Below are 144179 nucleotides of genomic sequence, written 5' to 3'. Positions count from 1 at the left end.
CCTAAATGGTCTGCTGGAATAACAGATTTGTAACGTCTGCTTGCAACTCACACTCTCATACACGTAGATCCCCTGAACGCAGCTCACTCTCCAGATTCTAATCACCTGTTCACACACCTGTATGTCATTATCACACACTTTAGTTTAGTTCTTTGCAACTCATCACTGTGAGGTATTGTTTGTTTTCTGTCACACGTCTTTCGGAGCGCTGGGTTTCCTGTGATTTACTCCTCTTGTGTATGATAGTTTTTGCTTGCCTCACGAATGACGCCTATACTAGCCTTTTCCCTGTCTGTACTGTTGCCCTTTTGGACCTTCTGCCTGCCCCGGGACCCAGCTACCTGCTTCCTCCTGTGGTCCTTTTCAATAAACACCTGCTGCGCCCTGCTCCTGAAACCAGATTTCCAGGTGGTATCTAAACATGTGTATTACTTATTGCAGGATACAACTGCAATGAACTGAAGTTGAGTTGTGGGTAGTAAATGGCTGTAGTATTGTGCCCACTGAAATGTATTTTCTTTGAGAAATTGACTGATTTTTATAAATTTGCCACATTACGTGTTCATTTTAAAGTATGACATTTCATAAGTGTGAAGCCGAAAGAGAAGAGAATGTTGTCAAGTTTAAAAAAAAAAAATGTTTTACCTTACGTTAGAGTTAAGCACAGAACGTTGTTTGAGGGTGGGTTATGTTTTTTTCCTACTGGTAAGAATAGAAGAGTTAGTCGTGCTCTTTGCCATGCTCGCTGGGCTATATCTGGCTGTAAGGGATGCAATGGGACATTTTGCAGTAGAGGTCTGTATAGTTGAATTGGTTTAGGTAATACTAGTGAATTGACATTGACTACATTTGCGACAGAAAAAAAAGTTACATTTAGAGAGGTTAGGAGGAAAAATCTAAGGCGAAACAGCTATTGCATATGTTGTTAGACATGGGTCTAGTAAAGATACCAGGATCATTTTACATGGTTATGGAAAAAGAGACCGGTCATATAATATGGGAGTGAATCGTTAGACCCGGTGGCTCAGTTGGTAGAGCATGGTGTTTGCAACGCCAGCATGGTTGTTTTAATGCCAGGGTTGTGGGTTCGTTTCCCACGGGGGGCAGTACAAAAAAATGCATGAAATGTATGCATTCACTACTGTAAGTCGCTCTGGATAAGAGCGTCTGCTAAATGACTAAAATGTAAATGCAGTGTCTGAGGGTAGCGCATGCTAAATTAAGTGCAGATGAACATAAACGTTGGGATACATTAAAACAAACTTAATGAGTTATGGGAGTACAGTGGATTTATCATAAAACTTTTGGTTGCTGAATATTGTTGGTGCTGACATCTTCAGGACAGGAATACCGGTTTACTTAACGGAGGAATAAACACACATGTTCATCATTGGTGTCTTAACCAGAACGGGGGAAAATGCACTTTTATTTATTTTCGCACATGCGCAGTCATACATCTCTCATATGGCATGACTGTACCAGTGTAAGAACACAACTCAACAACATATTAGTCCACATGCCAACACCCCCACTTGCTCTTATACTGTACAAGTCGTATTCAACCTAACTTTATCAACACATTTAGCTTACAGTTATTCATCTCACAAATGTCAGTTTATATTCCAAACATGTAACCCAAGAATTTTTCATTTTTGAACTTCGTTACAGGTTTAGTCAAAACATCTGCAGCCATGTCTGCCGTTGGACAATATTCAATACTTATTTTACCATCACTGAGTGCAGATCGAATGAAATGATATCTGATGTCGACATGTTTACATCTCTGACGACACACTGGGTTCTTTGACAGAGCAATTGCACCTTGGTTATCTTCAAAGATTGTTACTGGTGTATATTGGCACTCACTATCCATCACGCCCAATAACTGTACAAGGTACAAACTTTCTTGTGTAGTAGCAGCCAGTGCCATGTACTCTGCTTCACATGTAGATAACGCTACTGTTGGCTGCTTCTTAGACCTTCATGAAATGACAGGTCCACATTTAGTTAAACTAAAACAATACCCTGTTATGCTTCGTCTGTCACTTTGATCTGCTGCCCAATCAGCATCACTATATGCTATGAGGTTGAGTTTTTCCACCCCCTTTTTGTAACACAACTCCTGATTCATTGTTCCCTTCAAGTACCTCAACACATGTTTAGCTGTTATCCAGTGTTGCTCTTTTGGTTCTGATAGGTATTGTGACAGCTTGCTGACAATCCAACTGATATCCGGTCTTGTACATGTCATCACATATATCAAGCTGCCTATTACTTCACCATACCTTTTTGAATCAATAAGTTCACCATCACCATCAAAGTTTGGTTTTTGTTCACATGGTGTTGACCTTGTTTTACAGTCTGACATACCAAACCTTTCCAGTATCTTGGTTATATACCTTGTTTGGTTCATCGTTATTTTCCCTTCACTTTGTGTAAAATCAATGCCTAGGAAATGTCCAAGCCTCCCAAGATCTTTCATCTTAAATTTTTCACGTAACATTTATTTTACACTTGTGAGTGAGTCACTATCACTAGCAGCGATAATTAGATCATCGACCCAAATTATCAAAATGATCCTTTCTGTTGCAGTTTGTTTGTTATAAACACAGTGATCAGCTGGGTTCTGTGTAAAACCATTTTCACTAAGGTGATCATGCAACATTTTGTTCCAGTTCCTTCCTGACTGTTTCAGGCCGTACAGTGACTTGTTCAGTTTGCAGACTAGTTGCTCACCTGTATCTGACCTGACTTCAAAACCCTCTGGTTGCTCCATGTACACTTCACAGTCAATAGGAGCATGTAGATATGCTGTTTTGACATCCATCTGATGTAACTCTAAGTCATTCTGAGCTGCTAGCTGCATCAAACAGCGTACTGATGTCATATTTGCAGTTGGAGAAAAAGTCTCCTTATAGTCTATTCCTGCCACTTGACTATACCACTTTGCAACATATCTTGCCTTGTATGTCTCAGTCTCATCTGAATTGTTTTTGACCGCATAGACCCACCTGCCCCCCACTGCATTTTTACCCTCTGGCAGTGTGGTTAATGTGAATGTATCATTTTCCCTAAGGGAATCCATCTCCTCCTTCATAGCAGTAGCCCAAATCTCTGATTTTGGTGAAATCATTGCTTCTTTGAAGGTTTGTGGTGCATTGCACATTACTCTGTAGCAGTAGTCAACACTAGGTGGTATCTGGTCATCACATTTCACTTTACACTCATAGTCTTTTAAGTACTGGGGTTTCTTCCTCGCTCTGTCTGGATAGCGTGGACTCTGACCATCTGATGTCTCAATTTGCACATCTTGTGTCTCTTCTGAGTTTTGATCTGCCATCTTGGCTTTCGGCATGGGGTTTTCAAATCTCTCCCCATGAAGATCATCACTGATTTCCAAATCTGTCTGAGTTTGGTGTTTGACTACACCTTTTGTAACACACTTGACTAATCTGTTTTTAAGAACTTTCCCAGTGTCTGGGTAGTAGACTAGGTATGCTGGACTATTTTTATCATACCTGACAAAAATACCCTTTTCACATCTTGAGTCTAACTTTTTCTTGTTCTGTCTATATGCATAGCAAACAGATCCAAATTCTTTCATCTTTGAAAGATCAGGCTTTCTCCCAGTAAACATGTAGTGTGGAGTCTGTCCTACACGCTTATTGTAACACCTATTGCGAATTACTGCAGCAGTCATTACAGCATATGTCCACAAGTTCTTTGGTAGGTTGCTTTCAAGTAGCATGCATCTTGCCATTTCGAACAATGTTCTCCAATTTCTCTCAGCCGTCCCATTTTGATGGGGTGAGTAAGGGGCTGAAGTTTCATGTCTTATGGCGTTCTTACTGAGCAGTGACTGGAACTCTTTGGCTGTGAATTCTGTGCCTTTATCTGACCTGACACACTTTATTTTCCCATAAGGGGCCACATCAGCAATAAACTTCTCAGTAGCTTTTACAGTATCACTCTTTGCTTTTAGGAAATACACAAAAACTGCCCCTGAATAATCATCCGTAAATGCTAGAGTATATCTGAACCCATCTTTCGCCTCTGGCTCAATAGGGCCAGCCAAATCAGTGTGCACAAGCTCAAGAGCCGCTTTTGCTTTTTCATCAGGCTCTCTGTTTCTGCTCTGAACAAATTTTCCCTGAGTGCAGATTTCACAGTTGAGGGTAGATTTGTCAATCTTACCTGTGATTTTCATTCCCTCTGTCACATTTTCTAACTTTGACACATCCTCAAAATTACAGTGGCCAAGAATTTTGTGCCATGTGTGAATATCATAGCACCCATGACATCCATCATCATATTCATCACTTACAGTGTTAAGATAGTAAAGTCTATCGTACTCCTCGATGTCAAAAGTGGTACCGTTCTTGTGGATGAGCTTGTTACACCCCTGTCGAAATTTGACTGAAGCTCCGTTGGCTGTCGCTGCTTTAACAGAGAAAATGTCCTGTGGAAACGACGGCACGTACAGCGCCTTCGTCAGCGTTGTTTTTACCCGACGACCCGTGTTGTCTCTCAGGTAAACCTCCGCTGCACCTCTCCTCTCCGCGACACCATTCGTTCTTGTTCCGTCAGCCAGCTCCACGGAATGTTTTTCCGGTTTGAAAGTCTCGTCAAACTCCTTAAACTTCCCGATGTCCGTGACTATATGTGACGTTGCTCCCGTATCAACCATCAGCCCTTTCTGTTTCAGTCCACTAACCTGACAGTCACTTATTCTGAATGCAAATGTGTGGCTTTCAGCATCTGTTGCTTGTTTCACATTCTCTTCTTTTTCGTCTGCAATTTGCGTCAGTATGAGTGGAGCTCTTGCAAAAACTACACCACTTTCTCAGTTCTTTGCGCTCTCCAGTAACGGTACATTCCCGGACCTTGTGCCCTTTCTGGCCACAGTTGAAGCAGGTTCTCGGTCCCTATATCTCTCCCTCTTGGCCAGCTAACTTTAATGTTACTTGCCTTCATCACGTTGTCGTCAGTGGAAATGGCGCTAAACTTCTCGGTGCTTTCATAGCTCCTCAACTTGGTTTTGAACTCGCCAAAAGTTGTCGGCTCGTCACTCTGCGTTATGTGGATGGCAAACGGCTTAAATGATTCGGGCAAACCTTTCAGAATCATTGCAATCAACAGCCCGTCACTTAAAGTCTCTTCAGCATTTCTCAGTGCTGTGATAGCCGTCTCAGCACGAATGATATAGTCCGTAACACTTTCGTCAGCGGCTTTCTGAAGAGAAGTTAGTTCAGTGTAGAGGCTAATCACACGTGGCTTCCCTTTACCTGCATAATGTTCCCTCAATATCTTCAACGCTTTTCTCCCATCATCTGCTGCGTCTCTCATTATCAGGGAAAGGCTTTTATCATCCAAAACCTGTATCAATTCGGCGTAGGCTTCTTCATTTTTCTCTCTGTCTTCTTCATCTTCATCCACGCTCAATATGGCGGCCTTTAGCCCAAGCAAACGCAAGTGCCCCAAAAACTTTGTCTCCCATAACTCGTAGTTTTTTTCATCTCCGTCGAAATATAATCTATTCCATCGGCTTCCATGTTCCCTCCTGGGCCCATAACCTGTTGGTGCTGACATCTTCAGGACAGGAATACCGGTTTACTTAACGGAGGAATAAACACACATGTTCATCATTGGTGTCTTAACCAGAACGGGGGAAAATTCACTTTTATTTATTTTCGCACATGCGCAGTCATACATCTCTCATATGGCATGACTGTACCAGTGTAAGAACACAACTCAACAACATATTAGTCCACATGCCAACAAATATGATATTAGTTTTGTGAATGCTAACGAAATGTTTTGGGGTTTTTTTCCGGGAGAATGGGGGTTTCATTGTCTCTCTTTGAAATGTTTCCCGAGTCTGTTCTTGGGAGAACAGTGAGTGCGATTGAGGCCATAAACTACCAAATTAAATAAGGCCTGGCCGTTTTTGTTTGTTTTTACCTTAAGGTTTGCAAATACCCACACACAACATACTTGTTATGACTATTTGTTAGTGTTTTTAAAATGCTATGTTTGATTTATTGTTTGTGTTCTATTTCATTTGGGTTTAGTGAGTTTTCCATTTTGTCTTCTTGCCAAGGTATCTTAAAGGGGAACATACACATTGAATTTTCTGTGGTTTTTATTTTCTGAGTTAATTGAACACGTGAATTCTTTTGATAAGACATTTACTGGAAACCTGGGATACAAAATGTTTGAGTGTTTTTTTATTTTTATTAATTAGTCTAATATAGTAAGAAACACTTTGAAGGGTTTGCATGACCTCTGTCCTGACTTTCCATTGTGGTTTGATCACCCCCCCCCCCCCCCCGGAAAGCCATTTGGATAATGAATTTACCATCATTTGTAACATTGATAATTATGTGTATAGTTCTTAGTTATATTTGTGATTTGGACCAATGGGAAGAAGGAGAGGGCATTGCTTTTAACTAAGGGTAGGCTGCCTTAAGTCTATTTTACTATGACTGTATGGATACAATTATTTTTCTTTATGGAGTTAAGGATAATGATTCTTTTGTTATTTCAAATAATTTTTAATATTTTTTTGACCAGTAGTAGTGTTTTTTTTCTTTTTACACATTACTCACATTGGGAGTCGTGTCAAAATGGGGGAGGTAACAGTCCTGAGGTTTTGGATAGAAATTTACACACCTTGATATGTAGGAGTGTATTGAGTGACGTGTGTTTGTTCTGACACATCTCACCAGATTAGGTCTTCTGGATTGTTGATGTGGTCTAACTTCCTGATCCTGTGGCTCTATGATGAAGTTGACAGTGTAATGGTAGTATAGAAGTGTGAAGTATATGCCAATTTGAAAAATGTGTTATTCTCTTAAACCTTTTCATGCGTGAGTTCCAAATATCTCTAACGTCGCTCCAGCAGGAGTTTTTTATTTTTATGCACGCGATGTTAGAATGTTCTCTCCCTTCCAGAATGTGATTGTTACGCAACAGTACATTTAATCCGCGCTGCCGTCAAACCAAGGCACTGTTTTTATTTATAGGCTTTTTTCAACAATTTCCAATTATTTTTGAACAAGTTATTTTTTAAGAACAGTTTGAATTGAGGTGTGTTCCATCTCATTCATTCACATAAAAGTAGTCATTTTTACTTTTGCAGACTTTTTTTTTTTTTTTTTTTTACATTTCTGACCCGGACAAAATTCCCTAAGCACTTCGCAATTGTTTGTGTAGTTCAAATCTGCAGACATTTGCGCATGTCCCGTCAGAACAGGATCTGCACACACATGTTCACATTTTCCGTCTGTTGCAAAACGCCACCATAGATTCTTCAACTAACCTGGTATCTGCGACACTCTCTTTGTTCTTGATTCTGGAAAAGTTAACTTATAAAACATATAAACATTTGAGTGAGATATGCCTCTTGAATGTGTCTACATCTTTGTTTTGGTAGCACTGTCATCTACTTCTGCAAGTTGCTGCGTCTCATAGAAACAACTAGTTCCAGCAAAGCTGCTGGGAAATTCTAGATGTGCGGCAGCTATGATGGCGAGGAACCTTGTCTGCTACAAAACATGGATTTACTATTTTAGATTTTTTTTCTTCTGGTATTTGTAGAACCACCTGCAACTGGACACAGACATTTTCTAAGATCACTGTTTTCCATAATTGAGAAGGAAGAGAGTTTTGGCAACACCATGTTAGTTGAAGAATCTATGGCTGCGTTTTGCATAGCCAAACCTGTAACGTCCAGTCAAGGATACCAAAAATCTTTGTACACCAGATAATGTGACATAGCTAAATTGGAGTAGAATGCAGAACCTCTATCCCTAGCCTAGTTGTTGTAATTGTTTTGACTGTCAGGATTTTCATTTCTAGGCCAAACTACAATCCTTTGCGGTGATTTCTTTGATTAATTCTTCTCAGTTTTGTCTCATGATCTATTCAGCTCTCCTTCCCTGTGTCCCGCTCCCAGAAATCAACCAAGTGCTATTCACCAAGCATAGGCTCAGCTGAGAACCATCCTATTGCAGTTTGAACTTGCCCTGCCATCACTAATAGACATTGAGGCAAATGCATATGTGGTCTGCTGTCTTTTTTGAGTTTTGTCTTACACAGTTTGCATTGTAGTGTATTTTAGAGTTGAAGAGCACCAAATCAGCAACTATACATACAACTATACATACACATGCTTGTTAAAGCATCTCGAAGACGAGCACGTGATGCTGTGGAGCTGAGCAGACGTTGACAAACCGAGCTCTTCAAAGTTATTCTATTATTACCTAAATAACAACGTTAAAACAATATTCTAACTTCGGCTGATAAATTGTCAAGTACTTACCTTCCCAAAGAGCCATGGACCTCCGACCGAGAGGCAAGAAGGACGACCAAAACGTTGTTGATTCCCAAGATAACGATAACGCTACAGCTAGCAAGATTAGCATTAGCCCTCATAACTCAGACGACAGTTCCAGACTGTTGCTCTTGGTAGCCTCTTGCGAGCCTGCCGTCATGCTGGCTACTCTCTCTGGTTCCTCCATTTCCAAGACAGAGAGACGATACTGCAACTCGCAAGAGCCAAAGGGGACATCACCATCGATGGCAAGAGGGTCAGCCTTTTCCCGGATATGAGTGCGGATCTCGCCACAGACATCGCAAGCAGTTCAGACCTGCCGCCAAAGCACTGAAGGAGAAGAACATCACTGGCTACCTCATCTACCCTGAGCGAATGAAAGTTCAGTACAAAGGCTGAAGCCATCTCTTCAACACACCTGGAGAAGTGTTCACTTTTCTCAAAGAACTGAACCGTGTCTGAACCAGAACGGTCTCTCTGGGGGATAAGATGCTTTGTTTTCTCTTATCCGGACTGAACTGCTGATATCTTCTTGAAATTTGGATCCGTTTACCCCGCTATCCGGTCGCTATAATTGACTTATACATTTTCAACTAACCGTTCCCCCCCATGGTGAGTTCTATTACATTTACAGGGGAGTATATTTTGGTTTAGTCAATATCCACTGGGCGACGCAAATAAGTGGGCTTAGGACCACTGCTTTCCCCCCATTTATGTTTCTCCCGAAAAGGGACTCAAGCAGCCCTTACCGTGGGCAGTAAATATTCAGCCATAAATGTCTATTCACAATGTTAGTTTAACTTAGAGAGCTTGCAGGTTTTAGTTTACGCCAAGGTTTAGCTAGTAAGAGCAAGCTGGAAAGCGAGCAGCAACGTATCTTCAAAGTGGTTTCATGTTTGATTGTTGTTTTAGTCTGACAATCTGGGGGGGGTTCCATGTTTATTGTTGTTTCCTTCCGTGTTCAAACCAAAGTTGAAACATTTCCTGACTATTTACATATGAGAGATTTTCATTCGGTTACATATTTGAAACCCAACCTATGCTTAATCCACTAAAATATGTCACATTCAACGTAAAAGGTCTTAACAGCCTGATTTAAAAGGAAAAGTCTATGTACCTTTAAGAAATTAAAGGCTTACATTGTTTTTACAAGAAACAAATCTTACAGCCAGTGAACACAAATTGAAGAGGGAATGGGTAGGACAAGTTTTTGCGTCCTCTTAACTCCAAAGCAAGAGGAACTGCAATTTTGATAAGTAGACACATCCCCTTCTGCGTCAACAACACCATCTCTGATCCCTCGGGCAGGTTTGTTTTGGTGCAGGGGCATATGGTTTCAGAGTCTTGGACCCTATTGAATATTTATGCTCCTAATTTCGATGACCATATGTTTATACAGAATGTCTTCCTTCAGGTCGCTCAAGCACCACCAGGATGGCTACTGGTTGGAGGAGATTATAATTTTTGTTTAGATACAGTTCTTGATAGGTCCTCTGATAAACCCTCACTTCTTACCAAAGCCGGCAAGCTCACCATGTCATTCATGAAAGATCTCAATTTACTAGACATCTGGAGACAGCTGCACCCACAGGATAGGGACTACTCTTTTTATTCACACACACGCATAGATATCTTTTTACTATCGACCCAACTGTTTCATAGTGTTAGATATCGAGTATCTCCCCAGGTTGCTTAGTGACCATTCCTACCAAGGTAAATGGAGCATATAGATGGAGGCTAAATTCTACACTCCTGAAGTAACCTGAATTTTGTGCATTCATCAAAGAGCAGATCAATATTTTTACTTTGACAAACAAACCCTCTGCTCCTGACAGTTTCATTCTTTGGGACACATTGAAAGCCTATCTGAGGGGACAGATCATTTCCTATACTAAAGGGTTGAAGAGAGAACACGGTGCTGAACTGAATGTCCTTGAATCTGAAATCTCTGAGCTAGAGAGAACCGACTAAAGCTCTATACAGGCTTTTGGTAAATAAAAAAATATATATATATAATATTCTGAACACGTATCAAGTTGAGGGCCATCACTAAATCAAAACAGCGTTATTACGAGCTTGGAGAGAAAGCTCAAAGTATTGGCATGGCAACTCACAGCAGAGGATAGTAAGAGGACAATTAATGCTATAGAAACTCTTACTAATGAGATATTTCGACCCTACTGAAATGAATAATACTTAAGAAATACTTTGAAGACCTCTACACTTCCCAATCAAGCGATAATCTATCAGAGATCGACTCCTTTCTCTCCTCTCTCAACCTCCCATGCCTGTCAGAGGAAGACAGAGAGCGCCTGAGTGAACACTTCTCAGTTCCTGAATTGTTGGAGGCCATTAAATCCTTACCTTCTAATAAATCTCCTGGGGAGGATGGCTTCCCTCCAGAGTTCTATAAAGAATGTAGGGAGCTGTTGGTCCCCTACCTTTATGGAGGTACTTACAAGAAAGGGGAAAAACCTGCTAAAGTGCGCCTCCTATAAACCAATCTCTCTCCTTAACACAGATTGTAAACTGGTCACCAAGATGCTGTCTAAGAGACTGGAGTCATGTCTTCCCCTGTTGGAAAAGTTTGGTTTAGGTACCGTGTTTGTAAATTTGATAAAATCACTCTACAAATCTCCTAAAACTAGGATTGCTACCAATGGGATTACTTCCTCCTCTTTCCCTCTCTATAGGGGGAACAGACAAGGTTGCCCAATTAGCCCCCACCTCTTCGCCATCGAACCGTTGGCTGAGGCCATTAGAACGTGCCCTGACATGCATGGCTTTGAGGTGGGCCCCATACCCATAAGTTATCACTCTTTGCGGACGACCTTATCTTATTTCTAACAAACCCAGAACACTCCTCCTCTCACTTGCAGATCCTACTACAGTGTTATAGTTCTTTCTCTGGATATAAGGTCAATTTTGATAAAAGCTAAATCTTACCGTTGTCTGTCTTTGACCATCATACCATCAAGCACAAGTTTCCTTTTAGATGGTCGCCTATGGGCTTCACATATTTGGGCATAACGGTGGATGGTAACCTGAACAACCTCTATAAACTCAATCTGGCCAGTTTGTTGCAAAAGGTGGAGGGTGACCTGTGTAAATGGATGGACTTGCCTCTCACTCTACTGGGTAGAATTAATGTAATTAAAATGGATGTCCTGCCCAGATTTCTATATTTGTTTCAATCTCTCCCTATTCCTGTGCCTGCAGCATTCTTTTCCTCTCTCGACAAGCTGACCAGACGGTCTATCTGGCACGGCAAAACTCCTAGGGTTGGCCTGGATAAACGGGGCTTAAACCTCCCCAATTTTAGAATGTACTACCGGGCTGCAGTCTAGATTTCTGGCTCAGACGTTTGACAATGGTCCCTCTCCATCATGGTTGAATATTGAAAAGCTTGAGGTAAATGATGACACTGGGGCAGAATTGTTTTACAAATGGGACAGAATCTATAAAAACCATCACAGACAACCCTTTAATCATACATTCTGTCCTGGCATGGTGCAAACGGCATGAGCTGTTTCGACGAGAGGGATTTCTTTCCCCTAAAACCCCTCTATGGAACAATAGATTATTTCCTATGTTTTTCCAGAATAGTAACTTTAGACCATGGTCTGATAGGGGTATCACTCTTCTGGAACATTTATGAAGAGGGAGTTCTTATGTCTTTTGATCAGCTGAAACAGAAATAACACTTGCCTAACAGGGACTTCTTTAGCTACCTACAACTACGAAACTTTATTAGGGTGACTCAAGGGACAATGGAACCTACCTATGATGTCACCTATTGAACAACTCATGCAGACCAACCACTATTCAAGACCATTTCCCGTGTTTACGATGCTCTTATGTCAAGACTAACACTGCCTGAGCTAGATAAACCCTGACTTAGATGGGAAAAAGATCTGGGTATTGATCTTGAGGGCCTATGGAGTGACCTAGGCAGGGATGGTGTTACATCCACATTGAACTCCAGATACAGACTGATCCAGTTTAATTTCCTCCATCAGCTCTAGACTACACAAGTTCAACCCTGATATCTCCTCCCTATGTTTTAGATGTGGCTCAGATGAAAGAACATTACTCCATTCCACTTGGCAGTGTTCAAAACTACATGGTTTCTGGCAGGGGGTATGTGATACCATATCCTCAATTCACGGGGTTGCATTCCCTTTAGACCCGGAGGTCTGTCTACTGGGTAACTTTTTACTAACACCAATCTTAGGCAAAGCCATACTATAAAGCTAACAGAAATATTGCTAGCGATTGCCAAGAAATGTATTGCCTTGAAATGGAAATCGGATTCCCCCTGCCAGTTGCAATGTGGCTATCGGAAGTTAGTTGTATCCCACTGGAGAAAATCACTTACTGCTTGAGGAATAAGTTAAGTCATTTTACAGAAATTGGCAACCTTTTGACTATATGGAGAATCTCCCCCCACATCACATTGATTGAATCTCTATATAATCCTTATATAATGTTTCACACGTAATGTATAATATGTAGCTTACGGCAGGTGACCATATGAACCAATGTCTCTTTTTTATTTTACTCTTTATGACTTATTTATTGTATGTTTGTATATATAATTATTATTTGTATTTTTTTTGTTACGCTCGTCTGTTACTGTCACTTTGTCCATCTTTTCACTTTTGTTTTGAATGTTCTTAATTGGAAAATGCAAAAATAAAATATTCCAAAAGAAAAGCATCTCGAAGACTAAATTCAATATAGAATCAGTTTGACGAGGTGACGAACAGATTGTTTTACTATTGTAACATGCAGTGATAAGAATTCTATTGCCCCTGTCAGGAGCCCAGGCTGTGTGGTCCAGCGACGAGAAATCCGCTAAGGCACTTCACTCGCTCTAAATCAGTTGGCTACATTGGTGACCAGGGTGGGATCATTTTGTTAGAGGGGAACACTGACGCATGTATTGACTACAGTTCTACAATCTCCATCAGAAGCTCTGGATTTTGACATAGATGGTGAAGCTCTCAGTTCTGGTCTGCAACATTGTAAGATCGTGCCTCCCATGGCGCTTCTCTTTATATACACTGGTAGGTTACACTATATTTAGATACTTCAAATACTGCCCGAGACACCTTTTGCTATTTGGCTTCGTACTTAATAAATGGTGAAACACAATGTGATAGTGTTCTTTATTCGAATGTAAGTGGGGAGAACAAGTATGATAACCTGCATAATCGGCAGTGTTTCCTACTTACAAAGCATGTAGAGGTCTGTAATTTTTTATCATAGGTACACTTCAACTGTGAGACGGAATCTAAAACAAACAACCAGAAAATCACATTTGTATGATTTTTAAGTAAATAATTTGCATTTTATTGCATGACATAAGTATTTGATCACCTACCAACCAGTAAGAATTCCAGCTCTCACAGACCTGTTCGTTTTTCTTTAAGGAGTCCTCCTGTTCTCCACTCATTACCTGTATTAACTGCACCTGTTTGAACTCGTTACCTGTATAAAAGACACCTGTCCACGAGGTGAGAGACTTATCACGGTTCTACGTCTTTTTGCCGGATTTCTGCTTGCTTGAACGCCAATAAATCAGATACAGATGAAAACAGCGGGCATACCCTTTGAACAATGACGCCTACCAATGGCATCCTTTCTCTTCAGTGTAAACGGAAGTAAACAATGAGTGAACAATTTTCACGTTAGCTTCTTTATTTAGACCAGTGGTTCTTAACCTTGTTGGAGGTACTGACCCCCACCAGTTTCATATGTGCATTCACCGAACCCTTCTTAATTGGAAAAATGGCTCTTCACCTTGAATTCAGCGAGCGTTGTGTTCTTGTATTGTCCATCTCCATGCAGTTTAAGGAAGTGTTCTCTTAGTTTTGCCGGTGCTAGACTAGAATTGCTCAACTTGGCATTGCAAATCATGCAGTTAGGACGCTGACTCTCATCACGTTCCGTTATACATGTGAATCCATATTGTACATATTCGTCCGACCACTTTCTTTTTTTGCTCGACATAGTTAGTATGAAGGGATTAAAATATTAAGAAAAAAATCACACGACGTAGCATCACGACAGTCACAATTCGACTACTGAGCGCGCCAAATTCCCTGCAGCACAGATAGGCCAAGCAATGTTGCGTGATCACCTGCAGCCAATGATGGCCAAGCGGGGCGTGTCATCACGAATCATATGAGTCGGGTGTGTGTCTTGACCTCCGCCGAACCCCTGAGACTGACTCACCGAACCCCTGGGGTTCGATCGAACCCAGGTTAAGAACCACTGATTTAGACGTTTATTAACACCATGGAACTCAAAATATGACTAATTTAACTGCCCGGCATCACATACTTACCACAGGAACAGTTAGTCTTTAATTCGCGTTGGAGACAGGACTTGGTTGATAGATATTATTTAGGTAAAGTTAACAATGGCTAACTGTATGGTTTTTAACACTCAAATAGCCTCCATCATGGAGGTGTTAGCGAATGCAGCTGTTGCAGATATCTGTAAACTCGTAGACGACGACTATGCAGCGTTTCGTTTGGAAATAACTCAAAGCCAGAAAGAAAACAGGGCATTGCGGAGGAAACTACAGCTACTGGAACTGAAGGTGGCACGGGAGAGCGTCTGCGCCAGTAGTGTCAAGATCGTCGACCGATACAGAGGAATGGCAAGAGGTGCATTTCCGTTCCCCCCCGCGCATGTGTTCAGATGTGTTACCCATAATTTTGGATAGTATCCTATTCCCCTGATTACTTAGCGATCTTGCACAAAGACGCAGATTGATTTAACCAGATTGATTTACTGCATTTCCTGGTATTTAATCATCGAAAACAATGTGATGCATGGAACATCATCAATCGATCTACAAATAGTATAACAAGAAGTTATGCAAAGTGTTATCTTACATCCTTGCCAATTCTAGACAGTGTCAAAACTGTCAATAGTGTACATTATACAGTTGAGCATTGACAGTACCTAACCTAACCACGTCTTTCCCCCCAATCACTCTCTCAGGTGAAGGACATCTCACTGGAGGCCACAAGAGCTTTGTGAAGCCAGCGGGACACAATAAATGGAGAGATGACCAACCAATCATTGTTGATGAGGGGAGTGGAACCTCAACCCAGCACGTTATCTTGATAGAGGTCAGTGTAATAGTGTTACATTAAAATTACATGTAATACCCTTGTTTGAACCAGGTATTGAGTTTATTTGTTATAATTAATTGGTTATATATTTAAAAGATAATTGAATTGCTCCTAACCTGTAATGTTGTTAATGCATTATGCTTTTGAAGAAATATTTATTTAATGTATAAGTGAATAGTTGTTTTACTTTGAATTGTAAGTTTTGACCAATAAGGTTGCTCGTTAAGTTGGCCAATGGGAGTTGACCTGGTTAACGGGAGGCCTGGGAAAAAAAGAAAGAAAAAAGACGTTGATGAAAAGGATGGACGTTTTTACCTTAGGACGGTTGGTAAATTAATTATAAAAGAAGACGACAGAACTAGAACAAAACCCATACCTACTAGGATATGAAGGGAAATACATGTTTTATTTTATAAAAGAGTTGTTATAATTTTGTTAAAACTCAGTAAAGACTGAAGCTACCGTCTCGTCGTGGAGGTATTTGTCAGCATTGAGGTTAGCCTAGCATCGTGTGACACTGGGAGATAATTGCCTGGGAAGCTTAACGAGTTCGTGTTCCCATGGGATATCGGTTACGGCTAAGGAGTACTGTCTGCATGGGTAGCTGTGCTTGCCTTGGACTTTGTGAGGAAACCTGCATGGAATTGCCATACTTCGCTGAGGGAATATCTACCAAGCAGTGAGTAACCACCACGTGAGGTGCTTCAAGATATTTTTGGGTGTCATCATTTTTTGAGCTCCAACGCGCGCCAACGGTTTATTTAAGCGAACTTGAAATAATTTGGACTCATTGGGGTTTATTATTTTCTATTTCTTTTGTTGTGTCTGAAAATGTATTTGTGTTTGACAATTTTTATTTATTTTTATTTTTATTTCACCTTTATTTAACCAGGTAGGCAAGTTGAGAACAAGTTCTCATTTACAATTGCGACCTGGCCAAGATAAAGCAAAGCAGTTCGACAACATACAACAACACAGAGTTACACATGGAGTGAACAACATACAGTCAAAAATACAGTAGAAAAAAAATAAAAATAAGACTATATACAATGTGAGCAAATGATGTGAGATAAGGGAGGTAAAAGCAAAAAAATGCCATGGTGGCAAAGTAAATAAAGTATAGCAAGAAAAACACTGGAATGGTAGATTTGTAGTTTGAAGAAAGTTCAAAGTTCAAATATAAATAATATGTTCTAATACACATATGGAACGTTATGTATATTGAGTTGGTGGAGTCATTGATTGTCTCAATTTAATTTAATGCATGGGATGGTCTATCCTGATTCAATAACAAAAACCTATAATCATTTATTCTGAAGTTAATACCCTATTGTCATAACCCTAGATAGTTTACAATAGGAATTCTTATTGGAGATGTCCTTCTCACCTAACATCCCATGCTGCTGAGATACTCTGCATAAGTTAATATTGTGAGAGTCATATTCGAGCCTGGTGAGAGGGTTACATTTTTGGGGGCTCGTCCGGGATTTCTGTTATTGTTGATGGATATTTTCAGAAATGACTCTGGTGTAGATTTCTTTGTCCACTGTTTTCACTGCTGACATCTATGCTAAGATTCTACACTGACTCACCATTTGAATGTTTTAATTGAAATTTTGAATTTCTATCTAACATTGCTGTATAGGTATAGACTTACAACATGGATGCTGAAGAGATTGTTACCTGGTGTAGAGAGAAACAACTAGCTATTAATCGTGCATTTGTCCTTAGCAATGTGACAGAGGATATGTCTGATGAGGTTCTGCTGGAAACACTGACTTATGTTAAGGCTTTTGGTAAAATTAGACTGCATGGTCGTTGTTCTTATTCAGCTGATAAAAAGCAGTATGTTTTGGTGGAGATATCAAACAACCTTAACGAAATAGCTGTGCCAAGTGTGGTTGGGATACCTGGAGAGTTGGGTCCCTGGCCTGTACATGTAGTTTCACAAGTCACATCTCCTGTTGAGAGAGAGGGTGAAGATTTTCAGGCGAAGCTATTATCCTTTCTAAGACATGAAGGGAAGACTGTAGCTGATGTTAAAGGCCTGGTAAGTCCCTCTGGTGCTGACCTCAACACTGAACTGGTTATTGCCATAAGTTCACTGGTAGAGAAATGCAACAATGTGCCATCTGAGACTCAGAGTTACCGTAAGCTGCGTATGTTCTCAGGTGTGAAACCCACTCCTAGTGGAGAGGAAGAGTATGATGCATGGGCTGAACAAACCACCCATTTTCTAGAGGAATGGCAGTGCGCCGACAATGTGAAAAAACAGAGAATAATAGAAAGTCTTAAAGGGCCTGCTGCTGACATTGTGAGGTTCTTCAAGACAGGAAACCCCCATGCTACAGCGATCGAATACATGAAGGCTCTAGAAACGGCATTCGGTACCACCGAAAGTGCACCTGATCTCATGGTAAGGTTCAGAAACACATTCCAAAATGAAGGAGAGAAGCTTTCAGCTTACCTGTTAAGACTTGACAAATTGCTGCATGCTGTTTATCGAAAAGGAGGCATTGAGCTGTCAGAAATGAATCGCACACGCATTGGTCAAATAGTGAGAGGTGCCTCCTCACATGACATGGTTGCGCTTCGTATTCGCATGACCTATAAACTGCGTGAACCACCAACCTTTACTGAACTAATGCAAGAAGTAAGGGAGGAGGAGGACATGATTCAAGACAGGAACACAACAAAGAGTGTTGTGAAGTCATCAGCTGTTGCTCCTGTTGCCACAGTTTGCAAAGAAGCTAATTCTGAGATAGAAGTGCTGAGGAAAGAGCTGAATGGTTTAAAAACTGAAATGACACGTCTCATGTCTGCTAACGTCACAGCAGCTCAATCTGACATACAAAGGTCAGATGTGGCATTTAAAAGCAAAAAGAAGAGAATTAATCCATCACAAGAACAGACACAAGCCGACAGCAACCCCGGAGTGTTCTGCTATAGATGTGGAGAAGATGGCCATTTCAAGAGAAACTGTGAAGGTGAGGAGAACTTGAGGAAAGTCAACACACGCCTAATCAAACAAAAGCGGTCTATGGGAAACTACAGAGGGACCCAGTAAAGGAGCGGCCTGACGTCCCGGTGAAGATACGTTCCACCAAGTGCCACAAGTATGAAGACATGAAAGACATGCTACCTACAGGTTTAGTTGGTCCAAGTTCTGTCGTTCCTGTACAGATTGAAGGTATCTATGCTAAAGCTTTACTAGATAGTGGTTCTCAGATTACTCTACTGTACAGATCCTTTTATGACAAGTACTTGACGCATTTGCCATTGATTCCTATAGGAAACTTAGAGATATGGGGCCTTAGCTCTGATCAGTATCCATATGATGGCTATTTGTCACTCAAGCTTGAGTTCTCAGGATCGGTTGTGGGTGTAGCAGAGACCATGGAAGCACTTGTGTTGGTATGTCCAGATCCGGCCATGAAAGGTGACGTTTCTATTCTGGTCGGCACCAATACATCTGTAGTGAGGAGACTTATGACTGCTTGCAAAGAAAAGGAAGGTGAAGGTTTCCTTAGCACACTACAAGTTCATCCTGCTATCAAAGAGGCATATGAGAGGCTGATAGAAAGCTCAACTGATGATGAAGAGAAAAGAGGAACGGTCTGGTTCGCACAGACAAAACCTGTCACCCTGCCACCTGGTGGGCAGATGAGAGTTACTGGAATTCCAAAGTTTCCTGGGATACCTTCTACTCAAGCCATTCTGGTAGAGAGGCCTGAAGAACCCCGGTTCCCCGACGAACTTCTAGTGATGCCTGAAATCCAGACGGTTGCAGTTGTGTCATCTAGAAGAATCACTCTTACTGTCAGGAATGTCTCGACAAAGGAGATCACCCTGAAACGAGTTACGCCTATTGCTCATCTGTTTCCTGTATATGTTGCTCCGGGTGTCCCATTGAAAAGTAAGCAGGATTCATCTGAGAGACTGACGTCTTCTTCATTCAACTTTGGAGATTCTTCAGTGCCTGAAGGATGGAAGAAGAGGTTATGTGAAAAGATGATGGAACGGAAAGAAGTGTTCTCAACACATGAGTTTGATGTGGGTTGTTCAAAGAGTACTCACCACACCATCAGAGTTACTGAAGACAAACCGTTTAGGGAGAGATCTCGCCGCTTGGCCCCAGCTGACGTTGAAGATGTGAGGAAGCACCTTAATAACTTGAAAAGTTCTGGGATCATATCTGAGTCGAGAAGCCCCTATGCGTCTCCTATTGTGGTGGTGAGGAAAAAAAATGGCACCATACGTATGTGTGTTGATTATAGGACTCTCAACAAGCGCACTGTTCCAGATCAGTACACAGTCCCACGTGTGGAGGACGCTCTGACATGTTTGAGTGGAAGCAAATGGTTCAGTGTGTTAGATCTCAGAAGTGGATACTATCAGATTCCGATGGGCGATACAGATAAAGAGAAGACTGCATTTATCTGTCCAGTTGGATTTTACCAATTTGAGATGATGCCACCGGGTGTGTCCGGAGCACCTGCAACATTTCAACGTGTCATGGAAAAGACAGTTGGAGACATGAACCTACTCGAAGTTCTTGTGTACCTCGATGACTTAATCGTGTTTGGAAGGACGCTAGAGGAACACGAGCAGAGGTTACTGAAGGTGTTAGACCGCTTGAAAAGTGAAGGTCTAAAACTGTCCCTTGACAAGTGTCAGTTTTGCCGCACATCTGTCAACTATGTTGGACATATCATATCCCAGAATGGAGTGGCTACAGACCCCTCAAAGATTGAAGCTGTCACCATGTGGCCAAAGCCTGAAACTGTGACTGCTCTGCGTTCTTTCCTAGGATTCTGTGGATATTACAGAAGATTTGTGAAAGACTATTCTAAAGTCAGTTACCCCCTGAATCAGCTCTTATGTGGATATCTTCCCTCTGCCAAGAAAGGAAGAAAGTCTAAGGAGGAGAAAGCCTACCTTAACCCCTCAGAACCATTTGGATCAAGGTGGGATGCGAAGTGTGAATTAGCATTCGAGACACTGAAGGAAAGCCTCACAAAAGCTCCTGTGTTGGGTTTTGCTGATCCTCAGTTGCCATACGTTCTCCATGTAGATGCTAGCCGCGAAGGGTTAGGAGGAGTACTGTACCAAGATCAAGGTGAGGGTCCGCGTCCCGTGGCATTTGTGAGTCGAAGCCTAACCGCTTCTGAACGGAACTACCCAGCTCACAAGTTAGAGTTTCTTGCGTTGAAGTGGGCCGTGGTTGACAAACTACACGATTACCTGTACGGGGCCAAGTTTGAGGTTAGAACAGACAACAACCCATTAACATATGTCCTCACGTCCGCAAAATTGGATGCCACTGGTCATCGTTGGCTAGCTGCGTTGTCTACCTATGACTTTAGTCTCAAGTACAGGCCCGGCAGGCAGAACATAGATGCCGATGCTTTATCTCGCCGCTCTCATCAGCAATCTGCAGTGGAACAAGATTGGAGAGACATTCCTGCATCTGGTGTCCGAGCCATGTGCCAGATGTCTAATGTTGTTAGAGTAACTCCTGGATTATCTAGTAGAGTGATTGATCAGTTGGGAGCCTCTATGCATGCTGTGCCTCAAGCATACTGTAACCTGAGCATGTTGAAGTCTCAAATGCCCAGATTGAGCACTGTGGAACTTTATGCATTGCAACAAGAAGACCCTTGTTTGGGAGAGATGTGGGTTGCTCTTAATAAACATGATGTTACCAGGGTGACAAAGACCAAACATCCATTAATCTCTTTGCTCCTGAGAGAGTGGGAGAAGCTAAAGATGGAGTTATGTACAGGATCACGCATCCGCCAAACGAAACTCGTCGTGCTCAGTTACTACTTCCAGAGAAGTTCAGAACTATTGTTCTCAAGTCGCTGCATGATGACTCAGGTCATTTAGGATTTGACAAGACTTATGGACTTGTCAGAGAACGGTTCTACTGGCCACGCATGAAGATGGAAGTAGAGGACTACTGTAAGTCCTGTGCTCGCTGTGTACAGAGGAAAACACTTCCAAAGATTGTTGCTCCACTTGGTCATATGCAAAGTGAGGGACCTATGGACCTTGTGTGTATGGATTTCCTGTCCATTGAGCCTGACTCAAGTAACATAGAGAATGTCCTGGTCATTACGGATCATTACACGAGATACGCTCAAGCTTTTCCTACGAAGGATCAGAAAGCATCCACTGTCACCAAAGTATTGTGGGAAAGGTTCTTCATCCATTATGGTCTTCTGAAGAGGATGCATAGCGATCAAGGTAGAGATTTTGAAAGTCGACTCATCCGTGAGCTACTGAATGTGCTTGGAGTGGAGAAGTCAAGGACAACACCATATCACCCTCAAGGAGATCCACAACCCGAGAGATTCAACCGAACCTTGTTGAACATGCTTGGAACTCTTGATCCTACTCAAAAGAAAAAATGGAGTCAGTATATTGGTCATCTAGTGCACTCGTATAACTGTACTCGGAATGAAGCGACTGGCTACTCGCCCTATTTTCTGATGTTTGGACGTGAAGCTAGATTGCCCGTTGATATCTGTTTTGGAGTCTCGAGTGATAGCTCATCAGAGAGAACATACCTCAAGTATGTATCTGATATGAAGAAACAGTTACAAGCTGCTTACAAAGTTGCTGAGAGCACTGCTGGAAAGCAAAACCATGAAAACAAACAGCGATATGATAAGAAGATTCGCTACACGCAACTTATGCCTGGAGACAGAGTTCTTATACGGAATCTAGGACTGCATGGAAAACATAAGCTGGCAGATCGCTGGGTTTCTACGCCATATGTGGTGGAGAGTCAGATGTCAAACGTACCTGTGTTTTGTTTGAAGCCTGAAAGTGGAGATGGACCCAATAAGATTCTTCATCGGAATCACCTGCTACCACTGGGGCAGAAAGTGCGCCTAGAACCTGTGGTTAACATAGAACTAACTCCTAGTAGAAGGACCCTGCAAAGAAGGAGGACGAGAAAGGGAAATGAAAAGTTGCCTGGGAAATGTACTCCTCAGAATGATGAGAAAGTTGAAGAGGTTAAGAATCCAAAAGATGAGAAGGATTTTGACTCAGAAGATGAGGACATCGGAGTATGGTATGACGTGCCTAATACAAATTGTATGAGCCGAGAAGTGGAAGAGATGTCTGAACCGTTTAGCTTGGACCTAGACATAGTCTGGAATCAAATGACAGGGGAATCTGAAAGAACAGAACAAGTTGGAGAAGCAATAGAGTCCAGTCAAGAAGCTAAGGTCGCAACTGGAGTTGAAGCAGATGATAATGAGACATCTAATTCAATGGAGGAGATTCAAGAAGAGGAACAAGAAGTTCAAGGAGAAGTGGAAATTTCAGAGGAAATAGGACCAGGGATACGAAGATCTCAGAGAATAAAGAAAGCTCCTGTACTACTTACCTATGATAAACCTGGAGTTCCAAGTCTAGCCCCAGTTGTCAGATATTGTTCCACACTATACAAGTGGATTGGATAAGGGAAATACAAATGTATCTCCTTTTCAATTATCTAACAAGATTTGTCTCAGTTGTAGGTTGTAGACAGTTAAGAGTTGACACGGTTACTTATTACTTTTCAACTGTGTGTTTACAAGTCATGAGGACATGCCTAATTTTGGTGGGGGGAGAGTGTAATACCCTTGTTTGAACCAGGTATTGAGTTTATTTGTTATAATTAATTGGTTATATATTTAAAAGATAATTGAATTGCTCCTAACCTGTAATGTTGTTAATGCATTATGCTTTTGAAGAAATATTTATTTAATGTATAAGTGAATAGTTTGTTTTACTTTGAATTGTAAGTTTTGACCAATAAGGTTGCTCGTTAAGTTGTGGCCAATGGGAGTTGACCTGGTTAACGGGAGGCCTGGGAAAAAAAGAAAGAAAAAAGACGTTGATGAAAAGGATGGACGTTTTTACCTTAGGACGGTTGGTAAATTAATTATAAAAGAAGACGACAGAACTAGAACAAAACCCATACCTACTAGGATATGAAGGGAAATACATGTTTTATTTTATAAAAGAGTTGTTATAATTTTGTTAAAACTCAGTAAAGACTGAAGCTACCGTCTCGTCGTGGAGGTATTTGTCAGCATTGAGGTTAGCCTAGCATCGTGTGACACTGGGAGATAATTGCCTGGGAAGCTTAACGAGTTCGTGTTCCCATGGGATATCGGTTACGGCTAAGGAGTACTGTCTGCATGGGTAGCTGTGCTTACCTTGGACTTTGTGAGGAAACCTGCATGGAATTGCCATACTTCGCTGAGGGAATATCTACCAAGCAGTGAGTAACCACCACGTGAGGTGCTTCAAGATATTTTTGGGTGTCATCATTTTTTGAGCTCCAACGCGCGCCAACGGTTTATTTAAGCGAACTTGAAATAATTTGGACTCATTGGGGTTTATTATTTTCTATTTCTTTTGTTGTGTCTGAAAATGTATTTGTGTTTGACAATGTTCTAATACACATATGGAACGTTATGTATATTGAGTTGGTGGAGTCATTGATTGTCTCAATTTAATTTAATGCATGGGATGGTCTATCCTGATTCAATAACAGAAACCTATAATCATTTATTCTGAAGTTAATACCCTATTGTCATAACCCTAGATAGTTTACAATAGGAATTCTTATTGGAGATGTCCTTCTCACCTAACATCCCATGCTGCTGAGATACTCTGCATAAGTTAATATTGTGAGAGTCATATTCGAGCCTGGTGAGAGGGTTACATACATATCAAATGTGGCTCTTATTTCAGAAAGACTCCTCAGCTATTCATCTGCTTACATTATCTGCCATAAGGGAGATTGTGAGACTTCCCTACAACATTGTTAACCGATTCAACTCATGTTCCGGTAATAACGTCCCCTCTTGTGTCAGTCTGCAGATGCAGAGGCTGCAGGTCCTGGGGTCAAGCATGAGAGGTCTGAAGAAGAGGAAGACCCACTACACAGCAGAAACATCCAGACTGAAGCAGCGGCTGGAGTGGCGAACTTTGTAGCCATGGAAGAACTCTCAACTGCTTCCACGCTCCAGTCCAAGACCCGATGCAGCATTACAGAGGCCAGTGGAACGCCAGACGCCGTCCTCAAGTCAGAGACAGTCACAGAAACACAAAGGCTCTTACACACAGGATCTGACCACGGACCAGATCCAGAGAGACTGGAGCTGGGGCCACTGGGCTGTCCTTCTGCTCCTGGCTCAGAGTATTTACTTTATGGTAACTCAAGCCCGAGGACGGTTCATTCGGGACTCAGGTGATGTGTTAGAATCTGGTAATGATCCGTCTTGTTCTTACACTACAGAGATGGACCCTGACAACATGCCCTTGGGTTTAGAGACACAGACTGATCTGTCTAGAGGGGACTGGAACCAGTACAGTAGTAGTGTATACCCTGAAGGGTGCCTAGCTAAGAAAGTGGAGGTTATAGTTGTAGATGAGGTAACTGTGAAAGTGGAGGGCGACGCTCCTCCCACATGGAATGTAGACAAGACTCACTTAGGAGAAGATCACTCACAAGGCAGAGATTTCTTAAATTACAGGGAAAGCTTAGAGACAAATACAAATATTTTGCGACCCACTCCCCTTTAGACACACTCAGGGATTGTGAGCCAGTGTCCACGTCGATGGGGCCTTCCAATTCACACGGCCGTGTCCTTTTCAACCAGGTATTGAACTCAAACGACAGGACTAGAGCCCAGGCTCAGGGAGGGGGAGCCACATCAGGTAATAGTAAAGAGAAACGGTTCCTCTGCATGTTCTGTAACAAAGGCTTCAGCTGCCCCCAGAAGGTGGAGATCCACCAGAGGGTCCACACAGGGGTGAAACCCTTCAGCTGTACCCAGTGTCACATGCGCTTCGCCCAGGCTTGCAACCTGAAGAGGCACCAGAGGGTCCACACAGGGGTGAAACCTTTCAGCTGTAGCCAGTGTCACATGCACTTCTCCCACTCATCAAGCCTGAAGAGGCACCAGACAGTCCACACAGGGGAGAAATCCTACAGCTGCCCCCAGTGTGAGAAGAGGTTCTCCCACCAGCACCAGCTGAAGATGCACCTGAAGGTCCATATGGGAGAAAGGCATTTTGTCTATACGCAAGAGGTTCTCAGAGAGGAACTTCCTCAGGATATACCAGCAGAAAAAACATTCCACTCTATAACATAGACCAGATATTGTTAACATAAGGCGTGACAAGCAATTTGATAAAATGGAGGAAATCGGTGAACTTTCATTAGTTTCTAAATTGCGTTGGTTTTCCCTAAATGGCTATTTATTCTTTGTTTTGTTTGGAGCCGCTCCTGTCAATGTTGTGTATGGACACTCACCTGATTACACATAGAAGTAGGTCTAGGCTACCTGGCCTGTGCGCAAATGTATAAATGTGCCCATTTGGGGATGTCTGATACTATTTCTGATTGTCTTAATTCACCGCCACTAATGAGCTAGGGAGCTTCTCAAAGTAATTTTTTTATTCTCCTCAAACAGCAAGTAGCTTCAACAAAGTCTGTTTTTACATTATTAAGAATGACAGTAGTTCCACAATAACCAGGTTTCCATCCAACCCTTTTATGTAAGTAAATTACATGTCGGATAAAAATATTCACAACAGGCCTGATGGAAACAGCAAGTTTGTCGGTAAACTTTCCAGATGTCGACAAACACGTTACGTTAAACAAGGTGGGATCTTTGTCAGTAAAATTTATAATGCGAGAAATGGTGGTAGAAACGCTTTTATGCGCAAATATTGATATAATAATCATATCTTAGTAAACTTGGAGTCACACAAGGATATGTTGTGTGGTCCTCCCACTACGACTCGGGAAAGCATGTAGTTTATTAGACTACAGATTATGAAATTAAATTATGTTGAACTTCACAGGGTGGTGAAAGTTCAAGTGATGAGCTTGATGCTCCTTTCCAATAAATATTGAGGGTCTTACTCTGGTGACATAATGATTGATGCTTGGGTGCTGTTTAACAGATCAAAATAAGCTATTTTGTCCATAATAATCTTATCACGTAGACTATATACCCACACTGTATCTGCGTGTTGTTGGCTAGAGCGCACGTGCCATCAGTAAAATTGAGAATAGGATCGAAACCAATTTATCGGCACATGGGAATTTAACCACAAAAGTAATTTTTATGTGCACTACCTCATCACATATTGCCTGTTATCTGCAACAAGAAAGGCCTTTTACTGTACTTGTGCATGTGACATTTAAACAGGAAACACCCCTCTGGTAGGAAAATGTGCATATTGTTTTTATGCAGATTTTAGAATATTCACATGAAAACCTGTCGCCAATTGGATGGAAACCTAGCTAATGTATTTGAAAAATCTTTCCAGCTCTCTCCCTTCCGATAACCACCGAGCCTAGGCGTGAAAGGGAACAATGTCATGCTCTGATCCAGTGAAAACATCATAAAATACCTGATTAATTGTTATCCTTTGCTTAAATAGAGCTGGCTCTGTCCGGAACTCACTGGCACGAGAAACTGAGGGCCCAGAATGGTTGATACAATGCTGCAAGTTTGCAAGTGGGAGATTCAGACCGGACCCAGTTGATACAATGTTTCAAGTTCTTTGCAGACAGGCGGAGTAGAGAGAGAAATGCGATTGAAAGAACATGAACAAACTGCTATGCGTAGCCAATGTGATTGGATAGGATACTTATTTTTATCAGGATATTTTCTATCTGAAATGTTTTTAATTGTTGGCTTTATGTAGGCTATTTTTAACTAGTTGTCATTAGAAGTTACTTGCATTGGTCATCAAAAAGAAAGGAGGACCAAGGCACTCTTCATATAATTAATGAAAATGCCTTTATTTGTATGGAAACGTTATTATTTTTTTTAAATCTGACGCATTTCGGCTGCATGGCCTTCATCAGGGAGTACAAAGAAACGATAATACAATGTTCTCTTGAACAGTTTTTTCCAATCAGCCCTAATTTGAAGAGGGAGTGGTTACAAAATTGATTGGACAACACCTAGTAAGAAATACTATACACATTAAAAAGTGAAATACTATAGTATATGTTATCAAAAACTTAAACTCCAAGCTAGAAGCAACAGAATGCCTAGAAAGGTAGTTCTAACCTTACATATGACTGGATAAAGTGCCAAGAATAGGAAAGCGATCTATTCCGAGAACACAGCAAACATAGACAACAACAATCTAAACATAGCTGAGGGCAATAGAGCAAAATGTCCACTAGATGACAGCAAATGGACCTATCACGACCCTACAGGAAAGGTGAGAAATCCATATTTTTCATTTAAACCTGTGTACTTAGTGGCCTGTAGTTTGTAAATCCAAAAACCTTCCCTTTGGTTTAGCTGTTTTTCTAATTGAGGCCGGAACATGATCAATACCCATAGCTTGTAGGGATGCAGGGTTGCCATGGTGTAAGGACTTGTAGTGCCTTGTATTTGGTATATAGGCCTATCTCTGCATTCTGCACTAAGTTCTTTAGCTGCCAATGGCTCAAGGTGTATCATACAATGTGTCAATTTTGCAGAGGCAGGCGCTCTTGCATTAGATTCATTTGAACTTTTAGATCATTTAGATTAGAATTTAGATTAACGACATGAATGATTTTAATGTTATTATATTTTAAATTAAACTCTTCCACGAAAATGTGCATATGAAAGTCATAACTTGCACGCAGACCGGTAGAAATGGTAAGATAAATTGGCACTCCACATGAAAAAGGTTATAGAAAGCAACCATTTCACTCGATAGTTTGACGTTTGATCAAACCCTGCATTATTAGCAGAAAATATCCAAAGATGCATTTGGAATAACAGATTTCAGAGTTGAATACCCCTGGGTAGAATATTGCATCCAGACATTGTGTGATATACACTGAGCATACCGAACACCTTCCTAATATTGAGTTGCACCCCCCCCTTTTGCCCTCAGAACAGCCTCAATTTGTCGGGGCATGGACTCTACAAGGTTTCGAAAGCATTCCACATGGATGCTGACCCATGTTGACTCCAATGCTTCCCACAATTGTGTGGGAAGCATTGGTTGGCTGGCTGTCTTTTGGGTGGTGGATCACTCTTGATACACACAGAACTGTTGAGCGTGAAAAACCCAGCAGCGTTGCAGTTCTTGACACAAACCGGTGCGCCTGGCACCTACTACCATACCCCATTCAAAGACACTTAAATGGTCTGTTTTGCCCATTAACCATCTGAATGGCACACATATAGTACCAGTCAAAAGTTTGGACACACCTACTCATTCAAGGGTCTTTCTTTATTTTTACTATACTTTATTTTTACTATTTTTACTATACTAAGCAAAAAAGCATTAAACAAATCCAAATATATTTTAGATTCTTCAAAGTAGCCACTCTTTGCCTTGGTGACAGCTTTGCACACTCTTGGCATTCTTTCAACCAGCTTCACCTGGAATGCTTTTAACAGTCTTGAAGGAGTTCCCACATATGCTGAGCACTTGTTGGCTGCTTTTCCCTCACTCTGCGGTACAACTCATCCCAAACCATCTCATTTGGGTTGAGGTTGGGTGATTGTGGAGGCCAGGTCGTCTGATGCAGCACTCCATCACTCTCCTTTTTGGTCAAATAGCCCTTACATAGCCTGGAGGTGTGTTGGGTCATTGTTCTGTTGAAAAACAAATTATAGTCCCACTAAGTACAAACCAGATGGGACGGCATTTCCCTTCAGAATGCTGCTGTAGCCATGCTGGTTAAGTGTGCTTGAATTTTAAATAAATCGCAGACAGTGTCACCAGCAAAGCACCATCACACCTCCTACATGCTTCACGGTGGGATCCACACATGCGCAGATCATCAGTTCCCCTACTCTGCGATTCACAAAGACACGGCTGTTGGAAGCAAAAATCTCAAATTAGGACTCATCAGACCAAAGGACAGATTTCCACCGGTCTAATGTCCATTGCTCGTGTTTCTTGGCCTAAGCAAGTCTCTTCTTCTTATTGGTGTCCTTTTAGTAGTGGTTTCTTTGCAGCAATTCGACGATGGCTTGATTCACGCAGTCTCCTCTGAACAGTTGAGTTACTTGAACTCTGTGAAGCTTTATTTGGGCTGCAATTTCTAAGGCTGGTAACTCCAATGAACTTATCCTCTGCAGCAGAGGTAACTCTGGGTATTCCTTTCCTGTGGCGGTCCTCATGAGAGCCAGGTTCATCATAGCGCTTGATGGTTTTTGCGACTTCACTTGAAGAAACTTTAAAAAAAGTTATTGACATCTTCTGGATTGACTAAACTTCATGTCTTAAAATAATGATGGACAGTTTGTTTCTCTTTTGCTTATTTGAGCTGTTCTTGCCATAATATGGACTTGGTCATTTACCAAATAGGGCTATCTTCTGTATACCACGCCTATCTTGTCACAACACAACTGATTTGGCTGGCTCAAAGGCATTAGTTTGGGGAATTTCTTTCCTTCTTAACAAGACACATCTGTTAATTGAAATGCATTCCAGGTGACTACCTCATGAAGCTGGTTGAGAGAATGCAAAGCTGTCATCAAGGCAAAGGGTGGCTACTTTGAAGAATCTGTTTAACACTTTTTTGATTACTACATGATTCCATATGTGTTCACTATTATTCTACAATGTCGAAAAGTAAAAATTAATAAAAACCCTTGAATGAGTAGGTGTGTCAACTTTTCACTGGTACTGTACACAATCCATGTCTCAATTGTCTAAAGGCCTAGAAATACTTATTTAACTCGTCTCCTCTCCTTTATCTACACTGATTGAAGTGGATTTAAAAAGTGACATCAATAAGGGATCCTAGCTTTAACCTGGTCAGTCTGTCATGGAAAGAGCAGATGTTCTTAATATTTTGTATACTCAGTGTATAAGTTTAAAATTCAGGCAAGAGAGTAAAATGTTTCTCATCAGACCACAGAATATTTTGCCTTATGCTCTGAGTCTTTCATGTGCCTTTTTGCAAACTCCAGGAGTGCTGTCTGTCTGGCCACTCTCCCATAAAGCCCATATTGGTCAAGTGCTGTAGAGATTGTTGTCCTTCTGGCAGGTGCTCCCATCTCAGCCAAGGAACTCTGTAGTTCTGTCAAAGTGGTCATTGGGTTTTTGGTCACCTCCCTGACCAAGGTTCTTCTTTCTAGTTTGGTCAGACAGCCAGCTGTAGGCAGAGTCTCGGTTGTTCCATATTTTTTTTTCAATTTCCCAATGACGGAGACCACTATGCTCTTGGAAACTTTCAACACTCTAGAAATTGTTTTATAACCTTCCATAGATATCTCAGAGATCTACGGACAATTTGTTGGACTTCCTGGTATAGTTTCTGCTCTGACAGACACTTCTTTGAGATTGAATTGGCAGATCACATCCAACATTTAGGTGCATACACCATCACCTACTGTACTGGAGTGTGAGGCCAATCACGGCCTACCTGCATTAAATTCTCATTAGTCCTGTTCCTCCAAGAAAGTGAAATAGAGCCCTCGACACCACATTCCTCCCCCCACTACACCACCCAAACCCCAACCAGCGCCTCTAACCTTCTCACAAAATCTCTCCCTATCTACAGTTGAAGTCAGATGTTTACATACACTTAGGTTGGAGTCATTAAAACTCGTTTTTCAACCACTCCACAAATTTCTTGTTAACAAACTATAGTTTTGGCAAGTCTGTTAGGACATCTACTTTGTGCATGACACAAGTAATTTTTCCAACAATTGTTTACAGATAGATTATTTGACTTATAATTCACTGAATCACAATTCCAATGGGTCAGAAGTTTACATACACTAAGTTGACTGTGCCTTTAAACAGCGTGGAAAATTGTCATGGCTTTAGAAGCTTCTGATAGGCTAATTGACATAATTTGAGTCAGTTGGAGGTGTACCTGTGGATGTATTTCAAGGCCTACCTTCAAACTCAGTAACTCTTTGCTTGACATCATGGAAAAATCAAAAGAAATCAGCCAAGACCTCAAAAAAATTTGTAGACCTCCACAAGCCTGGTTCATTCTTGGGAGCAATTTCCAAACGCCTGAAGGTACCACGTTCATCTGTACAAACAATAGTTCGCAAGTACACTGCTCAAAAAAATAAAGGGAACACTTAAACAACACAATGTAACTCCAAGTCAATCACACTTCTGTGAAATCAAACTGTCCACTTAGGAAGCAACACTGATTGACAATACATTTCACATGCTGTTGTGCAAATGGAATAGACAACAGGTGGAAATTATAGGCAATTAGCAGGACACCCCCAATAAAGGAGTGATTCTGCAGGTGGAGACCACAGACCACTTCTCAGTTCCTATGCTTCCACTCTAGTGGTAGCATGAGACGGAGTCTACAACCCACACAAGTGGCTCAGGTAGTGCAGCTCATCCAGGATGGCACATCAATGCGAGCTGTGGCAAGAAGGTTTGCTGTGTCTGTCAGCGTAGTGTCCAGAGCATGGAGGCGCTACCAGGAGACAGGCCAGTACATCAGGAGATGTGGAGGAGGTCGTAGGAGGGCAACAACCCAGCAGCAGGACCGCTACCTCCGCCTTTGTGCAAGGAGGAGCAGGAGGAGCACTGCCAGAGCCCTGCAAAATGACCTCCAGCAGGCCACAAATGTGCATGTGTCTGCTCAAACGGTCAGAAACAGACTCCATGAGGGTGGTATGAGGGCCCGACGTCCACAGGTGGGGGTTGTGCTTACAGCCCAACACCGTGCAGGACGTTTGGCATTTGCCAGAGAACACCAAGATTGGCAAATTCGCCACTGGCGCCCTGTGCTCTTCACAGATGAAAGCAGGTTCACACTGAGCACATGTGACAGACGTGACAGAGTCTGGAGACGCCGTGGAGAACGTTCTGCTGCCTGCAACATCCTCCAGCATGACCGGTTTGGCGGTGAGTCAGTCATGGTGTAGGGTGGCATTTCTTTGGGGGGCCGCACAGCCCTCCATGTGCTCGCCAGAGGTAGCCTGACTGCCATTAGGTACCGAGATGAGATCCTCAGACCCCTTGTGAGACCATATGCTGGTGCCGTTGGCCCTGGGTTCTTCCTAATGCAAGACAATGCTAGACCTCATGTGGCTGGAGTGTGTCAGCAGTTCCTGCAAGAGGAAGGCATTGATGCTATGGACTGGCCCGCCCGTTCCCCAGACCTGAATCCAATTGAGCACATCTGGGACATCATGTCTCGCTCCATCCACCAACGCCACGTTGCACCACAGACTGTCCAGGAGTTGGTGGATGCTTTAGTCCAGGTCTGGGAGGAGATCCCTCAGGAGACCATCTGCCACCTCATCAGGAGCATGCCCAGGCGTTGTAGGGAGGTCATACAGGCACGTGGAGGCCACACACACTACTGAGCCTCATTTTGACTTGTTTTAAGGACAGTACATCAAAGTTGGATCAGCCTGTAGTGTCATTTTCCACTTTAATTTTGAGTGTGACTCCAAATCCAGACCTCCATGGGTTGATAAATTGGATTTCCATTGATTATTTTTGTGTGATTTTGTTGTCAGCACATTCAACTTTGTACAGAAAAGTGTTTAATAAGATTATTTCATTCATTCAGATCTAGGATGTGTTATTTTAGTGTTCCCTTTATTTTTTTGAGCAGTGTATAAACACCATGGGACCACGCAGCCGTCATATTGCTCAGGAAGGAGATGCGTTCTGTCTCCTAGAGATGCACATACTTTGGTGCGAAAAGTGCAATTCAATTCCAGAACAACAGCAAAGGACCTTGTGAAGATGCTGGAGGAAACAGGTACAAAAGTATCTATATCCACAGTAAAACGAGTCCTATAGACAACCTGAAAGGCCACTCAGCAAGGAAGAAGCCACTGCTCCAAAACCACCATAAAAAAGGCAGACTACGGTTTGCAACTGCACATGGGGACAAAGATCGTACTTTTTAGAGAAAAGTCCTCTGGTCTGATGAAACAAAAATATAACTGTTTGGCCATAATGACCATCGTTATGTTTGGAGGAAAAAGGGGGAGCCTTGCAAGCCGAAGAACACCATCCCAACAGTGAAGCACGGGGGTGGCAGCATCATGTTGTGGGGGTGCTTTTCTGCAGGAGGGACTGGTGCACTTCACGAAATATATGGCATCATGTGGAAGGAAAATTACGTGGCTATATTGAAGCAACATCTCAAGACATCAGTCAGGAAGTTAAAGCTTGGTCGCAAATGGGTCTTCCAAATGGACAATGACCCCAAGCATACTTCCAAAGTTGTGGCAAAATGGCTTAAGGACAACAAAGTCAAGGTATTGGAGGGGCCATCAAGGCCCTGACCTCAATCCTATAGAAAATTTGTGGGCAGAACTGAAAAAGCGTGTGCGAGCAAGGAGGCCTACAAAGCTGACTCAGTTACACCAGCTCTGTCAGGAGGAATGAGCCAAAATTCACCCAACTTATTGTGGGAAGCTTGTGGAAGGCTACCTGAAACATTTGACCCAAGTTAAACAATTTAAAGGCAATGCTACCAAATACTAATTAGTGTATGTAAACTTCTGACCCACTGGGAATGTGATGAAAGAAATAACATCTGAAATAAATCACTCTCTACTATTATTCTGACATTTCACATTCTTAAAATGAAGTGGTGATCTAACTGACCGAAGACAAGGAATTTTTACTAGGATTAAATGTCAGGAATTGTGAACTGAGTTTAAATGTATTTGACTAAGGTGTATGTAAACTTCTGATGTCAACTGTACATATGAGATGAGTAATGCAAGATATGTGAACATTATTAAAGTGGCATTATTAAAACATCTTAACCCCTTTTCCAATTTTCACCTAAAATGACATACCCAAATCTAACTTCCTGTAGCTCAGGATCTGAAGCAAGGATATGCATATTCTTGATACCGGATTCAAAGGAAACACTTTGAAGTTTGGAAATGTGAAAAGAATGTAGGAGAATAAGTCATTAGATCTGGTAAAAGATAATACAAAGAAAAAAACATGCGTTTTTTTGTATTTTTTGTTGTACCATCTTTGAAATGCAAGAGAAAGGCCATAATGTATTATTCCAGCCCAGGCACAATTTAGATTTTGGCCACTAGATGGCAGCAGTGAATGTGCAACGTTTTCACTGATCTGAAAAACCATTGCATTTCTGTTTAAAATGTTGTATCAAGACTGCCCAAAATGTGCCTAATTGGTTTATTAATAACTAAGTTCCTAACTGTGCACTCTCCTCAAACAATAGCATGGTATTCTTTCACTGTAATAGCTATTGTAAATTGGACAGTGCAGTTAGATTAACAAGAATCTAGACATTTCTGATATTGTCAGAAAGCTTATGTCCTGTAAAATGTTCTTGTTACTTACAACCTCATGCTAAATGCATTAGCCTACGTTAGCTCAACTGTCCAGCGGGGGACCCACCGATCCTGTAGGTTTTAAAGTGACGAGTGATCCATTTATTAAAGTGGCCAATGATTTCAAGTCTGTATATAGGCAGCAGCCTCTCTGTGTTTGATGGCTGCTTAACAATCCGATGGCCTTGATAGAAGCTGTTTTTCAGTCTCTTGGTCCCAGCTTTGAATCACCTGTACTGACCTTTCCTTCTGGATGGTTGCGGGGTGAACAGGCAGTGGCTCAGGTAGTTGTTGTCCTTTATCTTTTTGGCCTTCCTGTGATTTCGGGTGCAGTACGTGGCCTGGACGGCAGGTATTTTGCCCCCGGGGATGAGTTGCGCAGACTGCACCACCTTCTGGAGAGCCCTGCGGTTGCCTAATCTTCACAACCTGGGGGCGGCCCATCAGGAAGTCCAGGGCCCAATTGCACAGGGCGGGGTTGAGACCCAGGGCCTCGAGCCTAATGATGAGCTTGGATGGTACTATGGTGTTGAATGCTGAGCTGTAGTCAATGAACAGCATTCTTACTTAGGTATTCCGTTTGTCCAGATGGGATAGGGCAGTGCGCAGTGTTATGGTGATTGCATCGTCTGTAGACCTCAGCTCAGTGTCATAGCAAAGGGGTGTGAATACTTATGTAAATTAGATATCTGTATTTCATTTTCAATACATTTGCTAAAATGTCCAAACATGTTTTCACTTTGTCATTAAGGTGTATTGTGTGTAGAAAAACAATACATTCAATAAATTTTGAACTACTTAATTTTTTCCCCAAAACACTTAATGAGAAAATGTATGCAGATTTTTTGTTGAGACGTGTGGTTTTCATATGGTGTATTAAAAACTTAATGTTAAATAGAATGAAAATTACAATTGTTTAAGAATTTGATTGAGACCCCCTTTAATATACGTAACATCTGATCTCACCCTATTCTGCATACACATTTACTAAATATAACTACCGTAATTTCCGGACTATTAAGCGCACCTGAATATAAGCCGCACCCACTGAATTAAAAAATATATATTATTTTGAACATAAATAAGCCGCACATGTCTATAAGCCGCAGGTGCCTACCGGTACATTGAAACAAATTAACTTTACACAGGCTTTAACGAAACACGGCTTGTAACAAAAAATAAAAAATTAGCAGTAAGCTTTAGTTGTCTTTTTGCACTGAGTCAATTCCTCACGCTGCTGTTTCCAACGTCTTATCATCGACTCATTAAGACCAAGCTCCCGTGCAGCAGCTCTATTTCCTTTTCCAACAGCCAGATCAATTGCCTTCAACTTGAAAGCTGCATCATATGCATTTCTCCGTGTCTTTGCCATGATGAGGGTGACAAAATGACTACCGTAATCAGAATGATGGGAAGTTTGATAGCGCTCGATTTAATCTAGACAGTAAACCAAAAAGTTGTTTGACCTTAACCCGTTCGGCAATTTCATTGGTCTAATGAAAGCTTCATGCCGCCAAAAAACTGAGCACGTCACAGAATGTGTTTTTTGGAGAAAAAAAAATTGAGAGGGAAAAATCCATATATTAGCCGCCTCATTGTTTAAGCCGCGAGGTTCAAAGCCTGGGAAAAAAGTTGCGGCTTATAGTCCGGAATTTACGGTACACATACAGTACCAGTCAAAAGTTGAGACACCTACTCATTCAGGAGTTTCTTTATTTTTACTATTTTCTACATTGTAGAATAAAAGTGAACACATATGGAATCATGAGGTAACCAAAAAAGTGTTAAACAGATCTAAATATATTTTGTATTTTAGATTATTCAAAGTAGCCACCCTTTGCCTTGACAGCTTTGCACACTCTTGGCATTATCTCAACCAGCTTCATTAGGTAGTCACCTGGAATGCATTTCAATTAACAGGTGTGTCTTGTTAAAAGTTAATTTGTGCAATTTCTTTCCTTGTTAATGAGTTTAAGCCAATCAGTTGTGTTGTGACAAGGTAGGGGTGGTATACAGACGATAGCCCTATTTGGTAAAAGACCAAGTCCATATATGGCAAGAACAGCTCAAATAAGTAAAGATAAATGACAGTCCATCATTACTTTAAGACATGGTCAGTCAATCCGGAAAATTTAAATAACTTTGAAAGTTTCTTCAAGCGCTATTACGAAACTGGCTCTCATGAAGACCGCCACAGGAAAGGAAGGAGTTACAGAGGATAAGTTAATTAGAGTTAACTGCACCTCAGATTGCAGCCAAAATAAATGCTTCACAGAGTTCAAGTAACAGACACATCTCAACATCAACTGTTCAGAGGAGACTGTGTGAATCAGGCCGTCACGGTCGAATTGCTGCAAAGAAACCACTACTAAAGACACCAATAAGAAAAGACTTGCTTGGGCCAAGAAACACGACCAATGGACGTTAGACCTGTGAATCTGTCCTTTGTTCCGAGAAGTCCAAATTTCAGCTTTTTGGTTCCAACTTCTGTGTCTTTGAGACGCAGAGTAGGTAAACGGATGATCTGCGCATGTGTGGTTCCCACCGTGAAGCATGGAGGAGGTGTGATGGTGCTTTGCTGGTGACACTGTCTGTGATTTATTTACAATGCAAGGCACACTTAACCAGCATGGCTACCACAGCATTCTGCACCGATACGCCATCCCATCTGGTTTGCGCTTAGTGGGACTATAATTTGTTTTTCACAATCAGCCAACCTCAACCCAATTGAGATGATTTGGGATGAGTTGGACCGCAGAGTGAAGGAAAATCAGCCAACAAGTGCTCAGCATACACTACTGTTCAAAAGTTTGGGGTCACTTAGAAATGTCCTTGTTTTTGAAAATAAAGCACTTTTTTTGTCCATTAAAATAACATAATTGATCAGAAATACAGTGTAGACATTTAATGTTGTAAATGACTATTTTTGCTGGAAACGGCTGATTTTTAATGGAATATCTATATAGGTGTACAGAGGCCCATTATCAGCAACAATCACTCCTGTGTTCCAATGGCATGTTGTTTGCTAATCCAAGTTTATCATTTAAAAGGCTAATTGATCATTAGAAAACCCTTTTTGCAATTATGTTAGCACAGATAACTGTTGTTCTGATTAAAGAAGCAATAAAACTGGCCTTTAGACGAGTTGAGTATGCGGAGCATTAGCATTTGTGGGTTCGATTACAGGCTCAAAATGGCCAGAAACAAAAACTTTCTTCTGAAACCCGTGAGTCTATTCTTGTAGTGAGAAATGAAGGCTATTCCTTGCGAGAAATTGGCAAGAAACTGAAGATCTCGTACAGCGCTGTGTACTACTCCCTTCTCAGAACAGCGCAAACTGGCTCTAACCAGAATAGAAAGAGGAGTGGGGAGGCCCCGCTTCACAACTGAGCAAGTGGACAAGTATATTAGTGTCTAGTTTAAGAAACAGACGCCTCACAAGTCCTCAACTGGCAGCTTCATTAAATAGTACCCACAAAACAACAGTCTCAATGTCAACAGTAAAGAGGCGACTCCAGGATGTTGGCCTTCTAGGCAGAGTTTCTCTGTCCAGTGTCTGTTCTTTTGCCCATCTTAATCTTTTCTTTTTATTGGCCAGTCTGAGATATGGCTTTTTCTTTGCAACTCTGCCTAGAGGGCCAGCATCCTGTAGTCGCCTCTCTGCTAGTGGTGCTCCGTCCTGCTCCTATAGTTGTGATTCAGAGAGACTGATGGTGCCTCTGTTAAACCCCCTAACAGGTGCAGCCTTCAGTCTGTCTTCTATAGGATCTATCAACTGGAACATGGACCCTACAACACACACAAGAGAAGCGACTCTCGTGTTCATTCTGTGGAAAAGCTTTCAGTTTTCCCAAACATGTGGAGATCAACCAGAGGATGCACATGGGGGAGAAACAGTTTGGCTGCCACCTGTGCCAGGCTAGTTTCTCCCACTCGTTCAATCTGAAGAGACACCAGAGGGTTCACACGGGAGAAATCCTACAGCTGCCCCCGGTGTGAAAGGGTGTTCTTCCACCTGCACCAGCTGAAGATGCACCTGAAGGTCCACACGGGATAGAGGCCATTCACCTGCACGCACTGTGGGAAGAGGTACACGGAGAGTAGATTCAGGATACACCAGCAGAAAATGCACACAACAGTAGTATAGTGATGTAATGTAGTACTAGTTAGTTTGTCATTAATTCTGTTAGTTTAGGATGCAGTAGGGAACTGGATGATGTGAACTGAGAAAATAATGAGTATGATGAGACAGAGTAGATGATATGGTGATGGTTGGTGTGATGGTGCCTAAAAATGATTCACTAATGAAAAGTGACAACCTTGTCCTGTTGTTTGATGCTGGGGGGGTTATGTTTTGTGTCTATCCCAACTCCCCCTGAGACACCCTTGGGGCCTGGGGTCACGGCCAGGGATCAGCCATTATTGATGGCGACCCTGGAGCAATTAGGGTTAATTTTTTTATTTAACAAGGCAAGTCAGGTACCAGATTTATAGAAAATGTTTACTGTTACCATAGTGAGAAGTTATTCTACTTGTCACGTATCGTTTGGTGCAATAAAAGTACTATACTTAACGTTATGTGAGTATGACCATTTTGTTGAAATTAAATACAAAATTGACTGTGCTGAATGACTTGGTTATTTTTGTATCATTGCAGGGACTGAGTTTCCCTTATCTCAGTCGAACCAAAACATTATACTTAATTCTTTAATCAACACATTTACTTTTTTCCCCCCATAATAAACTCCAATGGCTCAATATTGTTAGGTACTTAAATCACAGTGTTCAAGATGGGGCTTGACAGTAGTTAACATTTCCTAATATCATGTTTCTGTGTGTACAGCAAAGAGTTTCTTTATATAAACTTTTACGCTTTTCTGTTAAATTTGTGTTTACAGTCTGCAGTCAATGAGGACCTACTGATATCCAGTGTTGATGGCGGGAGAGACTGGACCTCTGAAGCGGCTGGTCATAAACACTGGCCCCGGATCAGGAGCCGTCCCTTTTCGTTTCCGTGTCTGAACCGCGAGGGACAGAGACTCCACCACCACATAGAACACAACCTCTGTCCTGGTGGTCATCAGAGAGACAGAGGCTCCAGTCAGGGATCCAGTCTGCAGCCCAGACCCTTCTCTTCACAGTCTCAGTGCAGTGATGAAGCAAGGCCTGAGGCTGAGAGATAGACCCTCCTGTTCCTATGATACAAACACCACAGTATCGATGATGAACTGAGCAGGTCATCTTTGGCTCTAGCCTTCACAGAGAGTGGTGGGAGTTTCCCCCAGGTGGGAGTCTAACAGGAAGCATTTCTTCTCCTTCAGGATCTTGTCTAATGCCTGGTGACTGGGTTCATAGAAAGCCTGGACCTGGGTCTAGCCTTCCTCAGTTGCCTCAGGGTTACCCCACCAATAAAGACAGGGTCAGGTTGAGCGTTCACCAGAAGAAGCACCTAGCCTACAACACAGCACACAATCCCAACACCCAAACAATGGCTAGAGGTCAAGGAGGGAGCTCAAAGACTAACCACCTGAGGGTGGTGGCTCCTGCTTCTACCTCTGGTGTCATTGGATCACAGCGTGGGAGGCTAAGCAATAGGATGGACACTGACAAGCCGTATGCCTGCCCCACGTGTGGGAAGCGCTTTGCTAACGCAAACTACAGTATGTGAAGGAGCACCAGACCGTTCCCACCAAGAAGGGGCCCTACAAGTGTAAACTATGATACAAGACCTTCTCCTTCCTGACTAATGTTAACAGACATAGGAGTGTCCACAATGGAGAGAAATCGTAGTGGTGTGGCTTGAGTTTTACCCAGGGGATATCTGGGAACCATTCTTTAGCTGACATTATAGTTATCATGTGAAGTGTCTTGGGGTACGAGGGTAATTAACCACACACCCCTTATTAACTAATTATTTGAAACAGGCTTGTGTAAATACCTGTTTTTAGAGCAACAGTAAACCAAGGCTAGAACAAGGCCAGTTTAATATTTACCTTACTGAGGTGATGTAGCTCGAATAAAGTAATTTATTTTCTACACTATTCTTGCTAACAGTTTTTTCTAAACAAGTCTGCGCTGAGCTTGAAATACAATGATCATAGTACATTTGATTTGTAACGTAATAAGCAGTACCGTAATTCAAAGAACAGCGCGCATTACTTAATTTAACCACACCCTTTCAGCTACAATGCCAACCAATAAGATCCTTTCTCTCAGTGTAAACGGAAGTGAATAGTGGCCAAGAATAATTTCGACATTAGCGTTTGTCGTTCTTTAGCCGTGCATTAACACATTGTAATTAAAAATATGACTGACTTAACAGCATAACATACTTACACCAGGTAGTGTTTAATTCACGTTGGTGACGGGACTTGGTTGATAATTGTTCTCGGTAACGGCTAACGTTGGCTAGCGAACAATGGATAAATGTATGGTTTTTCACACTCAAATAGCCTCCATCATGGAGGTGCTGGCGAATGCAGCCGTGGCAGAGATCTGTAAACTCGTGGACGACGACTATGCAGTGTTTCGTTTGGAAATAACTCAAAGCCAGAAAGAAAACAGGGCATTGCGGAGGAAACTACAGCTACTGGAACTGAAGGTATCACGGGAGCGCGTCCTCGCCAGTCGTCCCAGAAGTGTCAAGACCGTCGACAGATACAGAGGAATGGCAAGAGGTAGGCCCTTCCCCCTATGCGCATGTGTGACTTGTGTTTACCACAGATGTTTATCACAGATATGGTTAACCGGAATTGGGTCTTGGTCAGTTTTTTAGATAGTATGCAATAATCTCCCTGATTACTAAGCCATCTTGCACAACAATATCACATTCTAACTAGTTTCTTTATTTACTGCATTTCGTTCAATAAATAGTATATCAAGAAGTTATGAGAAGTGTTACCTTACATCCTGGCCAATTCTAGACAGTATCAATAGTGTACAATAGCTTTGAGCATTGACAGTAGCTAACCTAACAACCTCTTTTCCCCCAATCACTCTCTCAGGTGAAGGACATCTCACTGGAGGCCACAGGAGCTTTGTGAAGCCAGTGGGACACAATACATGGAGAGATGATCAACCAATCACTGTTGATGAGGAGAGTGGAACTTCACCACAGCACGTTGTTGTGATAGAGGTTAGTGTAATAGTGTTGTATAAAAAATGTGTTACTTTGTAAATCAAATGTGGCCTATTTATTTCAGCAATTCTTTTGTCAGCTATTCACTTGCTTACATGTACAGTGCATTCAGAAAGTATTCAGACCCCTTCCCTTTTTTCCCATTGTTACATTACAGCCTTATTCTAAAATTAAATACATTTTTTCCCCTAATCAATTTACACAAAATACCCCATAATTAAAGCGAAAACAAGTTAAGATATTTTTGCAAATGTATTAAAAATAAAAAATATACTTTATTTACTTAAGTATTCAGACCCTTTGCTCTGAGACTCAAAATTAAGCTCAAGCGCATCCTGTTCACAATTATCATCCTTGAGATGTTTCTAAAACTTGATCGGAGTCCACCTGTGTTAAATTCAATTGATTTCACATTATTTGGAAAGGCACACACCTGTCTAAACAAGGTCCCACAGTTAACAGTGCATGTCAGAGCAAAAACTAAGCCGTGATGTCAAAGGAATTGTTCGTAGAGCTCTAAGACAGGATTGTGTTGAGGCACAAATCTGGGTAAGGGTAACAAAATATTTCTGCAGCATTGAAGATCCCCAATAACACAGTGGCCTCTATTTTTAAATGGAAGAAGTTTGGAACCACCAAGACTCTTTCTAGAATTGGCTGCCAGGCCAAACTGAGCAATCAGGGGAGAAGGGCCTTGGTCAGGGAGGTGACCAAGAACCCGATGGTCACTGTCAGAGCTTCAGAGTTCCTTTGTGGAGATGGGAGAAGCTTCCAGAGGGACAACAATATCTGCAGTAGTTCAATCAGGCCTTTTATGGTAGAGTGGACAGACAGAAGCCACTCCTTAGAAAAAGGCACATGACAGCCCGCTTGGTGTTTGCCAAAGGGCACCTAAAGGACTCTCAGACCATGAGAAACAAGATTCTCTGGTCTGATGAAACCAAGGTTGAACTCTTTGGCCTGAATGCCAAGCATCACATCTGGAGGAAACCTGGCACCAACCCTACGGTGAAGCATGGTGGTGGCAGCATCATGCTGTGGGGATGTTTTTCAGTGGCAGGGACTGGGAGACTAGTCATGATTGAGGAAAAGATGAACGGAGCAAAGTACATAGAGATCCTTGATGAAATCCTGTTCCAGAGCGCTCAGGACCTCAAACTGGGGCGAAGGTTCACCTTCCAACAGGACAACGACACTAAGCACACAGCCAAGACAACGCAGGAGTGGCTTCGGGACAAGTCTCTGAGTGGCCCAGCCAGAGCCCGGACTTGAACCCGACCAAACATCGGTGGAGAGGCTTGAAAATAGCTGTGCAGTGACGCTCCATTTCCAACCTGACAGAGGATCTGCAGACAAGAATGGGAGAAACTCCCCAAATACGGTGTGCCAGGCTTGTAGCGTCATACCCAAGAAGACTCGAGGCTGTAATCGCTGTCAAAAGTGCTTCAACAAAGTACTGAGTAAAGGGTCTGAATACTTATGCAAATGTTACATTTCAGTTTTTATTTAATACATTTACCAACATTTCTAAAAACCTGTTTTTGCTTTGTCATTATAGGGTATTGTGTGTAGATTGATGAGGGGGAAAAAACTATTTAATCCATTTCAGAATACGTCTAACAGAATGTGGAAAAGGCGAAGGGGGTCTGAATACTTTCCGAATGAACTGTGTTTTGTGTGGTCGCCAGGAAGAGTAGCTGCTGCTTCAGCAACAGGATCCTAGCATCATATTGATGAATTTTATGGCCCCAAAAACTTGCATAAACACAGTGAATATAATGTAGGCTAGTGATGTGCGGGTTGACTCATAACCGCATTGCTCTTGGTTATATCCGGCGGGCGGGTGGATTTAGTGTCATGAAATATTGTGTGGGCGGGTTGAATTTAGAGAAAACAATGCAGCAATTCATATCTATAGGCTTCTTTGTTTTATTATATACATAAGCCAAGCTTTAGGGCTTAATTGTACACGCGCCAAATAGGCTACACAATTATTTTTTGTTTCAACTACTGTGTTAAGATATCACGGGATCCGGCAGTCTAGCAGGAGAGTTTGAGCACAAGAGAACCATAGAAAAAAATATGGTCCAAAATGTAAGGTTTTATTTACAAGTGCACTTTACAAGGTGAATATTTACAAAAATGGCTCAGAATGTATCCAACAATTACGTCCTGGTAGCAGTCGACAAATGACAAAAAGGGCAAGAGTTCAAAATAAAGAATAATATCATGCAATAGCAACTAAATGGCTACGAAAGTCAAAACGCATAAAGCCTATAACAGGCCAAAAAAACTCACTCAACTGAGAATTTGTTTAGCAACACGTTAAGTTCTCCATCTTCACAGCAGTTCTACTGATAACGGTAAAGAACGGGCTTATATACCCACAATACCGCAGCACACCCAATTGGAGAGAAACCATACCAATGCAGAATAAGCGGATACATGGCTAGATCAAATCAAATCAAATCAAATGTATTTATATAGCCCTTCGTACATCAGCTGAAATCTCAAAGTGCTGTACAGAAACCCAGCCTAAAACCCCAAACAGCAAGCAATGCATGTGAAAGAAGCACGGTGGCTGGGAAAAACTCCCTAGGAAAAACTCCTGAGAAAGGCCAAAAACCTAGGAAGAAACCTAGAGAGGAACCAGGCTATGAGGGGTGGCCAGTCCTCTTCTGGCTGTGCCGGGTGGATATTATAACAGAACATGGTCAAGATGTTAAAATGTTCGTAAATGACCAGCATGGTCAAATAATAATAATCATAGTAATTGTCGAGGGTGCAACAAGCACATCCGGTGAACAGGTCAGGGTTCCGTAGCCGCAGGCAGAACAGTTGAAACTGGAGCAGCAGCATGGCCAGGTGGACTGGGGACAGCAAGGAGTCATCATGCCAGGTAGTCCTGAGGCATGGTCCTAGGGCTCAGGTCCTCCGAGAGAAAGAAAGAAAGAGAGAATTAGAGAGAGCATATTTACATTCACACAGGACACCGGATAAGACAAGAGAATACTCCAGATGTAACAGACTGACCCTAGCCCCCCGACACATAAACTACTGCAGCATAAATACTGGAGGCTGAGACAGGAGGGATCAGAAGACACTGTGGCCCCATCCGATGATACCCCCGGACAGGGCCAAACAGGCAGGATATAACCCCACCCACTTTGCCAAAGCACAGCCCCCACACCACTAGAGGGATATCTACAACCACCAACTTACCGTCCGAAGACAAGGCCGAGTATAGCCCACAAAGATCTCCGCCACGGCACAACCCAAGGGGGGGCGCCAACCCAGACAGGAAGACCACGTCAGTGGCTCAACCTACTCAAGTGACGCACCCCTCCCATGGACGGCATGGAAGAACACCAGTAAGTCAGTGACTCAGCCCCTGTAAAAGGGTTAGAGGCAGAGAATCCCAGTGGGAAGAGGGGAACCGACAAGGCAGAGACAGCAAGGGCGGTTCGTTGCTCCAGCCTTTCCGTTCACCTTCACACTCCTGGGCCAGACTATACTTAATCATAGGACCTACTGAAGAGATAAGTCTTCAGTAAAGACTTAAAGGTTGAGACTGAGTCTGCGTCTCTCACATGGGTAGGCAGACCATTCCATAAAAATGGAGCTCTATAGGAGAAAGCCCTACCTCCAGCCGTTTGCTTAGAAATTCTAGGGACAATTAGGAGGCCTGCGTCTTGTGACCGTAGCGTACGTGTAGGTATGTACGGCAGGACCAAATCGGAAAGATAGGTAGGAGCAAGCCCATGTAATGCTTTGTAGGTTAGCAGTAAAACCTTGAAATCAGCCCTTGCCTTAACAGGAAGCCAGTGTAGGGAGGCTAGCACTGGAGTAATATGATCAAATTTTTTGGTTCTAGTCAGGATTCTAGCAGCCGTATTTAGCACTAACTGAAGTTTGTTTAGTGCTTTATCCGGGTAGCCGGAAAGTAGAGCATTGCAGTAGTCGAGCCTAGAAGTAACAAAAGCATGGATTAATTTTTCTGCGTCATTTTTGGACAGAAAGTTTCTGATTTTTGCAATGTTACGTAGATGGAAAAAAGCTGTCCTTGAAGCAGTCTTGATATGTTCTTCAAAAGAGAGATCAGGGTCCAGAGTAACGCCGAGGTCCTTCACAGTTTTATTTGAGACGACTGTACAACCATCCAGATTAATTGTCAGATTCAACAGAAGATCTCTTTGTTTCTTGGGACCTAGGACAAGCATCTCTGTTTTGTCCGAGTTTAAAAGTAGAAAATTTGCAGCCATCCACTTCCTTATGTCTGAAACACAGGCTTCTAGCGAGGGCAATTTTGGGGCTTCACCATGTTTCATTGAAATGTACAGCTGTGTGTCGTCCGCATAGCAGTGAAATGTAACATTATGTTTTCGAATGACATCCCCAAGAGGTAAAATATATAGTGAAAACAATAGTGGTCCTAGAACGGAACCTTGAGGAACACCGAAATTTACAATTGATTTGTCAGAGGACGAACCATTCACAGAGACAAACTGATATCTTTCCGACAGATAAGATCTAAACCAGGCCAGAACTTGTCCATGTAGACCAATTTGGGTTTCCAATCTCTCCAAAAGAATGTGGTGATCGATGGTATCAAAAGCGGCACTAAGATCTAGGAGCATGAGGACAGATGCAGAGCCTCGGTCTGACGTCATTAAAAGGTCATTTACCACCTTCACAAGTGCAGTCTCAGTGCTATGATGGGGTCTAAAACCAGACTGAAGCGTTTCGTATACATTGTTTGTCTTCAGGAAGGCAGTGAGTTGCTGCGCAACAACTTTTTCTAAAATTTTTGAGAGGAATGGAAGATTCGATATAGGCCGATAGTTTTTTTATAATTTCTGGGTCAAGATTCGGCTTTTTCAAGAGAGGCTTTATTACTGCCACTTTTAGTGAGCTTGGTACACATCCGGTGGATAGAGAGCCGTTTATTATGTTCAACATAGGAGGGCCAAGCACAGGAAGCAGCTCTTTCAGTAGTTTAGTTGGAATAGGGTCCAGTATGCAGCTTGAGGGTTTGGAGGCCATGATTATTTTCATCATTATGTCAAGAGATATAGTACTAAAACACTTTAGTATCTCCCTTGATCCTAGGTCCTGGCAGAGTTGTGCAGACTCAGGACAATGGAGCCCTGGAGGAATACCCAGATTTAAAGAGGAGTCCGTAATTTGCTTTCTAATGATCATGATCTTTTCCTCAAAGAAGTTCATAAATTTATTACTGCTGAAGTGAAAGCCATCCTCCATTTGCGAATGCTGCTTTTTAGTTAGCTTTGCGACAGTGTCAAAAAGAAATTTCGGATTGTTCTTATTTTCCTCAATTAAGTTGGAAAAATAGGATGATCGTGCAGCAGTGAGGGCTCTTCGATACTGCACGGTACTGTCTTTCCAAGCTAGTCGGAAGACTTCCAGTTTAGTGTGGCGCCATTTCCGTTCCAATTTTCTGGAAGCTTGCTTCAGAGCTCGTGTATTTTCTGTATACCAGGGAGCTAGTTTCTTATGACAGATGTTTTTAATTTTTAGGGGTGCAACTGCATCTAGGGTATTGCGCAAGGTTAAATTGAGTTCCTCGGTTAGGTGGTTAACTGATTCTTGTCCTCTGACGTCCTTGGGTAGGCAGAGGGAGTCTGGAAGGGCATCAAGGAATCTTTGGGTTGTCTGAGAATTTATAGCACGACTTTTAATCTTCCTTGGTTGGGTTCTGAGCAGATTATTTGTTGCAATTGTAAACGCAATAAAATGGTGGTCCGATAATCCAGGATTATGAGGAAAAACATTAAGATCCACAACATTTATTCCATGGGACAAAACTAGGTCCAGAGTATGACTGTGGCAGTGAGTAGGTCCAGAGACATGTTGGACAAAACCCACTGAGTCGATGATGGCTCCGAAAGCCTTTTGGAGTGGGTCTGTGGACTTTTCCATGTGAATGTTAAAGTCACCAAAAATTAGAATATTATCTGCTATGACTACAAGATCCGATAGGAATTCAGGGAACTCAGTAAGGAACACTGCATATGGCCCAGGAGGCCTGTAAACAGTAGCTATAAAAAGTGATTGAGTAGGCTGCATAGATTTCATGACTAGAAGCTCAAAAGACGAAAACGTCATTGTTTTTTTTTTTGTAAATTGAAATTTGCTATCGTAAATGTTAGCAACACCTCCGCCTTTGCCGGATGCACAGGGGGTATGGTCACTAGTGTAACCAGGGGGTGAGGCCTCATTTAACACAGTAAATTCATCAGGCTTAAGCCATGTTTCAGTCAGGCCAATCACATGAAGATTATGATCAGTGATTAGTTCATTGACTATAACTGCCTTGGAAGATCATTGGAAGATCATTGTTATAGACACTAAAAGGAAATCTGATAGACAAACTTAAATCATAATTGCTACAGTTATTGGTTAAGCAATACAATGGATCATTTTCCGAATATAGCATGACTCCAAAACGGGACTAACCAATGCAATGACCGATTGCATGAGGTGTGAAGTGCATGCGCTAGCAAAACTGCTTGCCCGACACCAACGGATGGCAGGGAGCTCGGCCCCCGTGATGTACTGGGCCGTATTCACTACCCTCTGTAGCGCCTTGCGGTCGGATGCCAAGCAGTTACCATACCAAGCAGTGATGCAGCCAGTCAAGATGCTCTCAATGGTGCAGCTGTAGAACCTTTTGAGGATCTGAGGGCCCATGCCAAACCAACAGGTAGCCTATTACAATGAATTAAACTTGTAAAATAAAGCACATTCTTTCTTATAAACAAAGGAACTAGTGCTTTAGTTTGATACTTCTAATAGCACAAACGAGTGGTGCACTCATAAGTGTAATGCAGTTTATACACTGAACAAAGATTTTACTGAGTTACAGTTCATATAAGGAAATCAGTCAATTGAACTAAATTCATTAGATCCTAATTTCACATGACTGGGAATACAGACATGCATCCGTTGGTCACAGATACTTTTTTTAAAGGCAGGGGCGTGGATCAGAAAACCAGTCAGTATCCAGTGTGACCACCATTTGCCTCATGCATCGTGACACATCTCCTTCGCATAGAGATGATCAGGCTGTTGATTGTGGAATGTTGTCCCACTCTTCAATGGCTGTGCAAAGTTGCTGGATATTGGCAGGAACTTATACGCTGTTGTACACGTCGATCCAGAGCATCCCAAACATACTCAATGGGTGATATGTCTGGTGAGTATGCAGGGCATGGAAGAACTGGGACATTGTCACGGTATCTCTGTGCATTCAAATTGCCATTGATAAAATGCAATTGTGTTCATTGTCTGTAGCTTACGCCTGCCCATACCATGACCCCACCGCCACCGTGGGGCACTCATCATAATGTTGACATTAGCAAACCGCTTGCCCAAACAACGCCATATACGCCGTCTGCCCGGTACAGTTGAAACCAGGATTCATCCGTGAAGAGCACACTTCTCCAGCCAGTGGCCTTCAAAGATGAGCATTTGCCCACTGAAGTCGTTTACGACGCCGAACTGCAGTCAGGTTAAGACCCTGGTGAGGAAGATGAGCACGCAGATGAGCTTCCTTGAGATGGTTTCTGACAGTTTGTGCAGAAGTTCTTCAGTTGTGCAAACCCACAGTTTCATCAGCTGTCCGGGAGGCTGGTCTCAGACAATCCCGCAGGTGAATAAGCTGGATGTGTAGGTCCTGGGCTGGCGTCGTTACACATGGTCTGCGTTTGGACATACTAACAAATTCTCTAAAACGATGGAGACAGCTTATTGTAGAGAAATTAACATTCAATTCTTGAGCAACAGCTCTGGTGGACATTCCTGCAGTCAGCATGCCAATTGCACTCTCCTTTGAAACGTGAGACATCTGTGTTAGTGGTGTGACGAAATTGCACATATTGGAGTGGCCAAAGTGCACCTTTAATGATCATGCTGCTTAATCAGCTTCTTGATAATCTATCCACCTGCCAGGTGTAGCATATCTTGGCAAAGGAGAAATGCTCACTAACAGGGATGTAAACAAATTTGTGCACAAAATTTGAGAGAAATAAGCTTTTAGTGCATATGGACATTTTCTAGGATCTGGAGAACGGTGGTTTGACGCGACGAGAGAGCAAATCATCACATACTGTTCAAAAGGCCTAAATATTCAAAAATAAATGAATAGCCAAAATGTTGAAGAAAAACAATTATTCAGTAAATTTTCAAGAGAGAAAAAAAATGAATACATGGCATTTTCTTTATTTGCAGGTCTACCTGTTGGGGTAAAACGCCAGTAGGGGTAATCGCTCCCCTGCCTGTACTTTTCACAGAAACCACTTCATGTTACAATTTCTTCTCCCAACACTTTCCCTGGATGCCACTACTCTTTCTCAACAAAAACATCTGTCTCATCACAATTTAAGCCACTCAACAAAAATGATTTTGAGGTAGGGTGAGTTTTTACCCAAAGTTACCCTACAATTGATCCGTGTTCATTCAGCCCCACTCTCCGCTATGGACTCATTGTGAAGCAGTAACTTACCACTGCTAAAAACTCGGTTTCAAAATGGTACAGTTCGCGCATATTTAGGAGTTGAGAAATAAATAAAGTAGGAATGGAAATCTGGGAACCCCCTCTTTTTAACAAAGCCATTAAAACCATTTCCCCCGCGAGTGCATTATGAATGGTTGTGCATTGACTGCTTGTCAGAGTGCATGTTTCCCTCTGGATGGCACTCGGAAGTCGCAACTTGAATGTGCCTTGAGAGTAGGGTTGGGACGATATAATTAAATTGAATATTGTGATATTTGGAGTAGCATATCGTAGAAGAGGTCTCCCCAAATATCGCCCAATCCTACTTTAATATAATATTTATCTCGAATAGTACGCACAACAAGCCAACTAGTAAATAGATAAGCTATTCTAGTATGGGAATGCCTGGTTTTGTTCGTCATTACTCGTTTTGTTTGCAGAGGAAATTCAATGTGAACTGTTCTAGCATCTTCAATGTGCGCCTTTTTAATGTGGCATATTTTTTTGCCGTGGCGCGCCGCTAAATGACTGCCGTGTGAAAACGACAGTAGAATACACTGTACTGTCCAAACTTGTGAAACAGACATCTATGAAGGTTTCAAATTTCGTCTGGTCCTGATCAACCAAAGGTGGTCTTGTTTGGGGGCGGAGCTCATTAGAATAATAGCCAGTGTGTAGAATACCCAAATATGCAAAATACAGATATTGCATATTTCTCCACCTTAGGGTACCTTTTCAGGATATAATGAAGAGAATGATTTTCATATCCATAATTATGCATTTCTGCGTAGTACAGATCAGGGACCCATGATGTAATTCTGTTAACTTCAGATACTGTAATTCAATAACCAAAAGGCATTTCTTCAATCTCAGCGTGTCATGTCATAGCTGACACCCCATTATTTCTGCAGACATCTTTGAATCTTAAGTCAGAGCAGATATTTAAGTTTTTGGAAAAAATGGTTGCATAAAAAAAACAGAGGGAGATTTTACCATAATTCTGTTAACAAAATGTGCATTTGTACAGTTCTTCTGTAAGTGTTGTGAAATTTACTGTATAAATTATTCAAAGTAGTCCTTGTGCATAGAGTTGTATGGTTTGTTAAACTTTGAAATCAATTATTTTTGTTTGGCATACATTTTAAAGTGAAAAATCTGAGTAAAAGCGTAATTCCATTACGATGATGATCGGGACCTGTTAGTGGTAGTTTTGTGATAAATGCACTGTGCTAAAAAATAATAGTGTATATATAAAAAATATTTAGGGAATTTTTCTAAACGTTAACGATCCCTGTAGTGAACAGGTAGTTTAACAGTTTCCGATAAATGTTGGACTTGTGTTTGTCGTGCCCCAAGGGTCAATACTGGGGCCCCTCTTGTTCAGCCTGTACATTAATGATCTGCCTTCCGTCTGCACTGGGTCTGAAGTTCAAATGTATGCAGATGATACAGTGATATATATGCATGCAAAGAGCAAACAACAAGCTGCACAAGAACTCACTACTGTAATGGTCCAGGTTACAAAGTGGCTCAGTGACTCGTGTTTGCATCTCAATGTGAAAAAAACTGTTTGCATGTTCTTCACAAAGAGGGCAACAGAGGCTACTGAGGCAGATGTCTATGTGTCAGGGGAGAAGCTCCAGGTGGTATCTGATTTGAAGTACCTTGGAATCATACTTGATTCCAACCTCTCTTTTAAAAAGCATGTGAAAAAGGTAATTCAAATAACCAAATTTAACCTAGCTAATTTCCGATTTATATGAAATTGTTTGACCACAGAGGTAGGAAGACTGTACTTCAAATCAATGATACTCCCCCACTTAACATACTGCTTGACTAGTTGGACCCAAGCTTGCTATACAACATTAAAACCTATTCAGTCTGTCTACAAACAGGCTCTCAAAGTGCTCGATAGGAAGCCCAATAGCCATCATCACTGTTACATCCTCAGAAAGCATGAGCTCCTGAGTTGGGAAAATCTGGTGCAATACACCGACGCATGTCTTGTATTCAAGATCCTAAATGGCCTAGCTCCCCCTCCACTCAGTATTTTTGTTAAACAGAAAATCCAAACATATGGCAGCAGATCCACAAGGTCTGCCATGAGAGGTGACTGTATAGTTCCCTTAAGGAAAAGCACCTTTAGTAAATCCGCTTTCTCTGTGAGAGCGTCCCATGTCTGGAATACACTGCCATCAGACACACATAACTGCACCACATATTACACTTTCACAAAATGCATGAAGACATGGCTAAAGGTCAATCAGATTTGTGAACATAATCCCTAGCTGTGTATTGCCGCTTTCCATGTTGTCTGTTGTCTGTAGCTTGTGAGGTGTGGAAACACTTTGTTGTTTTTATGGATTTTGTCTTGTTGCTTTTTGTTCTATGTTGCTTTTTGTTCTATGTTGCTCTGTCTGTATGCTACATCTTGCTTGTCCTATGTTGCTCTGTCTGTATGCTATGTCTTGCTTGTCCTATGTTACTCTGCGTGTGCTCACTGTTCTATGATTGTCTATATTGTAATTGTTTTTAATAACCTGCCCAGGGACTGCGGTTGAAAATTAGCCGGCTGGCTAAAACCGGCACTTTTACTGAAACGTTGATTAATGTGCACTGTCCCTGTAAAAATAAAATAAACTCAAACTCAATTTTAATTTAAATGTTCACACCCCTAACAGTTAATAACCTCCTTTTCTTGTGTCAGTCGGCACATGCAGAGGCCTCGGGTCCTGGAGGATTCTCTCTGGTCAAACAGGAGAGGACTGAAGGAGAGGACCCACGAGACAGCACAGACATCCAGACTGGAGCAGCGGCTGGAGTGGAACTCCCTTCAGCAGCACCCCAGCCCAGGACCCGACGAAGCATCACTGTGGTCAGTGTAACGCCGTCCTCAAGTCATAGACCGACACAGAGACTTTAACTGTAACAAAGGCTCTTACACACTAAGGCTGTCACCGACAAAAAAAAAAAGTCTTAGTCGAAAGAAAAGACAACTCTAGGTCGATCAATCATATCAATATATGCACTGAGCTTGTCTGATGCTTTAAGCAAACTGTTTGATGAAATAATTAAGACACACAAATGACTAGAGGGAGTCCGACCGCAATTGATTTGATTGTGCCGCCTGGCTCAGACTTGCTGCACTTTGTTTAAAAAAAAAGACAGTGACTGTGTGACTAGCCCTCGTTGTCTCTCCCTCTCCTCCCTGCTGCAGTGACCATCAGTGTGTATAGCACTGTCTGTGCTGAAGTCGCAACATAGCCTAATTACAGCCATTTCTGACTGAAAAGTTGTCACCAAAATCTAATTTGTTTAGGAAAAAAAATTCCCTATTCCCTCAACCCTTGCTGTCTTTGTGACACATGCACGTGACCTATAGCATATCATAATCACATCAATAAATAGGTTCTAACAAACTGAATGCCGTAACTCATGTGACAGCAAAATGGATGCAGAGGACGTAACAAACTCAAAACGGGGAATGTTTACTGGCTGCGCAGGAGGTAAAAGGGAAGTCAGATGAATACATTTGACTAGTTGTGGAAAATACTGTAGCTCAAGAAAAATAAGGTATGGAGTATGCGCTGCCTGCCAAACAGATTACATATTACAATATAATTTTTCTGACCGTTTTGGAACTATGTAAACACTAAATAGATAAGGTTACCAGAGAATCTGTTGTAATGTTGTTTTTTTAAGCCTTTATTTCTCATCTCCTAACTCTGCTGCTGCCTCCGCCGCATTGTTCTCAACACCAATATGCTGGTTAACTTTGCTATTATGCACATAGCAACATGGTCTAGGAAAAGGAGCCAATTCAGAGCACTGATGTGTTTCAGGACCACAGACACTGACCGCTATCCAATGCGGGAGAAAGCGCATTTGTTATAATAAAGATTTTGTGTTGCACCACAAATAAAGGGCAGAGATTTCATAGATTAGAGGGAAAGCTTAGAGACAAATCCAGAAGTTGCGAACCACACTTAAACTCGCTCAGGCATTGCGACCCAGTGTCTATGCCTTCCAATTCAAATGTCCTTTTCGATCAGGTATTGAACTCAAACAGAGCTAAAGCCCAGCCTCAGGGAGGGGGAGCCACATCAGGCAATAGAAAAGGGTCCTATGCATGTTCTGTAACAAAGGCTTCAGCAGCTCCCAGAAGGTGGCGATCCACAAGCGGTTCCACAAAGGGGAGAAACCCTACAGCTGTACCCAGTGTCATATGCTCTTCACCCATGCTGGTGACCTGAACAGGCACCAGATGGTTCACACAGGCGAGAAATTGTTTGTCTGCCACTAGTGTGAGAAGAGGTTCTCCCACATGCACTAGCTGAAGATGCACCAGAAGGTCCTCACGGGAGAGAGGATGTTCGCCTGCACACACTGCGGGAAGAGGTTCTCAAAGAGGAGTTATTCCACACTACAACATAGTTTAGACCAGGGATGCCCAACGCTGTTTCTGGAGGTTCAGTCCAACCCTAATTTAGCCTGATTCAGCTAGTTAAGGTCTTGTTGAGCAGATAAATAGTAGAATCAGGTGTGTTAAATTAGGGTTGGACTGAAAATCCACAAGACGGTAGATCTCCAGGAAGAGGGTTGGGCAGCCCTGGTTTCGATCAAACCATACATTATAGACAAAGATTAATGTTTTATTGTTAACAGAAAAGATCCACAGATGTATTTCAGATGTATTACAGTGTTAAATATTCCTGGGTAGAATATTGCATCCAGACGTGTGATATATAAGGAATATACAGTACCTTCGGAAAGTATTCAGACTTTTTCCACAAAAAAGAAAATAATCCTCAGCACACAAATTGGGCCGGGGAAGATGGCTGCAGTTTTACGGGCTCCTAACCAATTGTGCTATTTTGTTTGTGTTATTTGTAACATATTTCTGCCACCATCTCTTATGACCGAAAGGAGCTTCTGGATATCAGAACAGTATTTACTCACCTCGTACTGGACAAAGATGTTTTCTTTAACGAGTCGGACGCGAAGGATTTACTTCAGACATCGGACAAGGCCCAAATCCCTGTCATTTGCATGAAGAAGAGACGGAGATATAGGGGACGTAGGTCTGGGTGCCTTGTAAGAATCCGACGGCGAGTAGTTAATCCGCCTCTACCATCAGTCCTATTATCATTGAATAATAAACTAGATGAGCTCTGATCAAGACTATCCTACCAACGGGACATTAATAACTGTAATATCATATGTTTCACAGAGTCGTGGCTGAACGACAACATGGATAACGTACAGCTGGGTTTTCCGTGCATCGGCAAGCTGGAACAGCTGCCTCCGGAAAGACAAGGGGTGTCGGTCTGTGTATTTGTCAATAACAGCTGGTGCACGAAATCTAATATTAAGGAAGTCTTGGAAGCACTATTTAGTTGTATATGGCCATAAGCAAACAAGAAAATGCTCATTCAGAGGTGGCGCTCCTTGTGGCCCTGGGACTTTAATGCAGGGAACCTTAAATCCATTTCACCTCATTTCTACCAGCATGTTACATGTGCAACCCAAGGGAAAAAACCTTGACCACCTATACTCCTCACACAGAGACACGTACAAAGCTCTCCCTCGCCCTCCATTTGGCAAATTTGACCATAACTCTATCCTCCTTCATCAATAAGTGCATCGATGACGTCGTCCCCACAGTGACCGTACGTACATACCCCAACCAGAAGCCATGGATTACAGGCAACATCCACACTGAGCTAAAGGGTAGAGCTGCCACTTTCAAGGATTGGGACTCTAACCCGGACGCTTATAAGAAATCCTGCTTTGCCCTCCGACAAACCATCAAACAGGCAAAGCGTCAATACAGGACTAAGATTGAATCCCACTATACCGGCTCCGACGCTCATCGGAGCAAGCAAACTATTACAAACTACAAAAGGGAAGCACAGCCACGAGCTGCCCAGTGACGAGCTCACCAGATGAGCGAAATTATGGGCGGCAGGTAGCCTAGTGGTTAGCGCGTTGGACTAGAAACCGAAAGGTTGCAAGATTGAATCCCCGAGCTGACAAGGTAAAAATGTCGTTCTGCCCCTGAACAAGGCAGTTAACCCACTGTTCCTAGGCCATCATTGAAAATAAGAATTTGTTCTTAACTGACTCGCCTAGTTAAATAAAGGTAAAATACATTTAAAAAAACTTCTATGCACGCTTCGAGGCAAGCGTAAGAGCACCAGCTGTTCCGGACGACTGTGTGATCACGCTCCCCGTAGCCGATTTGAGTAAGACCTTTTAAAAACAGGTCAACATTCACAAGGCCGCATGGCCAGATGGATTACCAGGACATGTACTCCGAGCATGCGCTGACCAACTGACATTTTCAACCTGTCCCTGACCAAGTCTGTAATACCAACATGTTTCAAGCATATCACCATAGTCCCTGTGCCCAAGAACACCATGGTAACCTGCCTAAATGAGTACTGACCTGTAGCACTCATGTCTGTAGCCATGAAGTGCTTTGGAAGGCTGATCATGGCTCACATCAATGCCATTATCCCAGAAACCCTAGACCCACTCCAATTTGCATACCGCCCCAACAAATCCACAGATGCCGCAATTTCTATTGCACTCCACACTGCCATTTCCCACCTGGACAAAATTAACACCTACGTGAGAATGCTATTCATTGACTACAGCTTAGCATTCAACACCATAGTGCCCTCAAAGCTCATCACTAAGCTAAGGACCCTGGGACTAAACACCTCCCTCTGCAACTAGATCCTGGACTTCCTGACGGCCTCCCCCAGGTGATAAGTGTAGGTAACACAACTGCCACGCTGATCCGCAACATGGGCCCCCTCAGAGGTGCGTGCTCAGTCCCCTCCTATACTCCGTGTTCACCCATGACTGCATGGCCAAGCATGACTCCAACACCATCATTAAGTTTGCCAACGACACAACAGTGGTAGGCCTGATCACCGACAACGATGAGACCGCCTATAGGGAGGAGGTCAAAGACCTGACAGTGTGGTGCCAGGATAACATCTCCCTCAACGTGATCAAGACAAAGGAGATGATTGTGGACTACAGGAAAAGGAGGGACGAGCACGTGCTCATTGATGGGGCAGCAGTGGAGCATGTTGAGAGTTTCAAGTTCCTTGGTGTCCACATCTTTAGTATACATATCTGATCTCACCCTATTTGGCTTAAACCAGACAGCGCTTTATAACCATTATAGACTTACTAAATATACCTACACACTAACAAACACCTACTGCACATGTCAAAATAGTTTAGTCAGATTTGTCTGATGACTTGACTTATCATAGCTGACTTATTTTTACCCACAACATATTTATGTCCACCATGATGGGTTTCACAACAACAAAATAATTACAGGTCTCATGTAGTGGAGATGGGTAAACACTCCATGTTTGTGCATGTCTGTGTGATCTGTATCACCTGTCTCTTCCAGGAGGAGGAAGAAGATCCAGAGGTGCAGCTGGTAAAGGAGGAGGGTCTGGGGAACCCTGAGGGAACGATGGTCATGGAGGACAACCAGACTACACCTCCTCCTGAACCCACAGAGGAACCAGTTGAGCAGCACAGGACCACACACAGTCTCACTGAGGTGAGCCCGCTGTAAACTACTGTCTGTATGGTATTAGGTCAGGGTCCATATCCACAAAGCCTCTCTGAGTAGGAGTGCTGATCTAGGATCAGTTTTGTCTTTTAGATCATAATGAATAAGACTACATAGACAGGTGAGGACCTGATACTCGATCAGCACTTCAACTCAAAGGATATGGGCCCAGGTCTTGATTAATTTGTTATAAGTGTGGAACCATGCCTTTTGAATGATCAAAGTGTCAAGTAATCAAATCAATTAACATGTTTTCATAGCAATCCCTCATTGCCCAATCAGATGCTCCATAACAGGGTGCAAATATCCGATTTCAGTAACACTTTACATGACACCTAGCATCATAACACATTTTGACACGGTCATATCCATGTAATAATATGTCATAACAGCTGACATAACTTGTCATATGGTCATAACTGTCATGACACATATTTACACGTGACATTATTGTATGGCACCTACATAAGTGTTAAAAACCCACATTTATTCAACTGTGTTTTTTCCCTGCCAAGAAGTTTATTTTAGTTTTGAAAGTTTCTTACATCCTTTGTTGTTGTTGTAATGAATTCTTTAGTTGTATTTTTGATTATCATATTTTAAATAACTTGTAGAAAATACACTGTCATGAAGCTATGTTATGAGATATGACACAGTTATGACAGTGTTATGATGCTAGGTGTCAAGTAAAGTGTTACCCACATTTCTTAATCCAACATCCTCTCACTATCTCTTACAGTCAGTAGACATGGAGGATGGGAAGCCTGATCTGCTGTTAATCAAAGAGGAGACAATAGAAGACGGACCAGAGATGGGGGAGCAAGGTAAGGGAGACATACATATAACCTACATACAGTAATAAATCTTCCTGACAATTTTTCTTCCTTTTCTTCATTCATAAAATTAAATCAATAGAACTTGTGTTTATATAGAAAAACACATCTTAATGTATGAACTTGACCAGATAATTGACCAAAAAATATCCATATGTAGCGTTCTCTTTCATGTTTGTAAAGTTTATTTTCTACCCTCTTCCTGCAGGTGATTGGATGGAGGCTAAAAGAGGAGACTGGGTGGCCATCTCTGATTCCCAGGCCCAGACAGGTGCAGCCAAGGGCCCAGGGGACAACATCACAGAGCAGGCCAGGACCAGAGGCGAGGTCAGTGGATGGGACAGCGTCCTCAACTCTGGGCTGGGGAACAACACTGTTAACCAGAAACAGACAGTCGAACACAAAACAACCAAATTTAGTCTCCATGCCAACAGACTGGCTGAGACCAGGGCGAGGTGTAGATTTGGTCTGTGGGGACGGGGAGGTGTCCGTATGTGGAGGGAGAGAACAGACACAGACTCGGCCAGTGATGCTCCATCCTGCTCCTATAGTTGTGATTCAGAGAGACTGATGGCACCTCAGGTTAACTCCCTAACAGGTGCTGCCTTCAGCCTGCCTTCTATAGGATCTATCAACTGGAACATGGACCCTGCGACAACACAGACCCTCCCTGGCCTTCATGCTCCTCACACTCTCCTTATGTTAAACCAGACCTCAGACAATGCCAGTGCCTCAACACTAAATGTCTACACAAGCCCATTGACCAATGACAGTAGTAGAGATGGAATCAATAAAGGTGGCAGCGCCAAGGAGAAGCGCTTCCCGTGTTCGTTCTGTGGGAAAGCCTTCAGTTTCCCCAAACACGTGGAGATCCACCAGAGGATACACACGGGGGAGAAACCGTTCGGCTGTAGCCAGTGTCACATGCGCTTTGCCCAGGCTGGCCACCTGAAGAGGCACCAGAGAGTCCACACAGGGGAGAAACCGTACAGCTGCCCCCAGTGTGAGAAAAGGTTCTCCCACCAGCATCAGCTGAAGCTGCACCAGAGGGTCCACACAGGGGAGAAACCCTACAGCTGCCACCAGTGTGAGAAAAGGTTCTCCCACCAGCACCATCTGAAAATGCACCTGAAGGTCCACACGGGAGAGAGGCCGTTCGCCTGTACCCACTGCGGGAAGAGGTTCTCAGAGAGGAGCTACCTCAGGATACACCAGCAGAAAATGCACACAGCAGAAAATTTATAGAGTATAGTGATATGTAGTACTAATTCGTTTGTTTGCAATTAATTATGTTGTTTTGGATGTATAGGGAACTGGATGAGTTGAACTGAGGAAAGAATGAGTATGATGAGGCAGAGTAGATGATAAGGTGATGGTTGGTGTGATGGTGTCTGTAAAAATGCTTCTCTGATGAAGTGACAAACTTTGTCCCTTTAGCTTGATACTGGTGTTTTATAATAAGGAAATGATGGTGCCTTAATTCATGTTTACTTTAAATAAAGTAGTGAGGATGTGTAATGTTTAACCTTTTCCAAAGTACTTTAAAATGTATTTTATCAAAGCAAGGGTACTAGATTTACAGAGAAGTTATTCTGCAATGAACAAAAATAAACGCATCATGTAACAATTTCAAAAATGTTACTGAGTTAGTTTATAAAAGGGAATCAGTTAAAAAAAATGAATTAATTAGTCCCTAATCTATGGATTTCACATGACTTGGAATAAGTGTTGTGTTCAAGACCACCTAAAGCGAGACCAATTCAAGACCGGAAGGGGGGGCGAGACCGAGACCAGAAAGATTTGAGTCCAATTCAAGACGATTGGTATTTTGTCCAATCGCCACCATTGTAAGAGTTAATCATGTCCAGTATTTCTTTAAGAATGGTGGGGGAAAAAATGCATGCTAAGGGAAAATAGAGCCACTCTACAAATGATTACTAACCCAAACACAGTGGGGAACAATGAGGGCCTTCTACATATTCAGAGATGGGCTAAGGATTTATAAAATAATTATGCCATTTCAATTATGTTCTGATTTAATCTATTGCATTTTTGTTGGAAAGGGTTAACACTCAAGAGAAAAAAGATCCAATCAGGATTTCTCTTTGGTGGTCTCTGGGTAGATAAATCTAGCTTGCCAAGTAAGCCATTGGCTAGGCCACCAGAAGCGATCTGCCACTCAACTGTATAAGGGCCAAATTTTGGCGTGACAACCAATCACATTTTGACTTGTAAAAACAGTTCAACCCATTCATTACAAAAAACATATGGAAACGTCTTCCTTCTCAAAGGCCAACAGGTCACTGCGCAATAGCGAGCAGTAGTTCTCTCACGGCCTAGCTAGCCATCTTTCATTGTAGGCTAGTTTGCAGTGGCTGCAGCAGTTATTGAAGATGATGATGTTGCTAATTTGTTAGCTTCTCCCTTTTCAAGATTAACTTCCAACAAGAAGTTAAGTTTCAAATGATCATCTGGTGAGTTGAACTGTTTTATTGGACCTCACTTTCTTTTCTTAGCCATCTATTTGAAAATAACTTGTGTTGCATTTAAACTTTAGGTTACCGGTTACTTAGTGCTAAATTATTTTTTTTAAATTGCGGAAGCAATTAAGTCTAGCAGCCCAACTGATTGGCAAACATACTGCAAATTAAGAAATCATGTGACTAAACTAAATAAAAGAGAAATTATATAACGAATTATGGTAAAAAGCTTTGGGGCATTTTAAATGACATTTTTGGGGAAAAAAAGCCATCTTGGCTCCTTCATTCATTGAATCAGATGGCTCATTCATCAAAGCCCACTGATATTGCAAACTACTTTAATAACTTTTCATTGGCAAGATAAGCAAACTTAGGTATGACATGCCAGCAACAAAACACTGACACTACACATCCAAGTATATCGGACCAAATTATCAAAGACGAATTGTACTTTTGAATTCTGTAAAGTCAGTGTGGAAGATGTGAAAAATGTATTGTCTATCAACAATGACAAGTCATCGGGGTCTGACAATCTGGATGGAAAATTACTGAGGATAATAGCAGACAATATTGCCACTCCTATTTGCCACATCTTCAGTTATAAGCCTACTAGAGAGTGTGTCCTCGGTCCTGGAGGGAAGCTAAAGTAATTTGGCTACCCAAGAATAGTAAAGCCCCCTTTACTGGCTCAAATAGCCGACCAATCAGTCTGTTACCAACCCTTAGTAAACTTCTGGAAAAAAATTGTTTGACCAGATACAATGCTATTTTACAGTAAACAAATTGACAACAGAATTTCAGCATGCTTATAGGGAAGGACACTCAACAAGCACAGCACTTACACAAATGACTGATGATTGGCTGAGAGACATTGATGATAAAATTATTGTGGGGGCTGTCTTGTTAGACTTCAGTGCAGCTTTTGACATTATCGATCATAGTCTCTGCTGAAAACAAACGTATGCGTTATGGCTTTACACCCCCTGCTATAATGTGGATAAAGAGTTACTTGTCTAACAGAACACAGAGGGTGTTCTTTAATGGAAGCCTCTCAAATATAATTCAGTTAGAATCAGGAATTCCCCCAGGGTAGCTGTTTAGGCCCCTTGATTTTTTTCAATTTTTATTAATGACATGCCACTGACTGAGTATAGCCAGAGTGTCTATGTATGCGGATGACTCAACACTATACACGTCAGCTACTACTGCGATTGAAACGCTCAAAGAGTTGCAGTTACTTTCAGAGTGGGTGGCAAGGAATAAGTTAGCCTTAAATATTTCTCAAACTCAAAGCATTGTATTCGGAACAAAACACTCACTAAACCCTAAACCTCAACTAAATCTTGAAATAAATAATGTGGAAATTGACCAAGTTAAGATGACTAAACTGCTTGGAGTAACCCTAGATTGTAAACTGTCATGGTTAAAACATTGCAGTAGTAGCTAAGATGGCGAGAAGTCTGTACACAAAAGTGATGCTCTGCCTTCTTAACAACACTATCAACAAGGCAGGCCCTAGTTTTGTCGCACCTTGACTACTGTTCAGTCGTGTGGTCAGATGCCACAAAAAAGGACTTAGGAAAATTGCAATTGGCTCAGAACAGGGTAGCACAGCTGGCCCTTGGATGTACAGAGAGATAATATTAATAATATGCATGTCAATCTCTCCTGGCTGAAAGTGGAGAAGAGATTGACTTCATCACTACTTTTATTTATGAGGTATTGACATGTTGAATGCACCGAGCTGTCTGTCTAAACTACTGGCACACAGCTCGGACACCCATGCATACCCCACAACACATGCCACAAGAGGTCTCCTCACAGTCCCCAAGTCCAGAACAGACACACAGTACTACATGGAACTCTATTCGACATCAAATAACTGACGCAAGCAGTAAAATTAGATTTAAAAAACAGATAAACACCTTATGGAACAGCGGGGACTGTGAAGCAACAAACAATGGCACAGACGCATGCATACACACACACGATAACATGCACGCTGTACATACACATGGGTTTAGTACTGTAGATATGTGGTAGTGGTGGAGTAGGGGCCTGAGGGCACACATTGTGCTGTGAAATCTGTGAATGTATTGTTTTAAAAAATTGTATAAACTGCCTTAATTTTGCTGGACCCCAGGAAGAGTATCTGCTGCTTTGGCATAATAAATACAAATACAAGGTACCCTGTGTTTTCCTAATGTTTTTTTTATTAGTATTCCTTTATCTTTTTCAGATTTGCACACTCAAAATCACTTCTTTTTTTAAATAGAAAAACAACAAAAATGTGATGTTCTAAGTCCACAACAATGCTTAACCTCTCTGGGCCAGTGGGACGTTAGTGTCCCACTCTATTCAACAGCCAGTGGAATCGCGTGGTGCGAAATACAAATACCTCAAAAATGCAATAACTTCAATTTCTCAAACATATGACTATTTTACACCATTTTAAAGACAATACTTTTGTTAATCTAACCACATTGTCCAATTTCAATAAGGCTTTACAGCGAAAGCAAAACAGATTGTCAGGAGAGTACCCTGCCAAAAATAATCACAGCCATTTTCAAAGCAAGCATATATGTCACAAAAACCAAAACCACAGCTAAATGCAGCACTAACCTTTGATCTTCATCAGATGACATTATGTTATACAATACATGCATGTTTTGTTCAATCAAGTTCATATTTATATCAAAAAACTGCTTTTTACATTAGCATGTGATGTTCAGAACTAGCATACCCACTGAAAACTTCCGGCGAATTTACTAAATTACTCATGATAAACGTTGACAAAATACATAATTATTTTAAGAATTATCGATACAGAACTCCTTTATGCAAACGCTATGTCAGATTTTAAAATAGCTTTTCGGCGAAAGCACATTTTTGCAATATTCTGAGTACATAGCTCGGCCATTACAGGCTAGCTAATTTGACACCCACCAAGTTTGGGGCAACCTAAACTCAGAATTACTATTAGAAAAATTGGATTACCTTTGCTGTTCTTCGTCAGAATACACTCCCAGGACTTCTACTTCAACAACAAATGTTGTTTTGGTTCCAAATAATCCATAGTTATATCCAAATACCTCCGTTTTGTTCTTGCGTTCAGGTCACTATCCGAAGGGTAACGCACGAGCGCATTTCGTGACAAAAAAATTCAAAATATTCCATTACCGTACTTAGAAGCATATCAAACGCTGTTTAAAATACATTTTTATGCTATTTTTCTCGTAAAATAGCGATAATATTCCAACCGGACAACGTTGTATTCATTCAAAGACAAAGAAAAAAATTGATTAGTCTCGTGAACGCGCATCTCAGTCTCACTGTCCCCAGGCAGGCCACTTCCAAACTCTGCTGCTGTACTTTGCCCAGAGACAGGAAACGCGTCATTCCGCTTTCTGAACGCTTTAGAGAGCCAATGGAAGCCTTAAAGTGTCACGTAACAGCACAGATGCTGTAATATTGATAGAGATGCAACAGAAGGACAACAAATTGTGTAGACAGGGCACTTCCTGCATGGAATCTTCTCAGGTTTTGGCCTGCCATATGAGTTCTGTTACACTCACAGACACCATTCAAACAGTTTTAGAAACTTTAGCGTGTTTTCTATCCAAATCTACTAATTATATGCATATTCTCGTTTCTGGGCAAGAGTAGTAACCAGTTTAAATCGGGTACGTTTTTTATCCGGCCGTGAAAATACTGCCCCCTAGCCCCAACAGGTTAAACCACATCCCGAGACCATTTTGGAGGTCTGGGGAAAATCAGAAAACAATTTGGGGAGGTGTGGAGTATTCTTTTTTTGTTTTTGCTCAATCTGATAGGGTGGGCCTGGCCATGCCTGCACCCCTGATGAAAACAGGGCATGATAACTGAATTGTGCATCACAAATAGCCTACTAACAAAGACTTTGGCCCAAACTTTTTCAATACCTGGTTTGCATACCCATTTACTTGTAGATATCATAAGTTGAAACGTCTTTCCTACCTACCCTACTGGCTACCGATGTCATTCTTCTGAGAGCTGCTCCATGCCAAAACCAGAGCTGTGCGCGCTTACTGCCTGTAGATGATATTCTGCTGAAACTAGGCTATCTAGCTTCTGGGCCTGAGTAGCAGGCAGTTTAATTTGGGCACACTTTTCATCCAAAATTCTGAATGCTGCCCCCTACCCTAGTGAAGTTAAGAACTTAATGGTTGTGCTTTTATGTTTGCACTTTCTATTGAAACGATAATGTTACAGAGTCTAGTTGATAGGTAATCGACTAGCTGGGCTGTTCCCCGTATGTAAGGACTTGTACAATGCTTTAATCTAACATATCATACAGAAAACAAAACGGTTTTATGCACCTACTGAATGGAAGCTCATAATGAGTTTTTTACTCCGCTGGTCTCTGGAAGAAATTACGAGGCTTCACTGTCAGACAGAGTCAAGACTGAGTACAAATGTATTCGACACAAGACAACACTACAACACTACTAAGAATACAGATATGCATCTGTTGGTCACTAAATGTAGGGGCGTGGATCAGAAAACCAGTCACTATCTGGTGTGCCATCTGCCCAGTACAGTTGAAACCGGGATTCATCCGTGAAGAGCATACTTCTCCAGCATGCCAGTGGCCATTGAAGGTGAGCATTTGCCCACTGAAGTCAGGTCGAGACCCTGGTGAGGTCGACGAGCACGCAGATGAGCTTCCCTCAGACGGTTTCTGACAGTTTGTGCAGAAATTCTTTGGTTGTGCAAAACCACAGTTTAATCAGCTGTCCGGGTGGCTGGTCTCAGATGATCCCGTAGCTGAAGAAGCCAGATGTGTAGGTTCTGGGCTTGCGCAGTTACACATGGTCAGCAGATTTAAAAATAATAACCTCCAGTGGCTCCATATTGATACTTGAATCACAGTGTTAGAGATGGGCTTGACTGTGGTTTACATTTTATTATAAACTGGGTGGTTTGAGCCCTGAATGCTTAACACCTGTATACCATGGGGATGACAAAACATTTATTTTTACTGTTCTCATTACATTTGTAACCAGTTCATAATAGCAATAAGGCACAAGGGGGCGTGGTATATAAATGTTTCATGTTTGTGTGTACAGCAAGAGTTTCTTATATAAACCTTGTATATGCTCTTCTGTACAATTTTGTGTTTACAGTCTGCGCTCCATGAGGACCTGTTGATGTCCGGTGTTGCTGACGGGAGAGACTGGACCTCTGAAGCAGCTGGTCACAAACCCTGGCCCCAGATTAGAACCCTGGATCAGGAGCCGTCGCTCTTCTTTCCCGAGTCGGAACTTGGACTGAACCACGAGGGACAGAGACTCCACCACCACACAGAACACAACCAGTGGACAGGTGGACTGAACAACCTCAGTCCTGGTGGTCATCCGAGAGACAGAGGCTCCAGTCAGGGATCCAGTCTGCAGGCCAGACCCTTCTCTTCACAGTCTCAGTGCCGGGATGAAGCAGGGCCTGGGGCTGATAGAGATAGACCCTCCTGTTCCTATGATACAAACACCACAGTATCCATGATGAACAGAGCAGGTCACCCTGGGCTTCAGCCTTCACAGAGAGTGGTGGGAGACCCCCCTGGCGGTAGTCTATTAGGAAGTCTGTCTTCTCCTTCAGGATCTTCTCTAATGCCTGGTGAATGGGTTCATGGGAAGCCTGGGTCCAGCCTTCCTCAGCTACCTCATGGTTACCCCACAAATACAGACAGGGCCAGGATGGGTGTTCACCACAAGAGGTACCTAGCCTATAACACAGCACACAATCCTAACAACACCCAACCAATGGCTAGAGGTCAAGGAGGGAGCTCAAAGACTAACCACCTAAGGGTAGTGGCTTCTGTTTCTACCTCCTCTGGTATCATTGGGTCACAACACGGGAGGCCGAGCATTAGAATGGACACCGACAAGCCGTATGCCTGCCCCACGTGTGGGAAGCGCTTCGCTGAGGCGAGCTATGTGAAGAAGCACCAGACCGTTCATACCAAGGAGAAGCCCTTCAAGTGCAAACTATGTTACAAGAGCTTCTCTTTCCTGAGTAACCTTATCAGACATAGGAGTGTCCACAATGGGGAGAAATCGTAGCATGTGGCTTGAGATGTCTGGGAACCATTCTTTAGCTGACATAATATAGTTATCGTGTGAAGTGTCTTTGGGTAAGAGGGTAGTTAACCACATATCCCTCATTAACCCTTTGTTAACTTGTCATTTGAAACAGGCTTGTGTAAATCTGTTTTTAGAGCGACAGTAAACCTAGGCTAGAACAAGGACCGTTGTTTTACCTTACTGAGGTGATGTAGATGGAATAAATAAATTATTTTCTCTTCTACTCTATTCTTGCTAAGACACTGTTCTTTCTAAACGAGTCTGCGCTCAGCTCGAAAGATGGCAATCACAGGAGATTTTATGTGTAATGTACACTGAACAAAAATATAAACGCAACATGTAAAGTGTTGGTCCCATGTTTATGAGCTGAAAAAGATCCCAGAAATGTTCCAGATGCACAAAAAGCTTATTTCTCTAAAATGTTGTGGACAAATTTGTTTACATCCCTGTTAGTGAGCATTTCTACTTTCCCAAGATAATCCATCCACCTGTCCAGTGTGGCATATCAAGAAGCTGATTATAATTATTTTCTCTTCTGTTCTCTTCTTATGAACACACTGTTCTTTCCTTACAAGTTAGTCACGAAACGTGGCCTTCAAATTATGCAAACACTGTGCACATATACATTCAATAATGGCAAACCGTCCCTTTACAAGTCAGAATGTTCAATAAACTTAATTTGAATTTACTCTGCCGACTGTCCGTGGTGTTCGTCCTTCTCTTGGTAAACATGTTAGACAAAATATCAACAGGATAGTGTTATTACCCCGACTTCAAAACTCAGATCTCTGTGTGTGGCAATCCAAGATTTTTTTGCCCGTGATCAAGACGATAGTACATGGAAAAGCAAAGTATTCATGAACCTGAAGTCTGCAGGTGTTTAAATGGTTTTGTGCACGTGCCAGGTGATGAATTTAAAACGGCAGTAATAGTGCTCTAAAAAGTCGGTTAAACAATACTTTCCTGTCGATAATTTGTCTCAAATTTCGAGCAACTGAAGGACAAACCACACAGATCACCGGTGTAGAGTAAGTTCACATGTAATTTGATTCAATATTCTTGCTTGTAAGGAACATTTGCACAACATGTTACATTAGTTTCAGGCTGTATATACAAATAATGTTGTATTGCAGTCTGATTAATCAGACAATTAACAAGTCTGCTCTCAACTTGAAAGATAAGCAGTACTGTGTTTCAAAGAACAGCTACACACCCTTTGAGCTATGACTTCAACCAATAAGATCCTTTCTTTTTATTGTAAACGGAAGTAAACATGACCAAGAACAATTTTCACATTAGTGTTTTTATTGTTGTTATTTAGATTAGCGTCCCGGCAGCAACGTTAAGACTTTTGTTGTTGATTTTTGCCTATGAAATATACATCTACAGTAAAATGCAATGTGCATGATACGAAATCAATAAAAAAAAATTAAATCATGTTTTGCTTCCAAAACACCTGGTGATCTTACAGAGAGTCACATCAATTTACAGAAATACTCATCATAAATGTTGATAAATACAAGTGTTATGCATGGAACTTTAGATAAACTTAATGCAACCGCTGTTTCAGATTTCAAAAAAGCTTTACCGAAAAAGCACACCATGCAATAATCTGAGTACGGCGCTCAGACACAAACAAGCCATACATATATCCGCCATGTTGGAGTCAACAGAAGTCAGAAATAGCATTATAAATATTCACTTACCTTTGATGATCTTAATTAGAATGCACTCCCAGGCATCCCAGGTCCACAATAAATGTTTATTTTGTTCAATAAAGTCCATCCTTTATGTCCAAATACCTCCTTTTTGTTCACGCCTTCAGTTCACAAATCCAAATTCATGACGCGCAGGCCAGACGAAAACTCAAAAAATTCCATTACAGTTCGTAGAAACATGTCAAACGATGTATAGAATCAATCTTTAGGATGTTTTTATCATAAATCTTCAATAATGTTTCAACCCGGAGAATTCCTTTGTCTTCAGAAATGCAATGGAACTCAGCAACCTCTCACGGGTGCGCTCATGACTGAAGCTCATGCCCTTCTAGCAGACACCTGATACAATCAACTCTTATTCTCCTCCACTTCACAGTAGAAGCCTCAAACAAGGTTCTGAAGACTGTTGACATCTAGTGGAAGCCTTAGAAAGTGCAATATGACTCCACAGACACTGTATATTTGATAGGCCAAGACTTGAAAAACTACAAACCTCAGATTTCCCACTTCCTGGTTGGATATTTTCTCAGGTTTTTGCCTGCCATATGAGTTATGTTATACTCACAGACATCATTCAAACAGTTTTAGAAACGTCAGAGTGTTTTCTATCCACATCTACTAATAATATGCACATCTTAGCTTCTGGGCCTGAGTTGCAGGCAGTTTACTCTGGGCACCTTATCCATCCAAGCTGCTCAATACTGCCACCCAGCCATAAGAAGTTAAAGGGGGAGATCAAGCTGATCCAAACTATTATAGGCCTATTTCTGTTTTGCCCTGTTTATCAGAAGTGTTGGAAAAACTTAGCAACTGACTGGCTTTCTTGATGTCTATAGTATTCTCTCGGGTGTGCAATCTGGTTTCCGCTCAGGTTATGGATGTGTCACTGCAGCCTTAAAGGTTCTCAATGATGTCACCATTGCCCTTGATTCTAAGCAATATTGTGCTGCTATTTTTATTGACTTGGCCAAAGCTTTTGATACGGTAGACCATTCCATTCTTGTGGGCCGGCTAAGGAATATTGGTGTCTCTGAGGGGTCTTTGGCCTGGTTTGCTAACTACCTCTCTCAAAGAGTGCAGTGTATAAAGTCAGAACATCTGCTGCCTCAGCCACTGCCTGTCACCAAGGGAGTACCCCAAGGCTTGATCCTAGGCCCCACGCTCTTCTCAATTTACATCAACAACATAGTTCAGGCAGTAGGAAACACTCATCCATTTATATACAGATGATAGTCTTATGCTCAGCTGGCCCCTCCCCGGATTTTGTGTTAAATGCTCTACAACAAAGCTTTCTTAGTGTCCAACAAGCTTTCTCTACCCTTAACCTTGTTCTGAACACCTCCAAATCAAAGTTATTACTACCTCTGAGGGTTGAGAGCTTGAGTTAGTCACCTCATACAAGTACTTGGGAGTATAGCTAGATGGTGCACTGTCCTTCTCTCAGCACATATCAAAGCTGCAGGCTAAAGTTACATCTCGACTTAGTTTCCTCTATCGTAATCGCTCCTCTTTCACCCCAGCTGCCAAACTAACCCTGATTCAGATGACCATCCTACCCATGCTAGATTACGGAGACATAATTTAGAGATCGGCATATAAGGGTGCTCTCGAGCGGCTAGATGTTCTTTACCATTCGGCCGTCAGATTTGCCACCAATGCTCCTTATAGGACGTATCGCTACACTCTATACTCCTCTGTAAACTGGTCATCTCTGTATACCTGTCACAAGACCCACTGGTTGATGATTATTTATAAAACCCTCTTAGGCCTCACTCCCCCCTATCTGAGATATCTACTGCAGCCCTCATTTTCCACATACAACACCCGTTCTGCCAGTCACATTCTGTTAAAGGTCCCCAAAGCACATACATCCCTGGGTCGCTCCTCCTTTCAGTTCGCTGCAGCTAGCGACTGAAAACGAGCTGCAACAAACACTCGAACTGGACAGTTTTATCTCAATCTTTTCATTCAAAGACTCAATCCTGGACACTCTTACTAACAGTTGTGGCTGCTTTGTGTGATGTATTGTTGTCTCTACCTTCTTGCCCTTTGCGCTGTTGTCTGTGCCCAATAATGTTTGTACCATGTTTTGTGCAGCTACCATGTTGTGTTGCTACCATGCTGTGTAGTCATGTGTTGCTGCCTTGCTATGTTGTCGTCTTAGGTCTCTTTTTATGTAGTGTTGTCTCTCTTGTTGTGATGTGTGTTTTGGCCTATATTTATATTGTATTTATTTTGTATTTTTAATCCCAGGCCCCAGTCTCTGCAGGAGGCCTTTTGGTAGGCCGTCATTGTAAATAAGAATTTGTTCTTAACTGACTTGCCTAGTTAAATAAAAAATATAAAATAGATAAAAGGCAGCCGTTTAAGCCTAGCTCAGTGCTTTCTGTGGTGGTGGTGGGGCAGCCTGCAAAAGCAGAGAGCGTAGGTGTTTTTTATCTTCTCTGGTTGCGCCGTGATTGGCTCAGGGTTATGTCACTCATGGGGACACAAATCTATGTTAGCACCCCTGGGGTGATTTAGAGTAGAAGTGCCTGTCCAAGAAGGCTCAAGGTCATTTTTTACATTTTACATTTACGTCATTTAGCAGACGCTCTTATACAGATTACAAATCATTGGCCACAGATAAAATCACATCAAATCACTATCTCCTGTAGCTTTGATTGGACTGATCATGTCAACATCATCATACTTTCAAAATCTTAGCAGTCATCATCATGACATCACTTTGACAATCTACTGGCAAATCCTTTTCAATCATTGTCATATGAAAATAAATTACAGATAAAAAGAGCACCGGCTGATGAAACTGTGGGTTTGCACAACTGAAGAATTTCTTCTACACAAACTGTCAGAAACCATCTCAGGGAAGCTCATCTGCGTGCTTGTCATCCTCACCAGGGTCTTGACCTGACTGCAGTTCGGCATAGTAACTGACTTCAGCGTGCAAATGCTCACCTTCAATGGCCACTGGCATGCTGGAGATGTGTGGTCTTCATGGAGGAATCCCGGTTTCAACCAGGCAGATGGCGTGTATGGCTTTGTGTGGGTGATCGGTTTGCTGATGTCAACGTTGTGAACAGAGTGCCACATGGTGGCGGTGGGGTTATGGTATAGGCAGGCGTAAGCTACAGACAACGAATACAATTGCATTTTATCGATGGCAATTTGAATGCACAGAGATACCGTGACGAGATCCTGAGGCCCATTGCCGTGCCATTCATCGCAAGGATCTGGACACAATGTCTGGAAGCTGAAAATGTCCAAGTTCTTCCATGGCCTGCATACTCACTCTACATGTCACCCATTGAGCATGTTTGGGATGCTCTGGATCAACGTGTACGACAGAGTGTTCCAGTTCCCGCCAAGATCCAGCAACTTTGCACAGCCATTGATGAGGAGTGGGACAACATTCCACAGGCCACAATCAACAGCCTGATCAACTCTAGGCGAAGGAGATGTTGTGCTGCATGGGGCAAATGGTGGTCACACCAGATACTGACTGCTTTTCTGATACATGCCCTTACCTTTTTTTAAGGTATCTGTGACCAACAGATGCATATCTGTATTCCCAGTCATGTGAAATCCATAGATTAGGGCCTAATCAATTTATTTCAATTGACTGATTCCCTTATATGAACTGTAACTCAGTAAAATCTTTGAAATTGTTGAATGATGCGTTTTATATTTTTGTTCAGTATTGATGGGTTCTGACTTCTAAACTTGAAATATTGTTAATCATCAGGTATCCTATTCAAAGGAAAAGGGCCACAGTCTGGTTGTTACAGTAGAAGTTAATGGTTATCTGTAGGAGGAATGTATATGGTGGAGTCAATTAAGGTTGGATATGAGCCAGGGCTTGGAATGTTACTGGGTAAGAGAAAGGCAATCACATGGTTGTGGTCACTGATAAGGGTGGAGAGCTGTGGATTAGTGAGGAATGGGGGCCAAGGTCAGGTCACATTAAGGGAGAAGGAACAGTTTATTACCCACATCACTTTACATATTTATTATTAGGCAGGAAGTTATGTCTAGAGGGAAGGAGGAGACGTCACCTAAATTGGGGTATATATTTGTGCTGGTGGGAACATTTCTTTGCTGGTTCAGCTTTCAAACCCATTGGGTGAATAAACTTGGTTTGAGCTTTAATAATCGTCTGAGTTTTATGGCACCACGTCTGATCTCACTACCATATGCTACCTTGACTTTTCCATCATAACATCATGCTCCTCCCTATTTTACTGTAGTTACCTAGCTGTTAAAGCTGCAATATGTAACTTTTTGGGCGACCTGACCAAATTCACATAGAAATGTGTGACATAGATCTGTCACTCTCATTGAAAGCAAGTCTAAGAAGTGGTAGATCTGTTCCTTGTGTGCTATTTCTATGCTTCCCGTTCTTAAGTTTTTGGGCCTTTTACTTTCGATTTTGTACACCAGCTTCAAACAGCTGAAAATACAATATTTGTGGTTCTTGAAAAGAGATGTTACAGCGGTTTAGATGGTACAATGATTATGTACACTAGACTTGCTTGTTTGTTTTGTTACATAAACTGAAATTAGGCAAACTATTAGAATTTTAGCAACAAGGAAATGGCTGAGCGATTTCTGTACAGTGCATCTTTAACTTCGATGCCTGTGATTGTTGAGACCTAATTTTGCAGCCAAATTGCCTCACAGATGGTGATGTCAGAAAAAATGTGCCTAGGTAGCTAGCTAAGCGAAAACCCTATTAATTCTAGAAGTATCGACTCTATTGCAAACCTCTTAAGCTGACAGTCCCCGAAATTGGGCACTAGAATTACTTAAAAATGAATATGTATGTTTACATTACTTATTTTATTGATTTCCCACGGTTTAATAAGTCAGAAGACAGCCATCCAGACCTTCCTAGGACTATGTAAAGGTCCTCTGTCGAATAAACTTGTATTTGCCTCCCTCTGGTGGTCGGCTGCATCATTACATAAATTTATATCACTTTACTGCAACGTTAAATCAAAATGGCGGTCCCTGATTCACTGCACAGACATGGCAAAGCAATCACTGAATTTGTCTAGAGCAGGCAGATCTAAAACATAACTTTCATAGCTCTACAATAAAGAATGCGACCTACACACTTTTTTAAACCTAAAATAAGAAAATAAGTAATTGTGTGGAAGTCAAAAATGTGTTTTATGTCGGAGATAGAAACATTGCATATCCACAGAATGACAAAATTGATCCCTTTACATAGGCCCCTGTCTATAGGAGGAACGCATGCAGTTTAAAGGCCCAAATATTGATTTAGAAGTTCAAATGTAACAGATTTTGACTATCACTCATGATATGTTTGGTAAAGTAATAAAGGTGAAATATTTTGGGTAGATGTTCCTTAAACAGATTATAACTATATATGGACATATTATGAAGTATGAAAAGGCTTATTCATTCACAATTTATTTTTTCAAATCATATTTGTATACATTTTATACTTATTGTGTACTAGATCACGTGAGTTAGTGTTTTTTTTCTCAGACATAAATAAACAATTCCAGGGGAAAGCCAAAGGTCAAAGCTTTCTAGGAGGGGGAAACCCTACATTAATAAAATATTGCCCTCTTGCTAGATTGATGACTAAAGCCATAGCGAAACAGTGCAAAACGGCTGTTAGCTCAACTTTTAATTAAGTAGGCTACACCTCAGAGTTGCATCTGTAGGCTATAGCTAGCTACCTATAGCTAGCTACCTAATGGGATCTAGCGAACGTGAGGTCAACATGTATTGCTTCTGACACATGCCACCGTCCTCCTTGCTTTACATCTGACAGATTTACACTATCGTTCAAAAGGTTGGGGTCACTTAGAAATGTCCTTATTTTTTTAAGAAAAGCACATTTTTTGTCTAGGATTAGCTAACACAACGTGCCATCACAGGAGTGATGGTTGCTGATAATGGGCCTCTGTACGCCTATGTAGTTATTCCATTTTTTTTTTTAAATCAGCCATTTCCAGCTACAATAGTAATTTACAAAATTAACAATGTTTACACTGTATTTCAATGGACAAAATGTGCTTTTCTTTCAAAAACAAGGACATTTCTAAGTGACCCCAAACTTTTGAACGGTAGTGTAGCTACCGTAGGTAGCTAGATAATTGCGCTTTAGTTCATTATCTATCTAGCTACATGTAAAACCGACAGCTGTAAAACGCAACTAGTTAGCTAGCTACTGTCTGTATTTTAGCTAGCTTGACACTCACTCAGTAACTTTAGTTTACCATGCTTTTCAGGACAACATGACATTCTTCTTGCCACTCCCGTCTCTCGTCATCTTCTAGGTTCAAAACCGTATGGTTACAGCAGCATCAATTTTTCTCTAATTTCTAATGTTGAATTAAAAAAAACAATCTATGAAGACCCCAAACCAGGAACTACTGCTGCTCGTAATCATATAATTCGACACAAGCATTGACAGATTCTAGCCGTTTACACGTGAATCTGTCCACAAGAGGTAATCTCACAAATACTGACAGGGTCAGGATTGATATTCACCATGAGAACATATAAGGAGAACCTGGTCTATAAAATAACATAATCCCAACAACACCCAAACAATGGCTTGAGGAGGGAGCTCAAAGACTAGGATGGTGGTTCCTACTTCTACCTCTTCTAGTGTCATTGGGTCACAACGTGGGAGGCTGAGCGTTATGACGTACACCTCAATGTATATATATACTGCTCAAAAAAATAAAGGGAACACTAAAATAACACATCCTAGATCTGAATGAATGAAATAATCTTATTAAATACTTTTTTCTTTACATAGTTGAATGTGCTGACAACAAAATCACACAAAAATAATCAATGGAAATCCAATTTATCAACCCATGGAGGTCTGGATTTGGAGTCACACTCAAAATTAAAGTGGAAAAACACACTACAGGCTGATCCAACTTTGATGTAATGTCCTTAAAACAAGTCAAAATGAGGCTCAGTAGTGTGTGTTGCCTCCACGTGCCTGTATGACCTCCCTACAACGCCTGGGCATGCTCCTGATGAGGTGGTGAATGGTCTCCTGAGGGATCTCCTCCCAGACCTGGACTAAAGCATCCGCCAACTCATGGACAGTCTGTGGTGCAACGTGGCGTTGGTGGATGGAGCGAGACATGATGTCCCAGATGTGCCTAATTGGATTCAGGTCTGGGGAACGGGCGGGCCAGTCCATAGCATCAATGCCTTCCTCTTGCAGGAACTGCTGACACACTCCAGCCACATGAGGTCTAGCATTGTCTTGCATTAGGAGGAACCCAGGGCCAACCGCACCAGCATATGGTCTCACAAGGGGTCTGAGGATCTCATCTCGGTACCTAATGGCAGTCAGGCTACCTCTGGCGAGCACATGGAGGGCTGTGCGGCCCCCCAAAGAAATGCCACCCCACACCATGACTGACCCACCGCCAAACAGGTCATGCTGGAGGATGTTGCAGGCAGTAGAACGTTCTCCACGGCGTCTCCAGACTCTGTCACGTCTGTCACGTGCTCAGTGTGAACCTGCTTTCATCTGTGAAGAGCACAGGGCGCCAGTGGCGAATTTGCCAATCTTGGTGTTCTCTGGCAAATGCCAAATGTCCTGCACGGTGTTGGGCTGTGAGCACAACCCCCACCTGTGGACGTCGGGCCCTCATACCACCCTCATGGAGTCTGTTTCTGACCGTTTGAGCAGACACATGCACATTTGTGGCCTGCTGGAGGTCATTTTGCAGGGCTCTGTCAGTGCTTCTCCTGCTCCTCCTTGCACAAAGGTGGAGGTAGCGGTCCTGCTGCTGGGTTGTTGCCTTCCTACGGCCTCCTCCACGTCTCCTGATGTACTGGCCTGTCTCCTGGTAGCGCCTCCATGCTCTGGACACTACGCTGACAGACACAGCAACCTTCTTGCCACAGCTCGCATTGATGTGCCATCCTGAATGAGCTGCACTACCCACTTGTGTGGGTTGTAGACTCCGTCTCATGCTACCACTAGAGTGAAAGCACCGCCAGCATTCAAAAGTGACCAAAACATCAGCCAGGAAGCATAAGAAACTGAGAAGTGGTCTGTGGTCACCACCTGCCGAACCACTCCTTTATTGGGGGTGTCTTGCTAATTGCCTATAATTTCCACCTGTTGTCTATTCCATTTGCACAACAGCATGTGAAATTTATTGTCAATCAGTGTTGCTTCCTAAGTGGACAGTTTGATTTCACAGAAGTGTGATTGACTTGGAGTTACATTGTGTTGTTTAAGTGTTCCCTTTATTTTTTTGAGCAGTGTATATAAATTAGGTCAACCACTTGCGTGGTGCAAAGGACTGTTCTTATTTGCAACTAATAAGAACTTTTCTTTTTGTGAGAACCCGATTCATGTGAACGTATACAAGTTTAATATTCTTCATATAGTCACTGTGATAGTAAATGTCCATTTCTGTTTTTTCTATTAATGCCAGGGGAATCCGTAATATTTTGAAAGGGAAATCTTTATTTTTGTATTGTAAGAGTGTCGACTTTTATTTAATTCAAGAAACTCATGCCTGTTCCACAGATACTGCATTTTGGAAGTGTCAATGGGGGAATGATATTTGGTTTTCATTTGGTACTAATCGGTCAGCAGGTGCCGCTATTTTAAAATGCAACTTTAAGGGTCATATATTGAGTCATGAAGCAGATAATACAGGGAGATTGATTATACTATTGGTAGATGTCAACCACGTTCAATTCATTGTTGTAAATACTTATGCTTCCAATAACAAGTCAAGTAACTGTATTTTATTTAGAGACATTGAGAGGAAAATAAGTAAAATTATGTCTAAATTTCCATTGGCCAAAGTAATATAGGGTGGAGATTTTAATACAGTATTACATGATAATCTAAATAGACGGCCTCCTAAGGATAGCCATTCTGTTTGTGAGATAAGGAATATATGTCTAAGGTTAGGTGTTCTAGATATTTAGAGACATAAGAACCCAGATAAGATTATGTTTACATGGAGTACCAAAGATTTATCTATACAATCCCATATTGATTTCTGGCTGATATCTGAAGATATGGCTGACAAGGTTGATACAGTCTCAATTGAACCAGCGATTTTAACAGACCACAAAGGGATCTCAATAAAGATAAATATTCATGGTTTGTCAACAAAAAAAGTTGGTAAAGGTTACTGGAAAATGAACAAGACTACTAGAGAATTAAGTATTTAAGAAGGAAGTAGCAGGAATTATTGATAAATACTGGAATTGTGCCTGTGTTATGAATACGTTTGGAAGTTACTGGGAGCTAATGAAATTTGATATAAGGCTTTTGGCTATTTCAATGGGGAAAGAAATTGCTCGTGCCAAGAGAGAGAAAGAATATGACATCATAAAGGGAATAATGGATTATACTAAAAAACTGAACTAACTAATCAGGAATTACTGGCGCTATCATCATTGCAAATGCAGTTAGACTGTATCTATGAGGAAAAGGCCCGGGGAGCGTTTGTAAGATCAAGACGAAAATGGATGGAAGAGGGAGAGAGAAATACAAAATATTTCTTTAATTTAGAAAAAAGGGCAGGAGTAAAGACTTCCATATGTAAATTAATGATTAATAATACTCCCAATGAAAATCCAAAAGAAATCTCTCAGCATGTTGCCCAGTTTTATCAGAATCTGTATACATCAGCCCAGTCAACTTCCAATATAGATATTTTCTTAGACAATGTTGCAAACATTGCTAAGATAGATAGATAATGATTTCAGGGATTTTTGTGATGATGAGTTATCTGAAATTGAGATAAAAGACTGTATTAAAAGCCTTAAGGACAATAGGTCCCCTGGAAATGATGGTTTAATAAGCGAGTTTTATAAAGCATTCAATGATAAATTGATTCCTTTCATTCTTGCTATGTTTCAAGAATCAATAGAAAAAGGGGAGTTACCGGCTTCCTTAAAGCAAGGTTTAATTACTTTGACTCCCAAACCTAATAAGGATACTCTTTATATAGACAACTGGAGACCCATTAGCCTGTTGAATAATGATGGGAAATTATTTGCCCTTGTATTTGCTAAGAGGTTGAAACAAGGCTTGCATCATATAATTGATGAAGAACAATCTGGTGTTATGCATGGTCGACACATTAGTAATAACATCAGGTTGACCTTAGATATGATTGACTATAATGACCTCATTCTTGATGATAGTTTTCTTATGTTTGTTGATTTTTATAAAGCTTTTGACACTGTAGAACATGAGTTTATTTTCAAAGGAATACGTTTTTTGGGGTTTGGTGACTTTTTTTTGAAAGCAGTCCAAACTTTATATAGTGGCTGTACTAGCTCTGTAAAATTAGCTCACGGGACATACCAAAGATTTGATATTGGCCGTGGCATTAGGCAGGGCTGCCCAGTTAGTCCATTTTTATTTTTATTGGTTACTCAAATTATGGCTCTTCATATCAAGAAAGGGAATTTTCAAGGTGTATCAGCACTTGGCAATGAATTTAAACTATGTCAACTGGCTGATGATACCACCATATTTTTGAGAGACAGGAATGAGGTTTCTAAAGCAGTTTCCTGTATTGAAGACTTTTCCTTAGTTTCGGGTTTGAAAATAAATATCAATAAGTCAGTCTTATTTCCACTCAAGTATATGGTATCCCAGTTAAAGATCAGGATACTTATCTTGGAATTGTTATATGTAAGGATGAAAAACAAAGGAGTGAATTCAACTTTAACCCCATTATTGAGAAAACAAAGAAGAAACTGAACCTCTGGTTGATGAGAGATATTTCATTATACGGTCGGGTTTTACTGTCCAAAGCTGAAGGGTTATCCACATCGGTTTATATCTCGTTATCACTTGACTTACCCCCTAAAATTGTAAAGGACTTAGATAAGATTCTTTATAATTTTATTTGGAGGAACAAGCCTCACTATCTACGAAAAGATATTCTCACTAATACCCAAGAACAAGGTCTTGAGGTTTTAGATTTCAATACTCTAAATAATACTTTTAAAATAAATTGAATTCTGAAGTATGTTAACAACCAGAACAGTATTTGGAATGTCTTCCCTAAGTATTTATTTGACTCTGTTGGTGGTTTAGAATTTTTGCTTTGATGTAATTTTGATGTTGATAAAATCCCAGTAAAGTTGGCCAAATTCCATAAGCAGGCAATTTTAGCTTGGATGTTAGCGTATAAACACATTTTTTCCCCTCACAGATACTTTATATGGAACAACAACGATATACAATTTAAAAATAAGTCTCTTTTTTTCGCAACTGGTTTGAGAATAAAGTTATTTTGGTTGGTCAGTTACTGAATGAGGATGGATATCTACTCTCATATGTGGAATTTCTTGATAAGTTTAAAATTCCAATAACCCCAAAAGAATATGCAATTGTTTTTGATGCGATTCCAAGGGGGGTTGTATCTCTTTTAAATTCATCTGTGGTTGATGTAGGTAACATAGATTTACATGAAAATATATTCGTTGGCAATATTAACATCAAAGATAAATGTAGTAATAAACAGATTAGGGATATTGTTTGTGATACTACAATTCCCTCAGCAAGATTCTTTTGGTCAAATATCTATGGTGATATACAGTGGGGGAAAGCAGGAAAATTGCTAACAAATATTGTATCAGTAACAAAGTAAAGGAAGTTTCATTTAAAATGTTACATAGAATTTATCATGTGAAACATGTTTTGGAAAGATTCAAGCTAAATATTGACTATAACTGTGATTTCTGTGGAATGGAGGAGACCATTTTGCATTTGTTTTTTGCCTGTATTTATAGTATAATCTTTGGGATTGACATACAGAATTTTGTTACAAAAAAAATAAGACAGGTTGTACTATTTAATGGTTTTGATATAATTATTTATTTCAGAAATTCTCACATAGATAAAGATGTAGTATATTTAATTCAACTGCTAATAATACTAGGTACATTTCATATTCACAAATGCAAATGGTCTAATTCAAAACCAAACTTTTTTCACTTTATAAATGAATTTTAACAATATGGTACTACTTTAACTAAAATGAAAAACAAAAAGGCAATTAAAACTTGTTGTATTATTAATGAATATGATTTGTTTGTTTAGGATTCCTGGCAATGTAAATAGTTTGTATGTATGCTTGTTTGCATGTGACTATTCCTCTTTTGTTTGTTAATAAAAATAAAAAAAACATTTAAAAAAGCGTTATGACGTAAACCTGCCCCACGTGTGGGAAGCGCTGTGTTCCCAGCAATTTTTATATTGTATTCTTTTGAACTTAATAAAATTAATTTGGGTTTTTAGAGTACTATCTTAGGTAGAGAACACTGAACAGAACAAGGCTATGTCAATAACTTAATTTTGACGAAAAATGCAAATAGAACCTTAGTCCGTACACTGGACGCTCTGGCCGAGGAGTAGAATTGAACCAAGCGTTCTGACCTCACAACCGCAGTCAAGCACCCAAGCTAACTGGCTAAATAAAGTTAGCTAGCTACTTCCAGACATAAATGAGAGAACACCTCACTCTGACCATTTTCTCACCCAAGCTAGTTAGGCTGTTTTCATGTTATCTAGAGCGTTGGCGACTGTAACTGTGCTGGTGGCAACAATTGAATTACTTTTTTTGCCGATGTTTAATGACATTGGTCATATTCAACAGGTGTTGCGCGTTAGTAAATTCATCAGTTATTCTGCGCTCTGGCACACTCAGACAATAGTTCTCTGAAATCGGAGTAGATAGCTAGAGTGAATTTACGAACGCACCCGTAATAGCACTACCGTAATTCGAACAACAGCGCGCATGCCTTTTTAATTTAACCACACCCCTTGAGCTTTGACGCCAACAAATAAGGTCATTTATGTTCAGTGTAAACTGAATTAGACACCTGAATGTGGGTCAAAGTGAGAGCGCAATACTGGGTGGCACGGTCTGCGAATCGAGGAATCGAGGAAGCCTCGCCTTATCTCAGCTCACTGGTCACCATAGAAACACCCACCCGTAGCACGCACTCCAGCAGGTATATTTCACCGGTCATCCCCAAAGCCAACACTTCCTTTGGCCGCCTTTCCTTCCAGTTCTCTGCTGCCAATGACTGTAATGAATTGCAAAAATCACTGAAGCTGGAGTCTTATCTCCCTCTCTAACTTTAAGCATCAGCTGCTAGAGCAGCTTACCGATCACTGTACCTGTACACAGCCAATCTGTAAATAGCAAACCCAACTACCTCATCCCCATATTATTACTTACCATCTTGCACATCATCATATGCACATGAATCACTCCAGTGTTAATGCTAAATTGTATTATTTTGCCTCTATGGCGTATTTATTGCCTACCTCCCTACTCTTCTATATTTGCACACGTTGTACATAGATTAAAAAAAAATATATATATTCTGTTGTGTTATTGACTGCACATTTGTTTATCCCATGTATAACTCTGTGTTGTTGTTTTTGTCACACTGCTTTGCTTTATCTTCGCCAGGTCGCAGTTGTAAATGAGAACTTGTTCTCAACCTGGTTACCTGGTTAAATAAAAAAATTCAAAATCCGGTGTTTGTGATGCTCGTTGCTTGGTGCGACGCAGACAGGGTGGCATGAGTGAAGAAACAGAAGTCATTTTCTGTTCTTTTGAGTTTTGATGTTGAGTCTTTGCCCAACAAAGTGATGTTAGGATATAAGTTATCCTGTATGAGCTTTTGTGCCGAATACATTACGTTAATACAGGTGTCAAGCTTATGGGCATGTGGCAGCAGCAGTGTGTAGGTGTGAGAAGTGTGCAGAAGGGCATGAGACAAAGGAATGTATAGCATTAGGGAAAGTAGTGGTATGTGTTAATTGTAGGGGTGCCCATGGGGCTGGGGATCATTAATGTCCAGTGTGAGAGAGGCAGGTTGAGGTTTCCAGGGTCAGAGTTGTTTTATGCTGAGGCAGTGAAGAAAGTAGAGGAAGATGAGTCAAGGGGGGTGATCCTGAGAGGAGTGGTGTGACTAGTAGATCTGTACCAGTACAGAGGGATAAACCAACAAGTGATATGTTTCAGTAATATTGGATTTTTGTGGTGGCAGCTGCAGAGAGGTATTTGGGTGTGCGAGATTTGACATCAGAAGAGTTACAGGGTGTGTTAAGTGGTGGTGTCCCATCCTTTCAGGCTGTTGGCCTGGAGTAGGACTAAATAGATTTAAAATAGTGGAGTATGTTTTTTTATTATTATTTAATTTTTGTGTGAGTGTAGTGTTAGATGGTAGGGTATTTGTTGTATTATTCTTATTAAACAATTGTTTAAAGCAAAGTATAAGGGAGTTATACTCCAGTCTAGTAGGTGGCGGTAAGGCAACATTTATTGGATGCCAACTGCCGTTAAACTTCATCAAAGAAGAAGTAGTAGTAAACAGAAGTAAACAGTGACCAATAACCATTTCCACGTTAGCGGTTTTATTGTTATTTAGAAGTTTATTAACACAATGGAACTCAAAATATGACTAATTTAACTGCACAGCATTACATACTTACCTCAGGTAGTTTTTAATTCGCGTTGGAGACAGGACTTGGTTGATAGATGTTATTTAGCTAGGTAGCCGCTAACAACAATGGCTAACTGTATGGGTTTTCACACTCAAATAGCCTCCATCATAGAGGTGCTGGCGAATGCAGCCGTGGCCGAGATCTGTAAACTCGTAGACGACGACTATGCAGTGTTTCGTTTGGAAATGTCTCAAAGCCAGAAAGAAAACAGGGGATTGCGGCGGAAACTACAGATATTGGAACTGAAGGTGGCACGGGAGCGCGTCCTTACCAGTCGTCCCAGTAGTGTCAAGATCCTCGACCGATACAGAGGGATGGCAAGAGGTACATTTTGCATAAATTGTCCAGTTCCCCTCTGCGCATGTGTTCAGGTGTTACCCAGAATTGTGACTTGGTTAGTTTTTGGATAGTATGCAATAGACGGGTTGATTGTTTTGAGTTTTTCCGGGTCAGGTAAAACTCTGGGTCCTATTCCTAGGCTATGACAAAATATTGTTATAGATAGCTTCCCCTTTCATCTGTGTTATGACTATAGGGCTTGGACTTTTTTGGGTCATGTGAATTGGAAACACTCCTGTCCTAAGGTGGATCAAACCCTTTCAAACTACCACAAACCGTGTTATTATTCATTCTAAATCAGATATCAAAAGAGCCAGGGAAGACAACTTTAATGGACACCATGCTCTGTAGTTTAGTGAACTACTATAGCAGGGCTGAGCGTTATGCAAAGAATGGTTACAATGTCTTTAAATATTCATTTCACTCTATACACAATGTCAGGCAGACAGGTTTGAAAGTCTTAATTTAATGTCATAAAACCTATTTGTTCATCTAATTACAGTGCTCTTCTGCAATTATTCATTCTGTAATCTTTATGTAAGGCAGGGTTACATTTAACACTCACAGTAGACTTTGTAACAGTTTTTTATGTGTAAGTCATAAAACCACTAACCTTGTGTTGTTGTCCTGGGCTCCATCTGTCCCACCAGAGGTTGGTTTCCTGGTGCTCACTGTAGGAACTGATTGCCTGTGAAATCCATATATTCAATCATTAAATCAACTACTTTCTAAAGTTTAATTGAAAATAATATCCCCCTTTTCATTAAGTATATTTTATTGAATATCACTCATTCTATTGCACTCTTCTAACCAAACCTGCATTACCAGTTCATGGAACAGAACAGAAAACCGGAAAATAACACAATTATATTTCATAGGTTTAAAAAGGAACAGGAAGGAACTATATAATCCGGTATTTTTCTTTGGTTCGAACCGGTTCACAAATGTATTTTGCTGGTCGGAACAGTGGAACGGAACCAAAAAAAGAATGGTTCTGTTCAGAACGAAACGATTGGAAAATTACTTTGGTAATCAAGACTGACGCCCTGATGGCTGCCTATCTCTGTATTTGCGAAAGTTATGGTGGTGCTAGAATCCATCAATTCTCTCTTTCTGCATTAGCTATGCATCTGTTATGGTTGGACAAATGTGTTCACATTGTCTGTGTAGACTGCGCTGTGGTGGAATTTGTAGTTTTTTTTACTTTTAAGGCAGGGAAATTTGCTCCAGAAACATTTGAATAATCACCAGCAGTGGAAATAAAATATTATGCAAACGAACAGTACTGGACTAATAAACTGGCTGACTAACCTTTTCAGGAACTTCAGTATCCCTTGGTCTTGGGTAGCAGCAGCAGATCGTTTCATCTTTATCCTGTGCCAAACACATTTATTCTGTGAGTCTAAATCAGGGGATGCAACTATCACTGGGGACACACGTCCCCTCCACATTCTGAAATTGCATTTTTGTCCCCCCCAGTTTTATCATTGGAATGTGATACAAAACGAGGCAACGGTGTGCTTTAGGACCATGCGGACGCCTCCGAGTGGTCGGGTAGGCTGTTTCTGGAACAAAACCTATTCCCCCTTAGGAGACTGAAAAGATTTGGCATGGATCCTCAAAAAGTTCTACGGCTGCACCATCGAGAGCACCCTGACTGGTTGCATCACTGCCTGCTATGGCAACTGCTCGGCCTCCGACCGCAAGGCACTACAGAGGGTAGTGCTAACGGCCCAGTACATCACTGGGGCCAAGCTTCCTGCCTTCCAGGACCACTACGCCAGGCGGTGTCAGAGGAAGGCCCTAAAAATGGTCACCCTAGTCATCGACTGTTCTCTCTGCTACCGCACAGCAAGCGGTACCGGAGCGCCAAGTCTAGGTCCAAAAGTTTTCTTAACAGCTTCTACCCCTAAGCCATAAGACTCCTGAACAGCTAATCAAATGGCTACCCAGAATTTCCATTGTCCCCCCCTTCCCCCCTCCTCTCTGTTATGCTGCTGCTACTCTGTTTATTATCTATGCATAGTCACTTTAACTCTACCTACATGTACATATTACCTCGACTACATATTTCTGCGCATGAGTAAAGCTAGCCAACGTTGCAATGACGTCGCCTACATGCGTGATCAGGGATTTCTATTGGATAAGCCGTTTCTGCCTATCTTCATACTGTACCGTCTTTGACGAGGTGCTGGTGCAACCAAACTAGTTGTTGAGAGGAGTGGTTGATGAGGCTTTGGAGGCTGTAGCTAGGAGACCACTGTGACTGACAAGTGAATCCACCTGTCACAGCAAGCATGGGGCTACCGCGTCACTAGACAAAACGGAGGAAAACAGGCTGAAATTGGGGGAGGTACTATGAAAACTTGTCCAAAAAGAAACGTCTGCTTTCTTTTCCATTGCAAAACATTTTTCTATGACATTAACTAATGAATATGTCTGGTAAACGCATTTGTTGCTGCTGCTGCTTTGAAATTGAAAAGTACTGGGACAAATACTGTTTCGCCACACGTTTTCTGGCAGCGCTGGGGCTGGCCCTAACCTTTTGGGTGCCATACGCAAAAGTTTGAGGGCAGAGAATGTTTTAGAGTTAATTTCCTGCAATTCTACATGTGTTGCCATGGGGTACAGAAAATGTTTTCAAAATGCATACTGCCTCCAAGTGGTGTGTGCGGCGCTGATGAAGCCTGCCTTCCGTTGTCACATTTTCGTGAATGAGGTGCTATACTACACCATAATAACAAACTGAAAACATGTTTTTTAAAATCTTAGCAAATTTATTGAAAATGAAATACAGAAATATCTCATTTACATAAGTATTCACACCCCTGAGTCAATACTTTGTAGACTTACCTTTGGCAGCGATGACAGCTGTGAGTCTTTCTGGGTAAGTCTCTAAAAGCATTCCACACCTGGATTGTGCAACATTTGCTAATTATTAAAAATGGTTCAAGCTCTGTCAAATAGGTTGTTGTTGAAATAAGTTGTTGTAGTTTTCAGTTCTTCTTGCCATAGATTTAAGAAAATTAAACACAGCCACTCAGGAACATTCACTGTCTTCTTGGTAAGCAACTCCAGTGCAGATTTGTCCTTGTGTTTAAGGTTATTGTCCTGCTGAAAGGTAAATTAATCTCCCTGTGTCTGTTGGAAAGCAGACTGAAACAGATTTTCCTGTAGGATTTTGCCTGTGCTTAGCTCCATTAAGTTGATTTTTATAAAAATTCCCCTGTCCTTAACTATTACAATAATTCCCATAACATGATTCAGACACCACTATGCTTGAAAATATGGAGTGGTACAAAAAGTTAATTGCTTTGTCACATTTTTTTACAGTATTACTTTAGTGCCTTGTTACAAACATGATGCATATTTTGGAATATTTTTGATTCTGTACAAGCTTCCTTCTTTTCACTCTTGTCATTTATGTTAGTATTGTGGAGTAACTACAATGTTGTTGATCCATCCTCAGTTTTTCCTATCACAGCCATTAAACCATAAGCGGTTTTCTTCCTCTCTGGCAACTGAGTTAGTAAGGGCACCTGTATCTTTGTAGTGACTGGGTGTATTGATACACCATTCAAAGTGTAATTAATAACTTCACCATGTTCAAAGGGATATTCAATGCCTGTTTAGTTTTTTTATCCATCTACCAATAAGTGCCCTTCTTTGCAAGGTATTCGAAAACCTCCCTGGTCTTTGTGGTTGAATCTGTGTTTTCAATTCACTTCTTCGACTGAGACCTTACAGATAATTCTATGTGTGGGGTACAGAGATGAGTTATTCATTAAAAAAAAGAATGTTAAACACTATTATTGCACACAAAGTGAGTCCATACAACTTATTATGTAACCTGTTAAGAAAATGTTTATCCTGAACTTATTTATGCTTGAATACTTATTACTTTACTTTCTTCATTTAATTTGTTAAAAAAAAAAACCCAAAACATAATTCCACTTTGACATTATGGGGTATTGTTTGTAGGCCAGTGACCCCCCCCAAAAATCCAAGTTTAGTTAATTTTAAATTCAGGCTGTAACACAACAAAACGTGGAAAAAGTCAAGGGGTGTCAATACTTTCTCAAGGCACTCCATATATAGTTTTTTTGGGGGGGGGCACTAGTGGATGGGGCCCCTAAGTGACCGCTTATGTCACTTGTGCCTGGGGCCGGACCTGATGTAGTACTTCCCCTGATTACTTAGCTATCTTGCAAAAAAAAATATTTACCAGGCAGGTCAATTAAGAATGAATTATTCTAACACAGAGACACAATATTATATTCTAACTCAATTCATATTATCATATTCTAACCAGATTCTTGATTTACTGAATTTCCTATTGTCATACTCAATTAAAATAATGTAATGCATGGAACATAATCAATCAATCAATCAATCAATAAATAGTATGTCAAGAATTTATGAGAAGGGACATCCTTGCCACTTGTAGACAGTGTCAAGTGCACAATATAGCATTGAGCATTGACAGTACCTAACTTAACCACCCGTTTCCCCCAATCACTCTCTCAGGTGAAGGACATCTCACTGGAGGCCACAGGAGCTTTGTGAAGCCAGCGGGACACAATACATGGAGAGATGACCAACCAATCACTGTTGATGAGGGGAGTGGAACCTCAACCCAGCACGTTATCGTGATAGAGGTTAGTGTCATAATGTAACATTAACAGTGACAGTACATCAAATGTGGCCCGTTTTTAGTCAGCTATTCATCTATTTGCCATAGGGGACTTTGAGACTTCACTGCCACATTGTTATCCAATTCAACTCATGTACCGATAATAACCTCCTCTCTTCTTGTCAGTCTGCAGAGGCTACAGGTCCTGGGGTCAAGCAGGAGAGGACTGAAGGAGAGAAGGACCCACTACACAGCAGAGACATCCAGACTGAAACAGCGGCTGGGGTGATGCCCCCTGTAGCCACGGAGGACCTTGCCACCACCGCCGTGCCCCAGGCCAGGACCAGACGCAGCATCTTGGAGGTCAGTGGAACGCCGAACGCCGTCCTCAAGTCAAAGACAGACACCGAGACTTTAACTGTAACACACAGGCTCTTACACACAGGATCTGACCACAGATCAGACCCAGAGAGACTTGGGAGACTGGGCTGTCCTCCTGCTTCCGGCTCAGAGTACCTACAGGTATTTCACCAGAGCCAGAGGATGGGTCATTCCCATGGAGATGGTGATGGTGACGCATTAGACACTGGCGTTGATGATCTGTCTTGTTCTTACGCTACAGAGATGGACCCTGGTAACATGCCCTTGGGTTTAGAGACACAGACTGATCTGTCTAGAGGGGACTGGAACCAGTACAGTAGTAGTGTATACTCTGAAGGGTGTCTAGATAAGAAAAGTGAGGGTTTAGTCGTAGATGAGGTGACTGTAAAATTGGAGGGCAATGTACCTCCCACATGCAATGGTCACTTAGGAGACGGACACTCGCAGGGCAGAGATTTCTTAGACTACAGGGGAAGCTTAGAGACAAATCAAAATGTCGCCACCCACTCCCTTTTACACACGTTCAGGGATCTCGACCCAGTGTCCACGTCGATGGGGCCTTCCGATTCACACAGCCACATCCTTTTCGATCAGGTATTGAACTCAAACGACAGGTCTAGAGCTCAGGGAGGGGGAGCCACATCAGGCAATAGTAAAGAGAAGCGGTTCCTGTGCATGTTCTGTAACAAAGGCTTCAGCTGCCCGCAGAAGGTGGAGATCCACAAGAGGGTCCACACTGGGGAGAAACCCTTCAGCTGTACCCAGTGTCACGTGCGCTTCGCCCAGGCTGGTGACCTGAAGAGGCACCAGAGGGTCCACTCAGGGGAGAAACCCTACAGCTGCCCCCAGTGTGAGAAGCGGTTCTCCCGCCAGGACCAGCTGAAGAGGCACCATATGGTCCACACGCGAGAGAGGCCGTTTGCCTGTACTCACTGCGGGAAGAGGTTCTCAGAGAGGAGCTACCTCAGGATACACCAGCAGAAAAACCATTCCACTCAATAGCTTCTGACATTTACATCAAACACTGCATTAAAGACAAATGTACATTTTCACGGTTGTCAGCAGAAAAGGTCCACAGATACATTTCGATTAACAGATTTCATTGTTGAATATTCCTGGGTAGAATATTGCATCCAGACATTGTGTGATATATAAGCTTAAAGTCTGATACATATTGTGTTTGTACTGTGTAGGCTATATGATGTTCACAAATGTCTATTTCATTACTTCTATTAAACTACAAAATGTTTTTCCAATACATTTTTCATGAGAAAATGTATGCAAGTTATACATTTTTTGTTGAGATGTGTACATGTGGTTTTCATATATAGTGTATTTAAAACTTGTTTATGTTTAATAAACACAAAATGGGACTTTTAATTCCAAGACTTTCATTGATTCTCTTCAGTAAATATCTAATCTCACCCTATTCTGCATACACCTGACAGTGCTTTATAACCAATATACACTTAAATATACTTACACAATAACACTTACTGTACAATTCTATATAGTTAGTCAAGTTTGTCTGATGATTACTTTTTACTTATCATAGCTGACTCATATTTACCCACCCATCATATTTATGTCCACCATGATGGGTTTAACAACAATGAAGTCATTCTGTAACTACAGTATAGGACTCATGTAGTGGGGATGGATAAACACTCCATGTTGAAAGTGTGTTTATTATCTGTGTGTGTACGTACCTGAGGGAGTGTATGTCTGTGTAATCTGCATCACCTGTCTCTTCCAGGAGGATGAGGGTCCAGAGGTGCTGCTGGTGAAGGAGGATGGTTGTGAGGAGGGTCTGGGGAACCCTGAGGAGTCCATGGTGATGGAGGACAACCAGACTACACCTCCTGAACCCACAGAGGAATCAGCTGAGCAGCACAGGACCACACACAGTCTCACTGAGGTGAGCCCACTGTGAACTACTGTCTGAATGGTTTTGCCTTTTAGATCCTAATGAATTAGACTATGTAGATAGATAAGGACCTGATCCTTGATCAGCACTTCTACTTTGAGACTCTTTCTAGGTACGGGCCCAGGTCTAGATGAATGTTGTCTTAAGTGTGGGACCATATGTTTGAATTATCAAACCATGAAAGAGTGTCAAGTAATCAAATCAACTAACAAGTTTCCATAGTACTCATAGCAATCCCTCTTTGCCCAATCAGAAGATGCTCCATAGCAGGGTGCTCATATCAGATTTCTTGATCCAACATCCTCTCACTCTGTATCTCTTACAGTCAGTAGACATGGAGGATGGGAAGCCTGATCTGCTGCTGGTCAAAGAGGAGACAATAGAAGATGAACCAGAGAGCATTGATCTGCTGAGTGGACTAAAGATGGGGGAGCAAGGTAAGGGAGAAATAATTATAGCATAGAGCAACTTATGTTTGCATACAAAAACACACATCTTAACTTGACCAGGTAATTGATAAAGAAAAACTCCATATGAAGAGTTCTCTGCCATGTTTGTAAAGTCTATTTTGTAACCTCTTCCTGCAGGTGGTTGGCTGGAGGCTAACAGAGGAGACTGGGTGGCCATCTTGGATTTCCAGACCCAGACGGGTGCAGCCAAGGGCCCAGGGGACGACATTACCGAGCAGGCCAGAACCAGAGGTGACATAGTGGAGGTCAGTGGATGGGACAGCATCCTCAACTCTGGGCTGGGGAACAACACTGTTAACCAGAAAAAGACAGTCGAACACAAAACGACAACCAAACTTAGTCTCCATGACAACAGACTGGCTGAGAGCAGGGTGAGGTGTAGATATGGTCTACGGGTACAGGGAGGTGTCTGTATTTTTTATTTATTTATTTTAATTTTATTTTACCGTTATTTTACCAGGTAAGTTGACTGAGAACACATTCTCATTTACAGCAACGACCTGGGGAATAGTTACAGGGGAGAGGAGGGGGATGAATGAGCCAATTGTAAGCTGGGGATGATTAGACAGCCGTGATGGTATGAGTGCGGGGGGAGAGCGGGGGGAGAGAACAGGTAGCTGTGCTGACTGACTTGGTTATTTTTGTATTATTGCAGAGACTGAGTTTCCCTCATCTCAGTCGAACCAAAACATATTTCATTCTTGAATCAACACATATGGACCTTGTTTCATAGTAAACTCCAATGGCTCCATATTGTTAGGTACTTGACTGTGGTTAACATTTTATAATATCATGTCATGCTTCTGTGTGTACAGCAAAGAGTTTGTTATATAAACCTTTATGCTTTTCTGTTTACAGTCTGCAGTCCATGAGAACCAGCTGATGTCTGGTGTTGCTGACGGAAGAGACTGGACATCTGAGGCGGCTGGTCACAAACCCTGGCCCCGGATCATAACCCTGGATCTGGAGCCATCACTCTTCCTTCCCGAGTCAGAACTAGGACCCAACCGTGAGGGACAGAGACTCCACCACAACCACTACACAGAACACAACCAGTGGACAGGAGGACTGAACCACCTCAGTCCTGGTGGTCATCAGAGAGACAGAGGCTCCAGTCAGGGATCCAGTCTGCAGTCTGGGGCTGATAGAGATCGACCCTCCTGTTCCTATGATACAAACACCACAGTATCCATGATGAACAGAGCAGGTCACCCTGGGCTTCAGCCTTCACAGAGAGTGATGGTAGCCCCCCCTGGTGGTAGTCTATCAGCAAGTCTGTCTTCTCCTTCAGGGCCTCGTCCAATGCCTGGTGACTTGGTTCATAGAAGGCCTGGGTATAGCCTTCCTCACTTACCTCAGGTTTACCCCACCAATACAGACAGGGTCAGGATGGGTGTTCACCATAAGAGGTACCTAGCCTATAACACAGCACACAATCCCAACAACACCCAAACAATGGCTAGAGGTCAAGGAGGGAGCACAAAGACTAACCACCTGAGGGTGGTGGCTCCTGCTTCTACCTCCTCTGGTGTCATTGGGTCACAATGTGGGAGGCCGAGCGTTAGGACGGACGCCGACAAGCCGTATGCCTGCCCCACGTGTGGGAAGTGCTTTGCTGAGGCAAGGTATGTGAAGCAGCACCAGACTGTTCACACCAAGGACAGCTTCAATTGCAAATTATGTCACAAGAGCTTCTCCTTCCTGAGTAGCCTTATCAGACATAGGAGTGTCCACAATGGGGAGAAATCGTAGCAGTGTGTCTTGAGATGTACGCAGGGGATATCTGGGAATCATTCTTTATCTGACACATTATAGTTATAATGTTTAGTGTCTTGGGATAAGAGGGTAATTAACCACATACCCCTTATTAACCCCTTTAACTTTGAATTATTTAACAGGCTTGTGTTAATAACTGTTTTTTAGAGAGATAGTAAACCTAGGCTAGAACAAGTATAGTTCAATATTCTCTGGTCTGATGAAACCAAGATTGAACTCTTTGGCCTGAATGCTAAGCAGCACGTCTGGAGGAAACCTGGCACCATCCCTACGGTGAAGCATGATGGTAGCAGCATCACGCTGTGGGGATGTCTTTCAGCGCCAGGGACTGTGAGACTAGTGAGGATCGAGGCAAAGATAATGGAGCAAAGTACAGAGATCCTTGATGAAAACCTGCTCCAGAGCGCTCAGGACCTCAAGCTGGGGTGAAGATTCACCTTCCAACAGGACAACGACCCTAAGCACACAGCCAAGACAATGCAGGAGTGGCTTCAGGACAAGTCTCTGAATGTCCTTGAGTGACCCAGCCAGAGCCCGGACTTGAAACCGATCGACCATTTCTGGAGAGACCTGAAAATAACTGCAGCTACGCTCCCCATCCAACCTGACAGGGCTTGAGAGGATCTGCAGAGAGGAATGGGAGAAACTCCCCAAATACAAGTGTGCCAAGCTTGTAGCATTATACCCAAGAAGAGTCAAGGCTGTAATCGCTGCCAAAGGGGCTTTAACAAAGTACTGAGTAAAGGGTCTGAATACTTGTGTAAATGTGATATTTCAGTTTTATATTTGTAATAAATTAGCAATAATTTCTAAAAACCTGCTTTTGCTTTGTTATTATCGGGTATTGTGTGTAGATTGATGAAGGGATTTAAAAAAAAATAAAAAATCAATTTTAGAATAAGGCTGTAATGTAACAAAATGTGGAAAAAGTCAAGGGGTCTGAATACTTTCGGAAGGCACTGTAACTCAAAGCTAGAATGAAAACAGGGCATTGCGGCGGAAACTACAGGTACTGGAACTGAAGGGGGCATGATAGCGTGTCCTCGCCAGTTGTCCCAGTACTGTCAAGATCGTCCACCGATAAACTATCAAAATAAAGAGTGTCAGACCCTGAAGAAGGCACAGTGATGCCGAAACGTTGGTGATTTACCCAATAAATTACTGAGAGTTTATATATGGAGTGTGCGACTCTCTTTATTTTGATAGTTTATTCGCCGTTAGTTAGCACTTCCACACAAAATAATTTTTCTGGGTGTGCGCCAGCTCATGTTTTTTATTCTAAGACCCTCGACCGATACAGAGGAATGGCAAGAGGTACATTTAGCAGAAGACAGGAATGGCAAGAGGTGCATTTTGCCCCGTTCCCATCTGTGCACGTTAACTTAGATGTGTTAACCACATATAGGTCTTGGACAGTTTTTGGATAGAATGCAATAATTCACCTGATTACTTCGTTATCTTGCACAAAGACACAATATCATATTCTAACCAGATTCTTGATTTACTGCATTTTCTATTATTTACTCAATGAAAACAATGTGATACATGGAACATAATACATCAATCAATAAATAGTATACCAAGAAGTTATGAGAAGTGTTACCTCACATCCTTGCCAAATATAGACAGTGTCAATAGTGTACAATATACTGTTGAGCATTGACAGTAGTTAACCTAACCACCGCTTTTCCCCCAATCTCTCTCTCAGGTGAAGGACATCTCACTGGAGGCCACAGGAGCTTTGTGAAGCCAGTGGGACACAATACATGGAGAGATGATCAACCAATCACTGTTGATGAGGGGAGTGGAACCTCAACCCAGCACTTATCGTGATAGAGGTTAGTGTAATATTGTTGCTTGATATATTAGTTACTTTGTAAATCAGATGTGGCCTGTTTATTTCAGAAAGGCTTCCCTCAGCTATTCGTTTATTTACATGTACATCCTTGTCTATCTGTTATAGGGGAGTTTGTGAGACTTCACCAAATCAAACAATATTTTATTGGTCACGTACGTGTTTAGCAGATGTTATTGCAAGTGTAGCGGAATGCTTGTGTTTCTAGCTCTAACAGTGCAGTAATATCTAACAAGTAATATCTAACAATTTCACAACATATACACAATACACACAAGTCTAAGTAAATGAATGGAAGTAAGAAAATATACAAAAGTTTGGGGTCACTTAGAAATGTCCTTGTTTTTGAAAGAAAAGCACATGTTTTATCCATTGAAGTAACATCAAATTGATCAGAAATACAGTGTAGACATTGTTAATGTTGTAAATGACTATTGTAGCTGGAAACGGCAGATTTTTAATGGAATATCTATGTAGGCGTACAGAGGCCCATTATCAGCAACCATCACTCCTGTGTTCCAATGGCATGTTGTGTTAGCTAATCCAAGTTTATAATTTTAAAAGGCTAATTGATCATTACAAAACTCTTTTGCAATTATGTTAGAACAGCTGAAAAGTGTTGTTCTGATTAAAGACGCAATAAAACTGGCCTTTAGACTAGTTGAGTATCCGGAGCATTAGCATTTGTGGGTTTGATTAAATTGGGAAGAAACTGAAGATCTCATACAGCGCTGTGTACTACTCCCTTCACAGAACAGAGCAAACTGGCACTAACCAGAATAGAAAGAGGAGTGGGGAGGCCTGATAGAATAATTTGATATCTTGATGATAATAATCAATAATCAATCCACCTTGACTAATGCCCAAGGTTTGTAAGACAATGGGTTAAATAATTAGGCAAGGACTCAGCTTTCTGCAAAAGGTTTCTGTAGCTTTATTCATGAGAATGTTCTGAGGTCAGGATAACAAAACAGTCATTATATAGTTCTTGCTTTCTTACGCACATGCATTTACACACAAACTGTTGGTGACCTGCATTCCCCTTTAACTTCCCACACTGTTTATCACTATCCAGCTCAGCCTGTTCCTTTCCCTCAAGGTTAGGAACCCCTTGAAGTTTTACTCCCTTTACCATCTGGCTCCTGCCCTCTTGGGCCCACTAAATACTCACACACATTTCTTTCCCTCTACAGCCTCTACTAGATTTTCTGGGACTAATCGGACTAATCGATCACTACATTGATCATTACATTGATTATTCATTAACCATGCTGTATGACTAATAATTCATCATGGTTTATTGATTCATTTACCTTTATTAGATAATTCTCTTATCAAGGCCCCAATGCACAACTGAGCAAGAGGACAAGTACATTAAAGTGTCTAGTTTGAGAAACAGATGCCTCACAAGTCCTCAACTGGCGGAGGGTACTATGGTGTTGAATGCTAAGCAATAGTCAATGAACAGCATTCTTACATAGGTATTCCTCTTGTCCAGATGGGATAGGGCAGTGTGCAGTGCGATGGCGATTGCATCGTTTGTGGATCTATTGGGGAGGTAAGCAAATTTTAGTGGGTCTAGGGTGACGGTTAAGGTAGAGTAGTCTCTCAAAGTAGTCTCGGTTAAGGTAGAGTAGTCTCTCAAAGCACTTCATGATGACAGAAGTGAGTGCTACAGGGCAATAGTCATTTAGTTCAGTTACCTTTGCTTTCTTGGGTACAGGAACAATGGTGGCCATCTTGAAGCATGTGGGGACAGCAGACTGGGATAGGGAGAGATTGAATGTGTCCGTTAACACCAGCCAGCTGGTCTGTGCATGCTCTGGGGAAGCGGCTAGGGATCCCGTCTGGGCCGGCAGTCTTGCGAGAGTTAACACGCTAAAATGTCTTACTCACGTCGGCCACGGAGGAGGAGAGCCCATAGTCCTTGGAAGTGGGCCGCGTTGGTGCCACTGTGTTATCCTCAAAGCGGGCGAAGAAGGTGTTTAGCTTGTCCAGAAGCAAGACGTCGGTGTCCGCGACGTGGCTGGTTTTCCTTTTGTAGTCCGTGAAATAGTTATCCAATTTAACTAATGTACTGATAATAACCTTTTATTTCCTGTGATAAGTCTAATACTGTTCATATGTGCTACAGATCAACAGAGTGGGGAGGGTTTCCTGATCTCTCTTATCAAAGGTACATATTTTATTTAATAACAATAAAAATGTCTACACTGATGATTTATGATATTGGAGAACAAATCATAGACCTTTTCTCCATACAGAATCTTTCTAAATCCATGATATCCTTCGTCTGCGCTTATGGACTGCTATCTTCAATTCAAACCACAGATTTTTAATGTGTTTCAAGTTCGGAGACTGTGATGGCACTTGCAAAATGTTGATTTTGTGGTCAATTTACCATATACACTGAGTAAACCAAACATTAGGAACACCTTCCTAATATTGAGTTCTACCGCCTCCTTTTGCCCTCAGAACAGCCTCAATTCGTCGGGGCATGGACATTACAAAGTGTTGAAAGCATTCCATAGGGATGCTGGCCCATGTTGACTCCAATGCTTCCCACAGTTGTGTCAAGCTGGCTGGATGTCCTTTGGGTGGTGGACCATTCAAGATACACACTCAAATCCGTTGAGCGTGAAAAACCCAGCAGCTTTGCAGTTATTGACACAAACCGGTGCGCCTGTCACCTACCACCATACCCCGTTCAAAGGCACTTAAATCTTTTGTCCTATTACCCTCTGAATGGCACACATACACAATCAATATCTCAATTGTCTCAAGGCTTAAAAATCCTTCTTTAACCTGTCTCCTCCCCTTCGTCTACACTGATTGAAGTGGAGATTGAAGCGCAGACCAGCTGGCTGGTGTGTTTACAGACATATTCAATTGCTCCCTATCCCAGTCTGTTGTCCCCACATGCTTCAAGATGTCTACCATTGTTCCTGTACCCAAGAAGGCAAAGATAACTGAGCTAAATGACTACCGCCCCGTAGTACTCACTTCTGTCATCATGAAGTGCTTTGAGAGACTAGTGAAGGATCATATCACCTCTACCTTACCGGCCACCCTAGACCCACCTCAGTTTGCATACCGCCCCAACAGGTCCACAGACGACGCAATCGCCATCACACTGCATACTGCCCTATCCCATCTGGACAAAAGGAATACCTATGTAAGAATGCTGTTCATTGACTACAGCTCAGCATTTAACACCATAGTACCCGCCAAGCTCATCATCAAGCTGGAGGCCCTGTGCAATTGGGTCCTGGACTTTGACGAGCCGCCCCCAGGTGGTGAAGGTAGAAAACAACATCTCCACTTTGCAGACCCTCAACACTGGGGCCCCACAAGGGTGCGTGCTCAGCACCCTCCTGTGCTCCCTGTTCACCCATGACTGCGTGGCCATGCACGCCTCCAACTCAATCATCAAGTTTGCAGACGTCACAACAGTAGTGGGCTTGATTACCAACAACGACAAGACAGGGAGGAGGTGAAGGCACTCGGAGTGTGGTATCAGGAAAACAACCTCTCACTCAACGTCAACAAAACAAAGGAGATGATCATGGACTTCAGGAAACAGCAGAGGGAGCACCCCCCTATCCACATCGAAGGGACAGCAGTGGAGAAGGTGGAAAGTTTTAAGTTCCTCAGCGTACACATCACAGACCAACTGAAATGGCCCACCCACACAGACAGTGTGGTGAAGAAGGCGCAACACCGCCTCTTCAACCTCAGGAGGCTGAAGAAATTTGGCTTGTCACCCAAAACCCTGACAATCTTTTACAGATGCACAATCGAGAGCATCCTGTCAGGCTGTATCACAGCCTGGTATGGCAACTGCACCGCCCTCAACCGCAAGGCTCTCCAGAGGGTGGTGCGGTCTGCACAACGCATCACCGGAGGCAAACTACCTGCCCTCCATGACACCTACAACACCTGATGTCACAGGAAGGCCAAAAAGATCATCAAGGACATCAACCACCCGAGCCACTGCCTGTTCACACCGCTACCATCCAGAAGGTGAGGTCAGTACAGGTGCCTCAAAGCTGGGACCAAGAGACTGAAAAACAGCTTCTATCTCAAGGCCATCAGACTGCAATCACTAACTCAGAGAGGTTGCTGCCTACATTGAGACCCAATCACTGGCCACTTTAATAAATGGATCACTAGTCACTTTATACAATGCCACTCTAAATAATGCCACTTTAATAATGTTTGCACATCTCATATATATACTGTATTTTATACCATCTATTGCACCTTGCCTATGCTGCTCGGCCATTGCTCATCTCATTCACCCCTTTAGATTTGTGTGTATTAGGTAGTTGTTGGGGAATTGTTAGATTACTTGTTAGATATTACTGCATTGTCGGAACCAGAAGCACAAGCATTTCGCTACACTCACATAAACATCTGCTGACCATGTATGTGACAAATAAAATTTGATTTGATTTAACAAGTGACATCAATAAGGGATCATAGCTTTCACCTGGTCAGTCTGTCATGGAAAGATCCAGTTCCTTAATGTTTTGTACACTCAGTGAATACTTTTGCCTTCAGAAAGTATTTACAATCCTTGACTTCCACATTTTGTTGTATAACAGCCTGAATTTAAAATTGATTAAATTGAGATTTTGTTTCACTGATCTACATACAATACCCCATAATGTCAGTGGAATTTTGTTTTAAGAATTTTTTACAAATTACAAAAGAAAAGATGAAATGTCTTGAGTCAATAAGTATTCAACCCCTTTGTTATGCCAAGCCTAAATAAGTTAAGCAGTAGAAATTTGCTTGGCAGATCACATAAGATGCATGGACTCCCTGTGTGCAATAATAGTGTTTAACATGATTTTTTGAATGACTACCTCATCTCTGTACCCCACACATACAATTATCTATAAGGTCCCTCAGTGAAGTTGTGAGAATTTCAAGAACAGATTCAACCAAAAAGACCAGTGAGGTTTCCCAATGCCTCGCAAAGAAGGGCACCTATTGGTAGATGGGTAAAAATAAACTAAAGTAAACATTGAATCTCCTTTTGAGCATGGTGAAGTTATTAATTACACTTTGGATGTTGTATCAATACGCCCAGTCACTACAAAGATACAACTCAGTTGCCAGAGCGGAAGGGAACCACTCAGGAATTTCATCATGAGGCCAATTGTGATTTTAAAACAGAGTTTAATGGGTGTGATAGGAGAAAACAACATTGGATCAACAACATTGAAATTACTCCACAATAGTCACGTAAATGACAGAGTGAAAAGAAAGAAGCCTTTACAAAATAGAAATATTCCAAAACATGCATCCTGTTTGCAACAAGACACTAAAGTAATACTACAAAACAAAATTGGCAAAGAAACTACGTTTTTCTCCGGAATACAAAGTAAACACAACACATGACTGAGTACAACTCTTCACATTTTCAAGCATGGTGGTGGCTCCATCATGTTATGGGTATACTTGTAATCTGCAATGACTGCGGAGTTTTTCAGGATAAAAATAAACAGAATGGAGCGAAGCACAGGAATAATCCTAGAAGGAAAACCTGGTGCAGTCTGCTTTCCAACAGACAATGGGAGAAAAATTCACCTTCAGCAGGACAATAACCTAAAACACATGGCCATATCTGCACTGGAGTTAATTACCAAGATGACATTGAATGTTCTTAAATGGCCTACTTACAGTTTAGACTTAAATCTGCTTGAAAATGGCTGTCTCGCAATGATCAACCAACTTGACAGAGCTTGAAGAATTAAAAAAATAATAATGAGCCAATATTGCACAACCCAGGTGTGCAAAGCCCTTACAGACTTATCCAAAAAGACTCACAACTGTAAACACTGCCAATGGTGTTGGCAGTGTACTTACTCAGGGCGGTGAATACTTACCAAATTAAGATAGTTGTATTTTTCACTAATTCCAAAAAATATATATACTAATTTTTCTTCCACTTTGACATGAGTATTTTGGGTAGATTTTTGACCAAAAAAATAATAATTGGATGAGTGATTGGGGTTGTCTTGCTGGAAGATCCACTTTCAGCCAAGTTTCAGCCTCCTGGCAGACCATAGCACCGGCTGGAGTTTACTAAATGGTATTGGCACTTGGATTGGAACTGGTGTTATGGTCAGATGACATGAAAATAGAGCTCTTTCGCCACACACTCCAGTGGTGGGTTTGGCGTCGAGAAATGTAGGTACAGTTGAAGTCAGAAGTTTACATACACCTTAGCCAAATACATTTAAACTCAGTTTTTCACAATTCCTGACATTTAATCCTCGTAAAAATTCCCTGTTTTAGGTCAGTTAGGATCACCACATTATTTTAAGAATGTGAAATGTCAGAATAATAGTATAATAATGATTTATTTTAGCTTTTAATTCTTTCATCACTTTCCCAGTGGGTCAGAAGTTTACATACACTCAATTAGTATTTGGTAGCATTGCCTTTAAATTGTTTAACTTGGGTCAAACGTTTCGGATAGCCTTCCACAAGCTTCCCACAATAAGTTGGGTGAATTTTGGCCCATTCCTCCTGACAGAGCTGGTGTAACTGAGTCAGGTTTGTAGGCCTCCTTGCTCGCACACGCTTTTTCAGTTCTGCCCACAAATTTTCTATAGGGTTGAGGTCAGGGCTTTGTGATGGCCACTTCAATACCTTGACTTTGTTGTCCTTAAGCCATTTTGCCACAACTTTGGAAGTATGCTTGGGGTCATTGTCCATTTGGAAGACCCATTTGAGACCAAGCTTTAACTTCCTGACTGATGTCTTGAGATGTTGCTTCAATATATCCACATAATTTTCCTTTCTCATGATGCCATCTATTTTGTGAAGTGCACCAGTCAGCAAAGCAACCTCAGAACATGATGCTGCCACCCCCGTGCTTCATGGTTGGGATTGTGTTATTCAGCTTGGAAGCCTCCCCCTTTTTCCTCCAAACAACATAACAATGGTCATTATGGCCAAATAGTTCTATTTTTGTTTCATCAGACCAGAGGACATTTCTCCAAAAAGTATGATCTTTGTCCCTATGTGCAGTTGCAAACCGTAGCCTGGTGGTTTTACGGCGGTTTTGGAGCAGTGGCTTCTTCCTTGCTGAGCGGCCTCTCAGGTTATGTCGATATAGGACTCGTTTTACTGTGGATATAGATACTTTTGTATCTGTTTCCTCCAGCATCTTCACAAGGTCCTTTGCTGTTGTTCTGGGATTGATTTGCACTTTCGCACCAAAGTACGTTCATCTCTAGGAGACAGAGTGCGTCTCCTTCCTGAGTGGTATGATGGCTGCGTGGTCCCATGTTGTTTATACCTGCGTACTATTGTTTGTACAGATGAACGTGGTACCTGCAGGCATTTGGAAATTGCTCCCAAGGATGAACCAGACTTGTGGAGGTCTACAATTGTTTTCTGATGTCTTGGCTGGTTTATTTTGATTTTCCCATGATGTCAAGCAAAGAGGCACTGAGTTTGAAGGTAGGCCTTGAAATACATCCCCTATTACCCCTCCAATTGACTCAAATTATGTCAATTAGCCTATCAGAAGCTTCTAAAGCCATTACATAATTTTCTGGAATTTTCCAAGCTGTTTAAAGGCACAGTCAACTTGGTGCATGTAAACTTCTGACCCACTGGAATTGTGATACAGTGAATTATAAGTGAAAAAAATCTGTCTGTAAACAAATGTTGGAAAAATTACTTGTGTCATGCACAAAGTAGATGTCCTAACTGACTTGCCAAAGCTATAGTTTGTTAACAAAATATTTGTGGAGTGGTTGAAAAATGAGTTTTAATGACTCCAACCTAAGTGTATGTAAACTTCCGACTTCAACTGTATATGCAGAAAAGTACCTCATACCTATTGTAAAATGTGGTGTTGGATTTTTGACATTATGGGAGTATTTTGCATCCACTGTTCTTGGGGCCCTTGCTAAGGTCAATGGCATCATGAACTTTACCAAGTAGCAGGTCATTTTAGACAAAAATCTAGTCGCCTCTGCCAGGAAGCAGAGTTCTGGGTCCCGAACTTGGCGGGAAGTAGATCTTCCAGCAAGACAATAACCCCAAGCACACATTAAAATCCACAAATATATGGTTAATTGACCACAAAATCAACATTTTGCAATGGCCATCTCAGTCTCCGGACTTGAACATTGAAAGCGTATGGTTTGAATTGAAGAGGGCAGTCCCATAACCGTAGACAAAGGATATTCTGGCCAGACCCAGTTGATACAATGTTTCAAGTTCGTTGCTGTCACGACTCCTGCCGAGGGTGACTCCTCTCCCTGTTCGGGTGGCGCTCGGCGGTCGTCGTCACCGGCCTACTAGCTGCCACCGATCCCTTTTTCCTTTTCTGTTGGTTATGCCTTTATTTGTTGCACCTGTTTCAATTAGGTCATTAGCTGAGCTATTTAAGTCCGTCTCCCCACCTGTTCTGTGTGCGGGCTTGTTTCATTCATTTACACTGTGTGTTGTGTAGTGGATCGTGTTTTTTGGGACTTTGTATTTTGATACGCCCTGTTGTGTTGGGCGAATACTCTTTTGGTGGTGCGTAATAAAAGGCACTGTACTAAACGCTTCTGTTTCCTGCGCCTGACTCCACACCCACGACGTCCCAGCGTTACAGTTGCAGACAGGCCATTCGTAGTCAATGTGATTCATAGGGTATTTATTTTCATCAGGATATTTTCTACCTGCAGGCTGCAAAGATGTTTTTGGTTAGCTATATGTTGGCTATTTTTACATAGTTGGCAATGGCAATAGAAGTTACTTTTAGATTTGTATAATCTTCATTTAGATTTAGATAGAATCTTGATTAATCACATGACAATGATTTTGAGATAGAAGACGTTATTATGAATGAAACTGTTCCACAAAAATGTGCATATGAAAACTATAACTGGCACGCAGATCAGTAGAAATGGTAAGTGAAGTTCCCCCTGTACCAGGCCTCACAAGATTCATCTGAAGTTCCCCCTGTACCAGGCCTCACAAGATTCATCTGAAGTTCCCACTGTACCAGACCTCACAAGACTCATCTGAAGTTCCCCCTGTACCAGGCCTCACAAGATTCATCTGAAGTTCCCCCTGTACCAGGCCTCACAAGATTCATCTGAAGTTCCCCCTGTACCAGACCTCACAAGACTCATCTGAAGTTCCCCCTGTACCAGGCATCACATGACTCATCTGAAGTTCCCCCTGTACCAGACCTCACAAGACTCATCTGAAGTTCCCCCTGTACCAGGCCTCACAAGACTCATCTGAAGTTCCCTCTGTACCGGGCCTCACAAGACTCATCTGAAGCTCCCCCTGTACCAGGCCTCACAATACTCATATCATAACTGCTACACACAGTCTACATCGTTGTCACCATATTAGCTAAAGTAACGTCATAGTCAACATAGCTAATAGAACTAACATGTTAGTAAACCCGCTACAATCATGCAGTAAAGTTAGTGTACAGTCAGTAAGCAGTTTAGCATTTACAATGGCGGCCCCCGGTGGCAATACATTTCTAAAACAAAAAGCTTACCTTTGATTTGTAAGAGTTCCAGTGTTGTGTTGGAAAGTCATAGCCAGCTAGCTAACACAGCATCCCTCTGTTTGAGCAGGGTGTTTGAGTAGGCTAAACTAGCTAGCTGCATTTGCTAGCTAAGTAAGTGAAACTGAAAAAAAATGACACTCTTGCTTCTCCTTAATTTTTGAAGAAACTAATTGGTTCAAAACTGATCAGCTATTGTCTTTCTCTCTTTGAGTCAACTACTCACCACATGTTATGCACTGCAGTGCTAGCTAGCAGTAGCTTATGCTTTCAGTACTAGATTAGTTATCTGATCCTTTGATTGGGTGGACAACATGTCAGTTCATGCTGCAAGAACTCTGATAGACTGGAGGACATCCTCCGGAAGTTGTCATAATTAACTGTGTAAGTCTATGGAAAGGGGTGAGAACCATGAGCCTCCTCGGTTTTGTATTGAAGTCAATGTACCCAGAGAAGGACGGAAGCTAGCTGTCCTATGGCTACACCATAGTGCTACCCTACAGAATGCTGTTGAGGCTACTGTAGACCTTCATTGCAAAACAGTGTGTCAAAACTTGCTCAGGACCTCAGACTGGGGCGAAGATTCACCTTCCAACAGGACAACAACCCTAAGCACACAGCTAAGACAATGCAGGAGTGGCTTCGGCACAAGTTTCTGAATGTCCTTGATTGGCCCAGCCAGAGCCCGGACTTGAACCCGATCGAACATCTCTGGAGAGAACCAAAAATAGCTGTGTAGCTACGCTCCCCATCCAACCTGACAGAGCTTGGGAGGATCTGCAGAGAAAAATGGGAGAAACTCCCCAAATACAGGTGTGCCAAGCTTGTAGCGTCATAGTCATAGTCAAGAAGACTCGAGGCTGTAATTGCTGCCACAGGTGCTTCAACAAAGTACTGAGTAAAGGGTCTGAATACTGTTGGGTTCTGAGAATATGAAAATATACTTATTCATGTCACTGATGGAGTGCTAAGGTTTAGAGGGTCTACACCAGAAGTTAAGGGTTATAGGAGGAAGGTATATAGTGTGTGCAACTAAGCTTGGAATGTGTTGAGTGCAGGGAAGTGGTTACATGTGGCAGGCATTGATAAGGGGAGAGAGCCATGGATTGGTGATGGAGGGGGGTTGAGGTCAGGTCATCTTAAGGGAGAAATATAAGTTTATGACCCATGTCACTAGTGTCCTGCCTAGCAGTAAAGAATGATGTTTGTACAGATGGGTAGGAGGAGACTCAGCCTTGGAGAAAGGGTTAAATATCGGTGCTTGTGTGAAATGTCTTTTGTCTGAATTACAGCTGTATCGACGCTTTGGGAAGAATTAAACTTGGTTAAGCTTCTCTAGTGTCCGTGAGTTATTTACTCTGAAAATTAGAACCTAACAATACTTATGTAAATGTGATATCAGTTTTTTATTTCTAATACATTTGCAAAAATGTCTAAACCTGTTTTTGCTTAGTCATTATGGGGTATTGTGAGTAGATTAAGGGGGAAAAAACTATTTAATACATTTTAGAATAAGGCTCTAATGTAACAAAATGTGGAAAAAGTCAAGGGGTCTGAATACTTTCCGAATGCACTGTATGCAAAATACAGAAATACAGCCGGTATGATGCATTTTGCATTATGACTGCTTTGAAATAAATCTTAATCACCATTAAATCTTAGCCAGCTCCAGTTTTGCACGTCCGTTAAAAACCCCTCCATGTAGGCTACATGTGTCCATATGCCCATCATGAACTGAGAGATGAGATATGCTGGTGACCCTTGTATTTAGAAATAATTTTCCTGTAACAATTGCTTGTTTTCCGTTTCATATGATTAAAAACCAAGCCCTCCGTAGGCTACCCTTATGCCTATAGGCTATAACAAAGGCTGCCTCAACAGCAATTCGTTGTCTTTTTTATCCTATTGATTTTATTATATTATGCTTCTGACCATGCTATTTAGAAATGTTGTTTTAAAAAACAGATTGTTTTTTATTAAAATTAAAACTTAAAAACAAGCAAACTTATTAGAATGATTCACCGTCGCTTTATGATGAGAACGTCCAGCTGCCATGCAATAGAATTTAGGAGCCGTCTGCTATTTCTGAAAAGTGTGAATGCGATCTGTAAGATGGTGTCATTATGTTTATAAAACATATTTGGGAGCAGTAGAACGGTGAGTGGACATTCCCTCTTTCTCTTTATATTGGATCTTTTCCGGCAGGTAGCCTAGCGGTTAAGAGCGTTGGACCAGGTTGTTGGTTCAAATCCCCGAGATGACTAGGTGAAAAATCTGCCGATGTGCTCTTGAGCAAGGCCCTTAACCCTAATTTCTCCTTTAAGTCGCTCTGGATAAGAGCGTCTGCTAAATGTTCCTCAAGCAAGGGTGGAGGCCGATGACATCACGGATTTGCCGTTGTCTAAAAAAAAAAACTATTTTGCTCAAAACATGTTTTTTTTTAAAACATTTTCATGTGTGTACTTTTCACAGTAAAAGTTCAAAAATCAGTTTAGAATGCAATTAGTTTAATCAGCTGTGTTTGCTAGGGATGGGGGTAAAAGTGTGACACCACTCCGGCCCCCAAGGACTTGCTCATCTGTTCTATCTTATACCGACTGGGACTATGTATTCTGATCATGGAATTCCGACAACGTCATGCATCCACACAAACATTAAAATGTGTCTACGGTGTCCACATTGTGTCCAGATTCCCTTTTCCTGTGCTAAATTCAAATGCCAGTATGCATTCTGCAAACAGTGAAACGGGCTTAATATAACACAACAACTTGATGGTAGTAGCCAACAACTGTAGTTAACTAGCCAGCTAACCTTTAACTAGCCAGCAAGCTAGTTAGCAAAGCTAAAGGGATTGCAAACAGGTTAGCATAATTCCAGCCAAACATATATAAATATATTTTTTTATAAGCTAGATATGTCTGTCCCTGATAACAAAAAATCAATATATGAAAGACCTTAAACAACTTGAAGCAACTACATATTTAGTCGTGGAGCAGGTTCTGATTGGCTAGTGAGGGCCAGTGAGGGCCTTGATGTGTAATGTAATAAGCACTACCATATTTCAAAGAACAGCGCGGGGAACCAAGGAAGTGACGTAGCCGAGAGTACATGTCCAGAGTGAGCTATCGACAAGGGGATGCTGGTTGGAAGAGCGCGCTTGTTTGAAATGGAAAAGCGTTGCGGTAGCTTTTGATAAAGAAGAACATCAAGACGAAGCAGCTGCTTTACAAGTGGGATGCACTGTTGAGCGCTACATCCCGAGGGGTTGGTGCTGATTGTACGGAGATTGTGACAGCCGGTTAAATGGCGTCCCTTAACAATGCATGAACAATATGTATGTCAGGAGAAGTGCAGTATCATCAGAAGGAGATGTATACTTGGAATGGAGGGAAAAAGAGAGGCAGGGGAGGTCTCAGAGGGAGAGGGAGGAAGTCGGTGAGCTTGAGTCGGTTAAAAATGGCGGGAAAAAGGGAGATGGTTTGTTAAAGAAGAATGATAGAAAGTGTAAGCAGAGTGAGCTGAAGACAGGAGGAGAAATGGAAGTGAATGAGGTCGAAGTATCGGATGTGGTAGGTGTGGTGAAGTTCTCGGAGCCCGAGGCTTGCACTTAGGGTCAGGATAAAGAGGAGTCTGTGACAGTAGGAGTGAAGTTTTTGGGAAAAGTGGACCGTTGCCTGTTGGCTGATCCATTTGTGGTTTCAGGGTGGGTGAAAACAGAGTTGGGAGCTGTGGAATCGATGAGGGTAACCAGAAGTGGTCTTGTGGTCATTGTTTGTGTTTCTGCTGGTCAGAGGGAGAAGGCGCTCGCCGTTAAACGAATGGGGGCAAGAAATGTGAATTGTTTTGCTCTCAAGAAAAGGGCGCCATTGAAAGGAGTGATTACTGGGGTAGCAGTAAATGTAAAAGTTGACCAACTGAAGGGGAAGATTCCCAGTGGTTGTGATGCTCGTCGCACAGACAGGGTGGCGTGAGTGATGAAACAGAAGAGTCATTGTCTGTTCTTATGAATTTTGATGTTGAGTCTTTGCCAGACATGTACCGAAAACATTAAGATGTTACAGGTGTCAAGCTTATGGGCATGTGGCAGCAGTGTGTAGGAGGGAGGTTCCTAGGTGTGAGAAGTGTGCTGAAGGGCATGAGACAAAGGAATGTATAGCATTAGGGAAAGTAGTGGTATGTGTTAATTGTAGGGATGCCCTTGGGGCTGGGGATCATTAATGTCCAGTGCGAGAGACTCAGGTTGAGGTTTCCATGGTCAGAGTAGTGCAGAAGTTGTCTTATGCTGAGACAGTGAAGAAAGTAGAGGAAGATGGGTCAAGGGGGAGGGATCCTGAGAGGACTGGTGTGAGTAGTATAACTGTGCCAGTACAGAGGGGTAGGCCAATAAGGGATATATGTTTCAGTAAGATTGGATTTTTTAGCATTTATAGCAATGGTTATCAACTGTACTGCAGGGATGGAACGTAAGTCGCAGAAAATTGAGGCTGTGGTGGCAGCTGCAGAGAGGTATTTGGGTGTGCAAGACTTGACATCAGAAGAGTTACAGGGTGTGTTAAGTGGTGATGTCCCATCATTTCAGGTTGTTGGCATGATGTAGGACTAAATAGAGGAGTAGGGTGGTGTTATTTTTATAATTTTTTGGGGTGAGTGTAGTGTTAGACGATAGAGTATTTATACATTTTTTTCAAACAAAGTATAAGGGAGTTGTACTCCACTCTAGTAGGTGGCGGTAATGCAACATATTTGGATGCCAACCGCCGTTAAACCTCATCGAAGAAGAACAACGCGAAAACGCTTTTCATTTAGCCACACCCTTTGCGCTACGACGCCAACCAATAACATTTCTCTTCACTGTAAACGGAAGTGAACAGTGACCAAGAACAATTTCCACGTTTGCGTTTTTATTGTTGTTATTTAGACGTTTATTAACGCCATGGAGCACAAAATATTATTTTAACTACACAGCATCACATACTTACGCCATGTAGTCTTTAATTCGCGTTGGAAACAAGACTTGGTTTATAGATGTTATAGGTAACGATAGCTAGCTGCTAACAATGGCTAACTGTATGGTTTTTCACACTCAGATAGCCTCCATCATGGAGGTGCTAGCGAATGCAGCAGTGGCAGAGATCTGTAAACTCGTAGACGACGACTATGCAGTGTTTCGATTGGAAATTTCTGAAAGCCAGAAACAGAACAGGGCATTGCGGAGGAAATTACAGCTACAGGAACTGAAGGTGGCACGAGAGCGCGTCCTCGCCAGTCGTCCCAGTGTCAAGATCCTCGACCAATACAGAGGAATGGCAAGAGGTACATTTTGCAGAAGGCCGAGGCTGCGCGGCCTGTCGCCGTTCATATATACAGTATTTCAGTGCCCGTTCTCCTGTGTGTCCAGATGTGTTACCCATAATTCGGTCTTGGTCAGGTTTAGGATAGTATGCAGTATTTCCGCTGATTACTTAACTATCTTGCGCAAAGACACAATTTTATATTCTAACCAGGTCTTGATTTACTGTGTTTCCTATTTACTCAATGAAAACAATGTGATGCATGGAATATAACACATCAATCAATAAATAGTATATCAAGAAGTTATGAGAAATGTTACCTTATATTCTTGCCAATTCTAGACAGTGTCAAAACTGTCAATAGTGTTGAGCATTGACAGTCGCTAATCAAACCACCTCATCTCCTCAATCACTCTCTCAGGTGGCGGACATCTCACTGGAGGCCAAAGAAATTTTGTGAAGCCAGCAGGACAGAATACATGGAGAGATGACCAACCAATCACTGTTGATGAGGGGAGTGGAACCTCAACCCAGCATGTTATCATGATAGAGGTTAGTGTAATAGTGTTGCATAAAATAGTGTTACTTTGTAAATCAAATGTGGCCTGTTTATTTCAGAAAGGCCCCCCTCAGCTGTTCACTTCAGCTATCTGTGTTAGGGGAGCTTGAAAGACTTCCCTTCAACATTGTTATTTATCCAATACGCCATGGTCCCTTGTTTTGTGGGTTACGAATTTGCTTAAAATTTACATTGATATATATATAAAATGTATGTGTATCTGAGGTAATTTACTTACCCTATGCCGGTTTTCAAAGTATTTGACGACCAAGAAGAAGCACAAAGCCGAAAAATGAAATGTTTAGCATTTTTTTAAAGTACTGGCTGGCAATGTTCAGTAAAAAAGCTCCAGCGTAATCTAATATAAAGCACATCAAGCGGACTGTAATTTAAGGGTTTTTATCGTCCTGTAAGTCCTCAACTTGAGCAGGCACGCTAACAAGGCTGCTGAGTTGTAGTTCAAATGAGACTTTAATAACGTTCGCCGATGTGTCTTACTTCTTACAGCCTGAATTGAAAATGTATTAAATTTAGATTTTGTGTCACTGATCTCTACACAATACCCCATAATGTCAAAGTGACATTTTGTTTGTAGAACATTTTAGTAATTAATACAAAATTAAAAGCTGAAATGTATTGAGTCAAGTTTTTGTTATGGCAAGCCTAAATAAGTTCAGGAGTACAAATGTGCTTAACAAATCGCATCGTAAGTTGCGTGGACATATTCCGTGTTCAATAATAGAGGTTAACATGATTTTTGAATAACTAGCCCATTTCTGTACCTCACACATACAATTATCTTTAAGGTCCCTCAATTGAGCAGTGAATATCAAGCACATATTCAACCACAAAGACCAGGGAGTTTTTTCCATGTCTCGCAAAGATGGGCACCTTTGAGCATGGTGAAGTAATTCATTAGGAGGCTTTAGATGGTGTATCAATACACCCAGTCACTGCAAAGATACAGACAACCTTCCTAACTCCGTTGCCTGAGAGGAAGGAAACTGGTCAGGGATTTCACCATCAGGCCAATTGTGATTTTTAAAACAGTTAAGAGTTTAATGGGTGTTTAAAGGAGAAATCTGGGGATGAATCAACAACATTGTAGTTAATCCACAATACTAACGTAAATGACAGTTTTAAAAGAAGGAAGCCTGCACAGAATACAAATATAACAAAACATGCATCCTGTTTGCAGTAAGGCACTAACGCACAGTGCCTTCGGAAAGTATTCAGACCTCTTGACTTTTTCCACATATTGTTAGGTTACAGCTTTATTCAAAAATTTATTAAATAGACCCTCCCCCCATCAATCTACACAATACCCCATAATGACAAAGCAAAAACTGGATTTTAGCCATTTTTGTTAATTTATGTATATTTTTTAAACTGATCACATTTACTTAAGTATTGAGACCCTTTACTCAGTACTTTGAAGCACCTTTTGCAGCGATTACAGCCTTGAGTCTTCTTGGGTATGACGCTACAAGCTTGGCACACCTGTTTTTGGGGAGTTTCTCCCATTCCTTTCTGCAGATCCTCTCAAGCTCTGTCAGGTTGGATGGGGAGTGTTGCTGCACAGCTATTTTCAGGTCTCTCCAGAGATATTTGATCGAGTTCAAATCTGGGCTCTGGCTGGGCCACTCAAGGTCATTCAGAGACTTGTTGTGAATCCACTCCTGTGTTGTCTTGGATGTGTGCTTAGGGTCATTGTCCTGTTGGAAGTCTGAGCTTCTGAGCACCCAGTCTGAGCTTCTGAGCACTCTGGAGCAGTTTTCACCAAGGATCTCTCTGTACTTTGCTCCGTTCATCCTTCCCTCGATCATGACTAGTCTCCCAGTCCCTGCCGCTGAAAAACCTCCCCACAGCATGACGCTGCCATCACCATGCTTTACTGTAGGGATGGTGCCAGGTTTCCTCTAGAAGTGAAGCTTGGCATTCAGGCCAAAGAGTTCATTCTTGGTTTCATCTGACCAGAGAATCTTGTTAATCATTGTCCGAGAGTCTTTACGTCTCTTTTGGCAAACTCCAAGTGGGCTGTCATGTGCCTTTTACCGAGGAGTGGCTTCCGTCTGGCCACTCTACCATGAAGGCCTGATTGGTGGTGTGGCAGAGATGGTTGTCCATCTGGAAGCTTCTCCCATCTCCACAGAGGAGCTCTGTCAGACTAACCATCGGGTTCTTGGTCACCTCCTTGACCAAAGCCCTTCTCCTCTGATTGCTCTGTTTGGCCAGGCCGCCAACTCTAGGAAGAGTCTTGGTGGTTCCAAAGTTCTTCCATTTAAGAGTGATGGAGGCCACTGTGTTCTTGGGGACCTTCAATGCTGTAGAAATGTTTTGGTACCCTTCCCCAGATCTGTGCCTCGACACAACCCTGTCTCTGAACACCACGGACAATTCCTTTGACTACATGGCTTGGTTTTTGCTCTGACATCCATGTCAACAGATGGACCTTATATAGACAGGTGTGTAACTTTCCAAATCATGTCCAATTTAATTTACTACAGGTGCACTCCAATCAAGTTGTAGAAACATCTCAAGGATGATCAATGGAAACAGGATGCACCTGAGCTCAATTTCGAGTCTCATAGCAAAGGGCCTGAATAATTATGTAAATAAGGTATTTCTAAAAACCTGTTTTCATTTTGTCATTATGGGGTATTGTGTGTAGATTGAGGATACTTTTTTTTATATATATATATACATTTTACAATAAGGCTAATGTAACAAAATGTGTAAATTGTGAAGGTGTCTATATACTTTCCGAAGGCACTGTATATCTGCAAAGAAATTAACTTTATGTCCTGAATGCAAAGCGTTATGTTTGGGGCAAACACTACACATCACTGAGTGTCGTTCTTCATATTTTCAAGCATGGTGGTGGCTGCATCATGATATGGTTATGCTTGTCATCGGCAAGGACTAGGGAGTTTTTTTAAGATAAAAAGTAGCGGTATAGAGCTAAGCACAGGCAAAATCCTAGTGGAAAACCTGTTTCAGTCTGCTTTCCAACAGACAATGGGAGACAAATTCAGCTTTCAGCAGGACAATAACTTAAAACACAAGGCCAAATATACATTGGAGTTGCTTAGCAAGATTACATTGAATGTTCCTGAGTGGCCTAGTTACAGTTTTGACTTAAATCATCTTGAAAATCTATGGCAAGACTTGAAAATGGCTGTCTAGCAATGATCAACAACCAACTTGACAGCTTGAAGAATTTAAAAAAGAATAATGTGCAAATATTTTACAATCGAGCTGTGCAAGGCTCTTAGACTTACCTAGAAAGACTCACAGCTGTAACCACTGCCAAAGGTGATTCTAACATGTATTGACTCATGGGTGTGAATACCTATGCATATGAGATATTTCTGTATTTAATTTTCAGTAAATTTGCTAACATTTCTAAAAATATGTTTTCACTTTGTCATCATGGTGTATTGTGTATAGATGGGTGAGAAAAACAATCAATTTAATACATTTGAATTCAGGCTGTAACACAACAACATGTGGAATAAGTCAAGGGGTATAAATACTTTATGAAGACACTGCATATCTTATTTGACCACGTTCTCATGAATTTGATGATATAAGCGTGAAGCCCATTAAAAAACACATACTTCTTGTGTCAGGATGCAGATGCTGCAGGTCCTGGGGTCAAGCTGGAGAGGTCTGAAGGAGAGGACCTGCGGCACAGCAGAGACATCCAGACTGGAGCAGGGGCTGGAGTAGAGCCCCCTGTAGCCACGGAGGACCCCACCACCGCCCCAGCACAGCCCAGGACCCGATGCAGCATCACGGAGGTCAGTGGAACGCCGAACGCCGCCCTCAAGTCAGAGACAGACACCGAGACTTTAATGGGGCTGGGGCAACTGGGCTGTCCTCCTGCTCCCTGCTCAGAGTATTTACTTTATGGTAGCCCAAGGACGGTTCTGTCCCATCAGGACACGGGTGATGCGTTACAGGCTGGCAATGATCCGTCCTGTTCATATGCTACAGCGACAGAGATGATATCTGGTGACATGCCTGTGGCTTTAGATACACAGACTAATCCAATGAGAGGGGAAATGGACCGGTACAGTGGTAGTGTATACTCTGAAGGGTCCCTAGAAAAGAAAGGGGAGGTTATAGTCATAGATGAGGTGACTGTAAAAGTGGAGGGTGACGCACCTCTGACATGGAATGCAGATGAGACTCATTTAAGAGAAGGACACTCGCAAGGCAACACCAGTGACTTCTTAGACTATAGTGAAAGCATAGAAAAAAATCTAAATGTCGTGACCCACTCCCCTTTACTCACTTTCAGGGATTGCGACCCAGTGTCCACGTCGATGGCACCTTCCGATTCACACGGTCGCATCCTTTTCGATCAGGTATTGAACTCAAACAAAAGGGCTAGAGCCAAGGCTCCGGGTGGGGGTGCGACATCAGGCAATAGTAAAGAGAAACGCTTCCTCTGCATGTTCTGTAACAAAGGCTTCAGCTGCCCTCAGAAGGTGGAGATTCACCAGAGGGTCCACACGGGGGAGAAACCCTTCAGCTGTACCCAGTGTCACATGCGCTTCGCCCAGGCTTGCACCCTGAAGAGGCACCAAAGGGTCCACACGGGGGAAAAACCCTACAGCTGTACCCAGTGTCACATGCGCTTCGCCCAGGCTGGTAACCTGAAGATGCACCTGAAGGTCCACACGGGAGAAAGGTCTTCTGACATTTAGATCAAATCCTGCATTAAAGACAAAGATTAATTGTCATTGTTGTCAGCATAAAAGATCCACAGATGTATTTGGAATACCGAGAGCAACAGATTTCAGTGTTGAATATTCCTGGGTAGAATATTGCATCCAGACATTGTGGGATATATAAGCCTAAAAATCTGTTACCATATTGTGTTTGTACTGTGTAAGCTATATGATGGTCACAAATGCCTATTTCATTACTTCCATTCAAAAGAAAATGAATGCAATTCGTCAAGTTCATGCAGATTTTTTGTTGAGACATGTGTATGTGTGGTTTTCATATGGTGTATTTAACACTTGTTTGTTTAATAAACACAAAATGGGACTTTTCATTCTAACACTTTCATTGAGACTCTCTATAGTATACATCACATCTGATCTCACCCTAATTCTGCATACACACGACAGCGCTTTATAACCAATGTACTCTTACTAAATACACCTAAAGCTTGCCTCATAATATGAAGTAAAACGTTAATGTTTCAAACAGCATAATGCCTCCAGCTCACATTGCAAGTGGTGTGTGATGCGCTGAATGGCGAATGGGAAGCGCACTTCAATTACCAGTTGAGAATTAAAAACAGTAGCTCTTTTTAATAGCGACTTCAAAACTGTTTTAACACGCTCATGTGCGGTGCACTTTTGACGACTGTGTTGTCCCGCTAATTGCATTATGGAACTAAAATTTGCACACTGCCTTGTGCACATTGCTGTGCTTATAATGTGAAGAAATAATAGTTTATCAACATTTTAAGGTAAACGTTCTCATCTGATGTATCAGCCTCATTGCGATTGAATGTTTTTCTTATGTAGCCAAGGCCTACTGGTTGTATGAATTTGGGATCTTTCGTCCCACAACTGTCCCATAATCTGTTTGGAATAGGCTGTTTCTTTCTCGCACAGAATGACAAGCTGACCAATAGAATAGGTACGCTTTTCTACTGTGGGGTGTAATAGATTGACATAGGCTAGTGATTCTGCTGTTCGTTACTCGTTTTGTTGGCTGAAAGAAAAGTACATGTGGACAGTTATTCTAACATCTTCATAGTGCGCATCGGAATTCGGTAAGAGGGACGCACGTTCTGTTGAAATGAATTACCATAGTCTAAATGTGATTTCTGTCATTCTGAGCACCGTGGGTGGACGGCCTAATCAGGTTACGCACCCAATGCATATGGGTCTGGTACATTTCTCAAATGTCACATAAATGGACATGCTTCCAGGTGTGTACGTAACCTGAGGGTATCACCTGTCTCTTCCAGGAGGAGGGTCCAGAGATGGTGCTGGTGAAGGAGGAGGGGTGTGAGGAGAGTCTGGGGAACCCTGGGGGCACTATGGTCATGGAGGACAACCAGACTACACCTCCTCCTGAACCTACAGAGGAACCAGCTGAGCAGCACAGGAACACACACATTCTCACTGAGGTGAGCCCAATGTAAACTAGAGTCTGAATAGCATTAGGTCAGAACCCAAATCCGCAAAGCTTCTCAGAGTATGAGTACTGATCTAGGATCAGTTTTGCCTTTTGGATCATAATGAATAAGATTATATGTACAGATCTTAGATCAGCACTTTTTGTCTTGTGTGGAACCATGTATTTTGAATTATCAAACCATTAAAGACTGTCAAGTAATCAAATCAACTAACATGTTTGCATAGTAATCATAGCAATCCCTCATTTCCCAATCAGAAGATGCTCATATCAGATGTCTTGATCCAACATCCTCTCACTCTGTATCTCTTACAGTCAGTAGACATGGAGGATGGGAAGCCTGATCTGCTGCTGGTCAAAGAGGAGACAATAGAAGATGAACCAGAGAGCATTGATCTGCTGAGTGGACTAAAGATGGGGGAGCAAGGTAAGGGAGAAATACATATAGCCTACATACAGTAATAGATCTTCAATGGGAATAGTGATGTACCTGGCTATTAGGTCGTTCCACCAATTAGGTGGCTTTTGAGTAGTGTAACTTGGTGTAAAAATAAAGAGCACATAATCAATTAAATAAAAAACACTTTTTCCCATCTCAAGAGGTTAACCCTTGTGTAGCCTTAACATTCTGTATAATGCCCTTGTACTAAGGGTAAAAAATGACCCGCCTTCACTAAACCCCTAAAATAAAGCATCTTAATTGAATTTTATACCCCACATCTATTTTGCATGAAGAAACAACCTGTCATTCATCACAAACTTTGTGAATATCTGGGTTGTCCCAGTTGACAATGCAGAAAGACTGCATTTAATCAGTAGACACCACTCGTTTTTATTACAACACACCTGTCATACTTGTTTTCTTCACTAAAGTAGAGGTTTATTATTATTATTATTATTATTGCTAAAGGTACTGCATAGGTGTAAACATTCATTTTTCAGCAAGAGATAGCACTTGTATAGCCTAAGAGAGTAGCAGAAATGTACAGAAAGTAGTTTTGAATGCATTTTATTGAAGGGAAACAATACGTCTTCAACCTTTTTGGCAACATAGTGATATATTCTTATATACTGTACAATGAGGAATTCAACTACAAAACACTAGTCTTCTCCCATTTTTTTAACCATTGCCCCCACCCACAAGGTGTATAAACAACAACAATAAATAAGAATAAGATAATAGATACAAAAACGTGAAGAACATAAATCAATCAGCTCTAATTATCACATGTAGGACAGTATGCAAGTGTGTGTGCATGGACTTTGCAGATGTATTTCTCACATGTGCAGCACATAGTATTTGTTTTACAGTCCTTCTTTGGGGGGGCAGAATTGGCATCTCCTCCTCTTGCCTGCCCCAGCTGCAGCCTCAGGTGGATCAGGACAAGATTCAGCCCCCTGAACAGCTTTCACAAGCGCTTCAGAGGCTGGTGTGTGGGGACGCGCTCCCTTCTTTGAATGTGTGGGGTTACAAGTGCCTTTTCCAGCTGCTCTCTCCTCTTGTTCCGCTTATTAGGCATCCAGATAGTGTTGATCTTGTTCCATATCACGAAGACATTTTATGAGGACAAATCAATGATATTATGGAAGATGACCAGGAGCCAGCGGGCAGTCATCCTCCTGCAGCTGTAAGTTCCAATCACCTTGTCCAGGTTGTCCACGCCTCCTTTGTGGTGGTTGTAGTCCAGGATGATGGCTGGCTTCCTGTCCTCACGATCACTGATCTCAGCCGTTTTGTGCAGTGTGCTCAGGAGGACCACATTCTTGTTCCTCTTTGGGAGGTAAGAAACTAGAGTGGTGGTGGGGGTGAAGGCAAACTTTGATGAGAAGGTCTCTCTCCCCCTTGTTGTGAGGATTGCAGGGGGGAGCTCACGCTTGTTCTTTGTAGCTGTGCCAACCATGGTGATCTTCCTCTTCAGGAGCTGCTGGCTGAGTTCAATCAGTAGCACACATAATCTCAATTTCTCATTGTGTGTGTCTTTGTGGTTTTTCTGGTGTGTAAATGATTTTATAACTTGCCGGGTCAAAAATGACTCTAAGACAATCTTTGTACCCTAGTGGTGTACAGCTTTCATGGAAATATGAACAAAGGTGATGTTTCACTTTTTCTAATGTTGGGGTAACTCTAGGACAAGTAATCAAATTTCAAGTTGAAAAAATATCATTTAGGGGGTTTTCTCTGCTGTTAACCTGTCTGGGAACCTGGGACGCTTGCGTCCCACCCTAGTCAACAGCCAGTGGAATCGCGTCGCGCGAAATACAAATACCTCATAAATGCTATAACTTAAATTTCTCAAACATATGACTATTTTACACCATTTTATAGATACACCTCTCCTGAATGGAACCACGTTGTCCGATTTCAAAAAGGCTTTACAGCAAAAGCAAAACATTAGATTATGTTAGGAGAGTACCCAGCCAAAAATAATCACACTGCCATTTTCAAAGCAACTAGCATGTATCATAAATACCCAAAACACAGCTAAATGCAGCACTAACCTTTGACAATCTTCATCAGATGACACTCCTAGGACATCATGTTACACAATACATGCATTGTTCGATAAAGTTCATATTTATATATAAAAACAGCATTTTACATCGGCGCATGACGTTCAGAAAATATTTTCCCTCAAATGCTTCCTGTGAATCAGCGCTACAATTTACAAAATTACTATTCGAAAACATTGTTAAAATGTAATTGTCATTCAAAGAATTATAGATTAACATCTCGTGAATGCAACCGCATTGCCAGATTTAAAAATAACTTTACTGGGAAATCACACTTTGCAATAAACGAGGTCCTATGCTCAGAAAAATAGGCTAGGCGATACAGGTTAGCGCCATCTTGGAACCATCTAAAATCAAATATACTATTGTAAATATTCCCTTACCTTTGATTATCTTCATCAGAAGGCACTTCCAGGAATCCCAGGTCCACAACAAATGTAGTTTTGTTCGAAAAAGTTAATAATTTATGTCCCAATAGCTCCTTCTTGTTAGCGCGTTCCGAAGGCTACTCATAATGTACGAGGCGCAAGGGACTTGTCGTCACGAATGTGCAAAAAATATATATTTAAGTTCGTTCAAACATGTCAAACGTTGTATAACATAAATCTTTAGGGCCTTTTTCAATCAGAGCTTCAATAATATTCAAGGCGGACGATTGCATTGTCTCACTAAACGTTTCAGAATGAAAGGGTACCCATGGGCGCCCGCGTCATAGTAGTAATGGCCCTCCCTCTATGACCAACTTTCCAAGCCTCTCTTTCGGTCAGTTTTTACCGGAGAAGACTCAAACCACTTTGTAAAGACTGTTGACATCTAGTGGAAGCCTTAGGAAGTGCTAAATTAATCCTAACTCACGGTGTGTTTCATAGGCAAAGTGTTGAAAGTGATTCCACAAATCAGATTTCCACTTCCTGCATGGAATCTTCTCAGGTTTTGGCCTGCCATATGAGTTCTGTTATACTCAGACACCATTCAAACAGTTTTAGAAACTTTAGTGTTTTCTATCCAAATCTACTAATTATATGCATATTCTAGTTACTGGGCAGGAGTAGTAACCAGATTAAATCGGGTGCATTTTTTATCCGGCCGTGCAAATACTGCCCCCTAGCCCCAACAGGTTTTAAACATAGTGGCGGGTCATTTTTTACCCTTAAGAAAAGGGTTAAATAAAAAAAAATGCTATTAAGTGGCAAATAAAGTAACAGGGTTGATAAATTCATCTTAAATCAGCCATGAATCCCCTTGCGACAGGGAATGGTTGCCTAAAATCTGACTGTTACCATGGTTACTCCATGGATATCGGACTTAAAGAAATAGTCTCTACAAGGCAGAATGTTTAATACAATTATATTTACACTTACTTTACCGGTTGTTCATGCTGTTGGTCCTTTTGGCAGTAGGAGGTGGAGATAAGGTATCCAAAGGGAAGTGTTGTTTACTCAACTTTTTGTGGCGCCGGTAGGTTCTGTCGCTTGTATTTTCAATCGGTTAACACATTGCACATGATGCACAATATGTAGACAATAGCCGAATGTAACCGAATGTAGTCAACCGAAGCACATTTTATCGCAATCAGCTGGTAGTGCTTGCCGTTCTGTAATGCTCGGCCACATTGTGCAAGTGTTTGTCACGTGCAAATTGCATCAGTATTGAAAATAAAAAACAGAAATACAAACGATATACATTCCAACCTGCAAAAGGACCAACCACACGGACAACAGGTAAAGTATAATTTTATTCAGCATTATGGCTTGTAGAGGTCTTGAGAGGAAACTTTCCTGATCCATGTAAAAAAATCAACCTAGGGGAATGGACGCTTGTTGTGTACAACAGGAAGGGGCAATTAAATGCAAGCTTCAAGAAAAAAACAGTCTCTAAATGTTTTTTGTCTATCTATAGGTAACAGGGTTTCTGTGTTATACTCGACCCGCTCAGAGTATAAAGAGGATAACCAGCTCACCTGGTTTTACACAATGATTTCACGATTAGATGTTCAATGTCTTTTGAAAATAATAAAAAATAAAAAAAATAAATTAGGGGCTTTTTTACCTTAAAATTAAGGTAAAAATCACATGAAACAAATAATAATCTTCAGTAATTACTTTGTCAAAGCAAAACAATAACTAGGGCTTAATGAGGGTGAAAACTTATAGAAATGTTGATTAAGTGGGTTAAAATGCACAAAGGGAAATGTCAAAATGCTGAATTTTTACACAGGCTAGAAATGTCTTTATTCATATAAGCAAATCAGATTTCTTTGTGCTCTATATTAAAGGGCACTTCATTTTAAAATGCAATATTGGTGAATAATTTCTATCTAAAAGATCAATGGGATGCAAAAAAATATTATTAGAATTATTGTGTGATGACCCTTATTCTTTCATTTTTTAAAAATTCATTCCGTAAGATGAAATCAATAAAATGTACACTACCGGTCAAAAGTTTTTTAACACTTACTCATTCCAGGGTTTTTCTTTACTTTGACTATTTTCTACATTGTAGAATAATAGTGAAGACATCAAAACTATGAAATAACACATATGGAATCATGAAGTAAACAAAAAAGTGGTTAACAAATCAAAATATATTTTATATTTCAAATAGCCACCCTTCAAGTGCAGTCGCAAAAACCATTGAGCTATGATGAAACGGGCTACCATGAGGACCGCCACAGGAAAGGAAGACCCAGAGATTCCTCTGCAGCAGAGGATAAGTTCATTAGAGTTATCAGCCTCAGAAATAGCAGCCCAAATAAATGCTTCACAGAGTTCAAGTAACAGACACATCTCAACATCAACTGTTCAGAGGACACTGCGTGAATCAAGCCTTCATTGTCGAATTGCTGCAGAGAAACCACTACTATAGGACACCAATAAGAAGGAGAGACTTGCTTGGGCCAAGGAACACGAGCAATGGGCATTAGACGGGTGGAAATCTTTCCTTTGGTCTGATAAGTCAAAATGTTTGATTTTTAGTTCCAACCGCCGTGTCTTTCTGTGAGACGCAGAGTAGGTGAACGGATGATCTCAGCATGTGTGGTTCCCAGCATGGAGGAGGAGGTGTGATGGTGCTTTGCTGGTGACACTCTGTGATTTATTTTGAATTCAAGGCACACTTAACCAGCATGGGTACCAAAGCATTCTGCAGCAATACGCCATCCCATCTGGTTTGGGCTCAGTGGGACTATCATTTGTTTTTCAACAGGACAATGACCCAACACACCTCCAGGCTGTATAAGGGTTATTTGACCAAGAAGGAGAGTGATGGAGTGCTGCATCAGATGACCTGGTCTCCACAATCACCCACCTCAACCCAATTGAGATGGTTTGGGATGAGTTGTACCGCAGAGTGAAGGAAAAGCAGCCAACAAGTGCTCAGCAAAGTGCAAAAGCATTCCAGGTGAAGCTGGTTGAGGGAATGCCAAGAGTGTGCAAAGCTGTCATTAAGGTGGCTATTTGAAGAATCTCAAATATAAAATATATTTTGATTTGTTTAACACTTTTTTTGTTTACTACATGATTCCATATGTGTTATTTCATAGTTTTGATGTCTTCACTATTATTCTACAATGTAGAAAATAGTTAAAAAAAACACACATTACAATGTGTGAACTTGACCAGGTAATTTACTCTTTTTTTTCTCCATATGTAGTTTTCTCTGCCATGTTTAAAAGTCTATTTTGTAACCCCTTCCTGCAGGTGATTGGCTGGAGGATAACAGAGGAGACTGGGCGGCCATCTTGGATTCCCAGACCCAGACGGGTGCAGCCAAAGGCCCGGGGGATGACGTCACTGAGCAGGCCAGGACCAGAGATGACATAGTGGAGGTCAGTGGATGGGACAGCATCCTCAACTCTGGGCTGGGGAACAACACTGTTAACCAGAAACAGAGAGTCGAACACAAAACAACTGAACCTAGTCTCCATGACAACAGACTGGTTGAGACAAGGGTGAGGCGTAGACTTGGTCTGCGGGTACAGGGAGGTGTCCGTTTGCGGCGGGAGAGAACAGACACAGACTCGGCTACCGATGCTCCGTCCTGCTCCTATAGTCGTGATTCAGAGAGACTGATGGGGCCTCAGGTTAACCCCCTAACAGGTGCTGCCTTCAGCCTGCCTTCCATAGGATCTATCAACTGGAACATGGACCCTGCGACAACACAGACACTCCCTGGCCTTCATGCTCCTCACACTCTCCTTATGTTAAACCAGACCTCAGACAATGCCAGTGCCTCAACGCTAAATGGCTACACAAGCCCATTGACAAATGAGAGTAGTAGAGATGGAATCAGTAAAGGTGGCAGCGCCAAGGAGAAGCGCTTCCCGTGTTCATTCTGTGGGAAAGCCTTCAGTTTCCCTAAACAGGTGGAGATCCACCAGAGGATGCACACGGGGGAGAAACCATTCGGCTGCCACCTATGCCGGGCCAATTTCTCCCACTCGTCCAGCTTGAAGAGGCACCAGAGGGTCCACACAGGGGAGAAACCCTACAACTGTCCCCAGTGTGAGAAGAGGTTCTCCCACCAGCACCAGCTGAAGATGCACCTGAAGATCCACACGGGAGAGAGGCCGTTCGCCTGTACGCATTGCGGGAAGAGGTTCTCAGAGAGAAGCTACCTGAGGATACACCAGCAGAAAATGCACACGGCCCATGTATAGAGTATAGTGACATGTAACGTAGTACTAGTTAGTTTGTTTGTCGTCAATTTTAGTTGGTTTTGGATGTATAGGGAACTTCAACTGGATGAAGTGAACTGAGGAAAGAATTAGTATGAGGCAGAGTAGATATGGTGATGTTTGGTGTGATAAAATGCTTCACTGATTAAGAGTGACAAGTATGTCCCTTTTTAAGTTGATGCTGGTGTTTATAGTGACATGAGGATAGTGCCTTAATTCATGTTTACTTGATATAAAGTAGTAAAGATGTGTGTTATGTTGAATCTTATCCAAAGTATTCTAAAATTAATTTCATCAAAGCGAGGGTACCAGATTTACAGAAAATGTAAAGTGTTAACATAGTGAGAACAGTTATTCTTCTTGTCACGTATCGTTTTGTGCAATACAAGTAATGTACTTCAAAGTTGTGAGTGTTGTTGAAATGAAATACAACATTGACTCTGTGCTGTCTGACTTGGTTATTTTTGTGTCATTGCAGGGACTGAGTTTCCCTACTCTCAGTCGAAACAAAACATTATACTTAATTCTTGAATCAACACATATAGAATTTTTTTATAATGAACTCCAATGGATCCATATTGTTAGGTACTTTAATCACAGTGTTAGAGATGGGCTTGACTGTGGTTAACATTTTATAATGTCATGTTTCTTATATTAACCTTTATGCATTTCTGTTCAATTTGGGCAATTCCACTTCAAAATGTTACAAAACAAAAAACATTGATTTCAAAGTTGAACAAACACACAACTCTATGCATAAGGACTAATTTCAACAATTTCCACAGAATATTTTACAAAAACACAACTGTTTGGTAACAGAATTTCAGAAGGGCGGGCTGACCAAATTTCAACTAGTTTACCACATCTACGGACGTCCAGCTTCGCTTGGTGCTCACTGGGTGAGGATGCTTGTAACAGTAAATGGAGAAAGGGTAGGAGACAGGAGAGGAGACATTAACTGGAGAAGAGAGCGTGTGAGAGGGTGGGTTGGTCCAGACTGTTTTCACAGTCTTGCTTTGACCACCAGATGACAGAAAGATAAATAAAACCGTATACCAGTGGATAGAAGAACAGTAGCAAGAGACCTAACTGTGGTGTGTGACTACTGTGATTTCCAATTGTAGCCAATTTAATTGCAGTTAATCCATTACCAATTTGGAAACAGAATTACAAGTCTAAATCCCTTAATTCATAAACAAACTTGATATCAGTAAAAACACTAATGGTAGGTCTGCCTCTACTTGTAACTTCTGTGAACTTTCATTATCCTTCCTCATGAGGGAGAGAAATGAGAAAATATCCAAAAGATGTGGGGTTTTGCTAACGGAATTACAAGGCAGGCAATGTATCTTAAACGTACAGAAAAAGTTATACAAAACAAAATATAAGTGTTGATGTTAGTTAGCAGGGGATTTTACTTCAACATGATTGTGGTTTGATGTATTTCTAAAACCTGAAGACTTTTTCTGGTAGATGTTATCTAAGACCCTCTTTCCATCTGTTTGACCAGAAATTAAAGCCTCTGTCCATTGACATTTTTACAATGGAAAATGTTTAAAAAATGTATATATGCCCTAATTTAAAAAAGATATACTCTTAGCATTCATTTGACACTCAATTTGACATGCTCTTATGAATGTCATGTCAGTGCTCATGGGCCTTTTTACATTGAAATGCCCATTTGTGTATACAGTCTGCAGTCCGGTGTTGCTGGTGGGAGAGACTGGACCTATGAAGTGGCTGGTCACAAACCCTGGCCCCAGACCGCGACACTGGATCAGGAGCCATTGCTTTTCCTTCCTGAGTCGGAACCAGGACCCAACCGCAAGGGACAGAGACTCCACCACCACAGAGAACACAACCAGTGGACAGGTGGACTGAACAACATCAGTCCTGGTGGTCATCAGAGTGACAGAGGCTCCAGTCAGTGATCCAGTCTGCAGCCCAGACCCTTCTCTTCACAGTCTCAGTGCAGGGATGAAGCAGGGCCTGGGGCTGATAGAGAGAGACCCTCCTGTTCCTATGATACAAACACCACAGTATCCATGATGAACTGAGCAGGTCACCCTGGACTTCAGCCTTCACAGAGAGTTGTGGGAGACCTCCCTGGTGGTAGTATATCAGCAAGTCTGTCTTCTCCTTCAGGATATCATTTAATGCCTGGTGACTGGGTTCATAGAAGGCCTGGACCTGGGTCTAGTCTTCCTCAGTTACCTCAGGGTTACCCCACCAATACAGACAGGGTCAGGATGGGTGTTCACCACAAGAGGTACATAGCCTATAACACAGTATAGAATCCCAACAACTTCCAAACAATGGCTAGAAGTCAAGGATGGAGCTCAGAGACTAACCACCTGAGGGTGGTGGCTCCTGCTTCTACCTCCTCTGGTGTCATTGGGTCACAACGTGGGAGGCTGAGTGTTAGGACGGACGCTGACAAACTGTACACCTGCCCCACGAGTGGCAAGCGCTTCACTGAGGCGAACTATGTAAAGATGCACGAGACCGTTCACACTAAGGAGGCCCTTCAAGTGCAAACTATGTTACAAGAGCATCTCCTTCCTGACTAACCTTATCAGACATAGGAGTGTCCACAATGGGGAGAAATCGTAGCAGTGTGGCTTGAGACATACACAGGGGATGTCTGGAAACCATTATTAAGCTGACATAGTGGGTATCATAAGTATTCACCACCCTTGGGTTTCTTCACATTTTATTTGGTTACAAAGTGGAATTAAAATTAATTTGTTATTTATTTGTTGTTAACCTACACAAAATACTCTCAAAGTGGAAGATTATTATTATTTTTTTAATTGTTAAGATTAATGAAGAAAAAAAACTAATATACAGTACCAGTCAAAAGTTTGGACACACCTACTCATTCAAGGGTTTTCTTTATTTTTACTATTTTTCTACATTGTAGAATAATAGCGAAGACATCAACACTATGAAATAACACATATGGAATCATGTAGTAACCAAAAAAAGTGTTAAACAAATCAAAATATATTTTATATTTAAGATTCTTCAAAGTTGCCACCCTTTGCCTTGATGACAGCTTTGCACACTTGGCATTCTCTCAACCAGCTTCATGATGGAGTCACCTGGAATGAATTTCAATTAACAGGTGTACCTTGTTAAAATTACATTTGTGGAATTTCTTTCCTTCTTAATGCATTTGAGCCAATCATTTGTGTTGTGACAAGGTGGGGTGGGTGTACAGAAGATAAAGAAAAACCCTTGAATGAGTAGGTGTGTCCAAACTTTTGACTGGTACTATACCTTGATTAGAGATGTATTTGCTCCCCTGAGTCAATGCATGTTATGAACACCTTTGGCAGCAATTACAGCTGTGAGTCTTCTTGGTTAAGTCTGTAAGAGCTTTGTCCACCTGGATTGTGGAATAGTTGCCCATTATTCTTTTGAAAATTCAAGCTCTGTCAAGGTGTTGGTAATCAGATTTTCAAGCAGATTAAAGTAAAATTGTAACTTGGCCACTCAGGAACATTCATTGTCTTCTTGGTAAGCAACTCCAGTGTAGATTTGGCCTTGTGTTGTAGGTCATTTTCCTGCAGAAAGGTGAATTCCTCTCCCAGTGTCTGGTGTAAAGCAGACTGAAGCAGGTTTTCCTCTAGGATTTTGGTTTAATACGTCATCCACAGCATACTTGTTAACTTGAGCATGCTTAAAGAGATTCAACGTCTGATTTGTAATTGTTACCCGTCTACCAATCACTGCCCTTCTGTATCAGGCTTTCAAACAGCTCCCTGGTCTTTGTAGTTGAATTTGTACTTGAAATTCGATACTTGACTGAGGGACCTTACAGATGTATGTACGGGGGACAGAGGAAGGGGTAGCCATTCAAAAATCATGTCAACCCCTATTTCACACAGTAAATCCATGTAATTTATGTGATTTGTTAAGCCAAATTTTACTCCTAACCTAATGTAGGCTTGCCTTAACAAAAGGGGTGAATACTTATGGAACAACTAACTTATTAATTTGTAAGCATTGGTAAAATGTTATTTTCATTTTGAAATTATGGAGTATTTCGTGTAGATCAATGACAAAATAGTCACAATCTAAAATTAGCAAAAAAAGAAATGTTCCTTTGTCAGGACCCTGTCTTTCAAAGATAATTCGTAAAAATCCGAATAACTTCACAGATCTTCATTGTAAAGGGTCTAAACACTGTTTCCCATGCTTGTTCAATGAACCATAAACAATTAATGAACATGCACCTGTGGAACGGTCGTTGAGACACTAACAGCTTACAGACGGTAGGCAATTAAGGTCACAGTTATGAAAATTTAGGACACTAAAGAGGCCTTTCTACTGACTCTGAAAAACACCAAAAGAAAGATGCCCAGGGTCCCTGCTCATCTGCTTGAAATTGCCTTAGGCATGCTGCAAGGAGGCATGAGGACTGCAGATGTTTTTCAGGGCAATAAATTGCAATGTCCGTACTGCGAGACGCCTAAGATAGCGCTACAGGGAGAGAGGACGGACAGCTGATCGTCCTCGCAGTGGCAGACCACGTGTAACAACACCTGCACAGGATTGGTACAACCGAACATCACACCTGCAGGACAGGTACAGGATGGCAACAACAACTGCCTGAGTTACACCAGGATCTCACAATCCCTCCATCAGAGCTCAGACTGTCCGCAATAGGCTGAGAGAGGCTGGACTGAGGGCTTGTAGGCCTGTTGTAAGACAGGTCCTCACCAGACATCACCGGCAACAACGTCGCCTATGAGTACAAACCCACCGTCGCTGGACCAGACAGGACTGGCAAAAAGTGCTCTTCACTGATGAGTCACGGTTTTGTCTCACCAGGGGTGATGGTCGGATTCACATTTATCGTTGAATGAATGAGCGTTACACTGAGGCCTGTACTCTGGAGCGGGATCAATTTGGAGGTGGAGGGTCCGTCATGGTCTGGGGCGGTGTGTCACAGCATCATCGGACTGAGTTTGTTGTCATTGCAGGCAATCTCAACGCTGTGCGTTACAGGGAAAACATCCTCCTCCCTCATGTGGTATCCTTCCTGCAGGCTCATCCTGACATGACCCTCCAGCATGACAATACTATCAGCCATACTGCTCGTTCTGTGCGTGATTTCCTGCAAGACAGGAATGTCAGTGTTCGGCCATGGCCAGCGAAGAGCCCGGATCTTAATCCCATTGAGCACGTCTGGGACTTGTTGGATCGGAGGGTGAGGGCTAGGGCCATTCTCCCCAGAAATGTCCGGGAACTTGCAGGTGCCTTGGTGGAAGAGTGGGATAACATCTCACAGAAAGAACTGGCAAATCTGGTGCAGTCCATGAGGAGGAGATGCACTGCAGTACTTAATGCAGCTGGTTGCCACACCAGATACTGACTGCTACTTTTGATTTTGACCCCCCCTTTGTTCAGGGACACATTATTCAATTTCTGTTAGTCACATGTCTGTGGAACTTGTTCAGTTTATGTCTCAGTTGTTGAATCTTATGTTCATACAAATATTTACACATGTTAAGTTTGCTGAAAATAAACACAGTTGTCAGTGAGACTTCTCTTTTTTTGCTGAGTTCATTTCAATTCCACTTTACAAAATGTGAACAAATCCAAGGTGGGTGAATATTTATGGACCCACTGTATTACAGTTAACATGTGAAGTGTCTTGGGGTAAGAGGGTAATTAACCACATAACACTCATTAACCCTTTGTTATATTGTCATTTGAAACCGGTTTTTAGAGAGACAGTAAACCTAAGCTGGAACAAGGGCAATTTCATATTTACCTTACTGCGGTGATGTACATGGAATAAATTCATTATTATTTTCTACTCTATTCTTGCTAACACACTGTTCTTTCTAAACAAGTCTGCTTGAACAAGCTTGAACGATTCTGATCATAAGAGATTGGATGTGTAATGCAATAAGCAGTACCATATTTGAAAGAACAGCTCGCATACCTTTTTCATTTAACCACACCATTTAAGCTATATAACGTCAACCAATAAGATCCTTTCTCTTCAGTGTAAACGGGGCCTAGCTTAGCGATAGCTGCATTTGGCTATCCTATCGAGCTGATATTTCTCTGTCAAATCAGTTATGGCAAAATAAAAAGAGCCCGTGTCTGGAATGTGTTTCATAAGCTAGAGATGTCAAGCGTTCCAGCCTGGTCTCATAGACTAGACATAGCATAGTAAAGGTAAACTTCGTCTTCCTGTCGAACCATAAAATATATAAGGGTTGGAGAGAAGGAGGAATGCATATAAATTGGAGTATATATACACTTGTGCGAAAATGTTTTTGTCTGATGCAGCTGTATTGACCCTCTGGGAGAATAAACTTGGTTAAGCTTTCATAGTGTCCGTAGAGTATTTTACTCTGAGAATTAGAACCTAACAGCTCGACATTAAATTGCTTCCCCAATCAGTGCGGATTGACCAGCTTGCTATGGAGCAGGTAAGCAATTTAATCTAGATTGGAAAATCGTTAAAAGCTAATTGTATTTTGCTGTAACAGCATGGTTTAATCATAATGAAAGACAAACACACACACACACTGTCCTGCCAGTCACAGTGTAGGGTGCAAGATGCAGTTTAAATTTTGCAGGTGAAGAGAGAGAGGATAGAGGAAGCTTGCCTTGAAGTGCTGGGCATCTTCTTATTCCACAGAATTATACCTACGGAGGAGCGGCTTCTATGGAGGAACTCTGTGTCTTTGAACTTCCAAGGTGATTTGACTTTGGACCAGAGCAAATGTTATGTTACGTTTCATATGGTAGGTATTCATTTGTGGAAGTCCATCATCCATTTAGTATGATATGTTACGAATTACAATTCGTCCAAGATGTTACGAATTATTGAATGGTGCCAGATGGAACGGCAGCCATTTTACGAGGTCCTGACCAAGTGTGCTATTTTGTGAGGGTTTTTTTGCGCTGATCTTAACTTTTTTCTATACAATGTTTCCGCCATCGTTTCCTATGACCGAAAAGAGCTTCTGGACAACAGAACAGCTATCAGTAACCTTGATTTGGACAAAGACTTCTACTTCAATGAGTCGGAGGCGAAAGACGTATTGATTATCCCTGACCAGGCACTAATCCCTGACCCTCGTAGAAGGCATTATAGAGAACTCCATGCGGGCACCCTGGTGAGACTACGGGGACAAATAAATAAATTGAATCTACTGGACAAGCTCCATTTGAGACAATCCTATCAACGAGACATTAACAACTGTAATATACTATCCTTGGAGTCATGGCTGAACAAGGATATAGATAATATAAATCTAGCTGGTTTTTCTATGCCTCGGCAGAACAGAATGGCAGAGTACGGTAAGACTAGGGGAAGCGATGTGTCTCTAATAATGGTGCAAGATCTCTAATATTAAGGAAGTTGAGGTTCTGCTCGCCTGAGTTAGAATACCTCATAATAAGCTGAAAAACTCTCTCTTGGTAAATAGTATGGTTATCTGTATTTTTCATTGTTATCAATTTACCACCACAAACCAATGCTGGCACTAAGACCGCACTCAACGAGCTGTATAGTGCCATAAGCAAAGAAGAAAATGCTCATCCAGAGGCGGCGCTCCTAGTGGCCGGTGATTTTAATGCAGGAAAACTGATCCGTTTTACCTCATTTCTATGTCACCTGTGCAACTAGAGGGATAAAAACTCTAGATCACCTTTACTCCACACACAGAGAAGCATACAAAGCTCTCCCCCCACTCTCCATTTGGCAAATCGAACCTTAACTTTATCCTCTTGATTCCTGCTTACAAGCAAAAACTCAAACAGTAAGTACCAGTGACGCGCTTAATATGGAAGTGGTCAGATGAAGCGGTTGCTAAACTACAGGACTGTTTCGCTAGCACAGACTGGAATATATTCCGGGATTTTGGGATTTATCCATAATGGCTGCTGTGGCTACTGCTAGGTAGCATGAGGACCAAAAAGACAATTTGCTTGAAAACTAGCAGTCGTTCAATCTTTTCGGTTTAACAGTTGGGATAATGGGACAATTCGGAGTACAACGCATTACACCCTGCATTGAGGTACATTTTCCAAACCATATATCCTGCAGGCTCCGTAGTGTTTTAATCTACACAGGAATGCTATCTGACCCTAGTGCAGCTTCAAGCAAGAGCGTTGGATCTGCTGGGTACAACCAAAGGAGCAACCCTGCTCATTTTGCAGCCCTTAAAGACATGCTCCGGTACTTTGGATACTAAGAAAGTACACTACATGGCCAAAAGTATATATATGGTATTAATATTGAGTTGTAAAAAGTCTTAACTAAACTTTAGAACGGGAAGCATAGAAATAGCACACATAAAACAGATCTACCGCTTCTTAGACTTCTCAATGAGAAACTCACATTTCTATGTACATTTTGTTAGTCCGCAAAAAGTTAAATATTGCAGCTTTAAATATGGGGATGTGCTACCGAAATGAACGAATGTCAGGAAATAACGTAATTATGCATTAGAGGACGCATTCTCATTATAGATTAACCTAGTATGTTGGTACATTGCATGACCAAAAGTATGTGGACACCTGCTCGTCGAACATCTCATTCCAAAATCATGGGTATTAATATGGAGTTGGTCCCCCCTTATCTGCTAAAACACCCTCCACACTTCTGGGAAGGCTTTCCACTAGATGTTGGAACATTGCTGCGGCGACTTGCTTCCATTCAGCCACAAGAGCATTAGTGAGGTTTGGGGATTAGGCCTGGCTCGCAGTCGGCATTCCAATTCATCCCAAAGTTATTCAATGTGGTTGAGGTCAGGGCGCTGTGCATGCCAATCAAGTTCTTCCATACAGATCTCAACAAACCATTTCTGTATGGACCTCACTTTGTGCACGGGGCCATTGTCATGCTGAAACAGGAAAAGGCCTTCCCCAAACTGTTGCCACAAAGTTGGAAGCACAGAATCGTTGAGAATGTAATCAATGTATGCTGTAGCATTAAGATTTCCCTTCACTGGAACTAAGGGGCCTAGCCCGAACCATGAAAAACAGCCCCAGCCCATTATTCCTACTCCACCAAACTTTACAGTTGGCACTATGCAATCGGGCAGATAGCGTTCTCCTGGCGTCCGCCAAACCCAGATTTGTTGGACTGCCAGATGGTGAAGCGTGATTCATCACTCGAGAATGCGTTTTCACTGCTCCAGAGTCCAATGGCAGCGAGCATTACACCACTCCAGCCGACGCTTTGCATTGAGCATGGTGATCTTAGGCTTGTGTATGGCTGCTCGGCCATGGAAACTATTTTCATGAAGCTTCCGACCAAGATTCTTGTGCTGAAGTTGCTTCCAAGAGGCAGTGCTGCGCGCTACACCACTCGGCGTTCCCATTCTGTGTACTTGTGTGACCTACCAATTCGTGGTTGAGCCGTTGTTGCTCCTAGACGTTTCCATTTCACAATAACAGCACTTAGGTTGACCAGGGCACCTGTAGCAGGGCAGAAATTTTACGAACTGAATTGTTATAAAGGTGGCGTCAAATCAAATCTTATTTGTCACATGCGCCGAATACAACAGGTGTAGACCTTACAGTGAAATGCTTACTTACAAGCCCTTAACCAACAATGCAGTTTTAAGAAAAATAAGTGTTAAGTAAAAATAGATAAGTAAAAAATAACAATAGCGAGGCAATATACAGGGGCTGTCGGCACAGAGTCAATGTGCGGGGGCACCGGTTAGTAGAGGTATTTGAGGTAATACACTGCTCAAAAAAATAAAGGGAACACTAAAATAACACATCCTAGATCTGAATGAATGAAATAATCTTATTAAATACTTTTTTCTTTACATAGTTGAATGTGCTGACAACAAAATCACACAAAAATAATCAATGGAAATCCAATTTATCAACCCATGGAGGTCTGGATTTGGAGTCACACTCAAAATTAAAGTGGAAAACCACACTACAGGCTGATCCAACTTTGATGTAATGTCCTTAAAACAAGTCAAAATGAGGCTCAGTAGTGTGTGTGGCCTCCACGTGCCTGTATGACCTCCCTATAATGCCTGGGCATGCTCCTGATGAGCTGGCGGATGGTCTCCTGAGGGATCTCCTCCCAGACCTGGACTAAAGCATCCGCCAACTCTTGGACAGTCTGTGGTGCAACGTGGCGTTGGTGGATGGAGCGAGACATGATGTCCCAGATGTGCTCAATTGGATTCAGGTCTGGGGAACGGGCGGGCCAGTCCATAGCATCAATGCCTTCCTCTTGCAGGAACTGCTGACACACTCCAGCCACATGAGGTCTAGCATTGTCTTGCATTAGGAGGAACCCAGGGCCAACCGCACCAGCATATGGTCTCACAAGGGGTCTGAGGATCTCATCTCGGTACCTAATGGCAGTCAGGCTACCTCTGGCGAGCACATGGAGGGCTGTGTGGCCCCCCAAAGAAATGCCACCCCACACCATTACTGACCCACCGCCAAACCGGTCATGCTGGAGGATGTTGCAGGCAGCAGAACGTTCTCCACGGCATCTCCAGACTCTGTCACATGTGCTCAGTGTGAACCTGCTTTCATCTGTGAACAGCACAGGGCGCCAGTGGCGAATTTGCCAATCTTGGTGTTCTCTGGCAAATGCCAAACGTCCTGCACGGTGTTGGGCTGTAAGCACAACCCCCACCTGTGGACGTCGGGCCCTCATACCACCCTCATGGAGTCTATTTCTGACCGTTTGAGCAGACACATGCACATTTGTGGCCTGCTGGAGGTCATTTTGCAGGGCTCTGGCAGTGCTCCTCCTGCTCCTCCTTGCACAAAGGCGGAGGTAGCGGTCCTGCTGCTGGGTTGTTGCCCTCCTACAACCTCCTCCACATCTCCTGATGTACTGGCCTGTCTCCTGGTAGCGCCTCCATGCTCTGGACACTACGCTGACAGACACAGCAAATCTTCTTGCCACAGCTCGCATTGATGTGCCATCCTGGATGAGCTGCACTACCTGAGCCACTTGTGTGGGTTGTAGACTCCGTCTCATGCTACCACTAGAGTGAAAGCACCGCCAGCATTCAAAAGTGACCAAAACATCAGCCAGGAAGCATAGGAACTGAGAAGTGGTCTGTAGTCACCACCTGCAGAACCACTCTTTTATTGGGGGTGTCTTGCTAATTGCCTATAATTTCCACCTGTTGTCTATTCCATTTGCACAACAGCATGTGAAATTTATTGTCAATCAGTGTTGCTTCCTAAGTGGACAGTTTGATTTCACAGAAGTGTGATTGACTTGGAGTTACATTGTGTTGTTTAAGTGTTCCCTTTATTTTTTTGAGCAGTGTATGTACATGTAGGTAGAGTTAACGTGACTATGCATAGATAATAAACAGAGAGTAGCAGCAGCGTAAAAGAGGTGGGGACAATGCAAATAGTCTGGGTAGCCATTTGATTAGCTGTTCAGGAGTCTTATGGCTTGGGGGTAGAAGCTGTTAAGAAGTCTTTTGGACCTAGACTTGGCGCTCCAGTACCGCAATGACGGTGCCACGTTGAAAGTCACTGAGATCTTCAGTACAGGCCATTCCACTGTCAATGTTTGTCTATGGAGATTTCATGGCTGTGTGCTCGATTTTATACACCTGGCTGAAATAGCCGCATCCACTAATTTGAAGGGACATACTTTTGGCCATGTAGTGTATTTTTTAAACCTCCTGTTTTGGGTTGGATGTGTCAATGTGTAGTTCATACATGCATAATCTATGAGCAGAATTACTGTCTTACCTCAATTAGCCACAAAATCCCCAGTTTTGAAGCAACTGTTGATTGCTCCATTTTCCAAATCTGACCATAACTCTATCCTCCTGATTCCTGCTTACAAGCAAATATTAAAGCAGGAAGCACCAGTGACTCGGTCTATAAAAAAAGTGGTCAGATGAAGCAGATGCTAAACTACAGGACTGTTTTGCTAGCACAGACTGGAATATGTTCCGGGATTCTCCCGATGGCATTGAGGAGTACACCACATCAGTCACTGGCTTTATCAATAAGTGCATCGAGGACATCGTCCCCACAGTGACTGTATGTACATACCCCAACCAGAAGCCATGGATTACAGGCAAGATTCGCACTGAGCTAAAGGGTAGAGCTGCCGCTTTCAAGGAGCGGTACTCTAACCCGGAAGCTTATAAGAAATCCCGCTATGCCCTCCAACGAACCATCAAACAGGCAAAGCATCAACACAGGACTAAGATCGAATCGTACTACACCGGCTCCGACGCTCGTCGGATGTGACAGGGCATGCAAACTATTACAAACTACAAAGGGAAGCACAGCTGAGAGCTGCCCAGTGACACAAGCCTACCAGACGAGCTAAATAACTTCTATGCTCGCTTTGAGGCAAGTAACACTGAAACATGCATGAGAGCATCAGCTGCTCCGAACGACTCTGTGATCACACTCTCCACAGCCGATGAGAGTAAGACCTTTAAAGAGGTCAACATTCACAAGGCCGCTGGGACAGACGGATTACCAGGACGTGCACTCCGAGCATGCGCTGACCAACTGGCAAGTGTCTTCACTGACATTTTCAACCTCTCCCTGTCTGAGTCTGTAATACCAATATGTTAAAAGCAGACCACCATTGTCCCTGTGCCCAAGAACACTAAGGTAACCTGCCTAAATGACTACCGACCCGTAGCACTCACGTCTGTAGCCATGAAATGCTTTGAAAGGCTGGTCATTGCTCACATCAACACTATTATGCCAGAAACCCTAGACCTACTCCAATTTGCATAACACACCAACAGATCCACAGATGATACAATCTCTATTGCACTCCACACTGCCCTTTCCCACCGGGACAAAAGGAACACCTAAGTAAGAATGCTATTCATTGACTACAGCTCAGCGTTCAACACCATAGTGCCCTCAAAGCTCATCACTAAGCTAAGGACCCTGGGACTGAACACCTCCTTCTGCAACTGGATCCTGGACTTACTGACGGGCCACCCCCAAGTGGTAAGGGTAGGTAACAACACATCCACCACGCTGATCCTCAACACGGGGGCCCCTCAAGGGTGCGTGCTCAGTCCCCTCCTGTACTCCCAGTTCACTCATGACTGCACGGCAAGGTACGACTCCAACACCATCCTTAAGTTAACTGATCACACAACAGTGGTAGGCCTGATCACCGACAGCTATGAGACAGCCTATAGAGGGGTTAGGGACCTGACAGTGTGGTGCAAGGGCAACAACCTCTCCCTCAACGTGATCAAGACAAAAGGATATGATTGCGGACTACAGGAAAAGGAGGACCGAGCACATCCCCTATTCTCATCGACGGGGCTGTAGTGGAGCATGGTCCAAGCACACCAAGACAGTCATGAAGAGGGCACGACAAAACCTATTCCCCCGCAGGAGACTGAAAAGATTTGGCATGGGTCCTCAGATCCTCAAAAGGTTTTACAGCTGCACCATCGAGAGCATCCTGACGGGTTGCATCACTGCCTGGTATGACAACTGCTAGGCCTCTGACAGCAAGGCACTACAGAGGGTCATCCGTACAACCCAGTACATCACAGGGGCCAAGCTTTCTACCATCCAGGACCTCTATACCAGGCGGTGTCAGAGGAAAGCCCTAAAAATTGTCAAAGACTCCAGCCACCCTAGTCATAGACTGTTTTCTCTGCTACCGAATGGCAAGCGGTACCTGAGCGCCAAGTCTAGGTCCGAGAGACTTCTAAACAGCTTCTACCCCCAAGCCATAAGACTCCTGAACAGCTAATCAAATGGCTACCCAGACTATTGCATTGCCCCCCCACACTGCTGCTACTCTCTGTTATTATCTATGCATAGCCACTCTACCTACATATACATAATTACCTCGACACCGGTGCCCTTGCACATTGACTCTGGACCGGTACCCCCTGTATATAACCCCGCTATTGTTATTTACTGCTGCTCTTTAATTATTTGTTATTCTTATCTCTTACTTTTTTGTTGTTGTATTTTCTTAAAACTGCATTGATGTTTAAGTAAGCAAGCATTTCACTGTATTCGACGCATGTGACAAATAACATTTGATTTGATTTGTATTCTTGATGTTGTGCCAAGCCATTTTCTCTACATTTTCCCCCCATCTGGGCCAGCCCCTAGGCAATTCAAGTTCTAGCCAATGTACTTCAGCCCCTCGCAGCATTATCCAATGAGGTTGCAGTGCTGCCTAACGGCTCAGTGGACACAGCAGAGGAGAGCAATGACGTGGTGCACATATCTGGACATATGTGATGTAGTACACATTTTCTCTCAAAAAAAGACATCTTAAACTGGTCATATGACATCCTGACCATTATATATCATCATAATGACATAATGTGCCAATTGGGATGTAGTACTGTCTCACCCTCTCAGGTCCCAGAGCCTTAGCAAGGTATTTGAGTTTTTGAATGACTGGAGTGGGATTTATTTATTTTTTGTAAAATGTTGGTAGTTTGTGTGGAATAATGTTATTTTCCCTTCTCCACAATATAATTTAGTGCATTTTTTCACCCCTATCCAGTTGGTGGCGGCAATACACGTTTTGCGTGAAATTCGCAACAAAACCTCATCTAAGAAGTAGTAAACGGAAGTAAGCATAGACCAGTTACAATTTTCACGTTAGCGGTTATATTGTTGTTATTTAGACATTTATTAAACCCATAGAACTGAAAATATTACTAATTTAACTACACGGCATTACATACTTGCCCCAAGTAGTATTTGATTCGCGTTGGAGACAGGACTTGGCTGATGTTGTCTAGGTAAAGTTAGCTGCTAACAATGGCTGACTGTTTGGTTTTTCACACTCAAATTGCCTCCATTATGGAGGTGCTAGCGAATGCAGCCGTGGCAGAGATCTGTAAACTCGTAGACGACGACTATGCAGTGTTTCGTTTGGAAATAACTCAAAGCCGGAAAGAAAACAGGGCATTGCGGAGAAAACTACTAGAACTGAAAGTGGCACGGGAGCGCGCAGAGAGGACAACGCAAGAGCGCGTCCTCGCCAGTCGGCCCAGTGTCAAGATCCTCGACCGATACAGAGGAATGGCAAGAGGTACATTTTGCAAGGCCCAGGCTGTGGAGGCTGTCTCGGTTCATTTAGCTCAGTGCCTGTCGCCCCATTCCCCTTTGTGCATGTGTGTCTTTAGATGTGTTAATCAGAATTTGGATCTTGGTCAGTTTTTGGATAGTTAGTATGCAATAATTCACCTGATAACTTAGTTATTTTGCCCAAAGACACAATAGGGTCGTTCCACATCTCCCCCCAAATGAGCTTAACCAAAACCATTCTGTTTAGAGCTCGATTGATTATGTTCCATGCATCACATTGTTTTAAGTGAGTAAATAATAGCTAATGTAGTAAATCAAGAATCTGTTTAGAATATGATATTGGGTCATTCCATTTGATTTCAATCACTTTTTGACCACACCCCTTTTGAGTTGAAAAAAACTTTCTCAACGTATTTGGTCATGGTAGAAGTGGTCAGAAAGTAACTTTTTGGACCTGAATACCAAAACATTTAGGAGATAGATGTGCTCAAAGTTGACCTATTTTGCATACACCACCTTACCATGAGACATCCATGTCTTCATCACTGGAAAATAAACGATTGAGTTGTATATAATTTAAAAGCTTACAAACAGGGTTGTTAAACTATTTTATAATATGTTAATTACATTTTTTTTTAAATAACAATTTTACTTTTACTTTTTTTCTTTACCATTAACATCAATTATCTAAAAATGTGTAAAATCAGCTACTTTCTCAGAACAGTTCATATCTGACTACTTCTATCATGGGCAAATATGTATACAAGTTTAGTCCAAATGAAAAGTTCCACGGTCAAAATATGATTGAAATGAAATGGTACGACACTATCATATTCTAACTTGATTTACTGCATTTTCCATTATTTACTCATTGAAAACTATGAGATGCATGGAACATAATCAATCAATTGTATATCAAGAAGTTATGAAAAGTGTTACCTTACATCCTTGCCAATTCTAGAACATGTCAATAGTGTATAATATACCATTAAGCATTGACAGTAGCTAACCTAACCACCTCTTTTCCCCCAATTACACTCTCAGGTGAAGGACATCTCACTGAAAGCCACAGGAGCTTTGTGAAGCCAGCAGGACACAATACATGGAGAGATGACCAACCAATCACTGTTGATGAGGGGAGTGGAACCTCAACCCAGCAAGTTATCATAATAGAGGTTAGTGTAATAGTGTTGCATGAAATATTACAGTTACATTGTAAATCAAATGTGGCTGTTTATTTCAGTAAGGCTCCCCTCAGGTATTCACTGTCTTACATGTACATCCTCATGTATCTGCCATAGGGGAGCTTATGAGACTTCTCTATGACATTGTTATCCAATTCAACTCATGTACCCGTGATAACCTCTTCTCTTCTTGTGTCAGTCTGCAGATGCAGAGGCTGCAGGTCCTGGGGTCAAGCAGGAGAGGTCTGAAAGAGAGGAGGACCCATGGCACAGCAGAGACACCCAGACTCGGGTGGCTGTAGAGGCCCATGTAGCCACAAAGGACCCCCCCACCATCGCCCCAGCGCCGCCCAGGACCCGACACAGAATCACGGAGGTCAGTGGAACGCAGAACGCCGTCCTCAAGTCAGAGACAGACACGGATACTTTAACTGTAACACACAGGCTCTTACGCACAGGATCTGACCACAGATCAGATCCAGAAAGACTGGGGCTGGGGAGACCGGGCTGTCCTCCTGCTTCTGGCTCAGAGTATTTACTTCACGGTAACCCAAGCCCGAGGACTGTTCATTCCCTTCGGGACTCAGGTGACGAATTAGCTGGCAATGATCTGTCTTGTTCTTACACTACAGAGATGGACCCTGGCAACATGCCCTTGGGCTTAGAGACACTCATTGATCCATCCAGAGGGGACTGGAACCGGTACAGTAGTAGTGTATACTCTGAAGGGTCCCTAGATAAGAAAGGGGAGGTTCTAGTTGTAGATGAAGTCACTGTGAAAGTGGAGGGCGACGCTCCTCTGACATGGAATGTAGATAAGACCGACTTAGGAGAAGGACACTCACAAGGCAGAGATTTCTTAAATTACAGGGAAAGTTTGGAGACAAATCCAAATGTCACGACCCACTCTCCTTTACACACAGTCAGGGATCGTGAGTCAGTGTCCACGTCGATGGGACCTTCCAATTCACAGGACCGCGTCTTTTTCAATCAGGTATTGAACTCAAAGGGCCAAAAGGCCAAGGCACGGGGTAGAGAAGCAACATCAGGCAAAAGTAAAGAGAAACGGTTCCTCTGCATGTTCTGTAACAAAGGCTTCAGCTGCCCCCAGAAGGTGGAGATCCACCAGAGGGTCCACACAGGGGAGAAACCCTTCGGCTGTACCCAGTGTCATATGCGCTTCGCTGAGGCTGGCAACCTGAAGAAGCACCAGAGGGTCCACACAGGGGAGAAACCATTTGGCTGTACCCAGTGTCACATGCGCTTCGCCCAGGCTGGTCACCTGAAGAGACACCAGAGGGTCCACACAGGGGATAAATAATACAGCTGACCCCAGTGTGAGAACAGATTCTCCTGCCAACACCAGCTGAAGATGCACCTGAAGGGCCAAACGGGCGAAAGGCGGTTCGCCTGTACGCACTGTGGGAAGAGGTTGTCAGAGAGGAGCTACCTCAGAATACACCAGCAGAAAAAACATTCCACTTCATAGCTTCTGATGTTTAGATCAAACACAGCATTAAAGACAAAGGTTCATTTTCATTATTTTCAGCAGAAAATATCATTTGGAATAACCAAAGTAACAGATTTCAGTGTTGAATATTTTTGGGTAGAATATTGCATTCAGACATGTGTGATATACACTGAGTGTACAAAACATTAAGGACACCTGCACTTTCCATGACATAGACTGACTAGGTGAAAGCTTTGATCCCTTATTGATGTCACTTTTTAAATCCACTTCAATCAGTGTAGAGGAAGGGGAGGAGTCAGGTTAAAGAAGGATTGTTAAGCCTTGAGACAATTGAGACATGGATTGTGTATGTCTGCTATTCAGAGGGTGAATGGGCAAGACGAAATATTTAAGTGCCTTTGGAAGGGGTAAGGTAGTAGATGACAGGCGCACCGGTTTGTGTCAAGAACTGCAACGCTGCTGGATTTTTCACGCTCAACAGTTTTCTGTGTCTATCAAGAATGGTCCACCACCCAAAGGACATTCAGACAACTTGTAGGAAGAGTTGGAGTCAACAAAGGCCAGAATCCCTGTGGAATGCTTTCAACACCTTGTAGAGTCCATACCCCAACAAATTGAGGTTGTTCTGAGGGCAAAAGCGGGGAGGGGTTGCAACTCAATATTAGGAAGGTGTCAATGTTTTGTACACACTTTGCCTAAAAAGTGTTACGTAATGTGTTTGATTCTAACATGTATTGACTCAGGGGTTGAATACCTTTCTGATCAAGATATATTCGTTTTATTTTTCACTTTTTGATTTTTTTACAAATGTTACATTTTTCTTCCACTTTGACATTTAGAGTATTTTGTGTAGATGATTAAAAAAAAAAAGACAAATCAATTTTAATCTACTTTGTAACAACAAAATGTGGAATAAGTAAAGGTGATATATTGTTAGTACTGTGTAGGCTAAATGATGTTCACAAATGCCTATTTCATTACTTCCATTCAACTACTGCATTTTTTTCCCCGAATAACCTTTTAATGAGAAAATGAATGCAGTGTGTCAAGCAGATTTGTAGTGGAGACATGTGCATGTGTGGTTTTCATATGGTGTATTTCAAATTATTAATAAAAATAATAAAAACAATGGGACTTTTCTAAGACTTTCATTGAGACTCTCTTTAGTATACATCACATCTGATTTCACCCTATTCTGCATACACCTGACAGCACGTTATAACCAATATACACTTACTAAAAATACCTACACAAACCCAGACACTAACAAACACCTACTGTACACGTCAAAATAGTTTAGTCAGGTTTGTCTGATGACTTGACTTCTCATAGCTGACTTATTTTTACCCACAACATCATATTTATGTCCACCATGATGGGTGGACATCATGGTGGACAATGAAGTCATTTTGTAACTACAGTATAGGACTCAAACGTAGTGGGGATGGGTAAACACTCCATGTTGAAAGTGTGTTTATTATCTGTGTGTATGTACCTGATGGAGTGTATGTCTGTGTAATTTGTATTACCTCTCTTCCAGGAGGAGGAGTGTCCAGAGGTGCTGCTGATGGAGGAGGGGTGTGAGGAGGGTCTGGGTAACACTGAGGGGACCACGGTCATGGAGGACAACCAGACTACACCTTCTCCTGAACCCACAGAGGAACCAGCTGAGCAGCACAGGACCACACACAGTCTCACTGAGGTGAGCCCACTGTAAAATGTCTGAATGGTATTAGGTCAGGTCTTGATTAATTTTGTCTTAAGTGTGGGATCATACCTTTGAATAAAAAAAATGTTTAGTCATCAAATCAACTAACATGCTTGCATAGTACTCATAGCAATCCCTCATTGCCTAATCAGAAGATGTTCCATAGCAATTTGACGAACTGACTTGTTAGAAAGGTGGTATCCTATGACGGTGCCACGTTGAAAGTCACTGAGCTCTTCAGTACGGGCCATTCTACTGCCAATGTTTGTCTATGGGGATTGCATGGACGTGTGCTTGATTTTATACACCTGTCAGCAACGGTTGTGGCTGAAATAGCTGAATCCACTAATTTGAAGGGACATACTTTTGGCCATGTAGTGTATTGTTTAAACCTCCAGCTTTGGGTTGGATGTGTCAATGAGTAGTTCATACATGCATCATTTATGTGCAGAATTACTGCCTTACTTCAATTTGCCACGGAAGCGACTGTTTTCTTGAAGTTGTTCCATTTCCCCCCACCTGGGCCAGCCCCCTAGCAATTCAAGTTCTAGCAAATGTACTTCAGCCCCTCACACCATTTTCTAATGAGGTTGCAGGGTGGACCCAATGGCTCAGTGGACACGAGAGAGAGAGAGAAATGACATGGTGCACATATCTGGACTTGTGACGCAGTACGCAATTTTCAGGGAACACTTTTGGCTCGTGCATGCTAGTTTCAGAACTACTGGCAAAGAATGATACAAAAGTACCGGTGAATCTCTTTAAAAAGTGGCCAATCAGCTGAAATCCAGTCAAAAAATAAAAATCTTAAAGTAGTAATATTTTGGTCATATGACATCGTGTCCAGAATATGACCATTATAAGGCATCATAATGACATCATGTGCCCGTTGGGATGGAGT

At 42.0% G+C, this 144179-nt stretch overlaps 5 protein-coding genes across 5 annotated transcripts; all 5 read left to right on the top strand.

Annotated features, from left to right (window-relative positions):
* Positions 1–25025: 25025 nt before the first annotated feature.
* LOC115201937 (gastrula zinc finger protein XlCGF49.1-like) lies at positions 25026–25691 on the top strand. The gene has a single exon (XM_029765832.1). The coding sequence runs from the start codon at positions 25116–25118 to the stop codon at positions 25650–25652; it is 537 nt and encodes a 178-aa protein (XP_029621692.1). The 5' UTR covers positions 25026–25115; the 3' UTR covers positions 25653–25691.
* A 33164-nt stretch (positions 25692–58855) lies between these two features.
* LOC115201916 (endothelial zinc finger protein induced by tumor necrosis factor alpha-like) lies at positions 58856–67720 on the top strand. The gene is made up of 3 exons (XM_029765805.1): positions 58856–58888; positions 59106–61371; positions 66543–67720. Exons 1-2 carry the CDS (start codon positions 58876–58878, stop codon positions 60140–60142), a joined length of 1050 nt encoding a protein of 349 aa, XP_029621665.1. The 5' UTR covers positions 58856–58875; the 3' UTR covers positions 60143–61371; positions 66543–67720.
* Positions 67290–90480, top strand: LOC115201994 (zinc finger protein 90-like). Its single transcript, XM_029765854.1, has 3 exons — positions 67290–67474; positions 88705–88738; positions 88900–90480. Exons 1-3 carry the CDS (start codon positions 67290–67292, stop codon positions 90094–90096), a joined length of 1416 nt encoding a protein of 471 aa, XP_029621714.1. The 3' UTR covers positions 90097–90480.
* Positions 90481–91429: 949 nt separating this feature from the next.
* On the top strand, positions 91430–93523 carry LOC115201920 (zinc finger protein 205-like). The gene is made up of 3 exons (XM_029765810.1): positions 91430–91458; positions 91609–91736; positions 92350–93523. Exons 1-3 carry the CDS (start codon positions 91446–91448, stop codon positions 93241–93243), a joined length of 1035 nt encoding a protein of 344 aa, XP_029621670.1. The 5' UTR covers positions 91430–91445; the 3' UTR covers positions 93244–93523.
* A 16954-nt stretch (positions 93524–110477) lies between these two features.
* LOC115201878 (zinc finger protein 568) lies at positions 110478–124316 on the top strand. The gene is made up of 5 exons (XM_029765760.1): positions 110478–110512; positions 114152–114322; positions 116518–116679; positions 117003–117114; positions 122897–124316. Exons 1-5 carry the CDS (start codon positions 110504–110506, stop codon positions 123853–123855), a joined length of 1413 nt encoding a protein of 470 aa, XP_029621620.1. The 5' UTR covers positions 110478–110503; the 3' UTR covers positions 123856–124316.
* Positions 124317–144179: the final 19863 nt, after the last annotated feature.

Source organism: Salmo trutta, chromosome 11, assembly GCF_901001165.1.
Source record: "Salmo trutta chromosome 11, fSalTru1.1, whole genome shotgun sequence".
In the NCBI taxonomy this organism is placed as follows: domain Eukaryota; kingdom Metazoa; phylum Chordata; class Actinopteri; order Salmoniformes; family Salmonidae; genus Salmo; species Salmo trutta.
The sequence above is the reverse complement of the archived record's forward strand: the minus strand, read 5'-3'. Positions and strand labels throughout refer to the sequence as shown.

What these genes read in the sequence shown, in the direction of transcription:
- LOC115201937 (XM_029765832.1), top strand. Translation starts at nt 25,116, where the DNA reads ATGGGGCCTTCCAATTCACACGGCCGTGTCCTTTTCAACCAGGTATTG.
- LOC115201994 (XM_029765854.1), top strand. Translation starts at nt 67,290, where the DNA reads ATGGACACCGACAAGCCGTATGCCTGCCCCACGTGTGGGAAGCGCTTC. An exon ending in GTCCACAATGGGGAGAAATC is followed by an intron (nt 67,475 to 88,704) that starts GTAGCATGTGGC and finishes TGATGAGGGGAG; the next exon opens with TGGAACCTCAACCCAGCACG. An exon ending in AGCACGTTATCGTGATAGAG is followed by an intron (nt 88,739 to 88,899) that starts GTTAGTGTCATA and finishes TCTTCTTGTCAG; the next exon opens with TCTGCAGAGGCTACAGGTCC.
- LOC115201920 (XM_029765810.1), top strand. An exon ending in CCAGAGGTGACATAGTGGAG is followed by an intron (nt 91,737 to 92,349) that starts GTCAGTGGATGG and finishes TTCTGTTTACAG; the next exon opens with TCTGCAGTCCATGAGAACCA.
- LOC115201878 (XM_029765760.1), top strand. An exon ending in ACACACACATTCTCACTGAG is followed by an intron (nt 116,680 to 117,002) that starts GTGAGCCCAATG and finishes TATCTCTTACAG; the next exon opens with TCAGTAGACATGGAGGATGG. An exon ending in ACTAAAGATGGGGGAGCAAG is followed by an intron (nt 117,115 to 122,896) that starts GTAAGGGAGAAA and finishes CCCTTCCTGCAG; the next exon opens with GTGATTGGCTGGAGGATAAC.